This window comes from Tachypleus tridentatus, chromosome 10 (genome assembly GCF_004210375.1).
Source record: "Tachypleus tridentatus isolate NWPU-2018 chromosome 10, ASM421037v1, whole genome shotgun sequence".
Classification (NCBI taxonomy): Eukaryota; Metazoa; Arthropoda; class Merostomata; order Xiphosura; family Limulidae; genus Tachypleus; species Tachypleus tridentatus.
In genome coordinates, this window is record NC_134834.1 from 44,429,554 (window position 1) to 44,539,106 (window position 109,553).

At 32.1% G+C, this 109,553-nt stretch overlaps 1 protein-coding gene and 1 long non-coding RNA gene across 4 annotated transcripts; both read left to right on the forward strand.

Moving 5' to 3' along the window:
* Positions 1–17,850: 17,850 nt before the first annotated feature.
* On the forward strand, positions 17,851–24,523 carry LOC143229164 (uncharacterized). The gene is made up of 2 exons (XR_013015704.1): positions 17,851–18,020; positions 21,789–24,523. It is a non-coding gene; the product is annotated as an uncharacterized LOC143229164 (long non-coding RNA).
* An 18,920-nt stretch (positions 24,524–43,443) lies between these two features.
* Positions 43,444–92,616, forward strand: LOC143229165 (splicing factor, proline- and glutamine-rich-like). 3 transcript variants are annotated; one of them, XM_076461080.1, is made up of 9 exons: positions 43,444–43,937; positions 48,252–48,553; positions 54,537–54,832; positions 61,767–61,821; positions 61,964–62,099; positions 71,203–71,232; positions 77,769–77,868; positions 81,612–81,697; positions 92,081–92,616. In XM_076461080.1, the coding sequence occupies exons 1-9, from the start codon at positions 43,518–43,520 to the stop codon at positions 92,318–92,320; spliced, it is 1,665 nt and encodes a 554-aa protein (XP_076317195.1). In that variant the 5' UTR covers positions 43,444–43,517; the 3' UTR covers positions 92,321–92,616. The 3 variants fall into 3 exon arrangements, with proteins under 3 accessions (XP_076317195.1, XP_076317197.1, XP_076317196.1); XM_076461082.1 differs by lacking the exon at positions 81,612–81,697; XM_076461081.1 differs by lacking the exon at positions 71,203–71,232.
* The last annotated feature ends 16,937 nt before the right edge of the window (positions 92,617–109,553 follow it).

The following is a 109,553-nucleotide window of genomic DNA, read 5'->3' on the forward strand; positions in this document are numbered from 1 at the left end:
TATTGTTTTTAATATAGAAAACTGATTTTGGACTATTGTGTTGTTCTTTTTTGAATTAGGTTTGTGTTCTCCTGGTTTTTTTCTTTCTGATTCCATTGTTTCAAATAATCAATTTTAACATTGGTATTTTATTGTTCATGAACTTTACTATCACGTCCTGGCTAGGCATATGCTTATTAACTGTGCTTTTGGTAAGTGCTCAATTTCATTCCAGCTGTTGCTGCAGTTTAATAATTTTTGTTGCTATTGAAACTTAGTTATTTTAATCCATTACGTCTGAAAATAGTCAATGCATGGATACATGTCTGTAAAATTGTACACCCTAAACTAGTCAGCACGTGGATATCTCTCTTGACATATTCCATTACACACCCAGAAATAGTTAACTTGTGGATATCTCTCTTGACATATTCCATTACACACCCAGAAATAGTTAACTTGTGGATATCTCACTTGCTACATGCAATTTAACACCCTAAAATTCTAAGCATATGGCTACACATCTTGATATATAGAATTGTATATCCTAAAACAATCAACATATCGATATCCTTCTCCCCATATATATCCTCACATCTTAAAATAGTGAGCATACAGATGTTCCTATCAACACATACCTTTACAAGCCCTAAAATATTCAATCGTACATCATAAAATACTCAACATATGGATATTCCTCTTCACATGTATAATTAATACACCCTAAGACAGAAGGAAAATGAATATTCCTCTTAACATATATACTTATACATCCAAGAACAGTCAGTACGTGGACATACCTCTGAATACATGTAAACCCCAAAATATTCAGTTTATACATATCCCTCTTGACGTATATAGTCCTACACCCAGAAATAATTAATGTTTGGATATTCCTCTTTTCACATAGTACTATACACCCTGAAATAGTCAGAATATAGATATCCTTTTGAACATACATAATTGTACATTCTAAAACAGTCAACTTGTGGATATCTTTCTGGACATATATAATCGTAACCAAAAAAAAGTGAGCGTGTACATACAGTCATGCACCCTGACATATTTAGCATACCAATGTCTCTCTTTACATATACAATCTGGTATCTTAAAATAGTCATTATATGGATACACATTTCTATAAATGTACACCCTGAAACAGTCATCGTGTGTATGTCCCTCTTTACATATACAATCGTGCGTTTTTACATTTCTGTTGAGATGAAAGAGGTCTTGACACATTATGATATCATCAAGCTGTATTTATGTTTTATTTTAACTTTCCACAAACTACTAATGCTTCTAAAACACAACTGCTTTAAATATGGGACGAGCGTGATCTACTGATTAGCGTGATCAGACTTTGCTCATGGTTCATGAGAGTGGCAATCAAATTCCAATTAATTTTTAAGTTAAGAATAAATCCAAAGCGCGTGAAGGATGTTAGCTGCCTTCCCCCTATATCCTGTCAGCTCAGAATTAGGGATATATATGCGCAACTAGCGCATTTTGTACCTTTGTGTGAAATTTTGAAATTAAACTTTAAAATATTTTATTTAAAAACTAGTATAAAAACACATAAAAATTACAGAACCAAAGCCTACTAAATTTTAACCCTCTTATACATATTTGCAACTTTGCTGCCCGTAAACAAACATAATAAAAATAAAGGGGCTTCGAGCTACTGGAAACCAAAGCTCATCATGAGCAATATCTGCTTTACATAAAGAATGTGAACATAGTGGTGCTCTGTGATAAAATATTAAAACATACAATGATCATGCGAGTCCAAACCATTCTGTTCATCTTTTGAGAATGAAAAGTCATCCTCTTTCCTACAGATAATTGGTATCTTTAGTCTGTTTTAACAAAGTATTCTTTTTTCGTAATAATTCTCAAGCATAAATTTGATTTCATATTCGACTTATTTTTCACAGACATTGATAGAGTGCGATTATACTTTCATGTCTTCGGTCACAGGAGTCTCTTCGGCATTCCTATTCAGATCCTATCCAGCTTGGTGTCATAATGATGTGGTGTCACACACATAACATCATGCCTGATCTGATCTTGGGGACCCTCTCCTTGGCAGGTTTGTATATAGCAGAAAAGATCTTATAATTGTGGAGCTGTTTACGCCTATAGTAGCAATTAAATTCAACTAAAATGGGAACGGGGCAATCAAAAGAGAAAGTATATAGGAGAGAAAAGTGAAATTGGACTCTCGTAACTCACAAAATTCGGAGAAATCGAATGTGACTGATTGGCTTTTATATATACTGATAACGATAATGCTAAAATAATCAGAATCGTACAATATTTATTCTAAATGCTTCAATATTTAAATTCCTAAAAATATTACTCTTGACACTTTCTTTGTAGTCCACCTAAAATAAATAAATAAATCATGGAAAAATGATCAGAAAGCATGGGCTGTATAAAGGTCAAAATTATTTATATGTTACTTACGGTTTTTCCTGTGTGTTTAACTAAACCTTTAAATCAGAATATTAAATACAAGAATCTTTTTGACAATATCAAAAATCTATTCCTGCTACTTTAAGTTTGCTTTAATTAAGAAAAAGATTTAGTTACTTGTTCAAAAAAGAAAACTGAAGAAAAATCTATAGAATTTTTTTTTCCATTTTTGTAATAAATAAAAATAAAAAATATATCTTAGGTCTTCAGGTGCTCTTAATTAAAGTACTTATTTTACTTGCAGTAAGGGCGTGAAACTCCTAGCAAATAATGATTGATGACGTTTTGCCTGCGTTGAAACCTTAATCTCTTTTCTCACTGCATCCATACATACATAAGTACCTGCATACGTTAACTACAATATCGCATGTTTTGAGCATATTTACACGTACCCGCATAACAAGTATAACAGTGTTGATCTTGACACAACTCTGAATTGAACTTTAAAACTATTGTAAAGAACTTTAGTTAAAAATCACCAACTTAAACAGAACATTAATGAGCTTTTTCCAGTAAAGCACAAAGTGCTAATAAAACCTCTCTTTGAGTTTTTTCAACTAATTTCCTACCCCACACAAATGTTTGTTTGTTTGTTTGTTTGTTTGGAATTAATCACAAAGCTACACAGTAGGCTATTTGTGCTATGCCCACCACGGGTATCGAAACCAGGTTTCTAGTGATGTGAGTCTACAGATATACTGCTGTGTCATAAGGGGACCCCATATAAATGATAGGTTTGATTTCGTTCAAATTTTTTAATGTATCATCCAAATACACTTTTAGGGAAAAAAAAAAGTCAAATCGCGCTTTAGTTCAAACAGTAGGCAGTATTTCATAAACAGAATAAAATAAAGCAGTTTGGAATTATTCACTTGGCATGACTATACATATATACTGTAAAACTGAATTTACATTCACTATGACTCGTGATGGATGCGAATATTGTCAAGTAAATTAGTTTTGCTGTGTTTATGAGATATCGCCTATTGAACTAAAGTAGAATTTTAGTTAGTTAGTTTGTTTGTTTCTTATTATTTTTCGCCCAAGAGTTTGTAAATGAGTGTTGCATATTTCTGTGTTACATCAGCTCTAAACCTTTACACCATAATCATTATTGTTTAACTAGACCTTCATATGAAAGTAACTCAAGCAGCTTACATAAGGTTTGAAAGTTTCTTATCTTCATAGAAAGAGAAAGTGTGAGAAAGAGCTTTAAGCAATAGAGATATTAAATGACACTTTCCTTAAGAGCTGAATTATAAGACATAAGCTTCGGGAGCGAGTGATCCGATGAAAGATAAGGTATTTTTCTCCTCATATGTGTGAATAATCGATGTTTATATTTTTGCTAGATAAAGACTGAAAATAGTAAAAAATCAAACATTCTAGAAAACTTTATGTGGCTCTAGAAACAAAAATTAACAAAGCCGATGAACAAAAGTTTGAAGAACTGTTTTAAAGGTGCGTATTGCTCAGGGTAAAGCAACTTAGGAAATGATGGTGGAGCAAACATTATACGCGGCCTAGATAACTAATGAATGAATATTTGCTTTAAAATTACAATCAATGCTATAAGTGTAACTAGCAGCAGCTTGCTCGCCAATTTCGATTTAATTCCTTTAAACCACAAGCTTAATCCTTTTTAGCTGCAACTTTTTTTCTCACTTAAGGTGTTTTTGATTAGCTATCATGTCTGTTTGTCAATGCACACAAGAAAGTGACACTCGATAGCAATCAACATTATCTAGGAGTGCAATCGTATTATTCCGAACAGATCTACATTATACAAAACCAACCAGATTCTTTATAGTATATAGTAGTGGTTTTTTCTCTCTAAAACAGTGATAATAGCTTCCTTTATAGTAACGCCATGGAATCTAGATTAACAGTTTCCTGTTATCACCCGCATGCACTTGGTGCGGACGTATCAAACATTATTATTTACCCTAATTGCCTATGCTAATATCATATGACAATAAACGCTCTTTAATTAGAATTTTATAAAATTTAGTAAATGTTCGCTTAAAAGTTGGCAATGAATAATCAATAATAATCGTCCACTCGTATGATTATTTTAAAAACATTAACAAGAAACTGTTAATCTAGTTTGCTCAGCCTAACTTATACTTATATATCTGCACATGCTTTAATTTTAACGTTTTGCTGCTCTTAGTAACTCCCCTTAACCTGAATAAAAAAACTAAAAACAGTATCCTTTAGCTCTTAAATGAAGCAATAATAAAAATTTTAGACCAATAGCTAACCTGATCTTTCGCGTAGGAGCGCGAAAAATGTTGGTCAATATTTAGCTGTTCTTGTTGAATAACTTTGCACGTGTGGCTTATATTTTAACAAAATTTTACACCTAATTGTGGATTATAAAGATCTATTAGTATACCAAAATTGAAAATATTCATAAGAGATAAATATATTTCTCTACCAAATAAAGTTTTCGGACTTTCGGTACGAATTAGAAATATAGGAAAAACTTTAATCAAAATTGTAAATTTTATATATCGTGTATTTCTTATTGGATTGCCTTGAAATTTGCTAAGTGAAGTAAAGGTCCGGTTGAGCATATGCAATGAAAATATCTGTTAGTGTGGATTACCAAAACCCAAATTACAGAAAGTGAAATATCGCGAAATCATCACTCCTGTTAATAACACAAAGTGTGTCCTGCAAGTTGTTTTTGTACATGACACCCTACCATGTATTTTAATGTTTAAACACGCATACCAACGTGCTTGTGATGTATGGTACTATTTTATCATTTTCTTCCATCTGTTTCCTTTCGTGATAAAAGACTGTACAAACATAATATGCAGCAATGAGCTCACTCCTGTGGAGATATATCGAATGAACTACGCCATCTTCCTTATTCTGGTAGTTTTCAAACCAAACCCAAAACTCGAGACATTTCGAATAGTTCACACTCTTCTTCAGATGAATGAATAAGAAAAATACTGCTAAATTCTTAATTACAATTTCTTATTCTGGTTTTATTCTATTAAACAATTTACTTTTTTTTTGTCCCAGACAGATAGATATGCGTTTTAAAAGTTTAGAATTTGTAACTATATGCACAAAACAAAATCAAAAATGTCCAGAAAATCTATTGCTGACCTTTATTTCACAAAAAATCTTCATATATGCACAAACATTTACCTTCTTCAACAATAGTTCTTGCAACAATAATTTACTATTATGTGTCTACAACGATCGATAAAGTAGCTTAAATGACTACAGGGCTTCCCACTGTTACAAACTTATGAGATTTTGCTACGTTAGTAATAAAATAAAAGGAACTCTCTGCCCTCATAAAAGTATCTTGTCGCAGTCGTTAACCAGACATAAAATACACATGATTTTCCCATCTTGCTAGAGTATTTTCGTGACAATCAGTCGACTGCCATCTATTGTAGCTCAAAGGTTCGGTTCCGAAACTTTTTAGTTTTGAATTTCGCGCAAAACTACTCTAGGGCTATCTGCACTAGCCATCCCTAATTTAGCAGTATAAGACTAGAGGGAAGGCAGCTAGTCAGCTTGGCATTCAGATAAAAAGAAACCTATCGAGGAAGCACTTTTTCCCGAGAAAGCCATCGGACTTCAATGTGAAGCACCAAATGTTTATGCACACTTCCCATATCCTCACAGAGTAAACTGAAGATTCCCGCATTGATTGGTCTTGACTTTATAAAATTAACTCTTTTTATGACATTATTCAATACTTAAGTCTTCTGGCATTCGTTTCATTGCTAGTGCATGACGATGAAAACAGCAGTGTATACTTTCGATGTCCGGATTTGATTTGTTTTTTATGTGTGCCACTGCGCCTGAAAATTTTCCAATCATAGCTGCAGCTCCATCAGTGCAAATACTTGAGCACTGGATCTCATGTTCTTCCATAAATAAATCAATCAGTTTAAATATTTCTTCGCCTGTTGTTTGAGTAGGCAAAGGTTTGCAAATTAGCATATCTTCTTCAAAACTAGCTTCGTGAATATAGCGAACAAACACAAGCAACATCGCATAACCTGTGACATCTGTTGATTCATCCATCTGAAGCGAAAAAGTTGGACTTGCTTGTACTCGCCTTATTAACTCAGTTAAACAATTTGTTGACATATCCTTGATTTTTCGAGAAACCGAGTTGTCAGAAATGGGCACAGAGTTAATGTTCTCAAGAAGTATCTCATCAATCGTTCACTCTACCAACTCTTTTGCGCATGGTTTTATAAAATCTTTTGTACCGTGTGAGTTTCACTTGCTTTTGCATACAGTAACTAGTACAATATAAAGCAATGCACCTTTGTTGTCCTGATGAACAAACAAACGAAATGTAGCTTTCGTTGCATTTAATTGCAAACACTTTCTTTTGAAATACTCGGAAGTTGGATTTTTTTAATTGGGTTTGTTTTTAATTTCGCCAAAGCTTCTCGAGGGCTATCTGTGCTAGCCGTCCCTAATTTAGCAGTGTAAGACTAGAGAGAAGGCAGATAGTCATCACCACCCACCGCCAACTCTTGGACTACTATTTTACCAACGAATAGTGGGATTAACCATCACATTATAACGCCCCACGGCTTAAAGGGCGAGCATATTTGTTGTGACAAAGATACGAATCTGCGACCCTCAGGTTACGAGTCAAGTGCCTTAACCACCTGACCATGCTGGGCCTTTTAATTGTGAATGTTTGGTTTCTAGATGCTGTTTTAACTTTGCTGGGTGCAAACTACTGTTACTCAACACTCAGGGACGGATTAAGGAAATTGATGCCCTTAACACAACCCAACAATGGTGTCCCCCTCGGCCCCTCTATTGCTTAACTGACAAGACATTAAGAGTCAATAAGTGCTGACAGTGAAATAAAAGTTTGAAAATGTATAACCCTTCTCCTGTTTCCTTCTAGGTCATACTCCAGGCCAGACCCCACTACCACTTTAAATAAAAACTTTTTTATTTTATTTATTTAACAGATTGGGCATGGATCAAAATCAAGCAATGACTGAGGCTTTTTATTTATAAATGAGGGAAATCACTTCTTTGATTAATGATGATTAAAAATAATTATTTTTACTGCATATTTGTTTTCATTCCGAGATAACATCTCACTTTGATTTTAACAAATTCACACTTTGATGTGAACAAAAATTTACTCAAAACCCTTTTATTAAAAAAATTCTCACTTTGACGTTAACAATTTCTCACTTTGAACTTAAAACCCTGTAAGCAAATTATTTACTTATACCTTAATATTTATTTAAATTTTAAAAAGCTTTCTTTTAGATTTTTTAATTGCAAAGTATTTGATCAAGTCCTCAAAACCAATTTGGCGTAACAAATTCGCTTTTATACTTAGCAGAGACAAGGCATCCAGCCTGTCTTGCCGCATAGGTTTTCTGTTGGTATTTTTTAATATGCGTGAGTTGAGAAAATGAACGCTCAGCTGTGCAAGTTGTGACCATTAATGTTAAAAACATACGCAATTTCAATGTCTACGATTGGAAATGCACACTCAATTTTGTCTTCTGAAATTATTTTATAAAGTTCACTATGACTGAATCTGGTTCTTATAGTTTTTGTTGCACTGAAGTTATGGAGCACAAATGAATGAAACTGTTGAAGCTCGGCAAAGAGATTAGTGTCCAAGTGCTCTGGATAAGCATCAATTAGCTTTTGGGAACACTGAGAGTACCTTTCAGTTTCAGCAGATAATTTAGCACATCCCTTAGGAAAGAAAATCTGTTTGCTATTTCTTTGTACGCCTCTCCTCTTCTTCTCATGTGGGTTTCTAGTTTGTCAACAATTGTGTAGTAGGTGTTGATATGAAATTTATCTCTGGCATTCATATCTACTTCTTGTGCATCTGCGCCATTGAGTACCTTCTTTCTGACACGTTTGCAAGTTTGAGCTACATTGTAATCAACATCTGGTAGTATTTCCTTTGGAACTGCTTCATATCTTTCAAAGTCATCCCTTAAAGTGCGTAGTTGGTCAGCTAATGACTTGTACATATTTTCACGTGTTTTTAAGTTCATATTCTCATTTTGCAGAACTTGACTTGCTTTATGAAACTTTTGCAAAATCTCATCCCAATGATCAATATAAAAATAAATTCTAGCTTTTACATCTTATTTGCAATATTGTCTGCTTCTCCTCTAGAGTCTCCCTTTTGTGACTGGTCTTCAACTAAACATTCTGAAGCTTCCAAAATCTTAAAAAAAGACTTCAAAATTGCTGTTGTTGCCAAAGCATGTGCCTTCCATCTGGTATCAGAGAAAGATTTTAACCCACTTTCATTTCCAAGACAAGTTTTAAGAATTTTCCTCTGGCTGGTTGAGGCTGAAAAATATCTAGAGCAAATTCATTGTAGAAAAACAATTAACTGCCACTTGACAGCAGTCAACAGCACTTCGGTCTACCAGACTTAGTGAATGAGCTGCACAGGGCACATATATGGCAAACAATTCTCTTCTACGATCTTTTGCTGCGTCCCTTATAACGCCCAGACATGTTAGCAGCATTGTCATAAGATCGACTCCTACATTTTGAAAAATTAAGTTCGCAAACTTCACGTAAACACTGCAATACCTGTTTTGCCATTTCCTCACTATTATGGCTTTTCAGTTCCAGAAAGGTTAAAAAACGTTCAATAGGCTGCCCATCTATTAAGTATCGAAGTACAACACTTGACTGATCTATATGTAATATATATGGCGTCGAGTCAACTGACAAGCTAAAATAATCAGAAGAATTTACTTCGTCAACAATGAACGCGTGGACCTTCTGAGCCATTGGTTCAACGAGTTCTTCACAGGTAGTTTTGGACAAGTAAGAAGAATTCCCTTTTCCAGAGTTTCCATATTTCAAATTGTGTCCTGTTAAAAATGGATCAAACTGACTTATGAGCTCAAGCAGTCCCAAAAAAATTCCCATTCTGTAGTGAACCATATTTTTCATCTGTTTCTCGAAAAGCCAAGCCACGTTCAGCTAGCATACAAATAACAGCTATTACATGCTCCAAGACATGTTCCCAGTAATTGCACTCTTCTTTAATTTGTTTTTCCAATTCTTTGTAGAAGCCTAAACCTTGTCTGGGAGTTAAGTATGTTAGCATAGAGTCTCGGTGAGTAGTGCTTCTTTTATGATGATCAATTACAATAGTATTTTGCCAGTCACTGAACCCTTCTCTTTCAACAAAACGCGAGGAAAATTTAGGAGCAAAAAGTTTACAAACAAAGCAGTAAACTGACCCTGCTGAAGGTGAATACAATAACCACTCTATCTTGTATTGCTCACCATTGGCTTTTACCCCAAAGAAAAGTTTTTTGTGAATAGTATCTCGTTGGTTTGCCACTATTGAAAGTCCGGCAAGACTTGTCAAATAGCTTATTGTGGTGTTGACAGTCAGTGGATCCACAAGCAATTCAATAAGCCACATCATCAGCAGAGAAATCGAGCCACAACCCAGGATCTTTTGCTTTAGTTTCTTCATCTTTTGTTGACTGAAGTATTTTACCATAATCTAGTAGGTTTTCATTGTCAGCAAATATTTCAACTTCAGACAGTCTTTCAGAGCAACTTGCATCAACATCAACACCAGAGATATCATCATAATTTACAGACAAATTTACAGATCAGTTGTGAGATTTGTGCCAGTTGAACCAGCCTGTGACACCTCAACGTCATCATGATGTTCTGACCTTGAAGTGGACAAAGTGGTACTTGTAGGTGTGGAGCTTGGTTCAGCTTCAATCTTTTCAGAGTCAGATACAGTACAAGTGACTTCTGATGGCGGAGATGGGTTTTGATTTGGAAGATCATGTTGTGTACGTTGAGTGAAAAAATTAGCTTTCCAGTCTTGGCCACTAAATCCAAAACCTTTTGTTGGTTATTTTTTGCTAGTTTTATCTTTTGTGCACCACTTAATTGAATACATTTCATCTTGCAGTCTGAAAAATATAGAATCAAAAATTTAAAAAACAGAAAAGAATATGGATCATATATAGTTATAATGATTAGAAGAACACTGAAATTAAAAAAGAAAAACGTTCGTAAGACAGTCAAACAAACTAAACTCTAGGTCTACATTTAGACAAAGATTGTCAGAAAGCTATCCTAGGACCTAGGTCCAAAGCATATAAACATGAATTCATAAATACCTTTATCGAGTTGCTGCATTCTGATTTGTTGAATTTTAGGAGAATTAGTTTTCAGTCATTGCAAAAGTTTCATTGAGGTTGTTGCTACGGTAGCTGTATGCAAGTAACAATGTCAATGGTAATATGTCAAAAGGTATTCCGAAAGAATCTGTGATCAACAACACATACTGTAGTACCCTATATACACAATTATCATTCTGTACTGGTACATATAAATAACATATAATCAATTGTAAACTGTACTGCACATTGAACTACTAAATACTTGGTTAGGCCTAGACTAGAGTACTTTAGTCCTAATCAAATATCTGAAGAATGAGTTGTAACCTTACTTTGAGCTCAGTTTTGACCTAGGGACTTTAGTTGAGCCAACAAACAATACATCAACAAAATAGGCATATGTCTGAAACTTTATCTGCATGCCTGGATGCGAAGGTAAATTCAAAACAAGGGCCTTAAATTGGGAATACTCCACTTCATTATTCCAGGCTACAGTAGCGTTTTCAGTGTACTTACACTGAACTAGTTACAGTATTTCCACTTAACGTTATTGTCACTCAGTTCTCAGATAACAACACTAACGTTATGTCTAATTCATTGCAACTGAGGCCACTGACGTTAAACGTAGTACTCAATACTAACTTTGCCTATGTGAAGGGGCCCGGCATGGCCACGTGGGTTAAAGCGTTCGACTCGTAATCCGAAGGTTGCGAATTCGAATCCCCGTCGCACTAAATAAGCTCGCCCTTTCAGCTGTGAGGGCGTCATAATGTTACAGTCAATCCCACTATTTGTTGGCAAAAGAGTGTCTTAAGAGTTGGCGGTGGGTGGTGATGACTAGCTGTCCTCCCTCTAGTCTTACACTGCAAAATTTGAGACGGCTAGCGCAGATAGCCGTCATGTAGCTTTGCGCGAAATTTAAACACAAAAACAAACAAACAAACCTACGTATATCTCAGCTTCATATCTATTTATATTATTACATAATCACAAGGGAATACATACGTGCCCAAATACTCTTATAGGTTGCATGTATTACATTATAAAAGGGGCATTCCTTTCTAATTGTTTCTTGGTATGATAAATTTCAAAACATGTACTCATACGTACAAGAGGTTTGTTTTTTTTTACAGCCAAAAAAAATTACGGCTCAGAAAAGCTTCATTGAGAAATACACTTATAAAAATACTACTAAACACACATGAATAATGCAATACTAACGCAAATAAAATAACCCAATAACGAGACAATAACCCAAATATAACTTGTTTGTTTGTTTTGAATTTCGCACAAAGCTACTCGAGGGCAATCTGCGCTAGCCGTCCCTAATTTAGCAGTGTAAGACTAGAGGGAAGGCAGCTAGTCATCACCACCCATCGCCAACTCTTGGGCTACTCTTTTACCAACAAATAGTGGGCTCGATTGTCAAATTATACCGCCCCATGGCTGAAAGGGCGAGCATGTTTGGTGCGACCGGGATTCGAACCCGCAACCCTCGGATTACGAGTCGAACGCCTTAACACACTTAGCCATGCTGGGCCCCTAAATATAACGTACGAAGACAGAAGCCGAAAAAAACATAAAACTAGCCATATTTCTCTACACGTCTGTCACCATTTCGTTTGATTTATGTTTCTGTGGTATTATGCTGTTATTTTTATGTAGATGTAACTGAATAAAACAGCTTCACTGCCTATAATTTCTTATAAATAGCCACAAGAGAAGGAATAATTGAGAAAAAATATTTCACATTCAAAGTCAGCCATCATAACATACGATCATCTTTTACCTGAAGTTTTATCAACATTTTGCATTGCTCTTCGCAATTATATTTCGCAACTTAATTACTTCTTACTTCATATACATAATTTAGTAGTTTCTCGAAACTTTTGTCACTCGCCGATCCAAATAAAACGTTTTTTTAACAATGCAGAGAAGTCGAACACGGCAGATAAAAACAATTACAAAAAAACTGACCAAAGCTGAGTGTGGCAGTGGAAGAATTAAGGGCATGATATCTTGGGGAAAAATTCTGTGGTGCCTCTGTTCCCTTGGTGCCCTAAGCACGTGTTTATTTTGCTTAATGGTTAATCCAAGGCTGTCAACACTGTTCCACATTCAACACATAACCCACTAGGTTCATCTTCATTACCTGTCCATATAAAACCGTATTCAATACAACTTTCATCACACTTTCTTCTCTTTCTTGTTTCGGTATTTCTTGCATCATCCTGTATTGAAGTGCTTGCACACGATGATAACGCCGATGGATTCGTATTAGACCTAGGAAGACTTTTACTCGTATCAGATTTATTACTGATATTCAGCCACTTATCCATTATAAGGGTGACAACTAATTATTAATTTGTCTACAAACGTATTCTTATATCTTCGGCACTTTAACAGTATTTTCACAAACAAAATGGCTTCTTAACGAAAACTCGTTCAAGCACTTAAGTTTTATCATCATACAATGACATGCTGACCAAAGATCACTGTTCAGTGATGTCGAGAAATATATATGCAAAAACGGCTCGTTTGGGTTGAGAAAATATTTTACATAGAAGAGCGAACAACGTTTCGACCTTCTTCGGTCATCGTCAGGTTCACAAAGAAAGAGATAAGTGACCGGAAGCTGACCACATGTTTGGAAAGGGTCGTGTGACTGAGTGTCGGAATGTAGAGGGCGGTGTTAGATGTTTTAATATATAATTTTATTTATTTTATTATATTAATATAGGTATAAAGACGTTCCTTTATATTGGTTTATTTTGGGTTTAAGTTGTTGTATAAGTAAGGCTTCTTTAATTTTGCGTTTGTTTATGTTTGTTTCTTTATTTAGTATTTGAGTGTTTTCTATGGTTATGTTGTGTTTATTTGACTTGCAGTGTTCGAAAACGTGTGAAAGTGACTTTTTATGTTCTTTGAATCTGGTTTCCATTTTTCTACTTGTTTCTCCAATATAGAAGTCGTGGCCAGTTGTCACATTGTATTTTATAAATAATGTTGGTGTGGTGTTTGTCAGTGTAGTTTTTACATAGTATAGACCTCGGTTTTGTGCCTGGTTTTTGAATAAATTTGGTATTAACTGGAATGTCATATTTTGTTACTAGTTTTTGCCAAATGTTGGTTATTTGTCTGCTGATGTCAGGAATATATGGTATGCAGCAGTATATGGTTTCGTGATTTTTTGATTCGTGAGATATATTTACTTTTATTGGTTGATTTTGCTTTCTATCTAGGCGTGTGCGTATAATGTTTTCTACGGTTTGTGGAGGAAACTTATTGATGTTGATGAAGTATTGTTTTATTTTGTGTAATTCATCGTTAATTTTATCTGGTGAGCATAGTTTTATGGCTGTGTTTATTTGGTTTCTTAGTATGTTGAGTTTTTGTTTTGTTTCATGTGCTGAGTCCCAAGAAATGTATAGTCCAGTACCAAAATAAACCAATATAAAGGAACGCCTTTATACCTATATTAATATAATAAAATAAATAAAATTATATATTCAAACATCTAACACCGCTCTCTACATTCCGACACTCAGTTACACAACCCCTTTCAAACATGTGGTCAGCTTCCGGTCAGTTACCTCTTTCTTTGTGAACCTGACGATGACCGAAGAGGGTCAAAACGTTCTTCGCTCTTCTATGTAAAATATTTTCTCAACCCAAACGAGCCGTTTTTGCATATATAAAGATCACTGTTGCCACAACAAAGTCAGAAATAAAGATTCGTGGAAAAAGGCTAGGCCGCTAGAATAATGTATTTTTCTAAAATAAAAGGTTAACCTATTATTTTTACAATTTTTAAGCCAAATAACAAAACATTTAGCTAGATCTGACGTGCGTCTAAATCTCGAACGAAAAGAAACAAAATGAAACATGACGTCTTTCGGGCGTATGACGTCATGGAGCTCAATGGTACCAAGTTTCTCTGATTAAACTACAACGAATCTAACCTAACCTAACAATTACCAATTACAGTGGAGCGCCGTTAAGCCGCGGTATTTGGGAGGTCAACCTGCTTAACCGCGGCTTAAACCTTTGTGACTGAAAAGCCGAAGTCGCCAACAGCTCCGCCGAGAAGCTTCATCCGGGCTATTGCGTGATCATTATATCGGATTATCGAATTAAAAATAATACTTTAATTATTGATCACGTTTTTCACGGATTTACCGCGGATTAACCTTAATGTATGGAGAGGTGTGATTCGGTAACAATGGCGGCCTCCATAAAGCTGACATAGAGAGCAAATAAGGTAGATTAACGGTCGATTTCTATTGTAATATATTTTATTTATTTCCCAAATTAAAGTAAATCCTTTTTAAATATCCCCTTGAAGTTATAAAGCCAGGATTAAATTCGTAAGCCGCGTTTTTACAAGTTCTTAAATTAGCGGTGAGCCGCGATAATCCTCGCTCACGTCGCTCACAAGACTTGCTACAGCGCTTAAGCGATTTCGCGGTTTACTGATCCGCGGCTTAATGGCGCTCCACTGTATAATTGTCATAAATGTAATTATACTTCAATTATAAATACGCTTTGCAATCGAAACAATTGATGGTGCATCGAATTGCATCACAATGTTTCAAATTTGGACAAGTTTCAGCTATGATGTCATGTTTCATTTCGTTCGAGATTTAGCCGCTAATCTAGATCTCGCTCTTTGAAGACAGTTGGCATCACTACCCTGGTTTAACCAATGTTTCATACGAAAATGACTAGGCTATCTTGCATCTCTAACGACGCATGCGATCGTGAGATGGTGCCGTACCTACTATCAACTTTCAAATTTAATTGAGATTGTAAAACAAGTTCTCCGCGAGAACATCCCCTCTGCTAAATAAAATCGTGTGGCGTAGACAGAATAAAATATTAAAAGACCGAATACGTAGAAAACATGTTATATTTACCTTTTTGTACAGCGCATTCTGATTCAATTTTATAGTTTTATGAAAAAATATCAACATTCTAAAATTTCCTCGCAGACCCCAGATAACTATGTTGGAGCCCAAGGTCTTCGGTTTGAAAAACCATGCTGTAGCTGATCTCTGGCTGTTTTAACCAATAACAACACACACACGCACACACAAAGAAACAACCAGTTAAATTTAATGTCAGCTTTTGTGAAGCAGGCGAAAGGGTGTTAATAAAATAAATGATTAAAATAGAGAAACCCTATGTATTCTTACTTTTGTTTTTTATTTGTTAACCAATTTATAAGCCTTTAGGAATAGTTAGGCTAACCACCATTCACTAATATTTCTCTGTTTTGGGTCTCAAACATCAAAATAAGCATATATAATGAAGTTAAGATAAAATTTCTGAACTTAAAGAGGTTTTCAGTACAATTTTCACGACACATTTTATGTGAAATTATCTTTTCCTGATTTAAGTCACATTTTTGTGGTTTTTTAGGGGAGAGCTCGATTGCATTTTGACATTCTGCTATCAATAGTTATTTTCACGATGATTCAAGGGTAAACATGACTTATAAACATGTCAAGATTCGTATAACGTCAAGACTTTTTATTTAGACTGATCAATATGTAAGGTTGAGTACGCTGTATTAAAGCGATTTTGAATACGAAAGTCAGTAAGGTACGTGACGATAACAGCTAATATAAAGTCACAGTGCAACGGAAGGTACGATAACTAAATTTTGACAGTCTTAGATGTTAATTAGGTATTGTTATGTTAATGAAAATTGATCGCTTTATGAGAGAATATAGAAGAACCCTCCCCGCCCAACGCAAAATATCCACGTACGCAGGTCATAAAGGTATGTTTAGATTGCGGATTTAGAATTTCCAAGATGGGGATTACCTAGTACTTAATGGCATTGAAAAACAAAGGAACATAGATAGGCTTGATTCGCTAGGACAATTCAGAAAGTTACTTGCAACAAGTCAAACCACAGCCGTAACAAAGTTCGACGTCATGTAACAGGTGAGAATCTACGAACGTAAAGATAAATGGCACAAGCTATCTGCGTACCCCAGGCAATATTAACCAACATAATTTGTTAACAATTTGTGAAACCAGCTCATACTTCAGTCAGCTGGAGAATTAAATTGGTATTATATTAATTCATTCCAGAATATTCCGAGCAAATCGCTTGATTTCCGGATGATTGAACTATTAAAACAAGCGCTGAAAAATCACCTTCCCATACGTTTAAATAGATCACAAAAAACCTTATAGAGAGGAGTAGTGTTGCTTTGGATATGATAACCTTCTGATGGAGCTTGTTACAATGAAAACTGCGTTGAAATGCTTGTGTTAAAACGCACGGTAGTCAGATAAAGCCTGCTTAAACTTGGCAACAGAATACATTATGATATGATATACTTTCTCACAGCATATACTCAGGTTTTGGAAATTATTTTGCAGTAACATTTTACATGTTACAAAAAAATCGAAACCTGAATATATTATGAACACTAATCTATATTTCTATTAATAATAATTTGCATGTAAGCAATACTTTTATTTTATTGCTAGCATAATAAATTCACTGTTTGATTCATTTGCGTCAAGAGGAAGATGTTTCTGACGAACCTGGCCAAGCTTGTTAAGGCGTGCGACTCGTAATATGAGGGTCGCGGGTTCGCATCTCCGTCGTGCCAAACATGTTCGCTCTTTCAGCCGTGGGGGCGTTATAACGTGACGGTCAATCCCACTATTCGTTAGTAAAAGAGTAACCCAAGAGTTGGCGGTGGGTGGTTATGACTAGCTGCCTTCCCTCTAAATTAGGGACGGCTAGCACAGATAGCCCTCGAGTAGCTTTGTGCGAAATTCAAAAACAAAGAAAAGGCAATATGGATCAAAGGTCACAGCTATAAAAAGTAATAAAATAAGGTGTTAAATAACAAATACCTATGAAAGTGCAACTACTTATATCAGCGAGGATACGATATATACTTACATCCATGATAAGTACTGGAACAAGCAAAAATTATTGTCAAGAAAAGTCCCGGTGAAACTGCAAATCCCTATTCCGATTTGATATCTCGCTATCTTTAACAAAATTGCTTTTCTCGACTAGCACTGCTCTCTATCGGTGCAAATTTTAACACTCGCCACGAGTTTTCCACCTCCAGCTCATGCTTATCCATATGCAAATAATAATGCTGCAGCTGTCCACCAATAGGAGTACGACATTAGTCCTATAGCGCCACCTTCACATCTGCAGTTCTTAGTCACTTCTTGATTGGCTGTAGTACGGTATATAAGTACTACTTTGTACATGCGGATTTATAGATGTTTTCTCTTTTACAACTTATTTCGTTTTTGTTCATGCTGTATTTAAATTTAAACATTTGTAAATGTTGATATTTTGGAAATTTTAGTTCTATATTATGGGCGTTTTTGTGTTACGGATTCTAGTGTATAGTAAGTACTACTTGATGAGTTTTGTGTTCTAAAAATCTGCACTGAACATGCTTGGTAACAGTTACGTTGTAACTGTTTCTGTTGCAGGTGTGTTTAAATGTTTGTACTTCTCCATTTTGTTGTTATTTATAACTAAATTTCTGCGTTGAATGTGTGGGTTATTCATATCTTTTAAAGATAGGATATTCTGTAGGACTGTTATCAGCTCTTTCTAGTAGTTTTTGCTTTATTAATATATTTATCTCGGATCGGACACTTATGACCTAATATAAATAAAATAGAGAGACTTCTACCCCTTTCTGATACTTCGTGACGTTGAAACTTCCTACAGTGAAAGTTTGGTACGACTGCAGATGGTAATGAGTTTTCATTTGTCAATGTGTTACTTCTACTTCTCAAAATAGAATATCCTAGTTACCTCTTGCCTCGTTTCTGGTGGGACAAGACCTTCTAGTGGAATAGGTAAGTTCCAATCACTTGCCAATTCCTAGCTGCTGAGGTGGTGCACCATGGAGGCCTGTCCTATTGAAGGATGATCCATACCACTCAAGTGAGAGTAGGGTAGTGATATGTTGCAGGTGTTGCTGACATTCAGTACTTCCTACTATTGACCAGATGTTCAGTTCTAGATATGCCACGTTTTGGTTGAAATGCTGCCATGTCAGAAGAATGTATATCTTTCTAATAGCAGCTGAGACGTTCCTCCTCTAGAGGTACATTCCTAGGGTGTTTGGTATTGATTAGAGATGGTCAAGTTAAAGAAGTCCTCGTATATAAGATCGTGGTTGATGTACCTCTTCCTATAGTGGACTGAATTGCAAATATCCACTGTTGCTTGGTTTTGGACTACAGATACATCTCAGGATTACAGTCCATTTTCCTAGAATTTTTCTACATGGTGTAGAATTATCCATGGTGTCTTCTGACAGTGATTATAAGTGCAGATATGAAATTGTTGTTTGTTAAAATAGGTGTAATATCTCTCTCCTATCGGTAGAGAGCTGCTGCATGATTATTTCTATGTGGATATGAATAAGTGGGAGGTTAAAAGTGAATCAAGAAACTATTTGGTGATTTTTTTTTTTTTTTTTTTTTTTTTATTTTGCACAAAGCTACCCGAGGGCTGTCTATGCTAGCGAACTTTAATTTAGCAGTGTAAGATTAGAGGGAAGATGGTTGTCACTGCCCTCTACCAGCTCTTGAGTTGTTATTTTACAAAAAGTCGGTGGGAATGACTATTACATTATAATGCTTCATGGCTGAAAGGGAGATTTAAATCCACAACTCTCTAAAGTTTCCATATCTTATCTGACATTGCAATCGTGAAACTCTTGGTTGGGATTTTGTAGCTAAAATTTATACAGTCTACTCTCAACTAAGATGGTTAAATTCTAATATTATGTAAATAAGTTTAGATTTATCAAAGAAAATTGAAATATTCTCAACTACATCAGTATTTGTTTAATATAGCAAACCTAAATCAATTGAGGTAAAAAATAAGAGTTTGAAAGGTCACAAAATTAATTTAATGATCTCTGTGTGTAATTGCAGTGGCTTAAATGGATTTCAGAGTAAATGCATGTGTTCAAGCCCCAACTTGCATTGTGATAGAATAAGCAGCTCGAATTATCAAGGAGCTTTCCTAACAAGTCAAGAATAAAAGTGGTTGAGAAGCAAAGATCAGAAGGTTACAAGAAAACTACAAAATTGCTAATTTTCCCTTTCAGTATGGTAAAACCCATCATTAAGAACTTCATATTGACTTTCAGTCAATACCCTTCTCTGGAAACTTGTTAGGGATGCCATTGTTAAGTCAGCAGTGAAAGAATTGCAAAGTTTTACATGACATAGCAATAGCCTGTGTGCAAGAAGGAAGCAATTGTTGCAAAAGTTCAATCCGTATGCCCCTGATGGCATTAGGTGACAATCAATCCCACTACTCATTGGGAAAAGAGTAGCCAAATAGTTGGTTATGGGTGTGATGACTGTTAAAGATATTGTGGTAGAATGAAATAACTAATAATAGTAATAAAACTGGTACTGTTTCTTACTTTCACAACTTTCACTGTGAATTGTTATAAACTAAAGGTAGTAATATTTCAAATAAATAAAATTTAGAAATAAATAAAATCAACATTTACTGAAAATTAAATTGAAATAGATTTTGAGCTGCAGATAGAATTTGGCTTCCATAACTGAATGCTGTCTTATGAATGACTGGCCTGGTATGGCCAGGTGGTTAAGGTACTTGACTTGCAACCTTCAAGGTCTGAGTTCCAATCCAAAAAGTTTCCCCTTTCAGCTATGTGAACATTATAACATTACAATCTCACTATTTATTGGTAAAATAGCCCAAGACTCTGTGATGGGTGGTGATGACTAATTGTTTTCTCTGTAGTCTTTAACTGCTAAAGTAGGGACACATAGTACTCGTGTAACTTTGCATGAAATTCAAAACAAACCAACCCTATAAATGGCATTTGGTTGAGGAAAAAGGATTTGGGGGTACAGTGGACCCACTGAAAGCTTTCTGGATTTATTCATCTGAAATAGATGTATATTAAATAACATAAGCAATAGTATTTTGAAATTACAACCACTATACAAAAAATATTACCACATTGTATCATATAACATAAACATAACTTCATTTCTATAATAAAAAAAAAAAAAAACTGTAATATCACTGAAAATATATTTTGTTCAGTATACTTTAAAAACATTCTTTTTATAGGAAGTATGGATTTCTTAACTCTCAATTAGTCTGCTTCCAGTGTTTTCAAAGTGAAGACTAATAACACTATGTAACAAAATTTTTACTTTTTCTTATTCCTGGGCAGAAAGTGTTATTTCCCAATTTTTCTCTTTAAACTTTGCTTTTGTGAACTGGGAGTGTACAACAAAAACATGATGGGAAACTATTTGGGGTCTAATACGTGGAAGTGATTTACATTACAGTTGTAAGTCTTGGGGAAAAACTACTACTAACCATTTTTGTATAAATGCATGTAAATCTGGATTCACATGTTGTTTTATTCAGACCTTATGTAAATGAAAATGTGCAAATTTGTCCATTTTTAAATAGAAAATAGATTAATTACTAAATTTCATTATCTAAGTCACAAAAACAAAGTTTGAAGGGAATAACAACCATTTTCTGTACCTTTACAACATAAGCAATTAAGAAATAACACCTGCTATCCAGGAAAAAAAATTGTTACATAGTACAATTTAGAATACTGTTTACTTTATCAAACACCCTCTATCCATATATAGCCCTCACTCTGCAGTTAAGTATTAATGGTGCCTTCTCATGAATGTCCAAAATTTTGTTCCATCTACCACATGTAAAGGCAGACTATTCCAAAAGTTAACTACCTTTGTGAAGAACAAAAGTGTGTGATTTCCAGATAACTTCTATCCTGTCAGTGTAATTTGTGTCTAGAATGACCACTTTTGCCTTTAAATATGAAAACATTCACGAATCAAGTTCATTCTATTTATGAATTTGAACAGTTAAATCAGAACCCTCTAGACATTCTTTTCTAAATAAATTTTAAGGAACTTATGCTGTCGTTGATGACAACCCATCCACTCGAGAATCATCCTAGTAGTCCTCCATTGAACACTTTTCAATAAGTTACCCTCTTTCTTTTTTTTTTTCTTTTTTACATGATGCATAGAGGATAATAAGTATAAAGAAATAACACATATGATTTATATTCAATATTCCTGTAGATACAACTGAAAATTTTCTGTTTCTTACAGACAACATCCCGCTTCCTGGAGGATTAAGAGGCTATTTGACTAAAACCGAGATGTAATTTTCTTTCATAATGTTACTGAATTGATTTCCATTGAGGTGGTAATTATAGTTTTAATTAAGTTACTGTTGTGGGATAGTAAGAAAGCTTTTTAAACAATTTAGGCTGATCTACTCAATTAATTAAACTAAACCCTAAAAGTACCCTCAAAGCTATAGTCCTTACTGAAATATTTCTCAAGTTTCTCTTAAATAACTCCCTTATATTAAATGTGTGTACAACATCTCATGATAACCCATTCTAGTGGCCAAGCATTTTATTAAACAAAGTTGTTTCAGCTGAAGGTCTTTCCTGTCACAGTTTATACTTGTGTTCCCAATATGAAGAAAAGGTGATGCATCAACACTATCATTTCCCTAAATTATTTTAATGACCTTAATCAGATCCACTATAATTCCTTTCTGAGAGAAAACATGTTCAACCTATTTTCGTATAACATTTCTATCCAAGGTATTATCTTAATAGCCTTCTTTTGAATATTTTCCAAAAATTTAATGCATGGATGGCTTAAGAAAGTAATCAACCATTACATCAAGATTTGTTTCTTCCATAACACTATTAAGGTTATTTCCCTTCAAAATCATATTCATAATTCAAATTGTGACAGTCTACAGCAATTTACCAATTGATTTTAATCCTTATGTAAAGCAGTAGCATCCTCTTTTACAACCAATAGCATCAGAAATTTTAAGGTAATCAGCAAATTTAAATACTCTGACCACTCTTTAATCTGTGTGATTGATGAAAATACAAAAAGCAAAGGTCCTACCTAACGCTATGCCTTGAGGTGCCTCACTTATGACATTAGACCAGTTTAAACTTTTATAACAACCCTCTGCTTTATTCTGTCTAGACAGTTTTATATCCAATTATTCAAACTATTTTCCACCCATGTGGAGATAAATTTACTAAAGTTTTTATGTGCTACTTTGTTAAATGACTCAGCAGATAGCCCAATGTGACTTTACTATGAGAAAACACAAACTTTGTTGAATTATTTTTAAAACTCCAAATACATCAAAACCACAATCTCACCCTCATCTATGTATATAAGGAATAACCTCTTTCGAAGGTGTTGAAAAAATAGTAAGGCAAGAAGTTTTCCAAGTAAAACAACTATTTTACAAAATTTAAAATTACTTTGCAAAGCATCTTTTATCAGACTTTTAAAAACTTTTCCCATTACTTATGTAAAACTAATAGGCCTATAATTACTGAAACAGTTTTATCATCTTTGAAAAGAGGAATAACATTAGTGAACTTCTAGTTCACTAATAATCCAACTCCTTTTGTAGAGAAGTATGAACCTCCTAACAGCCAATTACATCCAAAATTTTAATGTCATCAGCAAACTTAAATAATCTATTGACCATTCCTTTACTTACATGGCTTCTCAACTGGGGTTCCTTAACAGACATCCAGGGGATCTGCAAGATATTGGGATTCTACAGGGTTTTATAGAATAGAAGTGTTTCACATATTTTACTGCATTAAAACATGTTGGTCACACAGCTGCAGTCTGACTACATCATATTTCTTTGTAAGTTATAAAGGATTTCTTAATGATAAAATTTAAAAACAAGTTAGTACATTGTTTTAAATTACTGAGTGAGACTAGGTACAAACAGGTGTATGAATTATGTAAACTTTTATTATTAGAAAGAGCATGCTTTTTTGTTATACATGCACATGTGCCCAAGTAACTGGCTTAAGACATTTTTCATGTTTTATATGTAAGTTTGTGGATCCATGATGACAAGCAACCAATTTAAAGTAAAAATTTATTCTAAAGACTGCTGGTATGAGTATTAAAACGTTAATGAAAATAATGTACAGAACTTTATTTTTAATTAAAGTTTTAATATCCATACTAGTCATCTTGATTCCACATTCTGATGTTTGTGGATATATAGCTGTATTAAACGTGCATTCTGTTTGAAATTATTGATATAGTATTAAAGTAATGTTGGTTGTTTTTTGTTTTTCATAATAAACACTAAAGAGTTACATGAGAAATTTAACACTATAAGTGTTCCATGGATTCAGAAAGGTTGAGAACCATTGAACTGTGTGAGATAGCAAAATTCCTTTTTTCTTTATGATTATGTTTATTGTCCTTTTATTATTTCTTTCTATCATTTGATTTACCTATGAATTTTTAGTTACATTAAAATGCTAAATCACCTTCTACATAATCATTCGTACTTTGATTTGTGTAAATATGTGTCTGTGACGAAAGTGACACCAGTTTCTGTAGTGGTGATATACAGATATTGTTCACATATCAGAAGAATATGTAAATTTATGATCACCTGAGATTGTATTTGCATGACTTCATGAATAAATACCCCGCCAGAAGCTTCACTGAGAGAGAGAGCCACGAGATAGTTATTAAAAGGTATAATTACTGTTGTTTGTCACTCATATTGTTATCAATAAGGAAGGGTATGGTATTATTTAAATATTATATTTGCTGTTTGTTTATTTTTAATTAGGTTTTTCTTTCTGGTTCTTTTTTTCCAATTCAATCATTGTTGATTTATTAATATTTATGAAAAATATTTGAATTAATATTGGTGTGATGTCCTGGCTAGACACTTGCTTATTAATTGTGCTCTGATAAGTATTGAATTAATTTGTAATTATAGTTATTGAGAATAAATTGTTTTTGTTGTTGAACCTTGATTGTAGTAGTGTTCATTTTAAACCATTACACACATCATTATAGTAAATAAAAAAGCAAAAGTCCTAAAACTAAACCCTGAAGTACCCCTCTCATAAAATTAATCTAGTTTGAATAACTCCATTTATAACAACATTGTTTTGTTCCATCTACCCAATCTATTCTCTCACCAACCAAATTCTTTCTGATGATTCAGATGTACCACATCAACCCCAGTACCATCATCTATGTAAACAGTAATAAAAGATAAATAAATAAAAATAATTAACTTTGGTAAATGACTTTGTTAAGCATCTTTTATCAGATTTTAAAAACATTTTTCTCACCACTGATGTAAGGCTATTAGCCTATAATTAGTGGGACAATTTTTATTGCCTTTTGTTGAAAGAGAAATAACATTACCCAATTTCCAATCTTCTACTACCTGTATACTGTTGAAGAACTTTGAAAAGAGAATAGCAAGTGGTCACATATCCAATCCTTAATGTCTTCAAAACCCTTTCATTGATATTAATCTAGCCCAAGTACTTTATCATGGCTTACACTATGCAGTTTTCTTTTCTGAACATGCTCAAAATTAGTGTTATTCAACCTTCATTTCACCCAAAAATTGATCAGGTTGAGTAAATATTGAAGGAAAAGTAGAATTTGATATTCCATTCATCCTTTAATCATCAAATATTAACTTTCTGGCTTCATCTTTAAAGGCCCTATTTCTGTGCTAATATTATGTTTACAGCTAATGCTTTTAAAGAAATTCTTAGTATTTATTTTTACGTTTTCATCTAAGCTTTTTCTTTTGGTATTGCTTTTGATTTTCTAATTTCTTGTGTGAAAAGCTCTCTTGATCTCTTGTAGCCTTTCAAATCTCTTACATCTATATTTTCTTCTTTATTCTGCATTTGTTATTCTTAGTTTAAAATTGCCTTAGACATGAATGAGTAGCCATTGCAACCAAGCCAGCTCACACACTATTTGCAAGTAAACCATCCATTCCAAAAGGCCCGGCATGGCCAAATGTGTTAAGTCATGCGACTCGTAATCTGAGGGTCGCGGGTTCACATCCCCGTTGTGCCAAACATGCTTGCCCTTTCAGCCTTGGGGGCATTATAATGTGATGGTCAATCCTACTATTCATTGGTAAAATAGTAACTCAAGAGTTGGCAGTGGGTGGTGATGACTAGCTGCCTTCCTTCTAGTCTTACACTGCTAAATTAGGGACGGCCAGCACAGATAGCCCTTGAGTAGCTTTGTGCGAAATTCAAAAACAAACAAACAAACCATTCCGAAAAGGGAGTTTCCATTGAACTCACCCCATAAATCAATCCAGCCAACCTGCTCTTCTTTACATATTAATCTAACATAAATATTTAGTCTTAGTAATCTACTTATAGTTTCATTTCTACAGTTAAGCTTCAGCAGATTCACTAAAAGAATTAAGTTATGATGCTACTTTTTTTTCTTTGAATGCCCTATATTTAATTATCTCCTTTAATACATCCATCCCTATATTATTAGCCCCTGTGTGTAGTTCAAATACTGTATTGCTATTAGCACTTTTTATTTATCACAGTTAAGTTCTATCTGCCTATTATTTGCCAAATGATCCAAATCCCACTGTAAAACGACATCCTTTCTACAGTTAATTAAACCTAAAACTCCAATATTATCAACAAACTGGTGAAGTTTGTTGACCATTCAAAGGTGGAAATAATGAAATGAAACTACATTTACTCAAGGGAAACCTACTAGGAAGATTACGTTCCCTCATGTAAAGTTGCACTTCCTCAAGAATTTTTTATTTTATTTAATCCATGCAATACAGTCACTTTAATTGGTTATAAAGATGGATCATGCATTCCCATTGTTGAAACAAACTGAAAAAAATGGAATTCCTCATGCAAATTTTCTTGGGAATGTAATATTTTGACTGCTACCATTCCTTTATCAGTGCTGTTTATGTATATCAAAAAGAATAAGAATACCAGTATAGGTCCCAGCCTAATTTGACTGAACTATATTTATTGGACCTCTCTGCTTCCTCTCCTCTAACCAATCCATTGAACTAATTTATCTACTATAGTTGCAGAGGTAATTTTATTTAATGGCATTTTGAACAGAAATTTTTCAAAAATCCACACCTCTGCCTTCATTAACATAAGAACTGACATTGTAATTAGAACAACACAAATAATGACATTAGAATATGAGGCAGATGTGCCTAGTATAAGATGAAGAAAGATTTTATATAATTACAGATGTGAAATCTGTGATTACAACTAATAGTGCTAATGTACCTTCTATTTATAGTGAAAAACTTCACTATCATGACACTCAAGTAACTCAGAAAATGAAGTTTATGTGTTAAAAGGCAGTACTATGAATAACAGCACTGTTAATTCCAGTCTCAGCATATTTAAACTTGCATTAAACTGTACATTTGGAAATGGAAGCAACAATGGTAAGCCAAATTGGCATAAATCAAACACACACACATATATATATTGTAACTTTAACTAGACTTGTATTTATTCCAGATCAACTTAACTGCCGTATTTATATGATATATTGAGTAAACTATTGTAGATAAAACTTAGCTCATATTATTGTATGTTAAAAAACTATCTCAGAAATGGATAATTACATTATATGGACTTCTATAAATATCTCAGTTTGCAAACAAACAGTTGACAGCTTGTACATGTACTTAAAATGATTATTCAGTAAAATATATTAGTGAAAGTATAATTTGAATACATCTGTAATAACAGTACAGTTTTGAGAAATTTTCCGAAAATACTTTAAAAGTAAGTCAATTTTTGTAAGATAATTTAAAAATCTTGCAAACCCAATCATATTTTTTCAAACATGAATAGATATGATTTTCAGACTAACTGAAATGAAGAGAGAAATATGCTTAATCTTCACTGAGGTCAAGATTCAGGGTTTTCTGATTCCCATATATATCTTACTAAATTATTAAAAATTGTTAATTTAAAAATGAGGGAATGGGGATCTTCAAAAAATATAGAAAGAAGATAAACAGCTTAAAATGAAAATGCAATAGCAAATAAAAATAAAGAAACAAGCTTAAAGTTTTAGACATGTTGTTGACATTATTTTCTCAAGCTATAAATTCCTTTTTTGACTCACCTCAATATTACAGTGGACATAAATGAGCCAAAAACTTATTGTCTGTGTTGTGATGTGCTAATGTTTCAGGGATACGTAAACTGTGTCTGGTTGTTATAAAGAAATCTAAATTTCTCATTGCTTTGAAAAATGTTGGTTGTCTTCCTGTTGTCTACTGAAATCAGTCAAGATTATGGATGGATCAGCAGTTATTTTAAAGATGGTTTACTGATAATTTTGTGCCTGAAGTGAGAAACCGCTATATAAAGGCTGTCATGCCTATGAATACCAAGGAAGTTTTTCATCTGGATAAAGTTCTGGAAGTATTTTTACAGTATTCACCCCCTATTTTATTCAACCAGTGGATCAAGACACTATTCAAAACGTAATATATCGTTGCAGGGAAAGGATTGGGAACAATTGAAGCAGGCAACATTCAAAAGATTGAAAAAATTCTAGCCTACATTCATGTTAGAGGTTTCATTTGGAGAGAAGGAAGAATTTATTGGCTTTTAGAAATCATCAGTGTCAGGAAGAAAAAAATACACCAGATATGAGGAACAAAGTAGATGAGGTGGAACAGAAACATTTAGAAGACTGGACAGATTGTGTCAAGGATACCCCCACAACCTAGTTTTGAATGATGAAGACATCATCAACGTGATAAAGAATCCACACCAGTATTTGCTTGATGAGGATGACTCAGAATAGGAAAATACTAACCATTTATTATGTCCAGCTGTACACTTATGTACATTTATGCAAATTATGATAATGGAAAAAACCCTTCTATGAATGATGAAGAGTTGAAGAAAAAGTGACATGAAAAGATGCAAAAGATCATACTAAATTTTAAATCTTGAGTACAGTAAATACTTCACTAGTATGTAAGTAGAATAAATTACATATTGTAAAACTGTGTTATTTAAAATTTATAGAAGTGTTTTATCAGTTATGCATTGGAAAACTTCTTTATTTTGTTCACAATGTTTTCACCACACTTACCTGGTATCATTAGGTGAGATACAAGTTTGCACTGTGAACAAAAAAAAGTTTATTAAATATAGTTAAATCACTATTATTTATAGGTACATGTTACATCTGTCAAATATCTAATAATCCATTGATTCCACACTTCAATGCAACTACATAAATAGTACATTTCTACTGAATTACTGATGTTAATTTTTGTCTTAGTTCCACATGATAATTATTTATAAAACCATATTCTCCATTTAAAAGAACACTGTTTTTTTATGAATAAATGAAACAAATCTTTTACTGAACTGTTTTTCTCCCAAAATTTTTGAAACTTACAGAAGTAACAACACAAATTTATAATATGTAAATATGTTATTTTTATATTTTTTCTTTCCTGCTTTGAAAATTGGTGCTACATCAGCAGTTTTAATGTTATCGAAAAATGTTTCTCTTAAAAAATATATACATTTTACAAATGTGTAATAACATTTTAACAATAAACCTTAACTGACTAAACCGGATACTTACTTATTCTGTCATATTAACAAGAACATTTAGCTTTCTTTTTCAACTATTTTCATAATTTCATCTTCAATAACATTAGATGCAGCAGATACAGTGCAGTTGGCATATTATTATACACTCTTTATGGTACTCACTCAGAAATTTGTATTATTAGTTACCGAGAAATTACAGTTAAGAAACTGTAATGTTGATAATATTGCACATTAACATTATTCAACATAGTAATTTTACTAGCTTAGCCTAATCCAACATTAAGAAAACCTTATTAAACATGTTACCCATTTGCTAATCACAAATCAGTTTACATTATCTTTAAATATCTTTGGTACATATCTTTCTCTTACTTTTAATAATTTCCTTTAAAACTTTCCACATTCCTTGTATATTATGCTGGTATTCAAACAACAGGCTATTATAATTCATTATGTTTTGTTTATTTTTTTGTTTCCCTCAAAATAGTTCTCAAATAATGAACTAGAGGAGAGAAGGATAACAAAAGGGACAAGTAGGAATAGTAATTAAATTTTACTGAAGGCTGTTGTTACAGGAGATTTTATTTGGGTAAACAGGGAGAAAAGAATTAGATTATACTATCCAAGGACAGGAATTGAGGATATAACCAAGAGAGCATGTTATAAAGTAAAAAAGTAGTGTACATAGGGCTTAATGGACCATACTTTCTAAATGTCCAGTTTGATGTTGCCAATGTTTTGGGACAAATTTCTCTGAGTAAACATGTCACACAAATATATAATAATTTCTAACTGATAGACAATGGATAGAGTTTTCTAAACATCTATAATATGTTGAGTTTGCATTAAGTTTTTCCACAAACCAAGGAAATAAACAATGGTGGGTTGTTAAAAGTACCATGTTGCCAACAGAAAAGTTTAGTTTCAAAGCAATAATACAAAAATTGCAAGTATGACTCAAGCCTTTATTGTGATTAACTAGTAAACATTATGTTTTGAAAATTTGTTATTAGCTGATTTTCTCATAATTTTTTCACATATAAAAATAACATGATGTCCTAATCATGTGTTATTCTTTACAGTTCTTTATTATCAAGACAATAATTTTAATTTTTGAGTGAACGAAAAGATTAGAGTTTAAAATCAATCTGGGAAATAAATAATTTTATCATACCTCATACACAGAGTAACAAAAGATATTTTGGTTATGTCCATTTGGTGCTTGTAAGAAAATTAGATTTTCTTTAGCACATTATATCCTTTTGCATATATCTAGTGTACATACTCAAATAATGTCATTTAGTATATTGTTCTACACAACAGCCAAGGCATTGTTGTTATTAATAACTAAGTGGGTAAAAGTAAATTGCATTCTAGAATAAAAATCACTTAACATGAAATTTCATGAGCTCCTTTATGTGTTTTCCTTTTATTTAGTTTTGCTTCAGAGAGAAATATATGGACTGCATAATATTTTTTCTGCAATATTTAGATTCTATCATGTGTAGATGATTAGAATAGGGTGTATTTAAAATGTATTATTCACAAATTAACTCAGTTTTCTGCAAGAAAAGCTCTTGAAAGTGGGATTACATAACAGTGTATATCTCTTAAGCTGTATAACTAACATTAAAATGGTGTGAATGATGGTAGTTTTAGGTTCAAATGATTGATAAATTACAAAGCTAAATCTATGAGGGATAATTAAGGTTCTATATATAAAAATTGGTAAGTGGGGGCATGGTGAGATGCACGTAAAGAATATCATTTTATTTCAAATCCTTATATGCAGCACTGTGCAAGTATTAGAACAATAAAGTATTTTGTCATTTTTTCCACTTATGGGGTTGATTCTTCCATGTGGTAACAGAATGTAAATTTTAACACTATGTTAATACTTCATTGAACCCTGTTGACAACTGAATGAGCCATGGTAAGAATACTTATCATTGTTTAGAATTCACATATACTTGTACCAAGGACATGTCATGAGGATTTTGCTTGAATGAACATACAGATCAAAGTTTTAAGATTTGAAATAACTGTTATGGTACCTCATGCAGTGTCTTAGCTATGTAGAAAGAAGCTAACATATGGTGCAGTATATGCTAGAAGAAATCAATTTAATAGCACTCCACAAATAAACCATGTCAAAAATTGTGTTTAACAAAATGTAGAGAATTGACAGTAGAGCTAAGAGTTCTAATAAAAGCTTTACGTGATGCTGGTCGGACTCTGAAAAATTGCTGCAGAGTTGAAATGCTCCCCAAACAACGTCAACTACATCCTACATCATGAAACCAAGACAGGTAAATCTGAAGATAGGAAAAAAAGAGGTATAACACCTAAACTCAATTACATCAGTGTTAATGTATCTTTGTTTTTGCGTCTTCAGGACAGAAGGAAGACCAAGGATAAGATTAACAACTATTTATTGGTGTAAAGCAACTGGGCTGTCTGTGTCAAACAAATGGTTAAAAAAAATAAAAGTAAAATTATTGTAAAAAATTAAAAATTAATCAAGATAAAACTAAAGAAACCTCAAAAAGTAGGAACACAATAGTTGAATTGAAAAGGCCAATGCCCCTGAAAAATTTTTAAAAATGTGTAAGATGGGCAGTGGTACTATCACCAATAACACTGTCAGGAATAAACCAATGAAAAAAGCATATATAAAATGGTACCATCATTTCAAGCCCTAATGACAGCATGACAGTAAAATGTGGGCCATTGTGACATGAATGTCACAAAGGCCATACACAGGTACATGCATCCCAGATAAAAGAAAACAATGAGTTAAAAAACTGTGACCAATGTATAGCCTTGCCAGGATAACTTCCTCCTTCTGATTCTTTCAGAAACAAGACACCCAAAGAGCAACAGAAGGTTTAATCTGAAAAAGCTTGGACACTGCTTACTCCAAGTCAACTGGCAACTGGTATGGAGCCAAGCATCGAATACAGAGCCACAGTCCATATATGTGACAGGCACAGCAGTGATAGAACCAGAGCAGGTGACTTAGCTACAATCTCATCACGCTCATTCCTGTGAATATCAACATGACTTTGTATCCCAAAAAACTGGATAGAAACAGGCAATAATGAAAAATGAGCCAGTTGGTTTTGAATATCGATGAGAATAGGGTGAGAACTAACAAGAAGTGATTCTAGGGCCAGTAGAGAGCTAAGAGAGTCAGTATAAGTAGTAAAATTAGTGCACTGCATAACTTCTATGTGATCCAAGACAAGAGAAATGACATACAACTCAGCAATGAACACAGAAACTGTAGAGGGGATCCTATAAGCAACCAACAAACTACAACAAATCTTGGCAGAGCTCACAGAGTCACCTGATTTGAAACCATCTGCATAAATGAGAATGGAAAGATGGTCAGAAAATAAAAGATTGTATTTCCAACTGGAAATATCTGCCTTCCTCAGATGACTCAAAGAAAGGTCACAGGTGGGGATGATAATAAGCCATAGTGGGATGGGTTGATCAGTGGAGACAGCAATGTCATCCAAGGACAGACCAACTTCAGTCAGCTACACCTGGATATGTAGGCCAAAAGAAAAAAATGGAGGACTGTCTATTCTGAAAAAGCATAGCCCATTAAGGAAGAAAGTCACAACCCCACGTGAAATGCTGTGGTAAGGATCATAGTTCTAAAGCATACAGTAAAGAAAGTTGCAAGCCGTGAAGGTGAAGAGGTGGTTCATGAGAATCAGTGTACAAACTTGAACACAGAAACTGCAGAAAGGATCCTGTGAGCAACCGCCAAACCACAATAAAGTACGACAGAGCCCACAAAGTCATTTGATTTCAAACCATCATTATAAATCACAATGGAAGGATTGTTAAAAAGATGTTTGACAATAGAAGACAGTACTTCCAATTAGGAGTACCTGCCTTCCCCAGATGACTCAAAGAAAGGTCACAGACGTGGATGGTAATAAGCCATGGGGGGATGGGCTGATGAGTAGTGACAGCAATGTCATTCGAGGGCCAACCCAATTCAACCAGCTGCATCTGGACACGAAGGTCAAAAGAAAGAATGGCAGACTGTCTATTCTGAAAAAGCCTAGTCCACTGAGGAAGAAAGACACAACCTTAGGTGGGATGCTGTGGCAAAGATTGCAGTTTTAAAGAAAGTTTCAAGTGGTGGAGATGAAGAAGTGTTTCATGACACTCAGTGCACAAATTCTGGATTGGAGAAGTGTAGAAAGCTCCCCTGCTGAGCCAAAGCCTCAGATGGTTAATGGGGTCAAACATCTTCAAGGTTGAAGTCCTGGCAGAACCAGAGACCCATGATCAAGTTTGAATCAAATGAGGGCATAATAGATCTTTAGCACAAAACATAGAACCACTCTCCAGGAGGTGGAAGAGAGAACACAGAGGATGTTCAGTGCCTATGTATACTTGACACATAGCTGCTTGATCTGTGGAATAAAGGTCAGCTTATTATTAAAGATAAGCCCAAGAACTTTGCCTCAGGAACAAAAGGAAGAACAAGATCGCCAAGACAGAGCTTGGGATTGGGTTGAATACTCTACTGGTGGCAAACGTTTATGCAAATAGTTTTAGAGAAAGAAAAGGTAAAACTGTTCACTGTGATCCACTTCAACAAACAATTGAGGATGGTCTGAAGCTGCCACAAAAAAAACCTCATTCGAGGTAGAAGGAAGTTGTGCAGTGATAGCATTAATCTTCACAATGAAAAGATGGGAAAGTATCGACCCTACATGGACTTGGAATCACCTGTCCATTCAAATGTTTGGGATAAAAGTGGATAAATGGCCACACAACCGATATGAATGGAGGTTATGCAAAATGCTGTACCTCCACATAGTATTGTAAGCCTTCTCAAAGTCAAAGAATATGAAAACAAGATGTTTTCACTTGAGTAAGGCTTCTGTGAGCGAGAGGTTGTTTGATTTAAGGAACTTAACAAGATGAGCTTTAACCATCCTCTCTAAGACCTTACAGAAATTGTTTATCAAAGCAATTGGATGATAGCTTGAAGAAATCTTGGGATCCTTCTCAGGCTTAAACAAATGGAGGACAATAGCCTGGTGCCAAGCATCAGGAAAAACATGCTTCTGCCAGATTTAGTTAAGAACAACCAGAAGAATAACAAGAAAGGCAGGAGAGAAATGGCGCATCATCTTGTAGTTAATATCATCAGGTTCAACTGGTGTGCTGCCAGATTAAGCTTGACTTCCACCAGGGTAAAAGGGTGATTACAGTCACAGAAATGATCCATTTCAAAGGAAAGAGACAATTATTCTGTCAAAGACTTGATAGTCAAGAAGGTGAGGGATGAAACAGAAGTGCTGGATTCATGAGAAAAGCTTTCACTGAGAGTACTGGTAATGCTCTGGTCATCAGCAACTTCCTGGCCATTAGGGAGTGAGATCAAAAGGGGAAGGGAAGTATACTGCCTACTGACCTTCCAAATCTTTCCCCATATGATTTTAGAACTGGTGGTAGAAGAGATGTTAGTTGTGAACTTAATCCAAAATTCTTTCTTGCTTTGACTTCTTACCTACTGAGCATGGGAACAGGCTTGCTCAAAAACAATGTGATTTGGAAGTGTGGGATACCTATGAAAGGTGTCACACACTCATTTTGAGTCTTCTTTGCCATTTTTCAAACTTACAGATGATGGCAGGATCAAGTTCTGAGAGAGCAGTAAAAGAGGGCCAATTAGCATGGTTCAAGTTCCATCAAGGCATGTGGGTTAGATGGCATCGACCACAGTCACTCTCTCTCACAAAAATAATAGGAAAATTATCACTGCCTCATGGGTCACTGTCTACCCTTTAAGAAAGGTGAGAAAAAAGTGAAGGGGAGCAGATAGAAAGATCAATAGCAATTTAAAAAAAACTAATATATGCATGAAATTAAGTATAAGAACCAGTATTGGAAAAAGAAAGATTGTGATCTGAGAGCACATGTTCTATGGAATGACTCCTCCCATCAATATCAGCACTACCTTAGAGGGGATTATTTCCACTAAAGTCTTCCATGTTTAAAAAGGGAAGTGAAAACTGTTCAATGAAGGCATCAAAATTTAACTGATCTTAGGTCTTTGCACAAGACAGGTGGAATGAACAAATAATGATGGTACAACTGAAAGAAACACAGATGGTAATGACCTCCAAGAGTATATCGAGTGACAGAGACAGGGTGGACACGTGCTTGTCAACCAGTATTGCCACCCCTCCATACAATAGTTATAGCATAAGCAAAACTGCTGAAAGGTGACTGTATCAACAGGTTTCAGAAATGTTTCCTGTAAGAAAAGGCACACAGGAAGATAGGAATTAGTCGAGGCCTGAATGCCATCCAGATTAGAATGCAAACCTTGACAGTTCCATGTATCATTGTAAAAATAACTTTGAAAATAACTCTGTGGGAAGCATGGAAAGCTCTGTTTGCACTCCAACTGAAACAGTGAAACATATTGCAACAGCATATGTCCATTTTCAAATGCTGTACCTCTTTCTTTTCCACCCAAGAACTAAAGTAAGATGGGTGAGAGCTCCTACAATTAAAACAGTGAGGGTCCAGTTTGCACTTATAGGTATCAGTCTTTGCCACTGTAATGAGCATATGTCAAAGAACCATGATATGACATCTTAAAGTGACCAAACTGCTCACACTGGAAATAAGTGAGGTGGCCATACCTTACTGTTCAGATACCATGCCTTGACAGTGGCAGGTGGACATGGTGATGCAAATGTCAAAATTAGGTTATTGGTAGGTAACATAATTCCATCCTTGTGAGTAAAGGTATGTCTCACTGCACAAACTGTTTGAGTGGAAAAGTCAGCAAGGATCTCTGACTCAGGGATGTTCTTCAAATCTCTCTCAACAATAACTCCTTATGAGGAATTCAAAGTAGTATGGGGAGTAACCTCAATGGGTATATCCCCAGTGGCATTTAAATGCAAGAGGAGTTCACTGTGTTTTGGGGTGCATATTTCCACCAAGGTTTCCCCAGAATATAGCTTTTAAACTGACTTAGAAGAACCAGAAAACCCCTTTAGTCCCTTCTTAATAAAAAAAGGGAGATATTTGCCCTAAAGATTTGCTCTGACAAAGAATGTAGCATGAGAAAATGATGTACAGGTGTAGAATAAGTTGAAGGCTGCTGTTCAGAGGTTTCAAGATATGGTCATTTACCAATGAGCTGTTTTTGTTGTTGTTTTTTATTTGGATTTGAGGAATCCATTGCAAAAGAAGAAAGATTCAGTGCCCCTGAGGGGACATAATATAATGCCAAAAAAGGACCTTGCAGCAATACTCACAACACCATTGAAAACATCCAATACTGATACTCAGTTGGCCACAGCCCAAGGCCAAAATGGCATGTTGAGGTTATAGCCCTCAGCCACCAGAATCCTCTCCCTCCCTATCCTTCATAGTTTATCACACTTCAAGGGATAATTTGCAGTAAAACAGATTAGAAAAGCTTCAAAGTAAAAGCAAGCATTTCTTTCAGTTATTTATATATATCTGAATGATTTTTTATATACGACATATTTTTCTTCATTTAATTGTTTTAGTTTGGTATGTAAAGTGTTAACTTCATTCAGTAAATGAGTCAGTTGTAATAAAATTCTTTTCTGTTAGTGCTTCAAATAATGAGATACTATTACAGATTTGTACATAACTTGAGTATTTATTTTTCAGATGTATATAAAAGATTAGATTTAAAATTGTGCCAAAGCTCATATACATATTATTGCATAAAGTATTTGATATTAATGTATGGTTTTAACAAATGTACATTAATTGCAGTGATTTTTCTCTAAGTAAATCTGGTTATGGGATGTGATTTAATTAATTTTTTACATATTTCTCATTAGTTTCAAAACTTCCAATTACTTTGAAAGATCCCTACCAACAAGATGAATTTTCTAACTTAGAACAGGTTTTTCCACCACATTTTATTTCAAATGAAGATTTAACATCTGAAATCAGTGTTCAAGATGGGCAGACAAAGAAAATGTTTGCATATCCTGTGTTAGGAGCTGATGTATTTGATATTTGTGTAGCATTTCTAAAAATGGCTAAATATTGTCTATGCATCAAGTATAATGTAGAAAATTTTTATACCCCATTTAGACATCTTTATTCTATTTCTCAAATCACAGAAGAGTTCCTTTGCAATGTATCTTATTTGAATATTGGTTTCAATAACTGTGTTTATTAATTATTTCCTATAATTTAAAAATCATAACAAATATACAGACATAGTGATAAATTGAATGTAAAATTTATAAATTTAATAACTTATGATATAATCTTGTGTCTAATGAAATAAGTTTCTTCTAATATGTTAGATGGTTGTTACTACATAACTAAGAAAAAGTTAAATATTTGTATGGAAATGCTTTAGCAAAATTAGTTTTGTTTTTATGAATTACAGTAAACTTTATAATAACAGAAATAAGCTTTTTTGTAAAATATTATAAAATTATGTCTCTTTTAGAATGTATTGCTTTGCATATGGACATGCATATTTGATGTATAAAATATTTATACTGGTATAAGAAAGTTGATTCTTATGTCAGTAACTAAGGAACTCTATTATGTTATTGTTTTATTTAATTTTTATTCTGCTTATTATGTATGTTCATATTAGAAAAGGATTTATCAGTCAGGAAAAATAGGATACAATAAAGGCAAATAAAAAGAATTCCTTATTTATAAACAGATTCCTGTGTCTTAGAGGGAAAAAGCTGTCTGAGGCCTTCAGAAAATTGTAGCAGCTTATGAGTCTGGTAAGGGATTTAAAAAGATCCCAAAAGATTTTGAAATTAGCCATTCCACTGTCCAAAAAATAGTTAACAAGTGGAAGGCTTTCAAAACAACTGCCAACATGCCCAGGTCTGGTCATCCAAGCAAGTTCACCCTGAGATCAGACTTCAAGATGCTACACTTTTCTTTCTGAAGGCCTCAGACAGCTCTTTTGCTCTCACCATGGTGCTCACTCTCACTTCAACAGTCAGGAGCACACCAAACTAAATATCTGAGGTTTAAATAAGGCAAGCCTCATTCACAATGTTGAGTAACGATCTTCTAATAACGTTCACCTGGTGTGATACACCTGTGTGTGAGTTGAGCCATTTTAAGTGGGTATAAATGTGGGGGTGTCCTAACTTTTTCCTCAGTTCGAATATGTATTTTTGTCGAATTACATTTTACAGAAGATCTTGAAAAGTCTTTTCTTTAGTTTTAATTGTTTAGTTATATTACTTTAATCTCTCAGTATTGCTACAATTGAAATTAAATATCCATTTATCCAAAATTGTTACATATGTACACAGGTTTTCATAGGGTATCCTAATTTTTTCACATGACTGTATATGTATGTGTAAAGTTCATATAAGGGTTATTACCAGTTTTATAATTTGTTTTTATTAATTGTGTCATGCACCACCAAAATTAGCTACACATGTCATGAATGGTATATATGCCACAATTTCAGTATCTCTGGTTCAGGGGAAGAAATAAACTAATTTTGTCTTATTAACTGAGATGGACATTGAACTATCTTTTCCTGATAATATAAAGAAACCTGCAAAGAAAGAACAACATTCCAACAATTTAGCATCAGCAGTGGGATTTTCTGGTGATTAAACTTCAACTGTTGAAGATGGCCACCTTGAGGTAAGGGATTTAAAAAGATCCCAAAAGATTTTGAAATCAGCCATTCCACTGTTCGGAAAATAGTCAACAAGTGGAAGGCTTTCAAAACAACTGCCAACATGCCCAGGTCTGGTCATTCAAGCGAGTTCACCATGAGAGAAGACTTCATGATGCTAAAAGAGGTCTCCAAACACCCTAACATGTCATCATGGGACCTACAGCAGGCTCTGGCTACTGTTGATGTGAAAGTGCATGATTCTACAATCAGAAGGAGACTGCACAAGTTTAACTTGCATGGGAGGTGTGCAAGGAGGAAACCTTTTCTTTTTAAGAGAAACATCAAGGCCAGACTGACGTTTGCTAGAGAAAATGTAGACAAAGACCAGAACTTCTGGAATAATGTTCTTTGGACAGATGAGTCCAAAACTGAATTATTTGGACACCAGAACAGAGGACATGTTTGGCATAAACCAAATACAGCATTCCAGGAAAAGAACCTCATACCAACTGTGAAGCATGGAGGTGAAAGTGTCATGGTTTGGGGCTGCTTTGCTGCAGCAGGACCTGGACAGCTCACAATGATAGAATCCACCATGAATTCTACTGTGCATCAAAGGGTGCTTGAGGATCATGTGAGACCATCTGTATGAAAATTAAAGCTGAAGCAGAACTGGACCCTGCAACAAGACAATGACCCAAGACATACCAGTAAATCCACCAAGGACTGGCTGAAAACTAAGAAATATAGAGTCATGGAATAGCCGAGTCAAAGCCCAGATCTTAATCCCATTGAGATGCTGTGGGGTGACTTGAAACGGGCTGTACGTGCAAGAAACCCCTCAAACATCTCACAGCTGAAAGCATTCTGCATTGAGGAGTGAGGCAAACTTTCTTCAGACCGATGTCAGAGACTGGTAGATAACTACAAGAAACATCTCACTGCAGTTATTTCAGCCAAAAGGGTAACACTATCTGTTAGGGGTTGGGTGTCCTAACTTTTTCCTCAGTTAGAATATGCATTTTTGTAGAATTACATTTACAGAAGATCTTCAAAAGTCTTTTCTTCAGTTTTAATTGTTTAGTAATATTCCTATAATCTCTTAGTATTGTTACAATTGAGATTAAATATCCATTTATTCAAAATTGTTACATATATACACAGGCTTTCATAGGGTGTCCTAATATTTTCACATGACTGTACATACTACTCTCCACACTTATTGACTTACTGGTAAATATTTTCTTCCCCTCAAACTGATAAAAATGGTACCAAATACTCTCTAAATATGCCAGAGAAAACAATCACATCCTTTATATTAATGGGTAAGTGTTAAAAAATGTAAATTTTAATTATTGGGTTATTACCTTTTTATTAAAAATAGGTCTGGGTTTATGATTCCAAAAAATTGAACAAAAAGTGGTATGTGAGCCTCAAACATTTGAGAACAAGTGATCTAAATGTTTCTAAGAACATAAGCCACTTTTGAATTGTCAGCATACATTTACATATGACTTCACACCTCTTTCACTACAATACAATGACTAATATACAATCCATCTACTTATCAGTCCCCTGCTGGAATATTGGTAAATCTATCAGGAGTGTGATTCCCCTCAGTGGACACAGCAGACAGCCTGATGTGGCTTTGCTATAAGAAAACACACCATCCACTTATTTGTCCAAAGCAGTACAATAATTCTCATTTATATCAACATACCTTCCTTGTATTATAATTTTGATTCAACACTTCATGGAATATTGTTTTAAAGTTACATGTTTACAGATATTTCTAGAACTAGTATAAATTTAATATCACCTGGCAACATAAAAAAAATGTGCAGCTCACTCTAACTCACAAATAAGTTACAATATTAAAAATGTACTTTACAGCAATGCCATTAGCAAAGTTAAGCAATCTATTAATCATTCCTTTCCCACTGATGGTAATCAAAAACGAGTAAAGGTCTAAAAACTGAGCTTTTAGGAACCTCATTTGTGAAATGAATACACTTCAAATGGATTTCATATATAACAATCTTCAGGTTTTGCTAGAATAGGTATTAAAACTTTAATTAAAATAAAGTACAGAAAAACATGAGAAGTTTAGCCATGTTTGCAGCTTTCACTCCTTAGAAATAAATTTATATATTTCAAGGAAAGTTTACATAAATAACCAAGAACTCACCCAGAGACTGATGTAGCATAAAAAAAAACATTATTTATTTGTCATGAAATACACACAAAAATTATCATTTTCTATTAATAATTAAGACTGGATAATCTTTTTAATAGAGTACAATAGAAGTTCTTCTAAAATCCTCATCAATACCTGAAACATGGCAAGTAATTTATGATTTAATTTGATTCTATTCAGCTGTGAAGCATTACTCTATTTGAGTTATACCAAAGTTTGGTAGAAGATGTTTACTAATACAAATAATACAAATTTTCTTTGTTTATTCAATTGGGTATTCAGAGCAGACCTATGACTTTTCTTCAGATGATTATCGATTCTCTTCTTGGATCTGTGAATCAGAATGAACCAACTAACTAATTCTATCTCCAGCCCTCAGGATGTTGGCATTGTTCCAAGTATCACCAAAAATCATAATTAAAGCACGTGATGCTACCCTTGTCTCAATTGTTATGCATAGCTCTGTATAATTTCTTGTTTTGTTTTGCACACGTTACTAAAGCTTCTTGTTTTATTATTTGGAATTTGGTGCATTCTGCTTAGCGAAACAAATATATGTTTCGGATGTGCCTGTATTCAATGCTACTCGATCTGTAACTTACACGTGTTACTTCAGCATAAGTATCTACTCTCTAGAGAGGCCCAGCATGGCCAGGTGGTTAAGGCACTTGGCTCGTAGTTTGAAGGTCACGGGTTCATATCCCCGTCATGACAAACATGCTCGCCCTTTCAGACGTGGGGCCGTTACAATGTTAACGTCAATCCAGTATTCGTTGGTAAAAGAGTTGGGGGTAGGTGGTGATGACTAGCTGCCTTCCCTCTAGTCTTACACTACTAAATAAGGACGGTTAATGCAGCTAGCCCTTAAGTAGCTTTGCGCGAAATTCAAACCAAACTTTCTAGAGTTCAAATTTCTTTGTTTCTTCACCTCTGAACTATTTCTTCGACATGATGTATAATACCCCATTCCCCACGTCAACTGCATATTAAAATCCATTACCATCGTACCAACTTTTTGAATTAACATAACAAGATATTTATAAATTTTATCCCATTTATATATACTTTTTTTTTTCGTTTCTGTATGGGCCCCTTAGACCATGGGTCCCAAGTAGTAGTCGAAGCCATTTACCCCACAGACAATTCTTTCCACATCCCTTACCGAAACATTACATATAAAATTGACTTTCACTTACACTTTACCAGTTGTTTCTCTTTTATGCTTCAGGTTCCTTTCTCTATTAGTTAATTGAAGAAAGATGCTACTTAAGTTACTTAAATGGTTTCTTTTTACATTATTGTACTTGTTTATTTTATTTTTGCTTAAAATTTAACAACTGAGAACATAATATGTGAATAAATGGTTATGTAATAAAATTTGTCGAATTTCCTGAAATTTGGTATAATAAAAAGTACAATTTACAATATATTCGAATTTCAATCTATGAGGTTTACTTGTTCGACAGTATATCCCTCACTGGTACAGACTCACACTGCTGGAAACCAGGTTTCGACACCTGTAGTGAACAGAGCACAGACAACCCATTGTGTAGCTCTGTGCTTAATTCCAAACAATCAGTCAGTCACTGTTCGGCAGTCCAATAGAAGAGATGCTACTAAAAACTCAAAACAAGTATTAAGAAATAAATCTGAACGGGACGAAACCTTGGTTTGTTTTGAATTTCACGCAAAGCTACACAAGGGATATCTGCGTTAGCCATCTCTCATTTAATCAGTGATGTCGAGAAACCCACTTGTTGAGAAATTTATATGCAAAAACGTCTCGTTTGGGTTGAGAAAATATTTTACATTTTCTCAACCCAAACGAGCCGTTTTTGCATATAAACATCTCTCATTTATTTGTGTAAGACTAGAGGGAAAGCAGCTAGTCATCACCACCCACCGCCGACTCTGGGGATACTTTTTTACCAACGAATAGTGGGAATGATAGTCACATTATAACGCCTACACGGCTGAAAAGGCGAGCATGTTTGGTGCGACAGGGGTTCGAACCCGCGATCCTCAGTTTACGAGTCGAACGCCTAAATCCACCTGGCAATGCCGGGTCTTTTTATTTTATGAAAGTTACAGGTCTGTCAGTTCAATAAAACTACCAATAAAATGTGAATAAATTAAATATTAAAATGTTATTCTAATAAAAATAAGTTTGTTTGTTTTTGAGTTCGCAGCACTACTATCCCTGGTTTTAAAACATATTTATTATTAATCATTTAATATTTAAAATCAGATTTTTATAAGTTCTCTTTCGGCTCATAATTAAAAAACAACAACACACGCTCAGAAAGATATAAATTGGTGTTTAAGAAAAATTTATTTTTATTCAAGATGATATTTTTTCAAACGTTACTTGTATTTAGTCAGGCTACAAAACATCCAATGATAATGAATCTTTAGTTGAAAAATAATCACGTGACGTACTATATATAATCCAACCAGTAATAACCAGTTCTCTTAGACTGTACGTTAATGTTACTAGGGTTTGGTGAGACTGAATTTGTTCAAAGATGGACGGCGATCAGAACAATAAAGTTAAGGTAGAAGCCCAACAGCAGCATCTTGAAATTCACGAAAATAGACCAAATAAAAGACAACGGAATGAAGGACCAAGTAACCCTCAACAAAGAGGAGGTCGACCAGACAACAGAGATCGTGATAGAGGAGGTAGGCCTTCTAATCAGAGAGGTGGAAATATGAGGAAAGAAAGAGATTTTGTCAAAGAAAGACTTGCTAATGTAAGTGGACCTACAACAAATCTTCAGACAAAGGAAGGAGAGCCGAAAAAGTTTACTGGAAGATGTCGGTTGTTTGTTGGTAATTTACCCCCGAATACAACCGAAGAAGATTTCAAAAAGATGTTTGAACCTTTTGGAGAAACTGCGGAAGTCTTCCTTAACAATCAGAAAGCATTTGGTTTTATAAAATTGGTAGGTTTGAATTCAATATTTAGGCTTAGCGTAAATGATTTTGCTGCCATATTTGATCTATTAGCCATTTCTTACAAGTTGTATGGAGCATGGAATGTAAATCTCACTTTGCAACATCTGTCGACAACATTTAACAAATCGAATAGTATAAAAAACAAAATATTGTTTAGTATTATGTATTAAATTTAGAGCCAATAACTCGCAAAATTTCGAATGTCAATTAGACGAGAAATAACGTTAGAAAATATTTAGTCTTGAACTTTGCCACTGTATCAGGATTTTGTAGTTGTAGTAGTGGTTTAAATATATGCCTATTGTACAGGTAAATAATGGATAAGATGATTATGTGATATGTCCTGTTTAGAAACAATTTAAAAAGTCACTTTTATTAACTGAGCAATCAGACTTTGAGGCTTCTAATGCATTTTATGACTGGGGGTTTTGTTGATTTTTAAATATTGCAAATAAAAATATACAGTAATGGGATTTCAGTCAAAAATCAGATATACCATGCAGTTGTAAGTATCCAATAATAATAATCATACCTGTAAACCTTCTAGCCTTATGTGATTGTCTCATTGTAACAGTGGTAACAAAATGATTGATCACTTTACCTGGTAACTCGAAACATTGTATGAAGCCCATAACATGGTGAGATTGCTATGTAGTCCTAAATAATAGTTCAATTGAACACCACATGAATTCATATGAAAATATTAATAAAGGAAAATTGTAAACAACCTAATGTTGAAAATAAAGTATGAACTTGCATGTGTTTCTATAGAAGTAGAAATGTATTTACATTAGTTTTAAAGTAAATTAAACTACAATATAATGTATAGCATATTGCTAGACTAATGTTTTTTTTGCATAACTTCTGCAATGGGCTTTGGTATAAAATACATGAGCTGGTCTATGAATTTACACGTCAAGTATTTACATTAACATTTAATACAGCTTGCATATCTTCACAGAATTTGCTAGACTTTTAGTAAAGATTACAATTCTTTTCTGTACAAAAAGTCAGATTTTTTAATGAAATATTTTTTCTAAAAATTTGTGAAAATATTGACAGTTTCTTACTAACCAGAGTTCAAAGTAATTTCATGTTATGATTAGAAAAACTATTCTTCATCTCGCAAAATCTCGGATGTGTATTCTCTTAAATACATTTTAAATACTTGTTTTCCGTAATACTGTATTATTTTTTTGTAAGGTAACAACATAGGGGCTTTCACTTGACCAACTACGTACCATCATAAACATTCTTACTTTATTATACCTTATCGATATTAGTAATTTGAGCTTCTATTTCATGAAACTCTTAGTATTTTGACATAACAAACATCTAATTTTAACTGCATTCAACATACCAAGTGACAGACACACATACACACATTTAACTGTTTTTTAATATTTACTTTTAAAATAAAAACAAGTTAATGTATAAAACTACTAAAATCTATAATTTGACACCAAACATACTGGTTCATGAAATAGTACAAGAAAATTTTGAATGAGAGTCAAGCATGAATAAATGGCCTTTGGTTTGTGATCTACATGGAAAGGGTTAACAGGCTTTAAAGACTATGCAAATGAAATATGAAAACTAAAAGTAATTATACTTTAAATGAATATCACCTTGTATAGGACTTTATTTTTGAATGGAAGTAACTACAGCAGAAAAATTAATTTTTGGTAAAAATTTAATTATAAAACCATCATTATTAGTATACAAGATACTTTTACAAAATCTCAACAGCTTTATAGAAGATGCATTAAGAAATTTCAGCTACAGCATGTATTGGTGTAAAAATGAAATTAACTACTCTATCTTCACAAATTGCACAAACTTGCCATGAAAGGATTAACACTTGCTAGTGTCAATTTTATGCAGGTCGTGAAGTTTAGAAAGTTATATTCAAAATTTAAACTACTCTTATTGTATACAAACATATCTGGTGTTTAAAATGTATTTAATAATCCAAATTTTAATTGTTTTACATTTGTAATTTGCATGAGAATTGTAACATGTTTTCTAAACATTCACTCATCTAATTTATCACTCCACCAATAAATTTAATGTAAATCACTCATTATAATTTTGTCATTATTACATAATTTTCTAACTTCAATCTTAGAGGCACAAAATAGGAAATTGGACCTCTTGCCACATGCTTTAAGAAATTGCCAGTAGTTCTCTCTGATATTTGATACTGTTTTTTATAATCAACAGCAATCCATAGTTTTAATCAGTGAAATGGTATTCTATGGAGAAAATTGTGTACTTCAAGTTCAAACTTCATTCCAATGTCAAAAACACTCAATGAGCTAATCTGAATTTTTAACAGCCAACCATGTATATATAGAAAGCCAGAAAAATTTTATGGTAATGGGCTATTATCTGCCTTTTGCATGTGATTGTGTTCTTTGGTACTTTATCTAATTTTCAAAAAAAATTAGTGCAGTAGTACCATTAGTATCCTAAAAAAAAAAAGTAGGATTAGGTGTTATCAACATTTGACAGCAAAAATAAAAAAATACTTACATGAGTACTTTATTTCTTATTTTTCATGTCAGTATTTTTGAAGTAACTGAAGTGTAAGTATTAGAAACATTTTAGACAAGGCTTTTCCTAAGGGAGATCAGGAAGATTTGTGAAACAAATTATGACAAATGTTTGACTGAAAATGTAAATAATTAACAGTAAGGGTTTCTTTAAATAAGTTAAGATCAAACAATATTAGGATGAGGGTAGGACCTCTTCAGGGATGATAAATGAAGGCTTGTATCTGAAAGTTATATGATGACTGAGCTAATAAATTTATCTTTTATTTTATTCTGACTAAATAAAGATATAAGCAGTTTTCATCATTTTGAACAGTTGTAAGGCAATAAGATTGAACATTATGATTGCATTAATGATGAGGCCTCTAGGCGAGATTAATTTCTTTAAAGGGTTTGAAGAAGGTTACGGATTGGATGTGTAAGCCACTTGCTACATTTTTTTTTGCAAGTTCTTAAATAATGGATTGTTAGAAGCTAGCTAATGCCACTCCTTCTAAGGGTGGTTATAAAAAATGCCTCAATTATTATTAACCATTAGTCTTGGGTCGTTTGTGAGAAAGTTGTGAAAAGTCTGTCAAAAGTAAATAGAAGGCTTTCTGTTAGTTTAATAGCAAATGGATGAGAGAATTGCTTTTTGTTTTTTGAAATTACAGGTTGTCTTAGTTGGAGGTTGTGGTATGTGATTTTGGCTTTTTGTCTAAACTTTTTGGAAATAAAAGATTAGAGGTTATGTTTAGTATGAATTCATTATTTATGGTAAATTTGTGAGCATGTATTTATAAAGGTAATTTAAAATGGACATTTGGGTGCAAACAAATTGCTTGATGCAAATGAAGTTTGAGAATAAATTTTCTGATGAAATTAAATTAAAACTGTAATATTAAATGTGTTAACATACACATTCATGATAATGGTTTAAGTTTTAAGTGTGTAAAGATACTTGCAATTTGCTCTCCACTCGTATGTAATTTTGTACATAAACATTCATACCAACTTTCAAGGAGAAATTCACATTTTACAGCACTTAGCAATTATGATGGATACCCCTTGAATCAAGAATGATCTTGCATTACTTATATTTCCACAATAAAACCAGGGCTTACAACCCTGGTTTTGAAGGGTATTATTGTATGTATATAAAGAGATTTCTTCACAGGTTTTAGCTTACAAGGCACGTGTTTGAGGCTTTTAGACTTAGAATTGCTTGAGGTTTGAACTTTGTAAATCCAAAGAATTTTAATAAACATGTGCAGTAAAATTATAGGCCTTAAGTTTGGGATATTAGGAAATTGGACACAATTTCAGATGAGGGATGATTTTCTGATAGGGCTATCCTGTGTTGTAATTTTTTAATGTATCATTGTTAAATTTGTACACATGGAGAAATCTTGTATGATTTTCTTAAACCAATTAAATAACTCATTTGCTTTATAAACTACATATACAATTATTTTGTGCTCTTAAGTGATGCATAATCAAATATGAGCTTTCTGTTACTTCCCTTTTATTTCTTAAATGAGCAAATGTACGGCATCCCCAAATCTCGTAAACCAGATTGTCCATTACGACCAATAATGTCCACATATGAATTGTTTAATTCATTGATACTATTTTCAGAGTTAAATAGGGGACTATTTTCATATTACAACACATTCCTGTGTATAACTTAAGGCTTCTAAGTGTTGTTAATGTTTTTGAAATATATTTAAAGCTTTGATATTCTTGATGTTGGTGTTGAAATTTCAGGACACAAGACAGAATGCTGAAGCAGCTAAAGCAGCTCTTGACCTCACAGTTAAAGATGGAAAATCATTACGTGTTCGTTTTGCTACTCATGGAGCTGCACTGAAAGTGAAAAACTTGACACCTTGGGTATCTAATGAGTTGTTGGAAGCTGCATTTTCAATTTTTGGAGAAGTAGAAAGGGCAGTGGTTATAGTGGATGATAGAGGTCGACCAGTGGGTGAAGGAATTGTTGAATATTCTCGAAAGCTAGCAGCTCAGGCAGCACTAAAGAGATGTACAGAGGGTTGTTTTCTTTTAACAAGGTAATTGTTCAACTATCTTTAACTTCTATAGTAATAACATGAAAGCAACTTCGTTTTTTTCTGAAGGAGTTTTTTGCACAAATTCTAAAGTATATTTGAGATTGTGAGAATCTATCCATGAAGTTGCCTGGTTGTTTTCATGCAATTTATAGTGCTTTCATAACTTTGTTTTTGGTTTAAGATTTGGTTAACATCATAATTATTTTAGATGTTTCTGGTCTCCAGTGTTAATATCTTACACCAAGAGATCTATGTATGGTATGGTTCTTTATACTTACAATACCATGTTGCAATCATGCAGGTCATGAACATCTTTATTTTGTAGTTGCATTATTGTTTGTTATTCATTTATACAATGATTTTCTCTTTTACAAAAGTGCAAGAAACATCAGTGATGTACTTGAACAATTAAGTGAAGCAACAAGAAACAATTTCTTCTATTTTAATTGAACTATGCATACAAGCAAATAAATAACCCTTACCTAACTGCAAAGTAACCATTTATTAAAAAAAATGTTATAGATGTGAATGCACTCGATGAAAACATTTAAATCTGTTCACAAAGAAACCAAACTATTTTAATAAAGGTGAAAAAAACTGAAAAGGAAATCTTTGTGGAATCCTTATGCTTTCTCTGATTTGTTGTATCCTCTGCTGTGGACCTAAATTCAGCTATTATGCTGAAATACAAAATGGACTTGGGGCTCCAAAGATCTCTTAAGTATTTTTACAGATGATTTGTCTGTGAACTATAAATTGCATGAAAACAACCAGGCAACTTTATAGATAGATTCTTACAATCTCAAATGTACTTTAACAGAGTAGTATGAATGAAAAGTAAGTTTCATAAATATAAACACACTTTTTAGTCTAAGCTTTCAGATTCTTCTTTCATAAGCTCTAAAACTTCCTAAATTAATATCAACATTTTTTTTAAAGATAAACATACTTTATTGCTTATTTTCTCTACCATAACATTAGCTTAAGCAAAATCATTTATAACAAAAGTGGAAAAAATATACAAAAAAAAAAGCTGAACAATACCCCAAATATAAATTTCTTGAATTTTACTAAGGCATAATATAATTTTTGTAGCCTTTTACACATCAGCAGTTCAAATCCATATTGTCTTTCATAAATTGACAGTAATTCCCTGTTTGAATTGCATCATTTATAACCAGTGAAAAGTGAAGTTTTAATATTGTTTCAAAATGTTATATTATTCTTAGAGATTTTATTTTGCGTACAGATTCAAAGTTACTACTACCTCAGAGTGAACAATAGTTAAAAACCAAATAAACTGTTTTATATGCATATCTAAAATATGGATTATTTTTTAGTACCACTGTTATAAATGTTAATATTCACTGGCAGTCCACAGAACAAGATGCCAAGCTTAAGTACTAAATATTTTTGCATGTGTATTTTTTATTGTCATAAAATTAAGAGTTAAGAATTAGAAAATTGGGAAGGTATTAAGTTAGACATTGAAAATAAAAAGTGCCTTGTGCATTGCCATTTAATACCATAATTTTGACATGTATTTTTTGTGATTATCATCATGCATTGCAAAATTAATAGTTCCTGGGTTCAAGGAAGAAAAAAAATATAGATAAAACCTATTGTTGTCTTAACCTGTTTAAGATAATTAATTTTAAGTTACAATTTGCAGTCATTCTAGAAAGAAATTGTGTGTGTGTGTGTGTGTGTGTTGTTACGAGGTCAGTCAAAGCAACAGTTCTTAGAGATAGATTAAAGCAAATAAGAGGTAAAATATACTTTTATTGGAGAGACTTGTATTCCTTTGATTTTAGAGGTTGTGCAAATAAAATTGAAATTAAAGTATTTATCTTGACAAGAAAATCATCTCGCACTTTGACTGGATGGTCTGAGTGGCTCGAACTTAAACAAACGATAGAAAATGTATTTAATTAAAAAATATTTACTAAAGCCTTACAAAATGTATGAAAATACTCATTTCATTTAACCCATTTCATATGCTTGGGGGTTTAGAGTTTATCATTTTGTAGACTTCAAATCAAATACAAATTTATTAATTTGGAAGTAAATAAAAATATATTGCTAAATATCACTTTTTCTGCATTGTATAGTACATTTTCTTCTACTTTAAATTGTGCTCACGTTAAAATGTTTCATCCACTGTTGTCTAGTTTTTAGTTAATTAGAAACTCAATTTAGAAGCTAGATTATAAAATAAGAATTGAGGATTAAACTCATAAAACTTAATTAGGAAGCTGTTGATTTTTGTGGTAATGGTGTATTAATTTATGTTCTAAAATGCATTCATAAAATTTGTTGAACTTGCTGTTTACATATTCCACTTGCAAAATTTGAATGGGCTTTATAAGTATCATGTATGAGTATGAACAATTTTGTATTATTGTAAGTATTACAATTGTTTTTTGTATAGTTCTTATATAATGTTTTGTTTAAAAAAATGAAATATAATTTATTTGTAAATAGTAATGTGGATACATGTATAGTAACAAATGGCAATCTATTTTACAAAATATTGGTATGCTAGTACTAAGATTTGTGTTGTGGGCCAGTTTCATGCTATTCAGTATAGTTACATAAGCTGTATGAGTGGGAGGTTGTGGTAGAATTATTAGTTACGTACTGTTTAAAAATATAATAATTTAATAAATATAGGTGTGATATGTACTGTTAAAAAATTTTCAGCATTCTAGAAATAACAATGGTCAACTTTTTTTGTGGTTAAGGGGTTTATTAAATCAAAAATTACCCTGTGTATAATTGGGGAGAGAAGATACAGATAAATAGTTTTTCCAAAAAAATTGTTTAGTAAGTATTAAGAGATTTTTGTAAATGAAATTTGGCATTTTCAGATGAAGAGAAGTATTTACAATCTTATAATTAAAATCAGTTTTGCATGTTGGATAGTCAACATGCCAAAAAAACATTCATGAGCAAATCTTCAATTAATAAATATATTTTACGTAGAAAAGCCTTGCAATGTTTACTGAGAGTCTAAAATTTTGTGAAGGTACTTCTACATTATAAAAAATTATACTATTACTTTTGTTACATAATAGTTTTTTTACATGTGGTCAGCATAATATACACCTCTTATGATTACTTGGTAGATATCAAGTTAGTGACATAGGCCATAGAGAAAGAATTAATGCTTTCATTAGAGCTCAAAAGTTAGCCATTATTTGATGAATCAATGGGCTCATTAACCCCATTGCTTCAGGTCACGTCATCACATTTGTTGACTTTCGTTCACAATTTTATTGACCTATTTTATGAATTTATCTCCTTCTGTTTGGTATGAAACTAAATTATAATTCAAATTTTCATATATATTTAATTTCTTAACTTAAGTAAATATTAAACATCTAAACATTGATATTTGCCACATGGTATGTTGAAAGCAGCACTGGTTCAAATTAGATGTTTGTCAAAATAGTCTATAGTTTTGCACAAGTTAGACATTTAAATTGCTGATAATGACAAACTAGAATTTAAAATAACTCATCTTTTCTATTTGCTCAGCTATCTCTGTATTCAGGGAATCATGCTGACCCCTGCTTGGTAGTGAAAATAACAATAGTTGTTTTTTAAGATGTTTGATAAAACTATCAATCTTATAAGAATTTTGCTAATAAAATTTAAATTTTCATATGCATGAAAGTATTTTTAATCTTAAATTTACCTTGCATGTTGAAGAGGTGACATGCAAAAAAAAAAAAAGGCTTAAGAAATTGCTTAAACCTTAAAACTTACTAAAAAACTTGTATGTGAAAGTATTGTAATGTCTAGTGATAATCTATCAAATTTTGTTAATATACATTTAATAAGTTAAAATTAATAGCACGAAAACTGACAAAATAGTTGTGTTCTAAGGACCAAGCCTTTGCTGAAAGAGCTAATTGATTTGTCAGAATTTTAAGTATATTGGGCTAAGATTCTTTTACAGTAGGTGTCTATGATATGTTGTCAGTAAACTGTTAACAATAAACAGCACACAATAAACTTATTTTAAAATTTATTAAAAACAAGTCAAATGTATGTACAGAAGTTCCTTACAGTATAGAATATCAGTTTTATCTGGAAGTAAATTATCTTTTACATCAGTGGTCTAAAGGGGCTGGTTCAGTTACTTTAGAACCCAACTGACAAGACAAATTCTTCTTGACTTTGATCTTTACCCCACAATCTGCAATAAATTCACTTACATTACTTCATGGGTTACCACAGTTACATGCAGTACTTTTTCCTTTTTGTCAAAATCCACACAAATTGATTCAATTACTGTAGAACACCCTTTGATATGTTATCTTGATTTCTAACCATCTCATCACAAGCTCAGTTGATTTGGCTAACTACGTGACCTTTTTCTGTTTGTATAAAGTATTTGTAGATTTGATACTACTAAATATAGTATGTCTTCACAAGTCTTTCAGTAAATGCAAGTCTTTCACATACAAATTATATATATTTTTATGTAGTATTGTAAATAAATGAAAATATGATTTGTCTGTAAATATATTGTATCTTGGTTAATTTGATCAACATTGTAAATAGCAAACAAAAATCTAATCTTTTTTCCTTTTTGAAATGACTTCAGATTACCTTTTTGTTTGGTGTTTAACTACCATCTGTGCCATTATAAGCTGCAATTCACTTGGGGAATGTGAAGGTCATGTTACACATGAGCTGCTTTCATGTGTGCCATATGAAATGTTTTATTACATTTATTTAATGTACCTTTTCAAAGCTTAACTTATATAAATATCCTTATTTTTTGGATTTTAGTTATGTATATATTATTAAATAAAGAAAAAAATAAGAAATAAACTTCTTACCCAAGTATTCTTTTTTCTTACTGTCAGTGACAGTTAACCCTAATTTTTCTATACTATTAGTTGTAATTAACTAAATAATGCACCAGATGGCATACATTAATTACACTGAAAGAGTACAAGACTTCCATTACCACAGTTTTTCTGGCTTTCTAACTATATCACAAGAACTGTTACAAAATCATCAAATCTAGTTATTATCTTTTGCATGGGAATGAAGCTTGTACTAATAGTAAAATTCACAATTCTATTTAGAGAACATTATATGTCATTTGATAGATGAAAACCTTGACTTTCTATTGGTTGCAGATAAGATAGAATTAAACATGAGAACTAACAAATCCTGAAAGAGGATGTGACAGGTGGGTGTGGCATAAGGGGTCTAAATAAGATTAAAGGCTTTAAAAATGATGCTTTGTATGATCAATAAATATTTTATAGCTCAAAACTAGTGAAAGTGGCAGATAACTTTTGTAGTTTTTCATAACAAGTTGTTGAACAAGTTTGGTTGCATTTTTTCAACTACTTGAATAATTGGAATAATTAGATAGTAATTGTTGAAAACCTTAATTTTGATTAATTATTTTTGTGACAGTAATTACAATCAAGTTTCCAATTATACAGCTGCTGAAGTAATTAAACACTTGGTTGATCAGTTTAATTGCAATTTCTTAGTTTACATGACATGGTGTAATTGCTGCTTCTCGATAGTTATATCCATTAATAGATTAAATTGCTCAACTGAAACTGGAATAAAATGTATAATTATGTATCTTGTTTGTTTACACCCACACACAATATGACAGTCACATTTTATCTGGATTTTAATGTTAACTGGACAAAATTAGTGTAATGATGTTGCCTTAATTTCAGTGAATTTGTTATTCTGTTGACTGAAGGTGTGAATTAAAGTATATCTATATTTGCATATTTTTTAAACATTTGTGTGTATGCATGCTAAGCATCTGCAACTTAATTTTCAGAAACTTGGTTTCATAGAAAGCTATTCATTGTGTAAGAGTAAATGCTGTTGTCTTTGGTATTCTGTATTATAAACTGTACACCCATGTTGTGCCTGATTGGAATTAAATTGATGTCTTTGTTTAAAATTGACATTAATAATGTTTTCATAGCTCTCCACGACCTGTTTTGGTTGAGCCACTAGAACAGAGAGATGAAGAAGATGGGCTTCAGGAAAAGACTTTTGTGAAGAATAGCAAGCAGTACCAGAAAGAAAGAGACATTGGCCCCAGATTAGCAGAACCAGGCTCTTTTGAGTATGATTATGCAATGAGGTGGAAGAAATTGTATGATTTGGAAAAACAAAAGAGAGAGAATCTGGAGAAGGAGATTTTAGAAGCAAGACAGCAATTAGAAGATCAAATGGATTATGCATTTTATGAACATGAAACAAATATGCTGCGAGAAAGTGAGTAACACTTTGCAAAGTTAATTTTTGCAGGTTATATACTTTTGCTAGAATTTTTGTCAGCTAGTGATTGAAAACACTAGCTAACTGCTTTTAGATTTAGTTCTTGAATTTGATTTTTCTCATTTTGTGTAATTTGCAGAGACAAATGTGCTCTTAAGTAAATATTGAAAACTATTTTCATATGAACATAGCACTTTCAGTTCTTTAGTAATGCACATAAGATCATTAAAGTAAAAGCTGATGCAGTTATTATTCAGGTGAGAGAGATGGTAATTGCAGCTTGATGTTTGTTTACAAGATATCAATTTGTATCTATTAGTTTTTGGGTTGCGTTATAAATTCCTACTCTAAGTATGCTTTTTTTTAGTGAATTTAATTTTGATAATGGTTTCTTAAGACCAGAAAAGTTTTTGAGCTAAGGCAAATTTTTGTCAATTTTAAAAGTTACTTGATGCAGTAAAATTATACATCTGATTGTGACAATTACATTTAGTGCAAAATTTAAAGATAATATATAGAAGCTGAAATACCACTTAAATACTTTTTTATTTACTATTTAACTTTGGAGAATCTCACTGCAAGACACTAAGAATATTGCAAAACAATTTACAGGGAGAAGCTTATCAACATTATTTTACTGTGGTTATTCCTATAAGCTTTATTTCCTATTACCTTATATTGTGCCCTTCGATGTGGATTCCTGTACGTAGTGATGGGGCCTCCCAGAGAAGGTTCTGTACTTTGTTTACTTCCTCTGAGATCTATACATCCACCTGCATGGTGACCAGTGAAGGGGAGGAGAAGATCTTGGCGGTTGAGGGGTCCAACTCCAACAAAATGTTGGCCTTGAATTCCTGTAGACAGTCGGGTTCTCCATTTGGGCCAGAGTCAACTGAGTGCAAACATAGGGCATCCTCAATGGGTTTAGTGGACATTGTGTCTGATACTGGTGTTTGGGTATAGTACTCATGAAACCCTGGTGTTGCTGCAGTGACTTTATATGGCACTGCAGGGCATACCTGCGTAGGGATCAATGGTGGGTGTGGTCAGTGGGCACTGAAATATTTTTGTTATTATTATTATTATGGATACCCCTCAAATAAAAACAAAACAAAACAAGCATGACAACATATGCCATATTCTCTCCCAAAATAAATAAAAATGGCCACGCTAGTCCAATGGAACTGTCGAGGTTTTCAATCAAATATGAATGACATTAAGGATATGATTGGCTTTTATCATCCAAAATGTCTTTCTTTGCAGGAAACAGGTTTAAAACTTACTAATACAATCACAATTTGACAATACTCCTTATGCCAAAATGGCAGGTCATGTGTAGGACAAGGACATGGGGGAGTAGCACTGCTGGTTGATCAGCATGTGCCCACTCGGTCCTTGTCATTGAATACGCCCTTGGAGGTTGTAATCATCCATTTCTCCTTGGTTGTATCATCACTGTTTGCTCTCTGTACCTTACCCCTGGAAAAAATTATAATCAATCAGACCTTAATGCCCTCATTGAGCAACTGCCAACCCCCTTTGTACTTTTGGGGGATCTTAATGGGTGTAATGCCCTCTGGGGTGGTTCTGGTATTGATGTGAGGGATCATGCTATTGAACATATGCTCCTGAATTGCAACCTGCCTCTCTTCAACACTGGCTCTTACACTTATTTTCATGCCCCCAGTCAGTCATTTACTGCTGTAGATCTTTCTATCTGCTCCCCTTTGCTTTTCACTTGCTTTTCTTGGGAGCTTGACATCAATCCATGGGGTAGTGATCATTTTCTTATCATATTAAGATTGGTTGTGGTCAGTGCCACCTGACCTGTGTGCCTTGGTGGAAGTTGGACCAGGCAAACTGGCCCTCTTTCACTGCTCTCTCAGAACTTGATCCTCCCATCTTATATAAATCATCAATAGATGATTGTGTAGCAGCAGTAACAAACTGTATTGTCCAAGCAGCTGCTCAGTGCATCCCCAAAATCTCTATCTTTCCCACAGCATCCTTACCCTTGGTGGAATTTTCCTTGTTGTATAACATGAAAAGCTCAGAAACTTGCCTGGGATAAATTTCATAGATATGCTTTTAAACTGCATTTCATTTCAGCAAGCCCATGCACATGCTTGGTGAGTTAATGTGAAAGCCAGAAGGAATCTTGGATTAAATGCACCTCCAGCATTTCTTCAACCACCAGTTCAAAAGTCATATGGGACAAGATCTGGAATGTGAGTGGATGGTATACTTCTGTCCCCCTCTATGTCTTAATATCCAATATCCAAGTTGCTGATGCTCAGAGCATTGCCAGTATTCTTGGTGAATGTTTCTCTTGTGTATCTATCTCTTCAAACTCACCCCCTTCCCTCTTAGCTATTAAAACACAAGTTGAACATCTGCCTCTTTCCTTTTCAACTGATCATCCCTATGATTACAATTGGCCTCTTACACTGGTAGAACTCAAACTTGGGCTTCATCAGTCTGGCAATACATCAGTTAGACCTAGTGATATACATTGAGATGCTATGACACCTTTCTTCTGGCTGTCTTTAACCAGGTATGGCAGGAGAATGTCTTTCCTGATGCTTGGCACCAAGCTATTGTACTCCCTATTCTTAAACCTGGGAAGGATCCAAAGGTTCCTTCGAATTACTGTCCAGTTGCTTTTACAAGCTATTTCAGTAAGATCTTAGGATGATTAATGCTTGTCTTGTTTGCTTTCTTGAATCAAACAACCTTCCCATTCACTCGATGTGGGTTCCAGAGACAACGCTCCACAATAGGCCACTTAATTTGCCTTGAAACACCAGTGAGAGAATTCTTTTTGAAACAACATTTTGTTTCTATTTTTTATTTAGAGAAAGCTTATGATACAACGTGGAGATATTGCATGTGGATTGCGTGGCAATTTACCATTTTTTATTAAGTATTTTTTAATGAACTGCTGATTTTAGGTCTGTATGGGCTCAACACTTTCCCATTTTTTTTCCCACAGGAACTTTGAGTCCCTCAGGGCTGTGTTCTGAGTGTCACTTGTCATTATAAAGATTAGATCCATCAATGAACAGCTTCCCCTGATTTTTTTTGTTGATGACTTTCACATCTCGTGTCAGTCATCAAACATGAGGTTTATTGAGTGACAGCTACAAACTGTAATCAGTCATATACTCAAGTGGACCACAGCAAATGGTATTCAACTTTCCCTTCCAAAAACTGTGTACATTTCTGCTGCTAACAGGATATTCATCGAGATTCAGAACTTTGTACTGATGATGTACTTCCTATTGTCCCTGAGGCAAAGTTCTTAGGTCTTATATTTGACTGTAAATTAAAGCTTATTTCATGTATCAAACAACTTCGTACCAAATGTATAAGAGCACTGAACATCCTCCTTGTCCTCTCTTTCACCTCTTGGGGGAGTAGATCGATACTCCATGCTTAAAATTTGTTGTGCCTTTATCCAGTCCAAACTTGACTATGGTTTATAGTTCTGCCAGAAACTCAACACTGAAAATGTTGGATCCTATCTACCATCAGGGGCTTCAGTTTTGCACTGGGGCCTTTCATACTTCTTGAGTCCAAAGTTTGTATGTGGAGTCCCATGAACCCTCTGTTTACAACTGTCTTTTATGTATGCTTCCAAACTTCACTCTTTACCACAGCATCCCACTTGAGGTTGTTTTCTATTTTCAGTGGGCTACACTTTTCTATAATAGAAAATCTGCCATTTTTCCTTTTAGCCTTTGTATTCAGGCACAGTCAGAAAAATTGGATGTCTTTGAATAGCATAGCAGTATCCACAGATTGGCCTCTTCCACCATGGCTAATTACTATCCCCAACTGTAATGTATCTTTTGAGTCATCTGAGGAAGGCAGATACTCCTGATTGGAAATATCACTGTGTGCTGAACATCTTTCAAACAATCCATCCATTCCTATATATACAGGTAGTTCAAAGTCGGGTGACTCTGTAGGCTCTGCTTTGCTTTGTTACAGTTTGGTTGTAGCACATGGAACTCCTACAGTTTGTGTTCTGCTGAATTGTATGCCATTTCTGTTGCCCTGAATCGTATTGAAACTCTGCAATATACAAATGGTATGGTCTACACTGATTCACTTAGCTGTTTATTGACCCTGACATTGTTCCATGTTAGTTACCACCCTATTCTTATCAATATTCAAAACAAACTAGCCCATCTCTTATTTATCTCTGTCCAGTTTTTTTGGATACCAGGTCATGTTGGTATTTGTGGGAAGGGGCTAGCTGACAGAGGGACAAAGTCCACCTGCTCTGGATCTATCACCACTGTACCTGTTCCATCCATGGATTATGGTCCAGCCATCACCAGTTGGCAGTTGACCTGGAGTGAGCAACGAAATAATAAGCTCTTTCAAATTAAGCCTTCTTTAGCTCTTTGGCCATCTTATTTTTGTGAAGATCGAAGGGAGGAATTTGTTTTGGCTAGGCTATGCATTGGTCACAGTTTTGTAACTCACCACTTCCTTTTATCTGGTACTGATGCCCAATGTGTGGTCTGTGTGGCACTCATGTCACAATCATGCATATTTTATTATCATGCTGTCCTGACAACCGAGAACGACGACACCATTTTAAACATTATTGAGGTAGGTTTGCCCTTGACATTAGCCAGTATCATTTGGTTAATTAAGTCATTAACAAATGAACATTACATATCTAGCATTTACATATTTTTAGTGCTTTGTACAATAGACATTTGGTGGTTTTATGAGCTAGTCCTTGTATCTTGAACCACTATAATAGTTTATAGTAATATGAATATAAATAAAGGTAGCAACAAGGTAAACAATGTAGATATTATTTACTCAAACTACAAATCCCTATTTTAACTCTACCAAATATTTTAGGTAAGAGCATGGAGCAAAAATAGGGAATTGTAATTTAAGTAAATATCCAAAATATCTACAGCCTTGTTTCCTTACTTTTTATTATTCCTATTTACAAGTTTTTAAGTTCCAAGTTTTTTATTTTTCTTGTAAAAGAAAGCATTACCAAAATTCAGCTACAAAAATCTAATATAAAATACATCATTGCAAGATCAAATGTACATACATCCATCTTCTACAGTGCATTAGAAGCTTCAGTTAATACTTGTACTACTGGCATTTTTTTCTGCATATCACAAGGTTTTACCAAGTCATATTTAAAATATAATTAAAGTACTTTTTTATCATAGAATATAAATAAACTTGAAAATTTAGCTAGTAATCCAAATATTAAAAGTACACATTTTTTTGCATTCTAAATTTTATATGCCAATATTAAAATAAAAAAATGAATTTCCTCTCATAAGAATTGGCATCTTATCTCTAGTCCTCCCTTCTATAATTTATTCTACTATCCCTTCAAAGAAGTATGAAATTAAGGTAAGTTATTCATTAGTTTGTCATTACTCAGGCACAGCATAATGTTTATATCCATCAATCTTATGTAGTAACAGAGCTGTTAAATAGAAAATGAGATCCCTCTTTCCAGGTTGACCATTTAGTTCTTTTTTTTCAGGATTTGTCAGTAGTTATTTCTTATTTTTAATGCTATGTGATTGTTATCCAATTGAAAGCCAAGGTTTTAATCTTGAAATGATATATTGTCTTTTGCTTCCAGTTAAAATTTTATTCCCTAATAAGATAGGCAGAAAAATTGTGATAGTTATAGAGTATTTTGTTTTTTTTTGTGTGTGTTGTTTCTGGGTTCTTTGGTTTTTTAGTTAATTCAACAGAAAATTTAGTGCAATAGTACCATTAGTCAATTTAAAAAAGGTTGGGATAAGTGTTGTTAATAGCTGAAGTACTTTCTTTTTTCTTTATGTATATTCTTTATTATGAAAATGACATGTTTTACTATAAATAAGATTAGGAAAGGTAAAATAAAGAATAATAAACATTTTCACAAGGTAAACTTGTGGGTATCTAGGGTAATGTGAGCTCATAGTTATTAAAACTTTCTGGTGGGAATATCAGACAGTTCAAAGGGCAATAAAACAGTAAGTTTCATGTTAAAATTTGAAGTCATTTTAGAAAGGAAAAGGGGGTAATCTATTATTTTTTGTTGATCACAAAGTTGGTCAAGTTAAGGTAAAAGTGACTTCAAAAACAAACATATCCATCCTTTATATAATATGAGCGGTTTTGATATTATTGACATTTTCACTTATACATGATATCTTTGGAATTGAGAATGGAATTTAAAGGGCTCAGCTATTTATAATAGCTCAACATATTGATATATTTAACTCTACTGGATGTTGAGTTGAGTGCAGTAAATGAAGTCTTTTTATTTTAGTCTACATTTATATCTTGAGCAATTAAATAAGAATTTTATAAAATTGATTGGAATAATATTGATTTTGATGTAGATATTAGTTTCCAAAAAGTCCATGAAAAATATTTTGAGAATGCTTAGAATGCTCTTGAAGTGCGATTGAAATTGATTTGAGCAATTCAGATTTAAATTGTTTACATTTGAGAAGAATGAACAATTGCAGGTTGGATTGAGTGATTTTGATTGTAATATCCCCTGATGTGATTTTTATGGCTAGATAAATTACTTGTGGATGTAGTTGAAAACATCAGTATTCACACGAGATAAAAGACCAGTGTACTTAATCTGTTGCATATTGTTTTGATAAAAGGAAGTTAGATTATTGGCATTACATGTAACTTACAAGTGACAAATATAAGTGGAAGTTATTGTTTTGAAATAATCCATTGTTTTCATATTATGCAGTGAATTTGGTGATACAATTTGCTAAATTTAAAATTTTGCTATTTTTAAAAATTAGTTGTTACATTTTTTTATAATCCTTATAATTTTCATAAACATTTCTGTGAACAAAAAAATTCAGAATATTGTCTGATCTTCAGCTTTATTTAGAGAAATTTTTTTTTAATATAGAGCTCCGTCACATGGAAGAACAAAGCAATATTATTCAGAGAGAGAGAGAAATGAGGTAGGTTATTATGAACTTTACTTTCACCCAGAAACTTGTATTAATAATTAGTTTCTTTTCTTTAATTTTCAGTTTTGTCATTTTGGGCTTATATCTATACTTTGTTTTGAAACTTGAATTTTTGACTTTTTTTTTTAATCAGACGAGAAGAAGAAAGACGTCGTGAAGAGCAGAGAAGACAGGAAGAAATGATGATACGTCAGCAGCAAGAAGAGCTTTTACGTCGTCGAACTGCAGAGGAGATGCGACGTATTCGAGAAGATAACTTAATGTTGCAGGTCTGTAGTGTCTTGTATATAAAGAACTATTTTAAATATTGTGTATTTTTTTTGGATAATCTTATAAACGAAAAGGGGTGGGTAGTGTGAGGTTTGTAACCCTAGTAGATCTAATTGATGGCATCTTGGTAAAAATTTAAGAATTATTTTACATATCAGAGTACCACAAAATTATAGAGTATGAATGTAAATACTTTGAAGTAAGCAAATTCTAGACAAACATTTCTTGAAGGTCATCTACTTTTGCTACATGCATGAACAAAGCTGTGTAGACTAACTGGGAAGGAAAGTAAATACTTTTTATAGTTACTTGGAAACAATACATTAAGCAACTAATTTATTGTTAATATGGATAATTAGGATAGCATGAAAATTCTGGGTTTTTAGGAAATATTGACTACATTTTATTAACTGGAAGAGCTTGTAATTGTAAAGAAAGCAAATACTACTTTCTAGTGATGCACAATTTTTGCATATTGAGGCTGTTGGATAAAGATTCTTAATGTGGGTGTATGTCACATTACATGAATGCTGGGCATTAACCTTTCTCATCTTTGACTTTGCTACAGTCCTAGTAGTCATCCTAATGTGTTGGAAAAGACAAGTTTAAAATTTTGGGTGCATTTTCTGAGCAGTAAAATACAATATCTGTCAAAGGTAGTAATTAGAAAAAGAATACAAAGTTACATGTATACCAACAAAACTTGTACCTTGTATGCTTTATTAAAATCTGCATCTATAACATTCTATTACCCAAACAATATTTAATGATGCATACATTACATAACATCAATATAGAAATAAGTTTTAAAATACAATAACAAATTTGGGAGTGTTGGGAAAACAGATTTTATTCTTCAATAATTTTCGAACCCAGAAAAATGGCCATTTATGCCATCTTTTCAACAGTCCTAAAGTCATCAGTGCTGTTGCTCCACTTCAAAAGGTCATCTTCTGTACCATCCATTACATCACTGTGTCTTGAGGGACTTAACAATTGTCAACCTTAACTGCTTCCCAAACAGTTTTAACCATGTGACACACCTCTGCAATAGTTTTTGTGCGCGCGCGTATGCGTGCGCACCCTTCATCCAGCAGTTATAGTTGTGATGTCAGTCCTCCTCCTGGTTTGAATGTATCTTCTTCCATCCACCCTTTCTGGTCAAGGGGGAACAAAAATTCCTACTGGAATTGCATTTGTTGGTAGTTTCTCATTTAAAAATCAGAAGTGTGACAGAACTGCTTTGCAGTGATCTTTGAAAAGACGTCAAAGGTCAGGGGGGACGTCATCCATATTTCCAATTTGACTTGTAATTCATTTGTTTCAGAGCATTAATAACAAACTTATGAAATTATAGGCTTTTATTTTGATATTCATCTGGCATTCTATGGGCAATCCTTGTGCAGATTCATATGGCCAGTCCATGCCATTTCATGAATTGGAAATACCAGTTTGGAGCTGCTGAAAAATCTTCAATCCTTTTTTTGTGACCTTGGCCCTGGTCTTATTCATTATAGTTTTTGTCAACACAGAAGTACTAAGCTTCCTTTCACTCATTACCCAGCCTTTAACTTCTGGTTCTGGTCATCTTGCTTTGTTTCTTACAATTATTTCTTGTAACTGCTTGTTTGTGCCAGGCTCTAATCATTTCTTGATAGGAGGTGCCCCAGATTCCCTTTTTGCAGCTCTGTTATCATGTATAGGTACTCCAATGTTTCAGCAACTGATGATTTGACACCTCCTTTAATCTGGACAAAATTATAAGAATGTGCTTGAAATTCCCACAACTGTCAGATTAGTTCACTTTGACAGTCACAGATGTTATTGCATGTGGTGCATGGTCTTTTGGGATGGGCTGTATACCAGCTTTACAATGTTCATGAGAAGTTGTTCATGAGTTGCTTGAGTATACAAAAAGTTTTATGGGACCTGCTACCAAGCATATAGCCAGTAAACTTAATGAAGAAAGTGGCCAAGTGGATGAATGTTGACAAAGAAATACCTGTTCTTCATCACTTTGACTGACTTTGAAATTATGGATATTATTCTGAATTGTAATAAAAACAATGAAAATGATGAAGATAAAACATGTAGCTAAACTAATTACTGTGAATAAGTTAATGGAGATGACCGATAAATTAATCAGTAGGATAGAATAACATAATCACTTCCATGGAAAAAAGAGATAATGACTCTTTGCTGTATGAAAAATTACATAGGGAAACCACATAGCGCACAAACTACTTTTGCTTGGATGAAATGTCTGAAAACAGCCATTAAGAATGAATCAGAACGAGAGGTATATATCTGATAATTCTGTAACTTCAACGTTAAATACCCTGGATGTTCCCCCTGCAACATTACAAATCTATGATGAAACACAATAATCCTGTTGGCCCTCAACTTCCAGACCTTTGTGATTAGCTCAAAAATTCTAGTAGAATTCTAAACTTTGCCACTTTGTAAGTAGTACTACTGCAATATTCTTTGTAAGTGCAGTAATTAATAAACCTTTTTCCTTTATACTGTACTAATTAACTGCTATCATTTATACCAGTACTGATATATTTCATTAATCATTTATTTCACATTTAATTTACATTTAATACTTGTTTTAAGTTTCTGGCAGTCCATGGTGCTTTAAGAGATGTGGGAAGGATTTAGTTAGTGGGTCAGAGGTGTATTGTTGAATTATGTGATCTGTTGGTGTGGCAAAGCAACAAAAAAAGATAAGAGCAAGGCTCTGGAACCAAGGGTGCTGGAAAATTGGTGGTGTACCTATATTTTAGTGAAATCAACTGAAGTAATTTATAACAAATAGTGTAAACATCTCTTAAAAAATTATCATGCTAGAAGAATTATCACAAATCCAAAATTCATATATTTAGTGCAATATGGTAGAAATAGTTCTATACCATTGCTTACTTATTAACATTAAAGTTAAAATGATCTCAGTATCATGTCAATCAAAACGGGTTTAGGCTAGGTTTAAGCTGAACATCAACATTCAATGTTTAGGAAGAATTGTGATTTTATGGATTTTATTATTGTTTTAAAGGTTCATCTTACAAGCTGCAAAATATGGTATATCAATGTATTTTATTGAAATATTTTTTAAAAAATGTAATTAATGTAATAATTGGAGAGTTGGTATTCTGAATTTCTTTTTTTATGTATTCTTTAGGCTTAATGTAATTTATATTGAAGTCCCTTAATATTTTAAGAATTGTCTGTGACACTAATTTTCATTATGATGACAAGTACAATACATTCTTCATTAGTTGGATAAGTTTTGTACATGAACTCTTCCATTAAATCTAGTTTTGATATACAGAGCAATAAAATACGAGGGCTGTTCAAAAAATACGCGGACTGACGTCATAAAACAATGTACTTTATTTAGAAGTTACAGGTCTGGGACCCCTTCAAAGTACTCTCCTCCCCAACGCACACATTTATCCCAACGGTGTTTCCACTTGTTGAAACAGTCCTGGTACGCTTCTTTTGTAATGTTCTCCAGCTCCTTCGTCGCATTTGCCTTAATCTTGAGAATCGTCTCAAATCTTCTTCCTTTCAAGGGTCTTTTGAGTTTGGGGAACAAGAAAAAATCGCAAGGAGCAAGGTCAGGTGAGTAGGAGGTGGGGTGGGGAAGAACAGTGATCGAGTGTTTGGCCAAAAACTCACGAGTTCTGAGGGCTGAATTTTGCAGCAACGCGGTGCATCTTCAATTTTTTGGTCAAAATCTCGTAACAAGATCCAACTGATATCCCACACTCTTCAGCAAGCTCCCTGTCAGTCAGATGTTGATTTGCCCGCACCAGGGTGTTGATTTTGTTGACGTGTGGGTCGACAGTTAACGTGGAAGGACATCCAGGACGCTCATCATCTTCAATGGACTGTCGACCATCCTTAAAACGTTCATTCCACTTGAAACATGCTGTACGCTTCATAGCAACATCACCGTAAGCTGTGTTAAGCATAGCAAAAGTTTCAGTCGCAGATTTTCCAAGTTTAACACAAAATTTTACAGCAAGTCGTTGCTCCTTCAGGTCATTCATTCTGAAATCCGCCAAACGAAAAAATTGCACTTCACTTAAAACCGCGTAGCTAATACACAAATGAAGATATCTACAATCGGGAAATGGCGTCGTAATCGGCTGATCCGTGCGAACCTAACAACACCAAGCGGATTCCCCTGGAACCAACTGGAGCTGCGCAATTTAAACAGTCCGCGTATTTTTTGAACAGCCCTCGTATGTAAAAAGAGTGGGATGACATTAGAAATTTAAAAGTTAATGTCTTGATCACATAGTTAATGTGCAAGGATAGTAATTGTTCTGGTATTACATCAGCTAAAGGATCAGAGATGTGTGTAGGCACTTGTTATACATGATCAGTTGGTGATAATTAATGATAAAAGCATGAACTTGTCAATTTTCATTAGCTAAATTTTTTTATGAATGATAATTTTAATTTTACAAATTTAAAATAACTAAGTAATTTTATAATCATTGCTGCTGTAGCTTGCCAAGTGTTGATGTTTGAACTATAGATCTTTGTGGCTTATACTGCTCTGAAAATGCCATATAATTTTCTAGGAAATTGAAGTTATCTTTTTGAAGTACCTAATAATAGTTAAATACCTTGGATATTATATACTGTAGGGTCTATCTTTTTGTGCATGGAGGATCAAATTCATCATTATGCTTCCACCCTTTAAATGTGAGTGGATGAAATTACTATCTGTTTGACAAAGAAAGACATTTATGTAACAGAAATATGGTGACCGTGTTCCTCACAAAACCTCTAACGATTTTGTTAAAGTTTATTTTGTACACAAAGAATGACATCATTGTAATTGCATCGTTTTAAAAAAATCTTAATAGTCATTTGCACCCATGTTGTTAAAATAGTTCAAGTGTAAAATTTTCATTTTACGTATAGAAATTCTTTTCTTCATCTTCTATTTTTCGTACTTCATTTGCCTAACCTATAGAACCTTTTATATGAATATCAAAAGTTGTTTTAAGGTAAATATTTAATTTTTCATTGTTTTTATCATATCAGTAACTAGTTATCAATTTGCAATGCAATGAAGTTATTAAAATTAGCAAATTAAAAAAACAAGAACAAGCATACATTTTGATTTTTTAAACAATATTTTTGAAGATGTTTTTCTAGTATTAATAATTTTGGGGATTTTATTTTTCACATAGTGTATTTTTAATGTTTCATTTTCTGTTCTTGTCTTTTACCACTTATCATGACTCATGTCAATGGTGCTCTTAAGGCATTAGTTTGTGTGATATCGTAATCCCTGAGAACTGATGCATAGGGTGGTGTATATTTAAAAATCTTTAAACATGTCAATTATACATATTAAAACTTAACTAATACATTACTGTTATATAAAAGTGATACTTAAGTACATTTTAAACTGTATTTATAACAGGTAATAAACAACCATAACTGCTATAATTGGTTAACTAGTCAACAATACTACAGTCAGTTACATCTACTCAGTGACAAAAACTGGACACCAGTTTCAAAATAGCCATTATCAGATCATAGTGTAAAATGGGCTCTTTCAAATGACTACACATGTGTAAGTAACATCTTGATGGAGGCTACAAAGCTGAAACAGATCTATTGAAGATGGGTGTGGGAACTTTCAGGAGTTAAAATATTACTGGTTTCAACTGTATTCTTTCAGAGTAGCTTAAAATGGGCAGGTAAACAACTTTGTCCAAATGTACCTCTACTGAACTACCATGGGATTATTAAAGATATAGAGAGCAGAAGTAAAGAATTTTCATAGCTCATTAGTTATGTGATAGCGTGAATGAGCTTAAGTAGTTCTTTAAAGGTTTGTTGTGAAATGAAGCACTTAAAACTTGGATAATATAATTTTGAATAGTAACGTGCCTTAATGATTTTGTTCACATACATTGCTGTTAAAGGCATTTAATTAAGTTTTTTGAATGTAACAGTGACTTGTCAACAAGTGTTTAAAAGGATACTCATTGCAAAAGGGTTAGTCTTTACAGCCATCTAAAATTGCCCAATAACTTTGCAATTTTATTTTAATTTTTTAACACATCTTGCAGAATTATCACCATGGGTTGGTCAGTGTACACATTTGCAACCTTTTAGTTACATTCAAAATTTAATTAAACTGCTTTATCATTGTTTATAAATAAATGTCATTAAATTTTGATGTTATATAAATTATTAATGTGATAAGGAAACATTTTAAATCTTCAGTCTCTCCTACTATGAGAATTGTTACATTTGTTCTCTGGGTCTTTGCTCTTTTTTAATTTACGTATCACCCCTCTGAGACATGAAAGTTGCTGTCAATTACTCTATTGTATTGATATTACTAAAGCAAAACATAACTTTTGTTTTTATGTATAACTTTCAGTCTTGTTTCTTCATGGAGTAATGTCACATCTACTCTTGCAGAAATTGCCACTAGTTGTCTAGCATTTACTACTACATTATAACAGAGAAAGTGAACATTTTTATCTTTCTAATGACATGTGTTTTCTGTATAGAATATTGTTTATTTCTCATCCAGGTGAAAATTTCTCTCAGTACTTGCATTGATAAGCTTAACCACATTTTTATAGGAACTTAACATTTAGTTAAAAAACCAAATAAATTATGATAATTATAGGACATTGTTTGCTGTGTAGTGTTATCCTGTGTTCTTACTTGCATTTAATTCAAAGTTTAGGGTACAAGTACCTTCAGTATAATAATGGGTTATCAATCTATTACTCTTGAGCTAACTGCTCTGGCCACTGAGGGTACATCAACTTCTGGTTTTAGCACTGGAAAAAAAAAAAAAAAAAAGAATTATGGCTCTTTTCCGAAGAGTTGCAGGCACCTGTTACAGAAAAAAAATAAAGTAGGCTTAACTTTCATTAATAGTCAACACAAATGACATAGGTATTGTATTTGTTTTTCATCTATATTTTTTTATTTATTATTATAAAAGCAATTCTTTACAAGCAGTGTGTTGTGTATATTGACACAGTAACTTGAGCTACTGTTTACCAAGTAATTTATAATTTCTGTGGCAGGATTTAATTAAACACTGGTAAGAGGGGTAATAAAACAATTTAAATATAAGCAGGTGTATACTATTTTGAGCTTTAGCAGATTAACTGCTGCAGTATTTGGCATCATTTACATTATAAACATTATGAACAATAAATCTAAAATGTAATCTTTACATGTGTATGTGGTACACATGCATTGTGAGCACACAAACAAATGCTGAATTTGTACTTGTATTCTTAGCAGTGAACAACTGCAGTTTCCTGTTACTGTTTGCAGTAATTGTAAGAATAAAAAGGTTTATTTTGCCTTATGATTGTAATAGTGTAGGTCAAATTGACCCAGTGTGTGTAGTTAGGGTAGAGAAAATAGTTTTATCATAAAGAAAAGAATTTACTTTTGGGGCTTTTAGTGTAATATGTGGACAGTTAGGTTAGATAAAATAGTTTTATTGTAAAGAAAATAGTTAACTTTTATTTTGGAGGTTTTAGAGATTACAAATTTGAAATTTGATAACTTTAAGGGGAAGAAAGGTGTTCTTAATCTTGACTTGAAAATCACTTTGCACTCAGAGCAGCCAACACTTTGAATCCATGTATTCACTAGCTTTCAACAAAAATTCTCAAAGAAAATGTGATTTTTTTTTTTTTTTTTAATGTAGTAGTGATGCATAACATTTACTGAAAAACATTCAAATTTCATGAAGATAAAACATTAAGTTACATTATGGAAACTGACCACTTAGTCAAATCAACAGAACCTATAACTAGAGGGTTAAACTTGATCATATTTGCATAATTTGACACTTAATTGTGAGTTTATTTTCAGTTTATCAAGCAAAGTGAGTAGGAGAATTTCATGGAATGTTTGTTTAGGTACAAAATATTGTTTTAACAACCAATAGAGTTCCATTGCATATTATATTCTTAATATATTTAGTGGTATCTGTATTGAATGTTTTAGACTAATGCATATTCAGGAATTATCTAAAGTTTAATTGATATTGTGAGAGATACAACAACAGATGTTTTTAATTTTCATAATACTCTGTTTAACATAAACTATTAACAGTTAAACATATGAGGAATGTTTGACTGAAGAGTATAAACAACCAATAAAATATTAAATTATTTGATAAAACACAGCCTCTAAAAAATATGAAAGAATTAGTGTGATAAACTTTTTTTTGTTAGACTTGTTGAGTCAGAATAAACATGAATAATAAAGCTTTGTCAGTATAGAAAGTGTCAGATTTTAAAAAAAATATTTGAATACTTAACAGCAGCAAAATATTTTGGTATTGTTTTGAATTTACTGATTTTTTTTTTTTTTTTTCATTTGTAGAAGTTTCAACATTCTTGTTTCAAGTTCTGAGTTATAAAGCTTAATCATAATGTTGCCTTTATGTTCTTATTCAGTCTTATTATATATATATTTAAAAAAACGTACTTGCATGACATATCCTTAAATAACCTCTTGGAAAGTAAGCTCCATTTTTGCACAATCTCCACTCTCCCCAAAAAAATGGGAAAAATGAATCACTTTTTTTACCTTTTTAAAATTAATATTTTAAAACACAATTTCTTAAGTTATATTTGGACAGTACAAGTGAGTATAAAACACTTTGTTAGAATTGGTTTATTTTTAGAAGTTTTGTACATAAAATTACTAAATTACTTAAACCAAACATTTAGAAGTTTTAAAGTTATTACTTATGAAATATGTAATGTTTTTAACTGAGTACTAAAACATTCTTGTGAAGCAAACTATCTTTACAGAGATTTAAAAAAAAAAAAAGTAGTTTCATTAACTAAAAACTAAAACGCAATGAATTATGGCTAAGGGTGTAATACAAGTATTAAATTTGTTTTGGTTTTTTTGTTGTTTTTGTGAGAGCTTTATTTTATGTGACTCTGTTTTTAGTCATAAGAAACATTAATTTTTAGCAGGGTCCGACAATAAGTTTCTGATAATAAGATATAAGCATGATTAGTTCTTGTGTTCTTTTTAATTTTTCATTGATATTACAAATTTCAGTACTTTCACAATCAAGAATCAACAATGAAAGTGAGTTGCAGTTTTCACTTTTTTTTTTAACATAAGATTCAGGTAGTTTACACTAAATCATAAACTTGCAACAGCACTTTGTCATCAAACCTGTTAGGCTTAAAAGCTAATTACAGTAGTATATTTAAAAAATTGCTCTGCTATATAAATAATTTTTACTTTTAAATAATGCATATAAATGTATAAATTATGTATTAGTTGTTTACCAATGAAAGGGGTATTGGCATTTGAATGATTCTTGAGACTTATGTTCCTTTTACAGTAGCTTGGTATTCTGAAACATTTCTTAAAGAAATTTATGAATAGACATTACAGGATTATGAAACACCTGATTAAGGTACTCAGTGACAATTCATACTTTACATGAATAGAAATTTCATAGTTTTTTATGCAACTGTGATAGTGGTATTTTGTCATCTATAGTTGACTTGTAATATATGGATAAATATTGTTCAAATCTTTTTTAATAAACCACAATTGGTTAATCTATTTATGATTACATAATATATTTATTTTTACTAGTAATATGTGTAGAAAAAATGACAAAAGCATAGGTCATTTAAAATCGTTGCAACTACGTTACTGTTTGTTGGATCTAGTGGTTTTCTAAAATCTTCGTTTATACTGCTTCTTGGCAATTTTTATTTTATTTTTAGTAGCATACTCAAGTGTTTTCATCTGTGTAATATTTAATTCTTGCTGATATTTGGTTGCTATAAATCTTAAACCTGTAAATGTGCTTTCAAAGTCACAAGTTTAAGATTTGAATGCAAACAGCACTTTACCAAAAGTGCTTCATAAAGACAAAGTAACAATTAAACATAAAAACTGTAACATAATTGTCTTTTGGGTAAATAATCAGCCACCAAAGTTCAAGCCTAATTAAATGAAACTTTACATTTGTTCAGTACAGTTATTTTTAAATGTTTACAATTAGAATTATATAATGTGCAAGAAAAGATAAAATGTTTAATAGGGATTATTTTTGTATTAATACTTGAAGTAACAGGCTATTGATTTGTGTATTCAGCAATTAGTCAGTCTTGCTTCCATCAGAAACAAGTTACTGCTAGTTTGTCATATGCCACTACATTGTTTTTTTTTTTTTACACATTTTTATGATAATGGCAATTTAATCATTTTACAATATAAAACAAGTTTTTTGTGTGACAATTGAATAAAATTTAAAACTAGAAATATTAGTCAACAGAATCAGTAGTCATTGTTCTTTTGTAATTGAGTAGTGTACTGACCAGAGAAGGCTTATTTAAGGAACAAACATTGTAATGGCAACCACAAAACCCAGTCCAATTTGGATTTACTCCTAGTCCATTTCCATGCTTGACTCTACATTTTATCTCAGTGTATCTTGGCCAAGTGCTCAATTGGATGTCATCATGGTGTTGGATTTTTTATTTTGCACTTTGTTGGACACTTCATTACAGTAAATCTTGAAGTCTTTCAAAATGTGCTTTGCAGTATTGAAGTTTGCTGTTGATGCAGCTTCATCTTTAAGATGTAGAACTTTGGGATGCAATAATAGGCATCTGTGGAAGTTTTATTTGCAGTAACAGTTTTGTTAAGAGTTGAGGGGGGGCTTCTTAAATTTTATGAATTTTTCTTTCATGATGTACTTAAATTTCTTGTTTTGTTATACCTTACAGCTAAGCTTGGGTAACTTAATGTTGGAAACTAGGATTTGTTTTGTAGCAGCAAACTAGAGAATGCAAGCTGCAGCCATACTTGCAACTGCCAATAGCTGGTTCTTGCAACAATGTATTTATCAACACAGAATTATCTTTTCAGTTTTGCAGCAACGTTGTTCTTGCCTATTGTAGCTTTGATACTGTTCATGTTAGTACTGACAGCTTTGTAACGGTTGTGTGTGCTTACTATATAAATATTACTTGGACACTTTTGCTTGCCCTGCTGTTTTTTCATTTTGCAGATTGTCCATACTGTACTGTTGGAATCCAGTTGTTTAACATTTTAAAATAGATGAGCAGTTTTTTCTCAGAGATGTCAGTTGTCAAACCTAGATATGATTCTTTGTTTTTGAAACAGTTATGTTGCAACACTGCAATTGTTTCAAGAACTGCAGTGCATTACTGTCTTGGACTATAGTGAAATTGCACCATTATATTTTAAAGTATTAAATGAAAATTTCAAAATATTTTGATAAGAAATTTTGAAAATCATGGGATTGGGTGATAAAATTAAAAAGCCTATTATGCTGTTCATCATTTATTCCAAACTAATTGTTTAAAAAAGAAAAAAATGAAATTCATTCACTATGAGATATAAATAAAATTTAATTTAGCCAAACAAGTACTATTATAGTTGTCGAAGCTATCTCTACATCAGCAAAGTGGTAATCATGTGCAAGAATGTTTTTATAACCACACTATTAGTGCTAGATCTAGTTAAACACAAATGAAGACTAGATCATTATCACAGACCTTGCTTAATGCTTTTTGGCTTCATTGCTACAGTCATTTTGAAATATCTAGGGCAGCTATAGGGTTATACAGTGTACTTGGTCAATTCAAAGTTTACTATTTGCTATAACTCTCCACCTATGTGTGTGTCTGCTTGTAAACTCTATTGCTGTATTGTATATACCTGTACTTTCCACATGAAGTAAGCAATTGTGAATAGAACATGAGTTCTTGGTTGGTGCTCTCAAGCAAATTTTCTCAAGTTAAAGTAACCATGACAAAAGGTGTCAGTGACGGAGACTTTCAAAAAGAATATATTGAGTTGTGTTCTTGCCTAAAACCAATTAAGTTTGGTGTGAACCACAGTCTTTGTATTTTGTGCAAGTTAGAAGGATGATATCTGATATTCACAAAAGGTTTGCTGCATAAAAATGACCTTTTGAGAGGCAAATGCTAATGAGACCAAAACTATATAGGCAGGTCTGTTGTGTATTTTATGGTTTCTTTACATAATGTTCTCCATTACACATCCTGGTGTTTTATTTATTAAAAATTTGTATAAGAAAATTAATTCAATTGCACAGTTATATTTTTGAGTTTGAAATATTAATAAATAATTAGTGAACTGAGGGAAAAACATGGTTGTATATTTTAAAAACATTTCATTTAATAACTTTTGTCGGTAAGAGTATCAGTTATTAAGTGAAGTATTTGTGAAAGTTCTCAATGAGATATTTGTAACGAATCTTCACGAAAATGTTAATTTGTGGGTATAAAAATAAATGCAAAGTATTTCAAATACTACATTCCATATATCTATTGTACATTTAACAAAAACTAAATGTTAGTACACTATGAATAAAAACTTTTATAGATCGTGCTATCTTGTGTTTTGTATAGACTTGCTGAAAATTTTAACTCTCAATTCTGTATGTATGTGTGCGTGTATGTGCATAATTGTAATATTTAAAAAATCATATCCCTTTCAAACTATTTTTGAGTTCATAAATCTATATTTAATTATAGGTGAATTTCTAAAATTTCTACCAGATCTGCTTGTCATAAAGTAAAGGCCCAGCATGGCCAAGCGCGTTAAGGCGTGTGACTCGTAATCTGAGGGTCGCGGGTTCACATCCCCGTCGAGCTAAATATGCTCGCCCTTTCAGCTGTGGGGGCATTATAATGTGATGGTCAATCCCACTATTCATTGGTAAAAGAGTAGCCCAAGAGTTGGCAGTGGGTGGTGATGACTAGCTGCCTTCCCTCTAGCCTCACACTGCTAAATTAGGGATGGCTAGCACAGATAACCCTCGAGTAGCTTTGTGCGAAATTCAAAAAACAAACACAAAGTAAAATCCATAGACTTATTGTGGATAATGTCAGCTGCATGATCATAGTTAAAACTGAAGAAGTGCCGGCTGCAACTAATCAAGGAAAAATTCTTGTAATCTTAATTTCACAGAATTGTAAACTTAAATGTAAGAATAACTGATTCCCACAGGGTTTCTTTAAAATATATTCTGTATATTTGAATAAAAAAAATTATCTATACAAACTTATAATTAACACCGTGTGTGTGTGTGTGTGTGTGTGTGTGTAATGTTGAATTGGTATTTTGAAAATATTTATGGAAACAAAACTTGTTAGTTATTATCAGCTATTATATATTGTCGGATCCTGAAAGTTATTTGAAATTTTTCTTTGCTCTTGTTGTGTGTCAGGCTTTATTATGTACCAAGAGGAACAAGGTCTTTTTAAGGTTAATGAACTTGTATTAGTGTTTGGTTGAAATTTGGTCATGGAACTTATAATACTGATCAGTGATATTCTTGGTGAATTTTTAAGTTTTGTGTGAATGCTTGTTGTTGTTTTTTTATTATAAACACTAGTCTCTATTGATAGTTTAACAGATAGAAATGTATGAAAATGTTTACATGTTTTTGTATCTCACTTGCAGTGGGAATTAGAAAAATCTAGCTATGGTTTTAGTACAGCACAGCCTGGTATCTATTATTGATAACATTCTATAGTAAGGTTTTTATATTTAAAATTTATGCAGTTGTATACTACTTAGTATTAAAATTATTGAATATTAGTCATTGTATTTTAAATTTTTAGATAAACATGTATGACCAGAAAGTATGTTATAATCAAGTTTGGAGATAATGCAAATTGGCTTGTTTTAGGAATGTACAAATTTAATAAATTGTAAAAATATTATTTACTGTTAAGATATTGTCAAAACAGGTTAATTACTGTAAATTATATGAAATACCTTCCTCATTTAGTATTATTTTTCTGTTAAATTGAATTACTGGTGTAAGTTCTAATATCTACTTTAGGTGAAAACAAAAATAGTTTTTGGAAGAATAAACTGATGTAATATGAATTTTTTTATATTGAGGATGAAATATGGTGTTTTTGTCATTGTATATGTCAAAAGGAAATGTATTTATGCATATAGTTTCAACTGTTAATAATGTTTGTAGTTTGTACAAGTGCCCTTAAAAGTACTTGTAAAATGTAGTGTAGTCAAGAACCTGAGAAAACTTAGCTAATACATATGTTTATTTTAAGATTTTTAAATATTTGGAAAAAAACATCTTTTGGTCCAGTGCTTTTAAATCCATCCAGCTTATTGCTGTTAATTATCGACTTAGTTATTTGCTTGAATATAGTACTTTCTTAAAGCAATTTGTAGTTAATCATCCCTTTATTATGTAATGTTGCAATTATGATTATATAAGGAATAAGTCCAGGCTGACTGAACTGTTAATAATGAAATATTTAAATTTGTTATGGCAATGTTGCATATTACAAAGTATAGAACTATTTTCTATATTTTACATTTTACTGAACACCTTTATGAATGTCATTTCTGGATACTAATGGAATGTGCACACGCATTTGTGTACTTTTCTGTTTATAAATTTCATTTAAATGCATGCTTTCAGAATTTATGATGACGTAATTGCATTTCATAACTCAAGAATTGTGTGCAGTGAATTCTTCAGGCAAACATTTTGCATAGGTAATCAGGTACTTAAGTAACTGACTGTGGAAAAATTAAGTTTACACTGTTTTGGTTGTCAGATTTTGGAGCTGATGTTGAATGTTACGTTACTTTGAGTGTGGATAAGAAGTGCTTATCTTGCTGAGAAGCGGTGTTTTGATTGTGATTTGTTTCAGCCATTTCACTACATAGTAAACATTGAAATAATATCTGACAATAAGAAAAAATAAAAGTAATAGTCACAACTAAGAAAACTAGATTCTAGAATGACAGCAGGTATACAATACAAAACCATATTTAAAAGTCCATGCCAGTGTTGAAGTGTAACAACAGTCAACTGGCCCAGATAGAAAGACTAATTTTAACCCTTTTAGAACTGTGGGCAAAACGCATGCATAAATTATTTGTACAAATACAAAAGTACAAAATGTCATTAGTTCCTGTTTGGAATACAGTTCATCACCATAAACCAGTGATGCGTTATAAAATTGAAGTTATGCTGTGCATATTAATACAAACAGATTAGAGAAGTACACATTTCAGGATATTGTCCTTAATTTTTGTAAGACTTCAACAGGAGAATGGAAAAATATATTTTTGCCTCTTAGTTTACAGTAAGATGTGTTAGTATGGATTTGTGCTGTTCAGAAAAGCCTATTTAAAATACATGGTGTTTACTGTGTTAAATGTGGTAAATTAGTACTGCAGAGTTTTTTTTTTTTTTTATTTTATTTATTTGCTTCAATACTCATTTTTTTATAGAAGGCTTTGTTATGCTGTAATAACTATTGTTCTAGCATTCTGAATGGGATGTTTAAAGAATACAACTTGTAATATTTCTATTTAATAAATATCAAGTAAATGTAATAGGTTGTTAAATCAGACTGAAATTGAGTTGTCATATTGAATTTCTGACAAATACTTCAAATTATTGTAGTTTTATTTTGGACAAGTGTATAATTCTTGATAAATATTGAATTACATTAAATGTGAGTTTAAAATCTTGAATTTTTATTTGATATGTATAGTGTATGAGATTGTTATAGTATTAAATGAAAGTATTCTGTATGTTTGGGTTTTTACAGCAAGAAGTTGCTATTCGTCAAATGCATGGAGGAATGTCTGTTGCTGGACAGGGCTTAAAGAATGAAATGAATGATAGTATCAGTGGTGGGACCATGGGAGGTAGGAAATTAGTTTTTATTTTTAAAGAGAAAATACCATTTTCTGATTAGAAAATTAATTCCAGTGATTTCAAGGATGTTGCAGGATTTGTATGAACTTTATTAAGACTCAGCATGAAAGCTTATATTGCTTCAATTTGAATATTTCTGATTTTAGATTATTTAGTTGTCCTATTGTACATGGGGACTAACTAGATAAAATTCTGAATGTCAAACAAATATTTACTCAAGTATATCTTGTAATGGTCATGTACTTCACCAGGGATTTTGTAACAACTAATTCTGTCAGGCTAGAGAACAGTTCAAGAACTAGTGAAAAAATTTATTATACAGAATCATTTTCAACAAAACAGTGCCAAACATTATTAAAAGGGAATATTCTTCAACATGTAAAAGTTTATAGTGAGTTTACTGCAAAAAGATGCATATAGAAAAATATTTGAATATAGAGAATTTATGATGTTATTTAAATATACATTGTGGATACATTGTGGTAGTGTTAACTTGTTGAGTGAGCTGTTTGAAATGCCATGGTAAAATATTTGGGTATGTTAATGAAGTATTCAGTTGCAGTAGTTTGATATATAACATTTTGTAATGCATAATACACTTCCAGTAAACTTTTAAAGCATTAAAACACAATAGATCAAATGTGTGTGCAAATCAATATTGAGCAGTGTATTATATGCCTGTTATTTATATTTACTAGAGCTTGCTTATTTCACTTATTTAGTGAATGGTGTTAATTTTGAGACTTGAACAACTACATTTTATAGGTTTATTAAAATGGTCTACTTATAAATGCATTTTTTAATGTTATTACACAGTACATAAGTTTAATTTTTATAAGAAGCTACTGCTGGATATATGTTAATGTGTAAACATTACCATAGTAACCATCATTAAAGCCAGGAGGGTGAAATAAGTGCATTGTGTTGATTAGACAGAATCTCGATTATGAAAAATGATTCTAAAATAGAAAGCAAATGATTCATTGTAATGACACCAGGTTTTTTATAAAGATTTTGGTGTATACTGTACATAAATGTTTTTGCTTCAACATTTTACAGTAATTCAATAAATGTGCATGTTTGTGAGATGGGAATTACTTAAATATTTGGAAATAAAGGCTGATTAATTAACTGTAAAGACATGTGAACACTTTTTTTTTTATGATGGTCTTTATTTGTACTTGATATCATAACACTATATATGCACATTAATGAATTATGGCATTTGCTTCTGTAGTTTGACAGTGATAAAATTTAGTTTTGTATCAGTAACCATAAATATTAACAAAAGTTCTGTATTTTTAATAACCTGAAGTATTTTTTACTTTATTATAAATGCAAGCTTTTTAGTGAGAATTGTTAAATAATTTTAGCAAGATTGTGATGTTGTGCTTGCTTTAAATTGAGTAACATGTTGGCATCTAGAATGATTTAGTGAATTAGAAAATGTATGATGAAATCTCGTTTCTGGCTACAAATGAAATTTGCATTTTACTGTACTGAGAAGTCATTGTATAGAACAAATCTTGCACAAGATTTCCAAATTTCTAATTGCTGTCAGTTTAGCTCAGGTACAGTAAATACCATTTAAACAAAAAAAAAAAAACTGACCTCATTCTGCTTTTACTCACAATAGATAGTAATATTGTATATTAAACAAACTGGTAGTTGCTAAAAACATTATTAAATATCTTGTAAAGCAGATCCATCCCCTCAAGTCTCCATGTGTAGTATCTTGCTTAAGCTGTCTCTATGAACTTGCTGTATAAAATTTGTGCTTAAAATAGGTACAATGCTTTAGGAACTTTATAGGAAAACCAAACCTTGTTATTAACTATTTGCATATGAATAAAGCATGAAATTTTGAGTATAAGCAAAATAAATTACATTTTCAGATGTTTATGGTGGTTATCACTGTGTGTGATATTATGAAAGCATATTGAAAAACAACTCCTTTCCATGCATACTATACCAAAAGATATAAAAAAATCTCTAACTTAATCATAAGAACTTTACAGGAGTGAGCAGGATCTTTCCTTTGTTTCAGCTTTTTGAAATACACATTTATGTTTATTTGAATTTCTCTTGTATAGGTAGGTTTTTCCAAAAATGATTTCAAACAGTCTTCATTAATTTGGTCTTTACACCTCCAAACTGCTGAAATTGTAAAAAAAAGAGAGAGCTTACTGTAATTTATATTTGCAGAAGTGCACTAAAAACTTATTTTAATTGCAAATTTTATTTTTTTCATAAGCAACCATGAACAAAATTTTGTTACATGTAATAAAAAAACAACTATATACTGTAACAGTTTCATAAAGTTGAAAATAATAGGGTACAAGTAGCAGTCCTAGCATGAAGGTAGTGAACTTCCTTGGAATGTAATATGCATTTATTTATATATTGTGTTGGTGTAATTACAATCCTCTTGTAATACATAAAAATTATCATTCTTCAAACCAGTTAACTTTCTAGTATTCCTACAGGGGACATATATGCTTTTATTTATAGGAAATATGAAATTACTATGAACTTCATAACAGGCGTGTATGCATCTTTTTCAGTGCTTATGGGTGGGGAAATAAATTACCAGTATAGTATGAAATCTATGTTCAGCAGCCTGTTTATTGTATAACTGTGAGCATGATTTGGTGTTTACTTCAGAAAATGCCATGTTTGAATTTATTTTCTAATAATACTGGGAATACTTCAGTAACATTTGATCGTATTGATCATTGTGCAAAAGTTCATAAAGCATTGGTATAAATACAATAGCTTGATTATTGTTAATATGCACTATTTTATACAAAAATTTGAAACAAATAAAAGGGAAATCTTTTTGCCTTGAAGAAAGGGGGTGTAATGGTAAAGAGAACTAGTGGGAATAGATGTGGATTGAGTGGATATACTAGTGTTGATTTTTTTACATTTATTTTGAAATAGCTTAGACTTCACTATATTTGATAAACTGCCTTCTATATAACCTCACTTCCAGAGATCATCTACATTTTCATTTTTCCTCATCAGAAAGTTTAAAAGCAAATTGCATATTGTGTATTTGTCTGTTAATTCCTCAAAATGTCAGTGCTGTATGTAGATGAATGCTAGTGAAATGGCACTTATGGTGCTATAACATAGCCTTTTGATGGATTTTGTATTAATTTTTACATGCTATACAATAACTCCTGTATGTTGATTCTGAAAATCGTATTTCTCTATCATATACAGAAGTTTCACAAAACGTTGTATGAACTTTTACATAAGTGAACCATTTTTATTAAAATTGGGTCACATTTTGTTATGCTTAAAATGTTGACAACCACTGTCTAAATTTTCTACACCAATTATGGACAATAAGAAAGAAAAAAAATCTATTCCTAACACTAGAGCTAAATATTTTTGAATTCACATTTCTAATTTTAATATAACTTTGAAGAAATTAATTTTTGCTGAACATTTTAAGTGTTTCATGTTTTAAATGTTCAGAACTGTGAAATTGCAATGATTTAATTTTAATAATTCTACCATTTAAAATGTTACAAGTATACAGTTAAAACAATAATATTCAGTGCTTTAAATCTTAAACTTAATTCCTTCACAAGAGAACTTTAGAAGCATTAATACTTTTGTAAGCTTTTTGCTCTTTTCAGCTTAGATAGTTTTAATGCTGGTTCATACTTACCATATTGTTCATGGATCGGATCTGTAGTATATTGCTAAAATTTACATTAAGGTTATGACATAAGTCCAAGTGGTGCTGCAGGAAGTGGAGGTCCAGGTGGAATGATGCAAGGTCCAGGAGCAATGGGAATGGCTGGGGTAATGTTGTCTCTCTAGATATATATACTTTATTAAAGAATTTTTAATTGAAAGAAATTGTGTGAAGACAAGTTTGTGTAGTTCTCTTGTCTGTATGAAAAAGTGAGAATTCAAGTATGAGTTTCATTTGCTTCAACTCTACTTACGTATTCTGAAAGCTGCTCTTTTGTATAATTGTACATAAATTGAAATTAATAAACAATTTGTGGTCACACAGTTTTCTGAACTAGAACAAGTTGCAGAAATATTTTATTTTTGTAAGGCTCTAGTTTAGAAACCAAAATGAAGTAGAAAACTGAAATAGTTTGATTTCAGTACCTGAAGATTTTGGTTTCGTGTTTTCTACTTGGTTTCTTTTTAAAATATTACTTAGTTCTTGTACTTATTCCTGTAATATTATGCAAAATATTGTACTTGATAAATCACATTGGATGAATTCAAGGTGTTTAGGGAAAAGTTGGTTTCTCTCTGAAAGTGATGATTCTTGCATCATGGTTATTTTTTTACTGGCGCAGATAGGGTGCATGTACAAGCTATATGCTAGTTGGAATCTGTGGCAATAGTTTTTACAGACCATCGAATTATGTCGTGTTATACGAACATGTAAATAGTAGTTTCCTGGTGTTACAAGAAATATGAATTCAGAATTAAATAGCTTCCATAAAAACATTCCCTTAGGGTGTTTTTAAAACATTTATATTATCTAGCTATAACTCAACACACCTTTTGTTGTAATTTTTGTATGAAAACTTGTATGATACTTGATTTTCTGTTATGTTCAAGTTTGAAACTGAAAGAGCTTTCACAAAATTATTTAATTTCCTCTAGTTCTCTGAATCTGCAGAGTAAGTAAATAATAAAACTTTAAAAAATGTATACATCGGTATAAAAGTGATAATTGTACTTTATATACTTAGATATACTTTTAAATAAGTTAAATGATTTATTGTATAAAAATTTAAATGAAGCACTAAACATCTATATTGATGATTGAATTTTTTAATAAAGGCTTTTACTAATTCCAGAGCTATATTCAAGATACCTTGCATGGTATTTGTAAAAATTGGTGTACTTTTGCAATTGTTATGTCTTTATATACTGTGTTGTATGTTTCAAAATTTTAATCAACCTTTTTACCCATTTTCTTCTGTTATGCATTTATGAATTATAAATTTAGCATTATTAACAGAATTAGCCTTTTGTGATAATCAGGAAGAATGTCTAAACAAGCAACAGTTAATACTGGGTTCAGTTTCATTATTTTATCAATAGTAACTACTTTAACCCTGTGACTACTAGATGTGGTTTTCACTGCACCTAATGTCACCGACATTATATTTATTTTCCCCTCTTATACATTTTGAATTATCATTTTAGCCATATTAAAAGGAAACAGTTGTTTAGAATAATTAAAAAGAATGTCTAAATAGGAATACAGTGTAGTTAAAATGATGACTTTAGTTTTGTTGTTTAATCATTAGAAAATACTTTAACTATATGACTAGTGGGTGTGACTAGTTGCCATACTTAATGTCATTATCATATTTCATCTCAAGAATAGAAATCATGAATGACATTGTTTGAAATTTAACAAGAACATTCCTAAAAGCATGTAGCTTTAGCAAAATGGGAAATTTAATTTTTAATTTTTTCTGCTATTTCTAATAAAACAGCTGGTTAGTTAATATAGTTTGCACTCTAAATGGTTCATCTGCTAGGCAATTTTCATTTTGATTACAAAAATACTATTTATTTAAGTCTTCACATTTCATTTGCATAATTTTCAGAATTTAGCTACTATCATTAATGTACAGTGCATTGAGGTTTAAAAATTAATGAATTTAAATATACATGCCTTTGTGATGACGAGAAACCCAGTTGAAGTAAAAGTGTATCTCGGGACAGCTGGTATGGATATGGACACTTACTAATAAAGCAGAACTATTTCAATCTTCTTAGGTCATCTTTAGGTTAACAAAGAGAGTTTACAACTGACTGTTGCTTTTTGCTCTTGGTTGAATAATTTTAAATAATCAAACTTGGTTATTGGAGGACTGTTTTTCAGGTGACAGCATGAGGAGTGGAAAAATAAATTTTTCTTTTTTTTAGTTTACAGATACGTTAGCTGCATACAAAAGAGCATTTGCATATGCTTATCTTTATATTTGTTCAAGAGCAAGACTGCCACTGGTAAACAAATATTAAACTCTTCAAGTATGCAAAAATATTTAACTAAAATATAATGTAAAGTCTAAATGCAGCATAAAGTGTCTGTTAAAGGAATATGTATTAGGAGAGAAAAAAGCGAACCTACAGCATCAATTTGCTTATCATATGATAAATAATCTATCACATTCCATTAAACCTTCTCTTTCTAAGCATCCTTTTTAACTAATTTGGAATTTGAGTCTGCTGTCTACTGGGGAGGGGACATTATAACCATTTTCTAAGAATTTGGGTAATAAAAATGAATTCAGTGTCTAGAATTTGAAATTGTACATGTGGAAGCTTGTCTTGACTGTCAGAGGTAATGAGAGCAAGCTGTAAAGAAACAAACAATTAAATGTAAGGTATTTCAGCTGTATGCACATTACATGGTAAGTCAACTGATTTAATTGTTTATATGAGAAATTATCAATCAAAAATACCATTTTTTCTTTCTGGAGTGATATACAATTGTAAGAAGAGATTGTAATGTTAAGCTTAATGTTACTTATCATAAGCAAATATACATGTTTTTGTATTTAATTTTTATTGCTTTATCTTGCTACTGTTATTATTCACACTTATCATTTGATGATAGTTGCCTGAACTTACAGCTTTTGGTTCATTCCAAGTCTAAATAGGAACACTGACTGAATTAAGAGAAAATTCCAAGTGTAAAGTCAAATGGTTAGTAGCAATAAGATATGAAATATTTGCCTGTTGGTATATTCATTGAAAATAACATTTGATATAAGGCTATTTTCATGAAGTAGATGCTATATTATTTTGTTTCTCAATGTATTATTTTGAATGTCAAATAGGAAATGGTTAGGCAAAACTGAATTAGAAAACTGTCAGAGTTCAAAGAATATCACTAGATGGTGCAGAGATGCTAACTATTTCAAATGACTGAGCATAATGATTGTAGATTATCATTTGCGGCTACTAGGCCTGACCAATGTCTATAAGCTGTTTATTATTACATTATAGCTATTATTATTTATTACTGCTATAGATTGCTCATTTATGACTGTTTTGTGTATTTACTAAATGAATTTAAAAAATTCTTTTGAAATTGTGTTTTATGACAAATGTCATTATCTGCATCGTTTTTGTCTTTGCCTAAGCCTTTTGTTGGTGAAATACCAAATTTGTATGTCTGGAACAATCGTTTATCCCACCATGTGCCACAGAAAAATCTATGACAAACTGTAAAAAACTCATGACTGTCACTGACGTTTAATGCAATGACCAGATATTTTGCACTATTCTCTTTCCTAAATTTTTGATTCACAGTTTTAGTCCTTTTAGATTTGCCAGAAACAAGACAATCTGGTGAACGAGGCCTCTTTTTTTCCAACTTGTGAAGGATTGCATTGGTGTTTCTATGCCGCTTAAAAAACGAGAAATACCCATCTACGCGAGTGCTGATTGGCTGACAAGTACTGATGACATAACTATGGATTTCCCCACGTGCCCAGTATGGAGAAGCACCACACTCAAACTATTGGTAGACATTGAAAATACAAATATTTTTTATTATTTCAAGCACAAACGTGATTATCGCAAGTAGCCACTTGGACTATTTCTTGTTTATTATCAAAATTTATTTGTATCTCACTAGAAACTTTCTTTTCACCACTTTCAAGCCCTGGGGGAACAATTTATCACTTTATTGTATAAGCCTACATAATATATAATAATTTGGGAGTTGCAACAAGTCGTAATATTTGTCTATATGAGCGTATAGTCGTAATGTATGCACCAAACTCGTAATGATTACGCTCAAATCGTAATGGTTGGCATCTCTGGATGGTGTGTTGTGCCACTTGTGAGAAATCTGGGGGGACAAAGTAGTTTAATTTTTTTTTGGCAGATACGGTTGATCAACGTTGAATTTAATTAGCTAATATTGCTTTACATACTTTTAATATTCATCATTTTAATACATTATGGCAATTAAATCCAACACTAAAAGTCTTAGCTATCAGTAAAGAAATCCAGTAATGAAGGGGAAAAAGTTGGAAACTTCTAAAACTAGATTTAGTGAAGTAGTTTAAAATAATACAGTAATGTTATTTGATAGTGTAATGTGAGCTGCATGTTCTCCGAGTGATTCACATTTCCATTATATAATATTGTGAATAATACTAGTAGTAGTAGTAGTAGTAGTAACAGATTCAGAGGGTAATAAAACAAAATTCATTTATAAAAAATATGTATATTGAGTTTAAAACTGTAGGATTAATGTAGTTTCAATATACAGTTTGAAGGCATTCTAGGAAACCAAAAAGGAAAATTCAGATTTTTTATTGTTGGTGGTTATGGGGTCAGTCATATTAATCAATCTTCTATGCCTGGCATGGCCAAGCGTGTTAAGGTATGTGACTCGTAATCTGAGGGTCGCAGGTTCGCATCCCCGTTGCGCCAAATATGCTCGACCTTTCAGCCGTGGGGGCATTATAATGTGACAGTCAATCCCACTATTCATTGGTAAGAGTAGCCCAAGAGTTGGCAGTGGGTGGTGATGACTAGCTGCCTTCCCTCTAGCCTCACACTGCTAAATTAGGATTGGCTAGCACAGATAGCCCTTGAGTAGCTAGCTTTGTGCAAAATTAAAAAAAAACAATCTTCTATCTAGTTAGAACAACGAAAATAACAGATAAAATATTGTTTTATTGAAGTAAAACATTAGGTTTTAGAGATTATGCAAACAACTTTTGGGGTGAAGAAAGGGTATTTTTAATTTTAACATGATAATAATTTTGCATTCAGGCAGGTGGAAAAAATATACAGAAAAAATGTAGTAAAAGTACCCCGTTGAAAGACTGTGTGTGTGTGTGTGTGTGTGTACGTGCGTATAGCTTGTAATTTTTACTAAAAATCTGACAAATTTTATGAAGATGCATGTTTGATTGAAAATTACAGTATTAAAACTATACCAGTGAAAATGGTCTTGTGGTAGGTTCTTCAGAGTTTTGAGAGTTCATAACTGGCTTTATGCTAAATGTGCAGTGTGCATATTGTATGTAAATCATCTAGTCTAGTTAGCTAGGCTGTGTGGGCATTCAAAACCTTGTACAGACTTCTAAACAGTGTATGAATTTTTGAGAAATATCAGCTTTCATGTTTCAAATTGAAACTATGAAACTTTTTCTGTGTTATGGGAAGTTTCCTAAGACAACATACAAAAGAAAGGAATGAATCAATTGCTGAGCTAATAGGAACATGATTTGCAAATTATGATGCAAACCTTGATTTTTTTTATCTCCTGAAAGCTGTTCCAAGTGAGTAAAAGTTAAGATACGTTTATAAGCATGAAGGCTTTTGAGTTAAACTTTAGGTTTGGCTTTTTTGAACTGTTTCTTCAGGTATTGTAACAAAAGTAGGATGTGTCAGGAATGTGTTGATTTATTTTGTCATGTTACTGTTGTGCTTATGTAAGCTGTTCAAGGAGTAATAAGGGAGAATCCTCAATAGCTTTAGGTAGGACTAGAGTGAATTAATCTGAAATCATTTTTGCATTTTTGTTAACTGTTTGTGATCTGGCAATACCAATCATAGGATAAAAATGTCAGGATCTAGACAGCCTTACCCTCAAATTGAAATTCTTTAAGGTAAGATTAGAGCAAATTAATGTATTTACATCTTGGACATGATCAAATACATTTGTCAAAAGGACAAGACTTCATAAGTTCAAAATGTTAATTGTATCTCAAATTGATCAAGAAATGGCTGACTTAAGAGCTAAAAGTTTGTACTGGAAGAAGAAAAAAAACCTGAGTCATAACGTGTCTTATGTTGCAGATAAAAATTAAACTTGTCAATGGTTTTAGTAGCATTTTAATTCCAGAAGGCTAATTTCTTTAGGTACATAGTCTACAATTTCCCCCCTTTATTAGGACATTCTTTTAATTTTGAAAATTTCATGAACCAATGCTTAATTCTTTTAATATTATTACTGTGTGCTTCTAAATCAGGGGCAACTATTATGTATAGATCTGGTTTAAAGATTTTTGCCTGACTTCATGCTGTTGCTGCTTTAATTTTATATCATCACATCAGAGCATTTCTTGGGCTCTTTCATATGCACTGATACTTGGTGTATGTTATTTGTATGATTATTTCATTGAATACTGAAATTCCATGCCTCTTTCTCCCTTCTGCCTTTGAGTTTTGAACATTATGAGCACAGTTGGTAAGTCATTTCTGTTGCATGTGCTGTGTTTAGATTTGGTCAGACAAAGTATGCTTCCTTGGACATACCAACTGCTGTAACTAGTGGATACGAAAATTTGGAACTCTAAATGGTTTACACTGCATATGGACAATCACTACCCAAATATTTTTTATATGGTCTACCTTTTTATTTTACCTTTTTTGGAAGACATCTTGAAAGTTTGTTTCAAAGTGAGAATATAATTAGGTATGTAATTTGGTAATTATACCTTGTATTTTTCAAGATTAGAAGTAACACATTGCAAAACATTTGGCACTTTGTTGCATAAAAGTAGCGTGTCATTAGAAAGTTCTATTTCAATAAACAATTGTCAAACACAATTTCCAGTTTAAGAAATTGGAAAATACAAAAGACTTCAGAAAAAACCTTTTGCTTGAATACAAAAACTGATTAAATTAATGTGATGAAAAATGTATAGTGATTGCCTACAATTGAAACATTAAAAAATTTCTTGAATATTTGTAAAAATTGGATTACTACATTTCAAGTCTTGTATAATTTTTAACAAAGTATGCATCTTATGTTTTATCAAAGTAATACCACGTTTTGCAAAAATCTGTATTCATAAATAGGAATGCAACATCTAAAGTTTAAACTGTAAGAGTTGTCTAGTGTGGAGGTGAGACATTATCCTGAATCTGTTTTATGACATACAAGGAGATAAATAGATTTTTAATTTCTTTCTGATTTCAAGCATGAACTAAGACAGTAATTTTAATGTGGCAGCTTGTCTGAATTATTGCATGAACTTTGTTTTGATATAGATGAATGATTTTTTTATCATCTGTTGTTTGCTTTCAGTGTATAAGTGAATAAGTCTTAATCACACCCATAACTTCCTTTATGATTGAGTCTTTTTTCTACTTCCCCAACACCACCAACAGTTTTTTATTCTCTGTAGATTCCAAGTAAAGTCAATTAATATGTTCAGTTAATATGATGAGGAACCAGTTAGCAAAAAACCACTTCTATTACTTCTTCATGTGTCAAATCTGCAGCAGACATCGACGATCATGGCATGCCAGACTTCTATTACAGTAAAAGTATAAATGTAAATTTTGTATACCTTTCACTTTGTATATTTGAGACTGTTTAAAATTAAATGTTGAACAACCAGTTTTAGTTGTGGTTTTATGCATTAAGATACGTATTGTGGTTGATCTAAAAGTCAATGATATTTGGAGATTGAAATTAACAGAAACTACTTAAGTGGTTTTATTAATGTTTTCACTTGTGTAAAGGGGTGATTACAAAGAAAACCCTATAGTAAAAGTTATGAAATCTTAAATGCTGATGGACAGTTTCACTAGAAGTAGATTTTATAATAAGTTTTGTCTTTACAGTTTGCAATGCAATAGCATGTTGTAAAGCTGTGGCATACTTAAGTGGGTTTTTTCTTCAAACTAGATTTATTTTTGATATTTCTCAACTCTATAAGGTGCAAGGACTTTGAATGAAATTTTTTCTTGTTGACAGGATATGTCAAGTAGTTTAATGTTTATTTAACTTTTATTGATTGAAGTAAAAAATTAGTTTGCAAATTGCTGCTGTTTATAAGAATTTTGTAATTTATTTAAAATTGTATTTTTTTTTTTTTTGTTATTATTAGATATTAAAGAAATTGGTGATAGAACTTATCTATTTTGTAGATAGGTATGTAGTTTCTTCAACATACACTGGCCTTTAAGCCACAAAGGCAAACTGTAATTATGTAGTGTGTGTAAAGGTTGTTTATTTTTCCTTTGTTATTAACATCCACTAGTTTTACAATTTAGTTAGAGGTATGCTATTTGCATTTCCTGAAATGCGAAGCTGTATATATGTGGCAAATGTTCCTGTCATGTGTAAATTTAGAGTTAATCTAAGTCTTTCATATTATTGGAATTAAGACTAAAAATATTGTTAGCAGCACTGAAGCCAATTGTTGGTTTTAGTTTTTAAGCACAATATATTTGATTGTCTTCATTATTGTGTATTACTTTTATATTAAAATTATAATGTTCAAAGAATTTAAGAATGATAATATAAAATCAAAAAGCATTTTAAATTTAGAAATTTGTTTTGTGTGGCCCAACATCTTCCTTTCTCATACATCAGACCAGTGAACTTGTGCTTGTAAAGACTGCTTTTATAGCATTTTAGTGTACATTACTATTAATCTGCTTTGAACACAATTTACTGAACCGACTTTTTGGAGTTGAATATGCATTTTAAAATGCCATGTACATCTTTTTCTATGAAGTTCTTATAAACAATGAGAGAAACCTAACTTTTTTTCCATTTCAAGTAAAATACACCTTAGAATTTTACCAGTGATTTGTAAGATCTAATATTGTTTGAAATATTTAAGTAAGAACTTTCTTGAAGACTGAACGGTTGACTATGCGAAAATACTATTGTCAGTAATTGCTGTTTTCTTAGGTATGCAATATTGTGGACTGATAGATATGTTTGTGCAATCCATCTGGAGTTAAAACTATGAATATTCACCCTTATAATGGCTTTTGGTCAGGATTGGAGAAGTTGATGTGCTTTGATATAATACTTAACATTAAATAACACACGAAAGCTGTGTAAAGTTGTTTATTTTATTCTGCGTTCTGTTTTATATAATTTTTTGATTATTCTGTTACTTATTTCTGGCAATGCTGTACCTCCATAGTTATCTTAATATACAACGTTTTGTAAAGTAGATATAGTGTACACAAGTTCTGCAGAATGTATCACTAGTTAAGATATTTGTTCATCATTTGGTATTATTTCACCAAGTAAACTGTTAATATGATAATGATATAAGGATTGGGGGGGAGTGAGTAATTTAATTAGTGCTTAAAATCAAATATTTGTGATGATTTGAGTTAACTATAAGTTTTCTTTGAGATTGCTCAAATATTTTCAGCAGTAATTTAGTTCTAAAATTAAAAATGCTTTAAAGGGCACAAGACCATTGCTAAGACTACTGAAATAAATTTTGATATTGTCTGAGTAAATAACTTTAGTAATTCATTTTTCTGGCTGTCTTAGTTAATGGTCTTGTGAGTCAGCTTAATTTGTCTGTATTGAAAAATCAACCATAAAAAAAACAATAAAAACAATGTAATTGTGGCAAAATATTTACTTAATTTATATACTGAAGTTGATTTGAATTGCAGTGGTGATAAAATTCAACTCTTGCTCCACTGGGTGTCATGACTTAAGTTTATTTGTGTAGGTTAAGTGCTCTGGATAATGCTGCAAAGATAATTGTAGAATAAATGATTAAAATGTCTTCTGGAATTGCTTTATATATTATGATTATTAGAGTTAATAAGTTACATGGGCTGATTCAAGGAGGAATTTTCTTCATTATTTTGAAGTTTCACATGACAGTTGTGTTCTGTGTGTGTGTGTGTGTGTGTGGTAATATAAATTTCATTGAAGATGTGCTAAAGTGTTTAATTTACTTTAACTATTGTTTTATGCTGTTTTCTATAAACCTGCTTAAACCTTTGCAGTATAATGCCTTGAATGTGAAGTGGAATGGAAATAGTTTTTGTACTCAATGCATGTTTATTTTTAAAACAATGTTGTATTTTTCATGCAAGAAATTTACAGATAATAGCATTTGACTCCGTGTGTCAGCTATCACTTTTATCTTTGTAAATGTAAATACATTAAGGTAAGTTTGAGTATGCTTATAAACACAAAGAAATGAAAGTCTGTGACTGACCCAGTGGGGAAAGGGTAATGATTCTTAATTGAAATATTCTTAGTCTTGTAAGGATTTTGAAACAGAATGTAATAATGTTTTGTTTTGTTTTTTCCTCTATTTTGTATCACCTTAATTTGGTGCAACGATGCTGATATGGATGCTCATCTTCCCATGTTTTGTTATTGGACTTGTGGATATCGTTTATTTTCCTGTGTACAAACTCCTTGTTCTGTGTTTAATATAACAGCGCCAATCCCGTTTTGATCAACCCCCTCCCAGCCACCACATTGGGGGAGATATGAACATAGGAAATCCCATGAATCATAGTTCTGGGCCCCATCACATGGGTGGTGGAGAAATGGGTGGAATGAGGGGTGGAGTGGGTGGTGGTCCCCGAGAAATGCAAGGAGGTCCGCGTGAACACATGATGGATCAAAGAGGTCCCAGAGATGACTACGGCATGGAGCCAAAGAGGCGAAGATATTGACCAGTTGATTTTGAGCCCCTTGAACTTTCTATTTAATGTTTGTGTGAATTGTGAACTGAAATCTGTAGCAGATGCAGCATCATTATGAGCTGCCATTTATTGTTATAACCATGTTTGACATGCGCATTATGTGTAATTATTAAAGTTAGCATTTTTAATTCGTAGAGAATTGTATGATCGTCTTTTCCATTGAAGTATATCACACTGTTATCTTCTGAATCATTGTAAGTTGTAAGGGGTTATCTATTTTAAACTTGTATTGTGGTGTAACAAATAAATAGTTCGGTGAAATGGTATCTGAGTGTAAATTTTACTACTGTGGTAGATGTATTGTGATTTTGTATGCATTCTCAATGTAATCTTTATTGGAATATTTAAGATAATTATTTTATAAAATTAAAAGCAGGTTATCCAGATTTGGGCAGGAAAAAGTTACGTAAATGAAACACTTGAATGTGAAGTCAGCAAGTTGTGGCAGCAAATACAAAGTATCACTGGAACATAGTATATCAGAACTACATTTTGACAGTTCATTGTTTGTGGGTTGTATGATATAGTTGAAGAATTGGTGCTTTCTTGGAAACTATATGTAACAGTCTGGTGCAAAATTTTCACAATCCCAAGATACATTTTTATTTGCATTGGAAAACAAAGTAACATGGATCAATTTGGGGAACCAGAACCATCCAGAAAAATACCTGTAAGAAGCTGCACCCCAAACTATGGTAAGCAAAGCATTAATGTAGCTTGGGCAGTAGTATGGAAATGAGGCCAAGAGGTGTGTTTGCCAATCTATGGTTTGCAGCCTTTACCTTCTATATAGCCATTGCATACCTCAAGCAGCAAAAAACAAAGGTGACAAGTTTTATTGCTCTGTCAGATTAAGTTCATACCAGAATTACTGCTAAAACTTTTTCACTAATAACAATTAAATTATATTTCAGTAAAATTGTGCAGTTTGGTTCATAAGTTACATTAAATTGCTTCTTACAAAATGGATAGAAGACAACTAAAAATCATCTCAATTTAATTAAGAAAGATTCATTATCCTAAAATTGGAGTTCAGATAGTTGAAATAATAAATTGCAATCTAGAACCCCAGTTGCAATTAGTTTTATTTTTGTGATTTACGACACTAATAAAGATGAACATTTCAACTGATCAAACACAAGTTTTTAAAGACAATATTTTGATAAATTTACTTCTTTGTGACATTGCTTGTAAATTTAATTACTGGGTAAGGGGAAACAAGTTTTTATTAGTTTATTTTTGTGATGCTAGTTGGTTGTTTTTAACTGTCTTGTACAGGTTTGTTCATATTGATAGGGCTTACAAAATTATACAGTATATTTGCATTATTAAAAGTTTGCCAAATTTTATGATAAACCTATTAAAAGGTTTGTCTCTGAATTTGTGAAGTCTTTGTCATTAAGAATGCAATGTGAGTTAATTGTTAAAAATGAATGTACTTTTTAGTTTTCATTATTTTGTTTGCAGTCTGTACCAGTGCCTAATTGTGGGAAATTCAGTAAAATCGTTTTGTTCTAATGCATTATATAAGATATCCATTTAGTTGACCTTTTAATTAACACGAAATACAAAATCAACTTTAACCATTTATCATACAATCCTAAGTTCTCCAACCCTTTAACAACTACATTCAATTTTGTTGCTTTGTTTGTCAACTGTGCGAAACTACAAAATTAGTGTAACAAAGCAATAAATCACTCAGCAAAAATATCATGCATATTTTGGTAAAGTATTGAGTACATTATTCATGCATAGTTTTGTACATTCCTAGCAGAAAAATGTTTTTTGTTCCCACTTTTATGTTTAACTTACATTTCTAATTTTTATATATTGGTCACTTTTATAACAGTTCATGAAGAAAATGCAAAAAAAAAAATGAGAAATTCAGTACATAAGCATTGGTTTTTTCACTTTTTTCAGTCAATCCTGAGGGTAAGTTAACCTTAAATTTTGGTAGGAGTTTTTATTAGTATATTATTGAATATTTATTCCAGATACTCAATTTATAAGTAACATGAACAAAGAATATATTCTAATTTACTTGCAAGTGGCTTATAACTTGTGAAAGATAATGGGTCAAAGGCCACATCTTGTTTAACTCAGATTCAAAATTCTGTTCAACTACTGTTTTATGAATTTGTGTCCATGTCTTTGGTATTAAACTGTAGATTAGAATTCTAATTTTTATATACAATAATTTCTTAATTTAAAAGTAAATATTTAAAAAATGCACCTAAAGAATGACTTGTCATGATTGTTGGATGCAGCACTAGTTCAAATTAGATATTTCTGATGTTAAAATCAGTAGTTTTGTACAAATTAAGAACTTGAGGTGACAGTGTTTAAAAGTTAGAATATAAAATGAAAACCTCCTGTCTCTTCTATATAAGATACCATTAATGCAATGGGATCAAATGCAGTGGCTTTACTTATCTTCAGTTTTTGGAAATGATCCTTTGTGTATTTTTAATTTGATATATGACATGGGAATAACCAATCAAAAGTGCAGAATACCCTACAGGTGATTTTCCAAGCCATTCCCAAATATAACTGTCATCTCTTCTTTCAAGGCAAACCTTCATGATGGTAAGTTGTCTTTAGCCTGCTTAAAATTTAATCATTTTATTTTTTTACTCATATCTGAGTTACTAAACTTGATAAATTATAATAGATATCTTTAGTGTTGATATGGCAATTTATTATTTTTTGATTATCTAAAGGTATGTTTATAAAACCTAAAGATATTTCATTTCATACATGTGCAAAATTTCTAAGTGCAAAGGTCATAACTAGAAGAGAATTATTTTCTTTACTCCTTTATTTACCATTCTATGTTTCAAGAGAAATAAATTTATAATTTTGTTTGTAAATAGTAATCTATTTTAACTGGTGTGTGATTATATTTAATAAAATACTTGTCAGTATGTCACTTTGTGAAGACTATATGTCAATATTATATTCTTGGATATGGTAACACAAGCATACGTGTTCATTGTAACCTTTAGCCAGCATGACTGAAAGTTCAATATAATTATTTGGAAGTTATAAAGAATTTACATGTGAAATTTGAAATTTTTTCATGCACAAAAGTATTTGTCTTAAAATGGAAATTGCTTTTTATTATGAGAACTAATTAAATTGTAATATTTAATTTTAAAACCTGATAATTTGTGTACAAAAGCCCGGAAATTGTTATTAATAACCTGCAAAATTTTGTAAACATGAATACATTATAAAACTGATAGTATAATTACTCTCGTAGATACATTCATGGTTAAGAACTGGGTGAATTCAACCCAATGTATAATGCAGGGTTAAACAGTTTTGGCTTATCAAACTGAGCAGAAGTGAAAAATAAAACTTTGCAAAACAAATCTGTCATCAGAATAAGATAGCCTTTTTAGGAATTTAGTAAATTAAAGTGTTCTTTCTACTGATTATAAATAATCCAGTTGGAAATATTAGGAAGAATTATTGACATTCTTTGAAAGATAAGATGTGAATGGAGGGGCTTTGTTAGTGTAACTTTGTACTTTGGTAAATCAAGGAAATTGGAAGCTATAAATTTAGTCAACTATAAGTGTAGTTTGTATTAAAACTGAAGTTCAAACTTGTGGGAAAAAAATATCATCTAAAATGTGTAATTTAGAGTGAAGAATAATTGTGTACAGAAAAGTGAAGCTAGCAAACTTTTTTTTGAGAATAATAAATTAAAAGTTGACATAAGGAAAAGTGAATTAATTGAATTTTGAAGCCAAGTTTATTGACATACATTGATGATAAACAGTTTAAATTTTGAAAGTAACTAAAAGTTGTGGCATGTTCACTTTTATGTACATGGGTTGAGAGAATTATTGTCACTAATCTGTGCTTATGGGTAATTGTTAATTGTCCAATTGTAATTATAAGTAACAGGCAAACCACAAAACTGGTGATAAACTTTGGGTTGTTGTTGGGATATTCTGATACTGTTGGTTGTTTGGGCTCTTAATCCAGTACAAACAAGTACTGGTTAAATCTAGGTATTTAATGCCTATTGATAACTGTGCTGTCAAATTGTTCTTGGGGAACTGGGAAAAGCGTGCAGGAAGTGATGGTGTTTTAAATGTAAAATTTTATTTTAGCATCTTGTACGATAAACTATCCTGCAGAACTATTCTGGCAAGCGCATTATATTAAGATAATCCAGGCATAGTGGCACGAACTGTAATGACATGGTTATGATCAAATATTTTCAATATAATCAGCACCTTCATTCTTGCAGGTTTACAATGCATTAACACATTTAAAATTAAATGCATCTTAAGTATCAGTTAAATTTTGTGCAAGATAGATGGAAGTATACAGAAAGTACTATTGTTCTTTATATATACCAACCAAATTTAGGTGGTAATACTTGGAATTATTTTCTCAAAGCCCATTCCCTTGGCTGTGGTTTCGCTAGATAGTAGATAGGGACAGTGGGAATCTCGTTAATCCACTTATTTAGATGTATGAACATTTATTGGTATTCAACCTTCTTATCTTGTACAATTAGCATAAATGTCAGATAAATGAAGTACAATCAGTTTTCAAAAGTTGGTCAAGGTACTTAATGCCGTCATGCAAATCTGTAGTAAATTATCAGTTTCATATTTAATTAAATTATCCTTGTTTTTATACAGAAATTTTGGAGGGGTTTTTCTAAGCCAACTGCATTATTAATTTGGATACATTTGGTTTCAAATACCTAAATTTTGTTAAATACTTCTGTTTTCAGTGTACCAAGCCTATACTATAAATAGGTAAATAGAACTAATAAAATTATGCTTAAGAAATTTAGAAATTTTAAAATAGTTAAGCTTCCAGTTAAGCTTTTGCAAATAAATGTTACCATATTTCATCTCCATACAACAATTTACTTTCTAAAATTTCATTATTTTGCATATGACCATCATGGCTTTTTTTTTTTATAAGCCAGATTTTTGCAAAACCATTTACAAAAAGATGTACAAATACTTTTTTTTCTTTGCCTGAAATATTCTTTTATTTTAAAAATAATGGAAAAGGTTACTGAATGGCATGATAAAATAAGACCTTGAAAATTTGAAAATTCTGGTAAAAAAATATGACTAAATCACATCATATTACAAAGACACCATTGTACTATTTGTTATCCAGAAAAGTTGCAAACAGTGCTTCTTGGGGTGTGTTTGAGTTTTCCAGGACACCCAGGATAAAATCTTAATTATACAAAAATAACGAAAGTGGAGAAAAACTGGTGCTTTGGAGCATGTCATAAAAGGTCAGTTTTTGTTGAAGCTGGTTTGAGGATGAATTAGAATATTGGGAGTAATCAGATGAAGTCAAAAGTGAGAAATCGTTTAAGAAGTTTACTTATCAGGAAAAGCTTTGTGGACAGTATGCAACGAATGTACAACCTGTGCTTCAAGATTTGCTCTGGAGTTTTGACATGAATCTACTGAAAAGTACAACTGTCATGACTAATCAGGTGTGACTAAATTGTTAAATTTAAGGTCATCATATGTACCAAATATGTAAAGAAAAACATTTTTGAAAGTGAAACATTTTTCACTCCTTTCCCAATATCCGTTGTTATTTCTATTCTTAACTGATACATCTTTTCAACAGATAGAAAATTAGTCATACTTAACCAGAATTTACCTTTCCTTATCTAATAACTCAAAGCAAATGTATTATGACTATTTCTGTGTGGTATTACCATTAAGTTGCATATTAAACTTTGAATGGACTTGGACAGTTATCAATGAACTTGTGTGTTTATACCAGGTTTTTTTCAACAATTTATGTCCAATTGGACATCATAGCTACTGTTCTGTGTCAATTATAATTATTAAAAATCAATGGTTATGAAATCAAATGAATGTTTTCCACAATTGACTGTGACTGTTTTGAAGTGGTAAAATATAAACTTATAAAACTAGGAAATATTACTTAGATTGCCAGGTAGTTTGTTGTTGAGAGCTTAAAAGCAGGGGGAGTTAATTTTAACTAACTACAGATAGATGACTAGAATTAGTTTACAATATTAAGAAATATCTAAATAAAATTTACTGACAGAGGCTCCACCTTTAGAGGGTTGTAATTCCATGGCCAAAAGGTGAAGAAAAACTCAATATTTATTTTGTTTCAACATAAAGTAAGGATGCCTAGATGTAATGAGTACAATAAATCAATTTTAAGAAGGTGAATTTTCATAAATAGTCTGTTAAATAAGCTTAGAATGTTTTGGTTAGTTGCATGTCATTAAGATAGTAGTAGTATTAAAATTGCCTAACATTTCATTATAGAACGTCAGTGTAGAAACAAATTTTAAAAGTAAAATGCTCAGTGGGCAGTTGTAGCTAAAATGTGTATCTTGGATTTCCTTCTTCTAATAAAGTATCTTTTACAGAAACAAACTGCACGGTTAATTTGCCCCAATATTTATGCCACGAAATCATAAACAGATTAATGTTATTGTTAAAGGCTAACCATTGTTGCTTGACCTTTTTATTTAGTAGGAGAAAGTGTTTAGATACAAATATTTTGGACATTTAGTGTCTTCTTTTAGTGTTTACTGTGCTTTAAATCAAAACATAGAATAGTGACTCAACACTATATTGATTAAAAATGTACACTAAGTTGTAATATGAAATGTATCCGTTAGAAGATGCATGCTTGTGTACTTTAACATAAGTGTTAACTTTTAGCATTGGTAATTGTGGTCTTCTTGGAACTATCAAACATGTTTAGGTTAAATTAGAAGTGTGCTTCTGTAATAAAAGCTACCTTTTTCTAGGTGAGTGCAATAAACCAGTTGTTATGGAAAAGCAAATATGAAAGGTAATTGTTCACAAGAGGTTGACAGATACAAAGAAACATTGATAACATTTGTAAAATTAATATATGTAACTCCTTTTTACACACCCACTAAAGCAGTACTAGTTCAAAATTACTGTAGGAATCTCAGTGCTAAAATATCAGTGTAGTGATATATTAATGCCAGCTTTGTAGCAAATCAACACTAGCTTCTATTGTACTAGGAATTCTGTTTTTTATTATTTTCCCCAAATCCAAATAAATCTAGCAATACAAGTCAATAAAAGTCTCATCACTCATCTAAACACCACGTCACTGCATAAAATTTTCATACTAATATTCCAAAAGTTTAAACTTTTATGCATATATTTAGCTTTATCAGAATATTAAAAAATTAAGGCTGGTGTGAGACATTTTTGAGGCTAAATAATAAAAGCAAAAAGTGCAGAAAATTTTGTTGAACTACTGTTTTAATCAATTTGTCATTAAGTTTTTGGTATAAAACTAGATTATAATTCAGATTTTCATATTAAACTTTGTTTAATTTTTAATTTAAAAGTAAATTTAAAACATTCAAAACATCAATTTTTGTGTCACTTTGAATGTTGAATGTAACACTTTAAATTAGATATTCTGAACAGAAAGCTCAAAATATTTAAGTGTTTTCTTTAACCATTTTCAAATATAAAAGCATCATATTTGTCTATCAAGAAAAACAGTTGTACGGGTATGTCAAAACTTTGGCACTTTTCAAACTTAATTTGTTTCACTGAAACACAGTTCAGTTACTGAATGTGGTAGGTAATGATGAATTTCTGTGGTATCGATACAGTAATTTATTTTTTTGATCATTCAAATGTGTGTGTACAGTCAACATTCTGAAAATATATTTTGTGTATGAAAGCCTTATGTTTACCAATAACCTGCAAAATTTTGTAAACATAAATGTACATTATCAAAACACAGTATAATTATTCTTGTTAATGGTTTTGTAGCTATGAGCTAAATGGATTCCATCCAACCTGTAATGAAAGGGTTGAGACTGTAATTCCATGTATACCAAAGTTTTCAAAATGCACTTTTAAAATTCCAGTAATTATGCTTTGTGATTGCTAATATCCTTGAAATTGTACAAGGTGATTGAATAATCAAGTAAAATGACAACAATACTTACTTGATAACACCTTAAAAAAACAAAAAACCACAGTTGCACGACAGTATATCTGAAGACTTGCAACACCAAAAACCAGGTTTTGATACCTGTGGTGGGCAGAGCATAGGTTACTCATTGTATAGCTTTGTTTAATTCGAAACAGTGAAAAAACTTTTAATTGGTCTAGTGTGGTAATCGCATGAGAAATTTGTATAGTAAACTGCTGTGGACAAAAGCTTGGTTTCCCTTTTAATTCTCTTGAATTTTAGATAGTAGTATATGCTATTTGGCAGAAAATATTGAACTGCTTAATATGAAGACTAAAATCTGATTTATTTTTGCAAGACTTATTTATTTACCATGTTCTTCTGCTCTTAACAACAGCTAAAGTTTGAAAACCATCCTTAAGTACCAGGGCATTTGTGTGTTGTTCTGCAGCCTGTGGAGGTTATCTTAGTATCTGTATTAGTTATAAAGGTACAAAAGTAGAAACAGAAAGAATTGTTTGAATGGTATTCAATTATATATGTTAGTTCGGTGTGTAATAAGTTCTTTGTCAGCCAAAACTCTTGTCTTAAGTTGATAGAGATGACCCAGAGTAAACGAAGGAAGATATACCTTCTAGAGCAGAAGTGTGGGCATATGGACTCTAGTTAGTATAAATGTTGCTTTGAAATGGTGCACATTAAACTAAAAAGTGAATGCTTTTGACTGATGTGGTTGTTTTACAGTGTACGAGTTTGTAAGAGATGATATACAAGTAGTAATTGCTTATGATTGAGGTAATGAATTGCTTTAGTGATTAATGAAATTATATGAAAACCTAATGCATTGATAACAGTAAATCTAATACATTTTGAAGACTTGTACTGAAATACTACATTTTAAGTATTGAATGAAGTTCTACTTTAAATGGTACTTATTTTTGATTAGAAGTATATAAATAAAATAGAATTAATAACTTATCAATTATTTTAGTTTCCACCATCTCGTCATGCAAGACAAATTAACAGAGTTAAGGATCTGTTCATGGACTTTATTTGGAAAATAATTGGGTCTGAAGTTCTTATTGGAATTTAACTGTAAAATTTCAAAAATGAAATTGTTAAAAATATTGATTTTACTTTTGAAAATTCTTTATAGAATTCAAAATACATTTATAAAAAATGAATGGGAATTTAAAGCATAAACAAGTTATTGCCTTGTAGGTGTTTTACATCAACAGAAGAAGCAATGGTTTTAAAATTAAATATGATTGGCTTCTTTTGTATTCCAGTCTGCTGCTATTTTACTTTATATTGGTAAAAAGGTATTTTTATCCCTTCAAAGTATGAGACTTATCACAGTGTTGGATGGTATAGACTGTACAGGTAGTAAAATATTATTCATGTGTGTGTATATAATGTAAACATTGTTTAAACTGTTTGGTTAATATTTTAAAATAAAGGACTGTTAAAAATACCAAAATTTAAATGGTAAATGTTCCTTAATCAAAATATAATGCTACATAATCAGCATAAAGGACTTTTGACTGGCAATCTATGAACTGTGGGTACAAATTTTTATCATGCTGAACATTCTCACCCTTTTATTTGTGCGGGCTTTATAATACGATTCTCAATCCTACTATTTGTTGATAAAGAAGCAGCCCAAGAGTTGGCAGTGGGTAGTTTTGACTAGCTGCCTTCTCTCTGGAGTGTCACTGCTAAATTAAGATTGACTTCTGCAGGTAGCCCTTGTCTAGCTTTGTGAGAAATTCAGAACAAAAAATAAACATGGCACAGGCTATGATGCAAAATGTGTGTTGAGTCTTTGGAAGTGACTACAAATATAGAACCCTCTTCATGGTGGGAATGTATTGTCTGTAATTCTTAATAATCATTGAATGATTGTGGCCAGGTTAAAGCTGTTTATATATTTTATTTCCCTTCCTTATATATGTCACATATCCTTTAAGATATATAATCTTAATCATAATGTTATGAGTAAGTGTTGTAATCATTCTGTATTGGTAGTACAATTTATTTTCCTTCAGAGAAATTAAGAATACACCAAGTTTTTATTTTTGCAATTTCTTTCAATAATTAGATATCAAACAATTAAGTTCTGGTGAGAGCTGACTGTTCTATTTGTATAGTTAACTTACATCTTTTCTTTTGTGAAAATACATTTAATAAAAGCATAAATAATATTTGTGCTTTGACATAGATATACTTAGTGCAAATAATTATTAATAATATTTACTTAATAGAATTAGTAAAAATTGTAATAAATTGTTAGTGCCAGTGGAGTGAGTGGTTTTAGATTTTTTTTTCAAGCCCCCAGCACGGCAGTGTTGTATTACCCAGAATCAATCAGCTTTGTTCCATAGTTATGTTTGTAACTTTTTACTATGGTGATAGGTGGAAGATGAGATGAGTCATAGGTAAAAGGAAACATCACATATATTGACTTGTATTGAGAATTTTATTACACTATTTTATGAATTTTTGTCATGAAGTTTGTCGTCAATCTGAAGATTATATATGAAATATTAATATTATCCACTGTTTACTTTAACTTAAAAGTAAACAAAAAAAATGCATGTAAACATTGATTTTTGTTTGTCACATGGTATGTTGAATGCAGCAGTTGTTCAAATTAGATGTTTGAGATGTCAAAATACAAAGTTTATAGTTTTATACTAATTGGAAACTCAAATTACTAATACTTAAAAGCTGGAATATAAAATATTGCAAATGTACTGAATCATACTCAGTGGCTTCATTCACTTTTGAGATTTGGAAATGGACCCTTGTATACACTTCCGTATATGACAAGTGAAGAATCAGTTAAAAGCTCATTTCCAGTTATTGGTCCTTTACCAATATAACTGTCATCTCCCTTGAGAGAAACCTTCATGCTGGTAAGTATATCACCCAAACACAGCTTAATTACTAAACTTCATAAATTATAAGGGAATTCTGTAGTGTTAGTATAATAATTTGACACTTTGGTTATACAAATGTATATGCAACCCCTAAAAAATTTTCCTTCACATCCTACACGTGTGAAATATCTTGAGGCTTAGCAACCTGTGACAAACAGCACCTGAGTACAAAGGCTGTAATTAGAAGAGATAGTTTGATGTGCTTGTTTTGTTTTTAAAGAAAAGTTTAAAAATTTGTTTGTAGTAAAAGTGTATGTACCTTGAAATGTGAATGTTTTACAAAATACTAGTCCAGTAAAACATAGCATACACAGGTCACTTTGTAAAGGTCATTTTTATATTTTTGAATATAGTAACATGAATCTATGTGCACTGCATCATTGAATTTCTGTAATGTTAGCCAGCAATGATTGAAAGGTCAATATAAGCAAAATAATATATATATATATATAAATGTATAATGTTATGATATGCTATTTAGACTAAATATTTGAGTTCTCAAGCTATAAATTGTCATTCTAAAAAGAAAAAGGCACCTTTATTGGTATCATAATTTTTATGGTGGTTCTGAGATTAGTCAAATTTACTGAGACTACTTTTAGTAAAAATAAAATATAAATTTTTTTCATAAAAATCAGTTATAAGTGACATGAAAATTGTAGTATTTAAAACAATTTCAGAGTATAAAATAATTGGATAAATGATATAAAAATGTATTTTTGGGGGAAAAAATGTACTGGTCATGCATAATCCAAAAACTTAATTACTATTAGTTTCTTTATTGCTTCTTAATACAACTGTTTTGCATGATTCAACTTTAGTTATATATAAGTTTTTATTTATAGACGTAGCAAGTGTTAATGAGTTGGCTAGTGCTGTATGCAATAGCTTTTGTGGATGACAATAACATGGCTGGGTCTTCATGATCATTTTATTATTGCTATCAAAATTATTATCAGTGGTGCTCTTTATATATTTCATTTCTGCCAGAGTTCAACTGTGCAGTAATATTTACAAGTTTCATATAATCTATAATGATTTTTCATGCATTGTGGATATCACCACCATACTTGCAGTTATTGAATCCCAGCATACATGGTTTGCTTTTGTTATTTTCTGTGAACTTATCAGATTGTTTTCTTTATTGGCAGTGACAGTTGCGTTCATTGTAGGTTTAGATGATGTCGTCTTGGGGATTTGCAGCATTGACTTCATGGTGCTTTTTTATTATTATTATTATTATTATTAAATGGATGTTTGTGTAGTCCTGTTCTTTATCATGTATGATGGTGAGCTTTTTGACAATTGTGTGTGATTTGCTTTTCATAGACTTTACATTTGCAGTACACATGATGATAGTATTTTTGAAATTGTATAATTACTGATGTTTTCCAGTTCAGGTGCCTCATTGATAGGAGGCTAAGTAACAGCCAATTGTAATAATTTCATTGGTTAACTCAATGTGGGGTGATTTCATTGGTAAGTTACCAAGTTATTGTATCTGAACAGATACTCGCAAATTGATTAAATACTTTCAATTCATATTGATTAATTAACTTAGCTACTCCTGGAATTTTGAGATTTGTGAGAGAAAAGACTATATTGAGACCTGTTATAGCAAGACTCCATTGTAGTTTAAACAACCTTATGATAATAAGGTTTGTGTTTGGGTATAATTTGTATGCTATGGGACTAATATAAACTGATCTATTTGAGCATTTTACTACTATAATGGGAGGCTGAAATGTTATATTTTGAGAAAGGTGCATTTTTTTTACTACCCATAATGTTACAGCCTTGTTTTTCTAATTAGAGAAAGCAGTCACCATTACACAACTGTATGTAAGTCATGAAGGGTGATATAGATGAGAAAGTGTTGTATGCATATCCACATCTTGCTCTTACATGTTCTTCTTTCTTATCTTTTATTCTTTATGTATCTACAAGACTTTTCAAATGAAGCTAAAATTGATTAACAGTTCTTATCCCAACTGCTATGTGGTTCTTTCTTCCACAGACCAGAACACACATCCAACATTATACCCTGTGCATGGTTACTTTAATTTGGTTCTGCAGTATTGTATTTTTTATAAATTCATGTTTTTGTGCATTTTGTATATAAACTTAGCAGCTAATCTTGCTTCTTTTTTGATATAACAACTGATTTGATGTGTTTATGAGAAATATGCTGAGAAAATTTAACAACTGAATCAGGCTAAAAAAGTTTTCAGCTTAAGTTCTGCTAAATCAAACTACTATATCAGATTGTCATACTGTACAAAAATATCTTTTAGGATTTAGAGATACATATATGCCAAAGAAACATCAAAAGGCTGTTGCACTAAAATTAGATATTCATTGACATTTAAATTTGCGGGATTTTCAATTAAGTTAAATTAAAATATGAATACTGATTATAAACATTAACATAGTTTAACATTCTTGTAAAACCTTTTCTGTTAATGTATTAATTAAACTTGTTTTGAACTTCAAGAATTTGTAATCAACTTTTGTTAGGGTTTAATAGTTGTTCAAAAAGAAACTATCTTGATTGAGATCAGGTTTATGATGTGCATGGATGTAGTTCTACTGCTAATTGGTTTTGTGTTAGTGTATTTTTGTGTAATTTGAAATGAATTCTTTTTAATTTGCATTGGTGATTTTAGGATAATTTTCATAAACATTACTTACTTATTGTATCATTAACCCTATTGTCAAGGTATCTTACTGAGTATGACAGTTTTGTCTATTTAAAATTTTATCAAACTACTTTCTGTTAATGTTATTGCAGATAGTACAGCATAAAATCATATCAAATACTCCATAGTTTAATACTAATGTTTTTGATTCTTAACTCTATAAGGCAGTATTCCCCTTCATATGATATACAGGTTCACTCTTTCTCTATGCATCTTCTATTTTGTCTACTGCCCCTTCAAAAAGTATGAAACTAAACCTAAATCACTGTATAAAACCATTATTGCTCAGGCAAACTGTAATTTGTATAGCCTTCAGTTTTGTTTTGTGACATATCAGTACAACATGCGTGCCATTTTTCCGCTCAAATGCGGATTTCTGCAGTTTTCAAACGGCCAACGATCACCCACGAGATTCATGTAAATTCAAGGAGAAAATATGAGCGATTTGGGGCGGGTAGGTGGTTTTTGAGGAGAAATCGTATTTTTTCAGTGTTTATTGCAGAAAAAAAAAATCTGACCACCATCTTGGAGGCAGTCTCGTTTCGTCTCATTGCAGGTCTCGTGGTCTGGTATCGTGTGCATACCAGACGATAAAATATTCTCTACGCTCCAAAGAAACAACAGCGATTGAAATGTTTAAAAGGAAAGATGTTCATTTTGATCCTGTAGACAAGAGAATGTGTAAGGACATTAGATCAGCAGCTTCAAAGTATACCTCAAAGCTGAGGGAGAATCAGAAGAAAAGGGCAGAAAGGCTTGAGGCCTATGGTTCTGTGAAATCTGGCCCAGCCACCTTGGCTAAAGAAAAAGTCCAGAAAACTGCAGAGGCACAGAGAGCTGCCCATTCAGAGAAGGAGAGAAAAAAAGCTTGGAAGAGAGCACTGGAAACCCTTGTCTCGAAAAAGAGGAAAGTAGCCAAGATTGTTTAAAGGAAATTAAGTGATTTGAAATTTGACTGTAATATATGCAGCAGAGCAGAAGTTTATATCAGTGACTGAAAAACATTTTATTATTATCTGCAGCATACAGTGCCAGTGGTTTATTTTAAAGCATATCATTAATTTTATTTTGAAGCAATGTCAAAGCTTTCCTTGATTTGCTGTTTCAGTTTGTATTGTGAAAGAATGAAAAATATACTGATATTGAGGTACCAGTAATTTACTGACAAGATTGTATAGATGAACAAGTTTTACTGTAGGTAGTCATGTAGAGTAATTTTAAGTAATTTGAAATTTTAATGGAATACATGCAGCAGAGCAGTAGTTGTTGATGTCAGTGACTGTACAAAATTTAATTTCTGAGGCATATCACTGATATCAGTAGTTTAATATTGAACCATATCAGTAGTTGAATTTTCAAGCAATGTCATAGCTTTCCTTCATATGCTGTTTTAGTTTGTATTGTCAATTTGTGAAAGAATGGAAAATTCACTGACATTAAGGTACCAGTAGTATAATGACAAGATTGCATAGATGAACAATTTGAACTGTAGGTAGTCATGATTAGTCAAGAGTAATTTTATGTGATTTGAAAATTGTATGGAATATATGCAGCAGAGAAGTAGTTATTGGCAATGACTGTAAAACATTTAATTGGCAGCATACCAGTAGTTGATGATGATGATGTTATTGATGACAAAAAGGATAATAATGAAATGATTTGTATTTGAAATATTTACTGAGTTATTTTGGCTTTATTAACTCATATTACTAATATATTTTGATTTAGAAAAAATTAAACTGAATAAATAGCAAATAAACAATCTTAAATTTCATTTATTGACTTTTTATTTTATTTGTTAATTTTAGATATTTTGATATATCTTCTAAAAAATGAATGCAAATTAAAAGAATAAATCAATCTGCTAAAAACTGTAAATGAGAGTTATAGACTTTCATCCCCCTGGTCAGGCTCGGCTGCGCTGTGGCGCCTCTGGCGCCAAGCTATATACCTTTTCCTCATTTTTTCATAAATGTCATTTGCATGCCTGGTACAAAATCAGTCCCCTCCTGTCACATCCTCTTTTAGGACTTGTTAATAGTTCTCTTGCTTTTAATTGTATATTATCTTCAAGCAATAGAAATTCAAGGTTTTTCTTCTATCAAATGACATAACATTTTGTTCTGAACAGATGAGTGAGTATAAGCTTCATTTCCATGGAAAAAGAAATGACTAGCATGGATGAATTTGCAGCTGCTCTTGTTATATCATTAGAAATTCAGAAAAATATTTAGAGTTGGAAAATTTTCTACATATTTTTGCATATAATTAGTCAATCTTGTGTGCATTGTCTAATTAAATAATTATTTAATACTAATTCCATTACTATAAAAAGATTGTCATTGACATTCATCATTAAAAAAATAAGTAACACTTGGGAATTTCAATTCTTGTTTTTCATGTTTGTTTTTTATTATAATAGTATCCAAAATGTAGAAATAGTGATCTCTATGTTAATGTAAAATCAATAATAATATAATAATGTTTCATGAGGCATACACGTGAGCAGCTAGTAGTAGTTCAAGGGTAATGTATTTCCATTGTATAATATTAGCAGCATGTTCCCCAAGTGATTTACAACATAAAATGGTGCAAATAGTAATAAGATTTAAAGGGCAATCAACAATAAAATGTATAAATATATATTGTTACAAGCTTAAAGCTACATAGGATAAACAAATGTAGTTTCATGTTACAACTTGAAATATTAATTTTTCCAGGTCTCATAAAGAAAAGTATCTCTTGGACTGAGATTTTTCAGGCCTAAATATTCTGAAGAAATTAAAATAGCTTCATTAATAAACCTTTTGATAAATTTCTAATAATTTAGTCAATCTCCAGTTAGACCTGAGCAATTACCAGAATTAATAATAGTTGGGCTTATTAACTGCTTACTCTTGAGAGACTTTAATAATTGAAATAAAAATAGTAATAAATAAACATTATTGTTAGTTGTAACACTAAGTTACATTCCAGTTAATTGAAATTTGAGATGGTAATATATAATTTGAAACTGTTTTGATTGGTTCATTATTTGTCTAACATTAACTGTTTTGTGTAACACCACTCTGTATAAGTAACTGCAAGTAACATTTGTATATTGCTTTGGTCTAGTAATGGGTTCAAGTCTTAGAAATCCTCTTTACTTTTTATGAAAACAACACATTTGCATGATGCTTATGCACCTTGATTATAACTTTGTAGTTCACTTGGCAGGAAGAAAGTTAGTGATGCTTGTACTTTAATAGCTGTTATGATGTATACTAAAGAAACAGCATTTAAGCAAGCATCAAGATACATAAGTAATACTGTAACATTCAAGGGATTGATTCACACAATTTTGAATTTGTTGTGTAAGTTTGATTCCTCATCTATTAAAACACTACAGCCATGTAATGGACCAGTTTTTTGATAGCATACTTGATTATTGTTTTCAAAGTTTGTGTCAATGAGATTTTAAGGATATTTCAGTAAAAACAAGAAATATTCATAGACAGCTTATGTAGTTTATAATCACCTAGTGTAAAAGACTGTAGTTTCCATTATTCACTTCACATCTGCCCAAAAATATGTATGTTCTGCATTTGGCAGCAACCTGTG

Excerpts from the sequence above, each read along its gene's own strand:
- LOC143229165 (XM_076461080.1), top strand. The coding sequence starts at position 43,518 with ATGGACGGCGATCAGAACAATAAAGTTAAGGTAGAAGCCCAACAGCAG. Across the intron at positions 54,833-61,766 it reads AACAAATATGCTGCGAGAAA|AGCTCCGTCACATGGAAGAA; the intron begins GTGAGTAACACT and ends TTTTTAATATAG. Across the intron at positions 62,100-71,202 it reads AAGATAACTTAATGTTGCAG|TACTTTCACAATCAAGAATC; the intron begins GTCTGTAGTGTC and ends TACAAATTTCAG.